General features: G+C 36.0%; 7 protein-coding genes and 5 pseudogenes across 7 annotated transcripts; 11 read left to right on the top strand and 1 right to left on the bottom strand.

Moving 5' to 3' along the window:
* The first annotated feature begins 1,591 nt into the window (after positions 1-1,591).
* On the top strand, positions 1,592-2,524 carry LOC121451690 (annotated as a pseudogene).
* Positions 2,525-12,164: 9,640 nt separating this feature from the next.
* LOC121451758 (olfactory receptor 147-like) lies at positions 12,165-13,106 on the top strand. The gene has a single exon (XM_041657502.1). The coding sequence runs from the start codon at positions 12,165-12,167 to the stop codon at positions 13,104-13,106; it is 942 nt and encodes a 313-aa protein (XP_041513436.1).
* A 14,677-nt stretch (positions 13,107-27,783) lies between these two features.
* On the top strand, positions 27,784-28,740 carry LOC121451384 (olfactory receptor 143-like). The gene has a single exon (XM_041656842.1). The coding sequence runs from the start codon at positions 27,787-27,789 to the stop codon at positions 28,738-28,740; it is 954 nt and encodes a 317-aa protein (XP_041512776.1). The 5' UTR covers positions 27,784-27,786.
* A 7,567-nt stretch (positions 28,741-36,307) lies between these two features.
* Positions 36,308-37,227, top strand: LOC121451939 (annotated as a pseudogene).
* Positions 37,228-45,399: 8,172 nt separating this feature from the next.
* Positions 45,400-46,344, top strand: LOC121451800 (olfactory receptor 8B3-like). The gene has a single exon (XM_041657563.1). The coding sequence runs from the start codon at positions 45,400-45,402 to the stop codon at positions 46,342-46,344; it is 945 nt and encodes a 314-aa protein (XP_041513497.1).
* A 19,575-nt stretch (positions 46,345-65,919) lies between these two features.
* On the top strand, positions 65,920-66,569 carry LOC121451385 (annotated as a pseudogene).
* Positions 66,570-79,210: 12,641 nt separating this feature from the next.
* On the top strand, positions 79,211-80,161 carry LOC121451808 (olfactory receptor 143). The gene has a single exon (XM_041657572.1). It carries the CDS (start codon positions 79,211-79,213, stop codon positions 80,159-80,161), a length of 951 nt encoding a protein of 316 aa, XP_041513506.1.
* Positions 80,162-97,328: 17,167 nt separating this feature from the next.
* On the bottom strand, positions 97,329-98,190 carry LOC121451387 (annotated as a pseudogene).
* A 1,854-nt stretch (positions 98,191-100,044) lies between these two features.
* Positions 100,045-101,001, top strand: LOC121451842 (olfactory receptor 143-like). The gene has a single exon (XM_041657617.1). It carries the CDS (start codon positions 100,051-100,053, stop codon positions 100,999-101,001), a length of 951 nt encoding a protein of 316 aa, XP_041513551.1. The 5' UTR covers positions 100,045-100,050.
* A 9,827-nt stretch (positions 101,002-110,828) lies between these two features.
* LOC121451388 (olfactory receptor 143-like) lies at positions 110,829-112,541 on the top strand. The gene is made up of 2 exons (XM_041656843.1): positions 110,829-110,848; positions 111,578-112,541. Exons 1-2 carry the CDS (start codon positions 110,829-110,831, stop codon positions 112,539-112,541), a joined length of 984 nt encoding a protein of 327 aa, XP_041512777.1.
* Positions 112,542-127,911: 15,370 nt separating this feature from the next.
* LOC121451845 lies at positions 127,912-128,854 on the top strand (annotated as a pseudogene).
* Positions 128,855-140,012: 11,158 nt separating this feature from the next.
* LOC121451848 (olfactory receptor 143-like) lies at positions 140,013-140,969 on the top strand. The gene has a single exon (XM_041657630.1). The coding sequence runs from the start codon at positions 140,019-140,021 to the stop codon at positions 140,967-140,969; it is 951 nt and encodes a 316-aa protein (XP_041513564.1). The 5' UTR covers positions 140,013-140,018.
* Positions 140,970-144,179: the final 3,210 nt, after the last annotated feature.

Below are 144,179 nucleotides of genomic sequence, written 5' to 3' on the forward strand. Positions count from 1 at the left end.
AAACAAGGGTCATTGAAGTCTACATCTACATTGTTGAAAATGAAAAGGCCTAGATGTAAACTAATATAAGTTAAATGCCTATTTCCACTCTTTAATGTATGTGAAGGGTTCTATCTATCTATCTATCTATCTATCTATCTATCTATCTATCTTTCTATCATCTATCAATCTATCATCTGTCTTTCTGTCTTCTTCTTTCATCTATCTGTCTGTCTGTCTAACTATCTATCATTTATCTATCTATCTATCATCTGTCTGTCTGTCTATCTATCATCTATCTCTCATCTATCTATCTATCAATCTATCATCTATCTATCTATCATCTATCTATCTATTTATCTATCTATCTATCTATCTATCTATCTATCTATCTATCTATCTTTATCTATCATCTATCTATCTATCTTTATCTATCATCTATCTATCATCTATCTATCATCTATCATCTGTCCGTCTATCATCTATCTATCTATCTATCTATCTATCTGTCTGTCTGTCTGTCTATCTATCTATCTATCTATCTATCTATCTATCTATCTATCTATCTGTCTATCTGTCTATCTGTCTATCTGTCTATCTGTCTATCTGTCTATCTGTCTATCTGTCTATCTGTCTATCTGTCTATCTGTCTATCTGTCTATCTATCTACCTACCTACCTTGTAGAATTTTAAACCTGTGGTCTACTGTTTATTACTCCAATCAAACATACTCATAGTAAAGCTGAAAATGGCAAATGAACAGTTCTCTGAATATTCATATGTAGAGATTTTCTGAACATAAGAATTGCAAAGGGGACCAATTGAAACTCTGCCCTGGGAATTAGATGCTCCCTGGTGAAAAAGTATTAACTGAATAGGATTTCAAATCTCAAAAAATCCAATCTTAGTTATACAACATTTGATGTAAACATCAGCCCAGTAACATTTATCCTCCAGGGTCGCATCCTGCAGGGAGAATATCATAAAGAAGAGAATATTTTTCTATACTTATAATATTTTTCTCAGAAACCTTGACCTTCATTTTCTCATTTGAGTGAAGCAATGCTTTAGTGTCTCATGCAAGATTGCTTTTTTTAAAAAAAAATTTTGAATGCGTAGAAAGAACTTTCTACAGAAAAGTCAACAGTGGGCTTCTTCTAGCAACTCATACATTATCTGTATTGTTGCTGTCACATCCTTCATTACCAGTAACTTTGGCTCTCCTAGAACAGTGAGAAGGAAGTTATCCAGATCTCCCAAAGTAAAACAGTTTCCAATGGTGTGCATTGGATTTTTATCTTGATAATTTCCCTTGAAGTTCAGTTTCATAAATTATGGGTTTATTATTTTTGATCTTAATTGTTAGTAAAGACCAAGGGGAAATGACGAAATTATGTTCTGAGACACTTGAGGTATGTTAACATCCTTTTGGTGGATACATTTTATGGGAAGAAGAAAAGGAAATAGGTAATATTTAGGTATCACAAGAACAGGTTTTGTTCTCTGGAGGTTATGTGTTTTCTCAACTTATGCCTCTAAATCACTAAATCAAGATTTCCACTTGGAGTGAAAGAAATGCATTATTGGTTAAAGGTGAATTCTTTACTTATTTTTCCAGATGCTTCATGTGAATCAAATGAATATGGAAAATGACTCTTCAGTGTCAGAGTTCATTCTTATGGGCCTGACAGAACAACCTGAGCTCCAGCTGCCCTTATTTGTTTTGTTCTTGGTGAACTACACAGCCACTGTGATGGGAAACTTGAACTCAAACCTCCACACTCCTATGTACTATTTTATCTTCAATCTATCCTTCATTGATTTCTGTTATTCATTTGTCTTTACCCCCAAAATGCTAATGAGTTTTCTTTTAGGGAAGAACACCATCTCCTTCAGAGGACGCATGACTCAGCTGTTTTTCTTTTGCCTTTTTGTGAATTCAGAGAGTTATGTGTTGACAGCCATGTCCTATGATCGTTATGTGGCCATCTGTCAGCCACTGCTGTACAAGGTTATTATGTCACCTGAGATGTGTTTTATGCTGATGTTTGGTTCTTACTTGATGGGATTTGCTGGGACCATGGCTCACACAGGGTGTATGCTTAGACTCAGGTTTTGTGATTCTAACATCATCAACCACTACATGTGTGACATCTTCCCACTTCTCCAGCTCTCCTGCAGTAGCACCTATGTCAATGAACTTGTGAGTTTCATTGTGGTAGGTACAGTTATCTCTTTATCTAGCCTCATTATCTTAGTCTCCTATGCTTTGATCTTTTCTAGTATCATTTAAATGTCATCAGGTGATAGTTGGTCCAAAGCCATGGGAACTTGTGGATCTCACATTATAACTGTCAGTCTTTTTTATGGATCTGGACTACTTGCTTATGTCAAGCCATCATTTGCTGAAACTGTGGGCCAGGGAAAAATTTTCTCAGTCTTTTACACCTTCTTGGTGCCCATGCTAAATCCTCTAATTTACAGCCTAAGAAACAAGGATGTCAAGCTTGCTGTGAAGAGAAAGGTGAAGAGAATGACAAGCTGATCTATCTGTGGGTGTTTCTCTTAGATCTGTGTCTACTAGTTGGCTCTCTCTGTCTCAAATTTTGTCTTTTTTGATTATTTATTTATTTTTTATTTATTTATTTATTTTCTTCTTTCTCATACTTCTCCAGTATCACACCACAAATTTTTCTACAGTATCATTTGTCCTTCCACTGTTCAAAATCCCTTTTATGTGATGATTCTTTTTCTGGAGGTATAGACTGATTTATTTGTATCCAAGAGGAAGCCCATTTTTTATAGCACATTAAGAACTTGTTCTGTTAGCTTATTTTATGTAACAGCACTAATTATTATTTTTTCTTATATGTCTTTTATATCCAAGAAATATCCATGGGTTTGTATTCTTTATATCTAACTAATATCTTTCTTGATTTTTGTAGGAATTTTGTGTACTCATTTCCTTATTTGGTGGGTTTATTTTCTATATATTCATTAATATAGATAAGAAGCTACATAATAGTCAAAATTACAATAATTTTTTTGGTTACTATGGGAGCAGTTTCTTTTTAAATATTTTATCACCTTAATTTTCATCTTATATTTTTGATATTTAACAAAAAATAACCTAGGGAAAAATTACATGCAGTAAAAATTGAGCCTTACTGAATAAATAAAATACCATATAATATAACACTGTTTTTCTCAACATTATTTGCAATATCTATTCTATTATTAAATTCTAGACAGTATTCTAAGAACTTTTTTCATAATATCATTGTTTTCATTTTGAAATTAGAAAACTGAGATACAGAGAGGATTATGAGCTTGTTAAGATGCTGAGTGACAGATTTGAGATTTGATTTTGAGTATAATAAAGACATTTTGCTACAATGTCCCTCCACTACCACATATATTACTTGGAGTTACGATTTATATTAAGAAATCATTAAGATGTTTCCATCATTTTGTAGTGAAGGCTTTTATCTTCAAGGATGTAAAGTAATGTGTAATTTATCTAAATGAGTGGAATTTTTATGATTTTTTTGGAGTATTTATTAGGTCTACATCTCTACCCCAGTTTCTCAGACACCCACAATTTTGACAAAAGATCAGCAAACATATTCTCATATACCATATGATGAAAATTTAATATTTCTTCTTAATATGTGTACTGAATCTGTAATTTTTACTGTGATATTCATTCTTGGATATAGAACAGTGTCATAAAAATATCTAGTCCTTGTCCCTTATTACATGGATGTTCTTATTTAAAAAATTGTTTATTACTTTCAAACAGTTGAGTCCCATCTGGTCTCAATTTTTATTGATACAAAGAATGCAAGCTCTTGTTTGTGAGTTTAATTTATAAGTCTAGAAATAATTTCTCTCACTTTCTCCATCCCTCCCTTCTTCCCTATATATTGTTATCTCCTTCTCTATCTCATTTCTCTTATACAGAGCAAGATACTTATATAATTCCAACATTTTAAAAATAAAGTACACTATTAAAATCTATTTGAGCTTTAATGCCAAACAAACAATAATGCAGAAGTTAATTTTATACTCATTATATATCTGACAAAAAACAGAGAAAAATAAAAATGAATTACAAGGTAACAATGAGATTTTCTGTTGAATTATTTTAAAATGATTCAAAAATGAAGGAGTATATGAGGCTATGAACCAGTCAAGATTCTGTAGCGGAGAAGAAAACTTATCTACAAGATTTTGATGGCAAAATTTAAAAAAATACACATATTCTTAAAGAACTGTCATACAAAAGTGCACACTTGGTGAACTTCAAAATGGTACTTATTGTTCATTGTAATTAGTGACTGTTTTTCTGGAATCATGAAGTGTAGGGGTTTAGTTAAGCTTTCAGAGTAAATCGTGTTATTATTACCATAGTGAAATGTGTAATTTAAGATGCTTGATGCTCTCACTTTTCTTAGAAAGAAAAATGATTTTATTATAAAAGAAACAACAATTTGTTACATATAATACTGTCATTGATAATACCCAATTTTATTCACTAATAAAATCTAAGACCGACAAAGGATATATGATGTAATGTTTGCCTTACTTAGCCTTATTTGAGTTACTTAGTAAAATCACCATGAGATATATCCAGTTTCCTACAAATGATATAATTTCAAGCTTCATTTGGTTGAAAAAAATTCTACTGTATATGTAAACATCACCTTTATCCATTCTTTTGTTGTTGGACATCTAGGTTTCTTTCATTATTTAGCTTTTGAAAATAGTGTGTTTGTAATATATTGATTAGGAGTTTGGCATAAATAACAAATAAAGGGTAGTGCTGTGTGGGTCACTTGATAAATTTACTTTATCAAGTACACTGAGAAACCTCTACACTGATATTTTATGTTAGTTGGATGAGTTTATTTTCCGAGCAATTTACAAAAGTTCCTTTCAGTATACATCCTTCTCACAATTGTTATCTAATTTCTTGGTGGCTGCCATTTTGCATGGGGTGAGATTGATGTTCCTTGTTTATATATGTGTTTCTTTGATGATTAGTGATTTTAAACATTTAAAATATTTATTGACTACTTTTGTTTTGTTAATGGACAACTATGGGTACATTTTATTGGCCTTTTCATTGATTATTTTGTTTGGTTTTAGGTGCTTAGTTTTTTAAAATTTTATATTATTTTTGTATATTTTGCTGGTGGGAATGCAAACTTGTGCAACCACTTTGGAAAGCAGTGTGGCGGTTTCTCAGGAAATTCGGAATAACCTACCCCTGGACCCAGCAATGCCACTCCTGGGAATATACTCAAGAGATGCCCAATCATATGACAAGGGCATTTGTTCAACTATGTTCATAGCAGCATTATTTGTAATAGCCAGAACCTGGAAAAAACCTAGATGCCCTTCAATGGAAGAATGGATGAAGAAAGTGTGGAATATATACACACTAGAGTACTACGCTTCGGTAAAAAACAATGACTTCTCGAATTTTGCATGCAAATGAATGGAAATAGAAAACACTATCCTGAGTGAGGTAACCCAGACCCAGAAAGATGAACATGGGATGTACTCACTCATAATTGATTTCTAGCCATAAATAAAGGTCATTGAGTCTATAATTTGATATCCTAAAGAAGCTAAATAAGAAGGTGAACCCAAAGAAAAGTATATAGCTATCCTTCTGGTTATGGGAAGTAGATAAGATTGCCGGGCAAAAAATTGGGATCTTGTGAGTGGGGTTGGAGGGGGGTAAGGGGAGATGGGGAGAAAAAAGTGAGAAGGGGAGGATGGGGGGAACTTGGGGAAATGGGATGATTGGGATAAAGGATGGTAAGATAGGGGAGCAGGGAAGCACATATCTTAATTAAGGGAGCCATCTTAGGGGTGGCAAGAGACTTGGACCTAGAGGGGGTCCCAGGTGCCCAGGGTGATGTCCCCAGTTAGTTCCTTGGGCAGCTGAGGATAGGGAACCTGAAATGACCCTATCCTATAGCCATACTGATGAATATCTTGCATATCACCATAGAACCTTCATCTGGCGATGGATGGAGATAGAGACAGAGACCCACATGGACACTGGACTGAGCTCCCAATGTCCCAGTGAGGAGCAGAAGGAGGGAGAACATGGGCAAAGAAGTCAGGACAACAAGGGGTGCACCTACACACGGAGACAGTGGGGCTGATCTATTGGGAGCTCACCAAGGCCAGCTGGACTGTGACTGAAAAAGCATGGGATAAAACCGGACTCTCTGAATATGGCTGACAATGAGGGCTGCTGAGAAGCCAAGGACAATGGCACTGGGTTTTGATCCTACTTCATGTTCTGGCTTTGTGGGAGCCTAGCCAGTTTGGATGTTCACCTTCCTAGACCAGGATGGAATGGGGAGGACTTTGGACTTTCCACTGGGCAGGGAACCCTGACTGCTCTTCAGACTGGAGAGGGAGGGGGAGAGGAGTGGGGGGAGGGGGAGAGGAGTGGGAAGTGGAGGAGGGAAATGGGAGGCTGAAAGGAGGTGGAAATTTTTTTTCAATAAAAAAAATAAAAAATAAAATTGACACTGATGACAGTAAAAAAAGATATTGATCTGAATGTATAAATATTACATATTTTCTTCTATTCTTTTGGCCATCTTTTGAGTCAAAATAATTTATTTCTTATTTGAAAACATTTTAAACATACAAATCTATTTTATGATCCTTTTTGAGCTGCTGGAAACCATTCAGAAAACCTTTGTCTATTTTGCCTATTTCTTAAACTATTTTCTCCATGATTTCTTCTAAGACTTCCAGTTTTATGTTAGAGTCTTTGATTAAATTTGTAATTGATTTTAATACAGGAAAGAGATAGGCAGTGAGGTTCATTCTTTACACATATGACATCCTTTTTAGTCAGTGTCATTTGTTGAACTGGCTATTTTTACTCAAATGGATATCTTGGCATATCTAACACTGTTAGTGGGGCTAGGAACTTGTCACTATATATGTCTCAGGTCCTTGGTCATGGTATATTATTATATTATTCTTTTAAATAGACATATATTAAAGTGATTCTTAATGGATTATTGTTATACACATAGATCAGTGTACCTATCAGCCCATGTCAGAGCATCTTCTTCTTATATAAAATGATAATTGATATAGACATTTTCTTTTTATTAGCATGCAGAGAACAAGAGACTTTGTAGTGCTCAATAGTAATTGGAACAATGATCATATCCTTTCTCTCAGGTTCAGAGATGTTCACAGATGAGAGGACAGATATATTTTAAGAACCTGAGGTGATATTGGATAACTGCAAGCAAAGAAGCAACTAACACTATCATTTACAATGTTGGAAAGTACTTGATATGGACTGGAGGAAAGAAACAAATAAAAAAGAGAGTCAAAACAAAAGTAACCACAGAAAAGTTCTTAGCATTTAATATACAATATGTTTTAATGAATCATGGTTGGAAGGCATTGCTGGCTGGTTTTAGGTTGCAGTCTGCCATAGCCTGGTAGCTTTCTCTAAGCTACACAATATGAAAATGTCCTTTCTTCTTCTCCTAGCAATGTTTCCTGCTCTCTACTTAGCCTTGCTGAAGGATGTCCCTGGACCTCAAGGACTGACCTTATGTAAAACTGTGTCCAAAACTATACTCACCTTTAGCTTGACCATTGACAAAAATCCCTGCTAAGACTGGATCTAGGAGCTCTGCTATAGGAAACCACTACCATACACAAAGCCTTTAGATAGGAGCGTGACACTTAATGCAAACTAGGGTTTGTAGCCAGGCTCCACAATCCTGTATATTCCTTATCCTCTGAAATAAATTTGAGCTTATTCACCAAATCTGCCTCCTAGAGGGCTACCTCTGTTCATGCCTAAGGGATGCACACTAAGGTTTCTCTTGCCCTTCTGTCTCTTTCCCCTCTTGGACTGTTGGCCTACATGTAGGCCAGGAGGGAAGGAAGACACCTTTAATTGCTAAGTCCTGATCACTGTGGGACCCTGAAGGATGTCATTTCTGTTGGGCCTTTTTCATGTTTGCCTTGAGGAACTTTTGGTTTCTAAGTAATTTTGGGGAGACTGGAATAATTTATCTCCTTGCTCTCTGTCTCCCACCTTTTCTTCTGTTCCTACTCATTTCTGTTGTAATTGTTTCTGCAACTCATGTACTTCTCTCTTTCCAGTTCTAGTCATTTCCTGCTCTTCTCTCTGATCAAGATAATTTTTCTGAGCACTGAAGCTGTTTCAATTTTGTGTCACAAAATTTAGTGGCTCTATATGGTATTCTGAAAGGACGAGAGCTTTGATTTTGGAATTTAGGACCTTATTATAATGCACTATTACAGATTTTCCTTTGGTCTGAGAAAATGCTATAGGTGCTGTAAAAGACATTGGGTATTGTCAACAATTGAGAACAACATTCATGGTTGGAAGCTATAGTATTTTTTCCCTCTGAATTTAATAACTCCTATCTGAGATTCCTTTTGATGACCTGTAGAGGTACCTGAGGGTCTACATGCTAAATCGATGTCACCTTGTCCACATTATTATCTATAAGTAAGAGCATTGGAGCTATATAAATTTTTGCTTGTGGGACAAATATCCTGTGTTGTAGGGATAAGTCCAGCCCCTTAGGGGGCGTGTTCGCCTCGGGCTAATGTTTACCTATAAATCTGGTGACAGTGCTCCCAGCTGCCCCTTTTGCTTTCCTGGTCTCCGTGGGAATGGTGGTTCTGTAAGTCTATTTCCCCATTAAAGCTGTATATATTTTTACAATCTGTCTGCATTCATTTAAACTGTTACACCGTGTAGCATCAAGTATGTATACTTAGAGAACTGGGAAGGTATACTAATTTATTCATTCTTCTATCTACATTTATAAAGCACCCCCTGTGTATATACGGTTAATTGTTTAAAGTGATTCAGAAGTAGCTCTGAAGAAAAAAGTCATATCACTTTGATATTATGTACTTAGATTAATAGGCATATGTGATTTGTATGAAGGAAGGCATTACAAAGAAGAATAAAAGATTTCAACTAAGAATGGAAAGTATGGAGAATCCATAGTATAAGGGACAGGTATACTTGCTGTTCTAATGTATAGTTCTCAAATTGGCAGGAATAAAATGTAGGTAATACTGGAGCACAGGTGAAGTAAAAGAAGAACAGGACTAACAGCAAGAAGGATTGGGTTAGGCAAGAGGTAGGAGGGCAGAGTAGAGGAGAGAGTTTGAGGAAGGATAACTAGCACTAAAGACCTTTGAGAAAATACTGCCTAAACTACTACTGCATAAGCTTCCAAAAATAGTTTCATGACTAAAATGAGTTTTAACTGAAATACTAATCATTTGGAGACAGTGCTTCTATACTACTAGACACCACAAGGTATAAAGGAAAACCTAGAATCTAGAATTAGGTACCCTTTTTGGAGTTGTTAGCCAACTGTGTTCCCATTGATTTCCTAATATTGCAAGCTATTGCCCCTGCTCTCGATTTTCCCCAAACTTGATAATTAGACTATAATGCAGAAGATACCATATATTCATGCCATAACATGGAGAAATAAAGTTTGTGTATATTTAGTAGTCTATTGTCAAACATTTCTAAGAAAACTTTTTCTATGTATACTTATTTCCACTTTGTTCTACTCATTTCTTTTATTTTTTGACAATTTCATTCTTAAAATATGTATGTAGGTCAGGTCCATCTATATACAATTCCAAATTCCAAATCATTAATGCAAACACACAGATGTGAAAAGTTGTCATAATGTTACTTACATTGTATAAAATCATCATAAGTTTTCATTCTGCTCACATGTTTCAATGGCAGGTGAGAAACAAATCCTTCTCTCATAGCTGTCTCTTAATTGTTCTCTTTACTTAGAGAGATAGCAGGATACATCATTATTTGAAAGTTGGTCATGTCTTGTGTAAGAATTTCGCAGTTGAGTCTGGTATTGTCCAGCATTTATAGTGCTAAAAGTCTACATGTGATATCAAAGAAGAAATGCAACGCTCAGTTTCACTGTGGTGTGAAACATGAGGCTACAGGCATAGATAGCTAACCTGGCAAACATACCCACTAGTGGAATATTTTCTTAAGTATTGTAGGAGTAATCAACAATCAAACACTTTTGGACTAGGTTTCAGGCTTGCTTCATAGACAAAATTCATTGTTAACGTGGTTCTTGCAGTCAACTACTGAGGCAAGGTCATAGGGAATAGACCTGAGGGAAGTGCTTATGACTGTTATTCTGCTTTGGATACAGTAGTAAATTGCCTCCTGATGAATTTCCATTATACCCATAGCTTGGTGCATCTCTCAACTTTCATTAGAGATGCTTCCTTTAGCAGTAGATGGCCATTAACACGGGTATCTTCATTAGGTCAAGTGGTAGACATAAGAGACCACAAATGATTAATCCTAAATGGGACGTCCATATCACACACCTTTGCTCAAGTCTCAGAAATTATAAGGAAAGGAGCAGTGGAAAGACTGTAAGAGTCAGAAGTCATAGAGGACTACGTCAAAACAATGTTTCCAGAATATGCTCAAGGACCTCAGAGTGGTTACAACAGTATGCATAAGATGCCTGAAAAATTAAGCCTGAAAACAAACCTTGAATGGAGGGGGTGATGGTAATGAATTCTCCCTCTAGTTGAGGAAATATTGGCAGAGGGTGTCTACTGTGAGAAACATGGTCAATTTCAAGGATGCAGCCCCCAAGAGGTTATGTTCCTCAAGTAGATGGGTCTACACTCGTTAAAGAGGTAGTGACGAAAGAAGTCATTGCGGTAACAAATTAAAAAGAAGAGATACAGTTAGGAGGGAATATGGTTGGAGAAAAAAATCAGAGGGGAAGAAATTGCGGATGAACTTCATTGAACACAATGTGTATATGTATAAATGTTTCAAACAATAACAACCGAAGAAAACCATAGTGTATATCTCCAATGAGCCAAGTTTGTAAGCACCATGGTATCAAAGCTTGACCTCTGGGGAATTACCTGGTAATCACAAGTCTTTCAATTTTGAATCAGGTCCCAAAGAGGACAAACTCATAAAACCCTCTTGGGTCATTACCAGGTGACTCTTATGACATCAGTTGATGTATTTACCAACCTCTGGGATACAGGAGACATTCTGGGAAAAGTCACAACTGAAAATCATGAACTTACGACTTTTCAGAATTTGGAGAAATGAGGGCTCTGAATTACCCAGTCAAAGATGACTTTCTCTCACCACCAAAAAGCCTAACTTAGAATCAGAAAAAAAAATTCCTAGGCTATACACCTTACAACTCATTCATGCCATGTGTACGTGCCCCTTTGTGAGTGTAGAATAGAAGAGTAACTAAGGTGACTTGTGAGGTGCCTCTGCACAAAGGTAAGCAGTGAATTAAATGCATGTTTTTTCCTCTCAAACCAACTCTGAGCAACCCTGTATATTGTCTCTTCTCTTTGGAGAGAACCAATGAACCTGATTTGTGAGGTGAATTGATAAGGTATAAGAACAGTGGTACTTCAAAGGAAGAATAATCATAGGTGCCTTGAATACTGTTCTCAAAGAAATAGCCTTCCATTTATTAGTGGTTAGTTCTAACCACTAATGAACTCCAAAAAATGTTGAAAACAGAGGCCCACTATGTTCAACTAGTCCGGATTTATCCCATGCTTTTTCAGACCTAGGCCAGCTGGCCTTGGTGAGTTCCCGATAGAACATCCCCATTGTCTCAGTGTGTTTGTGCACCCCTCATGGTCCTGAGGTCCTTGCTCGTGCTCCAATGAGGAATACCGAGAACTCAAGAACAATCGCAGTGTGTTTTTGATCCTACTGCACGTACTGGCTTTGGGGGAGCCTAGGCAGTTTGGATGCTCACCTTACGAGACCTGGATAGAGGTGGGCGGTCCTTGGGCTTCCCACAGGTCAGGGAACCCTGATTGCTCTTGGAGCAGATGAGGGAGGGGGACTTGATCGGGGGAGGTAGAGGGAAATGGGAGGCGGTTGCGGGGGAGAAGGCAGAAATCCTTAATAAATAAATAAATGAAAAAAAAAAGAAAACAGTGGCCCAGAGAAGTGTGTTTGAATTTATGAATTTATTATTCAAAACTGCTTCTTAATCTTATTTTAATGGGGTACTTTGGAGAGCCTGGAATTCCTTTTTAATGTTATGATTTTTATTGTTTTCACAGATATGACCCAGAAAATGGCCTTAGGTAATGACTCTTCTGTGAAAGAGTTTGTCCTGCTGGGCTTGACACAGCGGCCAGAGCTTCAACTGCCTCTCTTCTTCCTATTCTTGGGAATCTATGTGGTCTCCATGGTGGGGAACCTGGGCTTGATTGTTCTGATTATTTTGAACCCTCACCTGCACACCCCCATGTACTACTTTCTCTTCAACCTATCCTTCACAGATCTCTGCTACTCCTCTGTCATCACACCCAAAATGCTGGTGAGTTTTGTGAAGCTGAACATCATCTCCTATGCAGAGTGCATGACTCAGCTCTTTTTCTTCTGCTTCCTTGTTATTGATGAATGCTACATTTTGACAGCAATGGCCTATGACAGATATGCTGCCATCTGTAAGCCTCTGTTTTACCAGGTCACCATGTCCTATCAGGTCTGCCATTTGATGACATTTGGTATATACATGATGGGGTTTGTGGGTGCAATGGCCCAAATAGTTTGCATGCTGAGACTGACTTTTTGTGATGGCAACATCATCAATCACTACGTGTGTGATATACTTCCTCTCCTGAAGCTCTCCTGTACAAGTACTGCCATCAATGAGCTTGTGGTTTTCATTGTTGTGGGTGTCAATGTAACAGTGCCCAGCCTGACTATCTTTATCTCTTACACCTTGATCCTTTCCAGCATTCTTGGCATTCGTTCTGCAGAGGGTAGGTCAAAAGCCTTCAGTACCTGTGGCTCCCATGTAATAGCTGTTTCTCTTTTCTTTGGAGCTGCAGCATTCATGTATCTTAAACCTTCTAGTGCATCTGTGGAAGGTGATAATGTATCTACCATATTTTATACCATTGTGGGGCCAATGCTGAATCCTTTCATCTACAGCATAAGAAATAAGGATGTCCACATTGCACTGAGAAAAACTTTGAAGAGAAGCATGCTTACTTAAGTAGAATCTGCACTTGTTATGGGATAATCTTAGGACATATGATGATTACAACTAGAGTTAGTACCAGAGGAACAGCTCATCAGTAGAGCATTTGCATGCATGCATGTGTCCCTGGATTTGATCCACAGCGTTGAAATCCTCAAGGGCTATAACAATTAAAAGAACATAAAAACCCCAATGATGAGAATAGTGTAGAATTAAAATTATTTAACATTATTCAAAATTAAGTTACTTATCAAGGACATTTCAGAAGTAGAGAGTTAAGGGTGATTTACTCATTATCCTTTTAGAATAGAGTGCATAATTTATTGTATTATTTTCCAAAATCATTGTACTTTTTGTCATAATTGAAGATTGAAGAAAACACACATTTGTGCAGCTATCTACTAGTATAGTAGCCCTAGAGTTAGAAATCACAAGGATTTAAGTACAAAGCACTGTATAATACTATACTCCAAAACAATAATCTCATGAGATCTTTTAAATGTACTTCTTTGAATATCATTGCAATCTGTGTTTTGGGGGAATAATACCCAGGCCCTATTGCATGTTAGGCAATACTCTTCTATTGATCTATATTTAAGCACAACTGTGAGAACTTTGACTAGGGTCCATCTAGAAGATTATATCGGTGTGCCACTTTGATAAAAATTTCAGAAGCCTTAGAGACAGTGTCTCATTTATTCAATTAGAAATCCCCTGGAAATATTTGTAGTGGAGTTCATTTCAAAATGTTCTCTGTTTCACAGAAGGTTCCAACAAGGAAGGGAAATTACTCTTTGACTCTGGTCTCTTCTCTTTAGCCTTAAGTCAGTTTGGGAAAGATCAATTGATGATTCTCTTGTAATTCTATTGCTTGAAGACTAAAAATTGAACTATTTAGATCATTCAAGATAAAGGGAATCTATATTATATATTTGTCTCATGGACTTGAGGGCAGGTATGTGAGTTTATGGACCTGCTATGTCTTCACTGTGAAGAATTTGACTAAGTAAATTTACTAGTTATTGGCAGAGGAATTTTGTCTTTGACTCAAATGAGTAATCAAATAAGCTATCTTAATTTATTAGCAATCAGTTTTTTCCCTTTAATAATTTCCACTTTCAGCCTTAGTGTCCTATGTACAATGATGAATTTTATTGAAGTAACAAATAATTACTGAGCTTTTATCCTATATGTAGGCTTTGGTCAAACATTAAAAATACAGTCAGACCTTTTACAGAGGGATCTAAGTTGTAGTGCTTCCTCTGGTCCCTCTTCTAGTATCCCAAGAAGGAGAAGTCTAGGAGTCAGAGGGAATAGAGAACCCCAAGAAAACACAGGCCACTGAATCAACTACGTAGCGCACATATGGGCTCACAGGCACTTCATGGGGGAAAGAACAAGGGCATATGTACCAGGTCCTCTTTGCTGTGGCTCTTTACTTGGTGTTTTTGTGGTACTCCTACCTGTGGGAGCAAATATGCCTTTGACACTTCTTCCTGCTCTTGGGACTCCTTTTCTCCCATTGGTTTGTATTGTCCAGCTTTGTTATGAGGGGTAAAATTGAAAATAAAAAAAAAAACAATATCTGCGAAGAAAGGTGAAGATGCTTCTCAACTCTTTTTCTTCTGTTTCCTTGATGAATGTGACATTTTGACAGCCACGGGCTACGACAAAAATGCAAGGAGTAAACAAAATGATCATCTTCTCAAATATCCAAAGCATCAAGTAACCACATCCTAGACCAAAACATCCAGATAGTAGCCACATCCTGGATCAAATCTCCTGCCAATAACCTTAAGGAGCAAGAATAGGATTTAACTCTCTGAACTTTGGTCAAGATGGAATGAATGAACATCGGTGGACTCCTATACTGCTGGTTTTAACATAGCTGTCATTGCTAATATCTGTGCAAATACCTTCATAGCTATTGGGTTTTATGTTATTACAATTAATTTGGGAGATTTAACTCCATGTTAATTTTCCAAAACTAACACACACATGGAGTTAACTCTGGGCTATTAAAGAGTCATATAAATCCATGAAAAACTATATTTAATTTTAAAATTTTGAGATCAATTCAAACTTAGTATAGAATAGAAATATACTTCAGCTGCATATATATGCATCATTATATATATATATATATACACACACACACACACACATATATATTACTTGGAATGGATGTAATAATTTCCCATGTCAGAAGAGCACTAAATACTCATAGATATACCTTGAGTTTGAAGGGATTTTGTTTGTGAAATTGTACCATTCTTTTATAATAATTAACTTATTCACTGATCACAAAGCAATTATGTGAAAGAAAACAAGATAACCTCAAATGATAGGTACTAGATCATTGTATCTGAGACTCATGCATAAAATGCCATATTTATTAAAAGCCTTATTTTGAAGAAATAACAAACTGTTGAATCATCTCAAAAATAGAAATGTATATGTACATATAATAGGATATTTTTAATAAGAATAAAGTGGAAATTCAATGCAGATTTCAGGCAGGTGTGGGTTGACAGTCTCCCTTTCTTGGTGATATGTAACACAACATCAAGTCTTACAAATCTTGATATTGCTATCTCAGTGCAGTTCCACACTGTCTTTACTTTTTTTGTAGAATACCGGTTATTATGCGAGTGTGTGTTCCTGATGAACTTTTGTTGGTGCATTATTCTTTAGGACAATAGACTGTAAAAGTACAAAAATTTTAATGATGTAATTATTCAAAAACACGTTTAAGGTGATTTACAGTGCTAAAGTGGCCCTCAGAAAATTTGACTATTGCCCTTAAGAGAAAAGAAATGGGGACACACACACATCAAGAATGGATGTATACATAGGAAGAGCCTGATGACAAGAAAGAAAAACCATAGCCAAATGTTAACAAAAAAGAGATGTGGCATAAATAATAAAAATTCAGAGACAATTATTGTGGTTCAACATGAAAATAAGTAAAGCAGTCAAACCAACAGAGTGCTCTTACCTCTACATGTCTCATCCTACCTTATAATTCTCTCTAGTGCTAGGATTAAAGGCATGCACCACAACTACCTAGCTTCTTTGGCTTAGTAGTATGATTGCCGAGATAAAAGGTGTGTGCCACCACAGCCTGGCCTGTATGGCTGACTAGTCTAACTGCTTTGCACTGATCTTCAGGCAAGCTTTATTTACTAAAACAAATAATATGCAACTACATTTCACCTTTTTTGTGTAAGACAAAAAAGAAGGCTAAAATTAATATAAGAAAAATATATACAATAAACACAATAGCTATATACAATATATACAGTCAATAAATACATCAACAATGTTTAGTACATTTGCATTTGAATATTCAGGGAAAATACTCCATATCTAGTCTATCTTGGTGATTCCAAAGCCTTGTACCTAATTTACATTCTACCATAACTTGTTTTGTACATCAGGTAAACAAGAAAAATAAGTATAAGAATCTAGTCTTCCAACACTCTCAGAGACCGAAGAATAAAATAATATTAACTGAGTAAGCAGAAAGTGCAAACAAGTGGCTTCCAAAAATTGTGAGAAATGACAGAAACAGCTGTCTGCCTGTACCCAAATTACCCAAATTACCCAAAGTTTCTTTGCAGCTTTGGGACATCTACCTTCAGCCTACAGGCCTAGCATATCTGTCAGACTTTTCTGTGAAGCAGGATGTTGTTAAGGGCTGTCCCTCCTTGTCAATGTTTGGCAGTCACTTTCTTTTGTGTCTTCCTTGTCTAATTAAGACAGCACACTGTCAGTTGTCAAGGCAAGTGCCGTATTTTTGCCACAAAGAAAGCAAACTCCACGTGGAATCTGTTCAATGCCCATTATCTTCTCTGAAGAAGATTGGTGCTGCCAGGAACAGATGTAACTCATTGTCATAAGAATCAGCCTATGTTATTGAAACATCTTAAATGTTCTGTTGATCTCCTAAGTGTTTGATGATGACCTGCCTGTTTAAAAAATATATATTTATTTGACCTTGAAAGTATACCTAAGTTTGAACATAGTAGAAGAGTAATTACTAATCTGCATTTCCTTAATATCCTAAACCACAGGTAATAATAATTATTAAGGACTAGAAATTTGTATTACATTCTTAAATGAGTTGTATAGGCACAATAACTTGAACAAGAGTAGAAATGTAAGTACAATATGTTCTAAAAATTAATCTCAAATTTGTATCCATATACAAAAATTTTATACACTGTACAAAAATCCAATCCAATGTAAAATATTTCAACTACTAACAGAACAGGTACAGGGGAGTAACCACTGAGTGAGTGAGCCACAGCCAGAGATTGCTGAGAGTCCGGACATGAATCTTGGACATTCAAGAAAGTAGACCTAAGCCAGAATTCATGTGGGTCTGGGTGTGAGTCTAGGACCTCTGAGGAACTAGGCTTGAGCCAGGACCTCTGCCAGTCTATGCATGAGTCTGGAACCTCAGAGGGAGTAGGCCTGAGCCAGGAACTCTGTGGATCCAGGTGTTGATCTGGGACATCAAAGGGAATAGGCAGAAACCTGAAACCTCTGTAGGTCCAATCATGAGTCTGAGGGAGTAAGCCTGAGCCAGGTACTCTGCAGTTCTGAGCACACCTGAGCCTGGGAACTCTGAGGCAGTAGACCTGAGCCAGAGACCTTTATAGGACAACTCCAAGCTTGGGACCTCTGCAGGAGGGGATTCAGACTAGGATTTACAAAAACAGGTCAAAGAAGGTAACCTAGACCAAAGTAGGCTTGAGACAGAAAACTCCAAGGGACCTGAGCAAAGCCCAGGAGTGCAGAACTATCTCAAGGAACATGGAGTAACCAACAGGGTAACTAGAACTGTGGCATTGACTGTAAGATGACGAACAACCATATGAACTTTGGATTCACCAGAACCTAGAAGATTAATCAACAGAATCTCAGACAGCCCAAATCACACTTATTGGAGAAAAAGCTGAGTAGAAAAGGTAAGAACACATGCAACACCAAAAAGAACAACACAACACCAGTAAAATCTAAAGATCCGACAACAACAATACTTGAACAACCAAATAAATATGAAGCAGAAGTAAATGACATAAAACATAACTTGAAGAGAATGTTTGAAACTCTTAAATAGGAAATGAGAATTTTCCTTAAAGATATGGAAGAAAAGACAAACAAACATTTGGAAGACATCAGCCAATCCCTTAAAGATACTCAAGAAAAAGAAAATAAGCATCAAACATGTGAAAGAAACTGTTCAAGACTTGAAAATTGAAATAGAGATAATAAAGAAAACACAAACCAAGGGAATAATTGAAACAGAAATCATGAGAAAATCATCAGGAACCACAAAGGCAAGCATGAACAGCAGAATGCAAGAGATGGAAGAGAGAATCTTAAGCACTGAAGATACAATAGAGAAAATAGACTCATCAGTTAAGCAAAACATTAAATCTAACAAAAGCTTAACCCAAAATATCCAGGAAATGTGGGATACCATGAAAAGGTCAAATCTAAAAATAATAGGTATAGAGGAAGGAGAAGTTCAACTCAAAAGCACAGAAAATGTATTTAACAAAATAATAGAAGAAAACTTTCTCAACTTAAAGATAGATACACCTATGAAGATAACAAGAAGCTTACAGAACACCAAGTAGACTAGATAAAAAAATGACCCCTCACGACGTAATAATCAAAACTTACAGAGTAAAGAAAGAATATTAAGGGCTGAAAAGGAAAAAGGCCAAGAAACATATAAAGGCAGACCTATCAGAATTACGCCTGCCTTCTCAATGGTGACAATGAAAGTCAGAAGTTCATGGTCAAGTGTTATACAGACATTAAGAGACCATGGGTGCCAGCCCAGAATACTATACCTAGAAAAGCTTTCAATCACCATAGAAGGACAAAACAAGATCTTCCACGACAAAACTAGCCACAAATCCAGCCTGACACAAAATACTAGAAGGAAAACTCCAACGCAAGGAAGTTGGCTGCACCAACAAACACACAGGCAATTGATGGTCTCGTAGCAACAAATCCCAAAGAAGGGAAAAATACACAAATTAACATTAGCAACAATGAAAACTAAATTAACAGGGGATAGCAATCACTGATTAATATAAATGGACTCAACTCATCTATAAGAGGGCACAGGCTAACAGATTGGATAAGAAAACAGAATCTATTCTCCTTCTGCTTACAAGAAACACATCTTAACCTCAAAGACAGACATTGTCTCATAGTAAAAGGCTAGGAAAAATTTATCCAATAAAATCGACCTACGAAGCAAGCGGGTGTAGCTATCCTAATATCTAGCAAAACAGACTCCAAGCTAAAATCAATCAAATGAGACAAAGAAGGTCATTTCATATTAGTTACAAGAAAACTCCATCAAGAAGAAATCTTAATACTGAACATCTATGCCCTAAATACAAGGCCACCTTCAAATGTAAAAGAAACTTCTAAAGCTTAATTCATACATTAAACTCTACACACTAATAGTGGGATATTCAACACTCCCCTCATCACTGGACAGGTCAGTCAGACAAAAAAATTAACAGAGAAATAACGGAACTAGCAGAGGTTATGACTCAAATGGACTTTGACATCTATAGAATATTCCATTCAAATAGAAAAGAATATACCTTTTTCTCAGCACCTCATGGAACCTTCTCAAAAATTGACCACATACTTGGGAACAAAACAAACTTCAACAAATACAAAAAAGTTGGAATAACCCAACTTCTAGTTTAAAACTAGAAGTCAACAACAATATTAATTCTAGAAAACCCACAAACACATGGAAATTAAACAATGCTCATCTGAATTATCAATAAGTCAAGGAAGAAATAAAGGAAAAAAATTAAAGACGTCCTAAAATTCAATGAAAATGACCATAAAACATACCCAAATTTATGGGACAAAATGAAAGCAGTATTAAGAGGAAAGTTCGTAGCACTAAATGCCTACAAAAAAAAATCTGGAAAAATACCACAGTAGTGAATTAACAGAACATTTGAAAACTTTAGAACAAAAAGAAGCAAACTCACCCAAGAGAACTAGACAGCAGGAAATGATCAAATTGAGAGCTGAAATCAACACAATAGAAATAAAGAAAACAATACAAAGAACCAATAAGACAAAGAGTTGGTTCGCTGAGAAAATCAACAAAATAGACAAACATTTATCCAAACTAACCAAAAGGCAGAGAGAGAATATCCAAATTAACAAAATCAGAAATGAAAAGGGAGACATAACAACAGGCACAGAAGAAATAGAGAATCATCAGTTCATATTTTGAAAACATGTACTCCACAATATTAGAAAACTTAAAGAAAATGAACAACTTTCTGGATAAATATCACATACCAAAATTAAATCAAGACCAGAGGACTAAGATAAGGAGAGGACAGAAGAAAAGGAGGGGGAGGATGAGGAAGAATAAAAGAAAGATGAATATGAAGAGTAGAAGGAGGAAGAAGATGGGAGGAAGAAGAAGTAGAAGGAGGAAGATGAAGAAGGAGGAGAAGGAAGAACAAGCAGCAGCAGGCTTATTGCAAACACACTGATCATTACAATTGTACTGGTCAACTAGGCACACTGGAGAATGCTGATCTACCATTGCCCTTTCATTTCTATGCCAGGTATGAATTGTCATGAGCAGCAGAGGGTAAGAATGATCCTGGTGAGTGAAGTCCATGCCTCCTGTTTTTTAGGTAAAGAGTTTTGTGATGTCATTCTGGTGTCATTCTAACATTTTTTAAATTATTAAATGTATTCAGCATACTGATCAAATCTGAGTTCTTAGTATTATCTTATCTTTCCTCATCTATCATTTATTGTGTAGAGAACACTTGAACACATCTCTTCTAATAAGATAGATTTCAGAGAGGAAAGTCCTCCCATCTTGGATGGAGGGGCCTTTTACAAATTTTCATACTCTTGAAAATAAAACCAAAGCCTAAGGCATTTACTTGGTTTTTGAATTTCTAATGTATTTTAAAGCTGTTAAGTACTAATGATTTATTTATGCAGTTTATGTAAAGGAAACATTTAAAAAATTAATTAAAAGGATATTCTTGTTTAATTTTTGAAAAATCTGATTTTATTAAGTAGATAGGCACAATATACAGAATTTAAATTTAGAATTTAAGAAATAAAGTTAAATCAATGATAGTAATATCTTATCTAATATACTATTATGATATATTTCACTCTAGTGGTCAAAATATACACATATTTAATTTACTTATACTGATTACAAGTCTCTTTTTCTGACAATTCATTATTCTCAACTGGATCAAACTACGTATAAAGAGGCTATTAAAATAGGAGCACTGTGAATCAAGAAGGGGTTATTGAAATGAAATAATACTGATGAGAGTCTGTCAAGCAGGATGTTGACTAGTGTCCAGAAATTACGGTCTTAACTCAGCACTAATTTAAAGGGTTAAACACAGGTATCTTTTAGAAAAGTGATGGTGGTAGAGCCTTGCATGCAGTGCTGTGAAGCCAAACCTGGTGGTTGTCATTCTGTGAGTCCTGATGTCTTCATAAACCTTGAAGCTGTTAGTCACACATAGTATATTTAGCCTTGAGGAAGACTAGAGAGATGAGGAAATTTGGCATATCTCAATCTCTTATTGATTTTCTCTGAATGTTTAACCTGTATGTGTGCAAAGTTCAACAAAATCAATAGGATCCAAAGGTAAGGGAGCAGAGGCTACTGATACAGTGTGAGGGTAGAGATGTCAATCTTAACTCCTGTTTTGCCAGAAAAATCTGAAGATATAATTGAAGAGTGCATGCTTTTGGGAAAAGGCTATGGAAAGTTATTCTGGAAGCAACCATCATCATAACCCAAAAATCATTGTGATATTTATAGCAAATAAAAATGAGGGAATAAATCTTACACGGTTCATCTGCATGGTCCAAATAAATGATTTTCAATTTATTTAAAAACAAGAGAAGCTATAGGTTCATTTAAATTTCAGTAGCATGTAAAAATTAGATTCATTAAGTCTTCAGGGTGTTTTAAAAATGTTCACATCTGTCCCCAGGGGGCATTCTGAGCTAATTTTTTAAAATTTAGTCTAGAGGCTGGGTGGTGGTGGCATACGAATACATCTTTAATTCCATCACTCGGGAGTCAGAGAGACTAGTGCATCTCTAAAATGGTACAGCAGAATTATAAAAGCCAGAGTGAGTAGACATTGCCAAGGAAACAGTATCCTTTGGATTACGACAATGAAATTCAGCAAGGTGTTCTACTAATGACCTGCATCCAGTGCAGAGATTTGATTTTATTCTGTTAAATGCAAATAAATTTTAATTTGTCAGAATATATATTATCAAAATACATTTTAATGAAATAATCATTCATTATAGTGCAGTACTGTTCTTTAAACCCCACACTATAGCTTTTCTTCATACTTCTTAATATTCACTGCTGATTATTTAAATAGAGAATCAAAATGTGAAACATAATAATAAATAGAACATATATTTCAATAAAAATCAAACAGTATCTAGAATTTCAATTAGGTTAACATTAATGATATTTACTATATTTGATTTGTTGTGAATGACTGCAGAGTGTCCCAGCTGTTATAATCAAAGGACTGCATAATTCCAAGTGGGAAATTTATATCCACTATCACAAATTAGGAGGTAAACATAGGCACTTTAATTTCTCTCCTCCCTATTTGGTCACCATGGGAAATTCTAAGGGTGTTCCACTCTTCAATTCTAGGGCAGTCCAAATGAACCATATAAGTCATATGCCATATACCATATATGGCATGTGCCTTATGGCCTTTCCTTATATCCTCTTAGTGATGTCTAACTAGTAGTGTGATGTCTACTGCATAGTGATTCCTGGAACACTCAGAATGCATTTTTGCATGATATTTCACTATTTTTCTGGTAAAGGGATAAGATTCTGTGATTGCCACTGATTACCTTTTGTATGTCCAGAGCTAGAACCTCCTCCATGAAAGAGGAAGTGAGACACACACAGATGTCAGCACAGAGTTCTCTGGGGTGGGGGAAGCAGGGTGAGTTCATTAATCCTCTATTCGTCTCATTCACGTGGCTGATATGATAAAACTGTTTTTTTATACTAGCAATTTCATCTCTGACTTACTATTTCTTTCATCTGAGTTTTTGCTGTGTTGGCTGCATTCTTAGTTGTCTGGTAGTAAGGCAGATTTAGCAATTTCAGGAAATCATTTGTCCCTTACATAAACTGGTGAATGATTTAGATATAAAGGTGTTATATACAATACAAATATTGTTGGACATTCTTTCATGTTTAATGAATAATGAAATGATAAGCAAATTAATTATGATTTTCATTCACCCATAAAACAACTTTTGAAAACATATTTCTGTCCTTTATTCATGCCTTTCTATCTCGAAAGGGGTAGAGGAGACTGCATATAGACACTAAGGTATGATATTTTATGAATTATAAAGTTTAAGGTACCAACTATTTCTTCTTATTTTATGAATTCTTCAATATGATATCTGAAAAGCCTGTGTAAGTGACAGACTATCATTTTGGTCTTTTCCTTAGAGGACATTTTTCTTACTAATCATCATAAGGGAACTGAGGTAGTAGTAAAATAATGAAGACATGATGGTGACTAGAAATTAAAGGGAGTTTGAGAGACAAATCTTTTGTAAACAAATTCAGCAGATAGGTTTAGGTATCAGGTAATTATTTATCTCCACTAAGGAATGGAGAAATAATTCATCACATTCAAATCTAGCATGTGATAATCAGAAAAAAAACTGAGAGGTTGAAGGGATTTTGTGGTTGTAAATTCAGATGTCACTGACAAAAAAGAACTTTCTTCATATTTTTTTCACCCTGGCCATACATGAGAGTTGGAAGCAGATTGTTGGCATATTTATTAGCAAAAAATTCTACTGTCTCTCCAGATTTTTAATGAGAATTCTGGCTGGAAACAGCTCATTCATGACTGAGTTTGTTCTAGTTTGATCGACAGTTGTTAAGAGCTCCAATCTCCTCCTCTTTTACTTGTTTCTAAGTATGTATATTGTCACAGTGGAGGAAAAACCCTCAATTTCCAGGGAAATTGTCAAGACAAAATTTCAGTGCTCACCACTGATCAGCTAGAAATATTCTTGCTCTGGCAGAGTTCTTGGTACCTTCCTGTTCACTATTTTAGGAGAGTCAAAGCTACTGGTAATGAAATGTTTGATTGTAACCAGAAAAGATAATGTATCACTTGCTAGAAGAGCTTCCTTGTGGAACCCTTTCTGCAGTAGACATTCTGGGAGAAGTTTCTTTCTACACACTCAAAATAAAACATCAAACTTACAAATCATTTCTTAAAGAAGCCTTGCCTCTACATTCTAGTACGCAGAGCCTACTGAAAAAATTGTGGCCACCAAGAATCTGCCATTGACTCCCATTTTTGTGAGTCTAGAAGTGCTGTTAAAGCTTTCTTAGGCTTTATGTGGATATACATTGCCCCATGTTAGATGCCAAAGTCATACCAAAGAGTTCCACAATGGCCTGGAATAGAGTATAGCAAATATTTTTATATTTGGAGGTATGATCACAGTAAGGGTAGATATCTAGAGTCCTCCATGTGTGCTGGAAGATGGGAACTAAATGCAGAAGAAAAGAGGACCATACATCCTTTGCACCTATACTTATAGTACCTAAGACCATGCCCCCAAAGGGCCGGTATCTAAAAGGCTACAGCCTAAAGGAGTTCTCACATCACTCTTGTATAAGTTAGCTTGGTCATGGTGTCTTCTCACAAAAATACAATATAAATAAGACACCACCTTCTTGAATCAGATATATAAAATAAAGTAAGTGGGTTTCCAGGCTCTTTCTGGTACATTTCCATTAGATTGCCTTGTCCAACCAATCTTAGCTTTTCTGTACTGGTGTCTGTGTGTCTTTCCTTTCTTCAGTAACTCACCACCCCAGTCGTGTTTTCAGGACACAAGCATGTGGACTGCAGCAGTACACTTAGACTTGTGACTCACTTGGACAATTTTCACATGCTAAAGATGGATAGAGTGATCCTTTATCCCCTGCCACTGCCATTACAAGGGGCATGAACCATTGTTTTCTTTTCCACTCTGTTCTTTTCTTAATTCAATCTGCTGTTCTCTTTCTTGTTTTTTAATAAAACCACTTTTCACTATAAGTCTGGATTTTCAATCCCTCAGCTCTGCATCTTCAATGCTAAGATGAAGGCAGTATACCTTTAGTCCAAGTCTAACATTCTTAAAACAAGGACAGATTTGGAACAGAGGAATATAATAATTTGCTCAAGGTTTTGCAGGATAGGAACTATTCAAAACAACAATTCAGAGATCAAGGAAAACAATCCAGTGTTATTGCTAGCATTGAGAGACACTGAAAATTTCTATATATAAATGTTATTGGACAAAATGTTAAGAAATAATTACCAACTGAAAGCCCTTTGTGTCATTGTCATTTTTCCTGAGTACATGCCTGGACCCCTTCTGGAATGGAGGTCCTTGGTTCACTATAAGGTATGGATGATAAAACATTTTCTTCATGATCAGCTGACTGACTTATAGAGGCAAAGACTTTGGAAGAACAGTATTTCTGTTTTATGATTGATTTTGTGCAGAGTGATTCTATATTCTCTAGGTTTCCATAAGGAGGATCTTTGTTCTAATGGTCTGTCTTCATAAATAAAAGGCTCAGAGCAAAGCATTGACAGCTGTATAAAAAAATCAAGTTACACACAAGGCCTGTTCTATTAAAATAAAACCAAATTACTTGACAGAAAACTTCAAAGCCAGAGAGCTTTTTGTTTCCAACACATTTTGGAGAATGAAAACAGTGCCCATGGAATATATTACATTGACTAGAGAAATTTTCTTGTCCATGGCCACTGTGTAGGTTGTGAGGTTGTGGTGTATAATAACAAGAAATTCTGAGCTATGAGATGATATTCATTTTATGTTATATAGGAGAGCAAAACAGCATTTAATTAATTCCTCGGAATGTTGATTAAGAATGAGAAATGCTGGTTTACCTGTTTAAGATATAAACCAGAAATAGGGATTAGACATTTTTACATGTCTAGGATAGCTTTATATGCTACAATACATGAATCATTAAATTTAATTAATAGAATAACTCTGTTATCTTGCTTCATATTGCTATTATTATCATTGGTAGAGTGTGTGATTAGACCTAGAAGCCTGTATATAAAAATAAGTTTCTACTATTGAGCCATATCTAGACCCTTTTTTGAGACATATTATATTGATTGCAACAGAAATATTAATATGTGAATATAAATCCACAAGACCAGATAAATTACAAAATTTTGGCATATAGATGCATTAGTAAAAAACTAAACAATCTGGATTTAAACTCAAACTATCTTGAGTGCATATTCCTTTTTTTCTTAAAAGTTTTGTTCCAAAATCTTTTAATTTTTGTAGATTGTTTATTTCTTACTGATGCAATTGCAGGACTTGTAGATAATTACTAGAAATGACAAATGAGTATGTCCCTGTTTTTTTTTTCCCTTGCTGAGTTGTGCAGGGCATAATGAGTAGAATTCTGAAGGGAACAACCCAATATCCTGATCAGGCAACTAGGTATTCCTGTTGGGGAATGACAAACTGAGCAGGACCTTGAGTCTCAAAAGAGAGAGTGTTTATATCCAAGCTACATGATATAAACACAGGTTCTGTTATTTCTACCCTTAAAATAGAAACTCACTCAACCTGGGACCCTTTCTAGAAACTTATATAAGGACAATGTAAGAAAGAAAGATGTTTACTTCTCCTGCTTGTACTCACCTCATCAGCACACATATTCCTTCCTGCAGACTGGGTGAGACACATAGCCTTGTCTGACTGAGCAACTAATAGGTTATAGTACTTTGAGAAGATATGGTTGAACTACAATCTGTAAGTCATTCTAATGAACTGCATTTAAATTTCATAGAAATATTTATATGTTATATATAAAATAGTATTCATAATTTGTTTTCTTTCTATATATAATTGATAATATATACTTATTCCAACATTCCATAAGTTCTGTGACAATAGAGAACCCTGACTAATATTATTTTTAATGTATTATCTTATAATATTAGGTTGTACATTTAAGAGAAATTTTTAAATTGAAATCATGTTATATCCCTGGCATAGATATTGTAGTAGGTCTGAGCCAGTTTGCTAATGATAACTAACATCTCTTTATTATCATAAAATTAACCTCCTTAGAATATTGGAATTAAAGGGCCTGTGTGATACAACAGCAGTCACATTTTCAGGCAAATAAAAGATAAATTATCTTCATAACATCCCCTAAAACTTAAATCTATATAAATCATGGGTTTAGGAGAGAGTAATGTTTTCTTTCTATTTTTGTTCCTGATCCTAAAAGAACCTTAAAGAGAGAATAAAGTGGTTGTTTAAAGACTTAGGAGTTGGGCTAGTGTTTAATCAGAGTAGATGCTCATTATGAATAGGAAACAAATAAACAGAGATTTCTCAGAATGAATATCAATGTTTTTTGAATGCTTTGCTCAATTAGTTCAGACAACCTTGAATTTGTAACAACTGACTCTAGCTGTTTTTTTGTAGTCAGTGACAGATTTCATTGTTTAATGTGACCCTTTACTAATGTTTCTTCAGATCTACTGTGGCAAAAATGGCTATGAAGAATGACTCTTCAGTGACTGAATTCATTCTCACAGGATTGACAGACCAACCTGAGCTCCAGCTACCCCTGTTTATCTTGTTTCTGGTGTATCACATAGTCACTGTGGTGGGGAACTTGAGTTTAATGAGTCTCATTTTACTAAATTCAAACCTGCAGACTCCCATGTACTTTTTTCTTTTTAACTTGTCCTTCATTGACTTATGTTATTCCTTTGTCTTTACTCCCAAAACACTAATGAGTTTTGTTTCAGAGAAGAACACCATCTCCTTTAGAGGATGCATGACTCAGCTGTTTTTCTTCGGCTATTTTGCCCATTCTGAGTGCTATGTGTTGACAGCCATGGCCTATGATCGCTATGTAGCCATCTGCCAACCCCTTTTGTACAAGATCATTATGTCACCTAGGACATGTTCCCTGATGATGTTTGGTTCATACTTCATGGGGTTAGCTGGTGCCATTGTGCACACAGTGTTTATGGTCAGGCTCAACTTTTGTGATTCTAACATCATCAACCACTACCTGTGTGATATCTTTCCCCTTCTCCAGCTCTCCTGCAGTAACACCTATACCAGTGAGCTTGTGAGTTCTGTTGTTATCAGCACAGAGGTCATTGCATCTAGTGTTGTCATCTTAATGTCCTATGCTTTGATTCTTTTTAATGTCACTCAGTTGTCATCAGGTAAGGGTTTGTACAAAGCCATGAGCACCTGTAGTTCTCACATAATCACTGTGGCTCTATTTTATGGATTTGGTATGCTTACACATATCAAAATATCATCTGATGAATCTATGGATCAAGGGAAAATTCTCAGTGTATTTTGTACATTTTTGCTTCCATTGCTGAACCCTTTTATTTACAGTCTCAGGAATAAGGATGTCAAAGTTGCTCTAAAGAGATTTCTAAGGAGACTCACATTAAATAAAGCACTCAGGCTGTCATAGTCCACATTCCCAATTTGAGTCTTTTTCTCCACTTTGTTTTGCTCTTACCTTCTTATTAATATTCTAATGTCTTCCTTTCATTTTTGTTTTTATATTCTGGCAAGGTTTCCAGTGTATCATTTCTTCTTGTTCTTTCACAAAAATTCTTTATTATTTTACATGGAGATAAAAAAAATATTTTTGCCCTGGGTACTTATTCTGAGTGTTGATCCAGCTTCATCTTTGTACAAGGTAGAGTCACAAGGTGACATATTTTGTATTATAAGAGAACTCTATTTACTTTTTGTCTATGTACTCTATGACTGAGGAAAGCCAAGACGATGATTGCTTTCTCATAAGTTTACTAGTGTTGATATTTTCAGAGAGAAATTTATAGAGAATTTCCAATTTAAGTTCTTTAAATACACTTAATATGTGATTACCCTCTCTTTACTTTGAAAATCATTGATTAATAAAGGAACTGCTTTGGACATATAGCAGATTTATACGGCAACAGAGCTAGTTGGGAAAACTAAAATGAATATTGGGAGAAAGGAGGCAGAGTCAGAGAGAAGCCATGGAGCTGCTGCTGGAGATGGACATGCTGAAAATTTGCTGGTAAGCAACAATCTTGTAGTGATGAACAGATTAATGGAGATGAGTTAAATTATGATATAAGATTTATCAAATAAGAAGGTAGAACTAATGGGCCAATCAGCTATTTAAATAATATAGGTTCTGTGTGATTATTCTGGGGCCAAGACAATGAGCAGCTGGGAACTAACAGGCAGCCTCCTCACAACAAATTGGCACCAATGTTGCCAACTATAACCCATGCAAAACCTTAGAGGTCTTGGAAAGGAATTCTAAACATTAAAAAAAAAACAAAGTTAATTTAGCCACATTTTTTTGAATGGACTTTGCTTACCGGAGGCATGCTGTACCTCCTTTAAGAGAGATTTTCTTGATTCAGTGGTAGAAAATAAAAGCTGCACTGTTTTAAAATGCTGGCTGTCTTGGCCACACTGCCAGTGGGACCTCTGGCTCTTTAAGGATGCCTGACATTTAAATGGGTTTGTGAGCAATGTACTACATCTTGCTTAATGGCAATATAGACCTGCAGTGCCTAAAACAGGGACAATGTGCATGACTTACAGAGGTGGTGAACAGACTTCCACCATGTTGGACTGTGTAGTGCAAATAGGAAGGACCATATATACCCTAATAATACCACACCTTAAGTGTTTAAGAAGTGCTTAGCAGACAATTTATAGAAAGCAGACAATTTATTCCCAGATGCCAGAAACCATCTTACCCAATTGTTAGAATATTAAAGTTCTAAAATAAGAAACAGGCAAATATCTAAGAAATGAGCTAGAAATGATCAGCACAAATGTTAAACAAAATAATCCTGGATGAAAGGTCTCAAGACCGTTTCATTTGTTCAAAGTCTGAACCTGTGTGTAGAGGGCAGGGTAAACCCTGTGAGGCAAATCAGGTCCCCCAAGGCACCTTTCTGCCTGTGGCTTACCTGACTGGGTTGAGTTCATTAGTAAGTTATGCATAATTTCCATGTGTTTTCCTTCAGTTTTGTATTGAAGCATTTAATTTTCCAATCTCTTATAACTTTATGTAAGTTTTAATTGCCTATGTCATATTATATGTTCTAATGTATAATATAAATCATTTCTGCATTTTAATTTTATACTATCAATAGAAATTAACTTACTATAAATGTGTATCTAATAAAAAAAAAAGAAGTGCTTAGCATTTTAAGGAGCACTCCTGGACAGTTACATAAAAGACCTCTAAATGGTTCACAGTGTTGGATAAATGTATGTAGGCTTGGACGAGTGAAGAAAATAGTATAGAGAGTTACAAACAGTCATAAGGTAATAAAATAAATATGAAAAAAGGAACAGAATAAAAACAAGTAAGCCAAGTAAAAATGAAATATGCACAGAGTCTGGATTATGTATATTATTGTGTTTTCTTTGAATTTTTTGACTGTGAAGAACTAGGTACAGAGAGACATTTCATTGTAATGGCTGTTAAGATAAACTAGCATATGTATTTTAAAGGTATCATGATTTCAAAATATGGGTCTAAGGATATGTTGATTTGGAAAAAAGGTTCTTTTTTACTTTCAACAGAGGATGAGAGCCTGTGGATTGCTGCCAGGTTAATGTGGTTTGATTGAATAAGAACCCCCAAAAGCTTACTGTGAATACTTCCAAAAATTACTTCACACAACAAAAAAAGGAATCAGTTTGGAGAGAACTATGCCCCAATTTCCTAAATGATTGTTTATAAGTGTTTGTTTACATTTAAAGGGGATATTCTATAGAGATTTGCATTGGTATGGATTTTAGTTTATTGAAACAAATTTAAGATTAATTTTGTTAGACTGTGTATGTGTATATTTCTGATCTTGATTAAATTATTGTGTACAGCTCATTTGAAAATGTACTATATAGTAATAATATAGTTTCCCTAAGTTATGATAAATGATTAAGTAGATATAAATATTGTAAGTATAACTCTTGCTTAATACCCATTTTGTATATGTAATTCTACTTTGTTAAAGTGAAAAACCATCCTTTTTATTTAAAGAGAGAAGGGGAGATTATGTGGGATTTCCCTCTTTATGCTGTGAATATCAATGGTTAATAAAACTGCTTTGGGCCTATAGCATATCTATAAGGCAACAGAGCTAGATGAAGAAAACTAAGCTGAATGTTGGGAGAAAGGAGGCAGAATCAAAGAGAAGCTATGGAGATGCCGCTCGAGATAGATGTGCTGAAACTTTGCTGGTATGCCATGACCTTGTGGTTAATGCACAGATTAATGGAAATGGGATAAATTAAGATGTAAAAGTTATCAAATAAGAAGCTAGAGCTAATGGGCCAAGCAGTGATTTTAATAATATAGATCCTGTGTGATAATTTGGGGGCTGAGACAATAAGTAGACAGGAACCAACAAGTGGCCTTCTCCAACATACACTTGTGAATTGCACTCAAAGAAAGAATAGTTGACCAATTTGTGGCCATGGTGAAGCTGTCACTGTTTCTAGCACTGCTTATTGTTTTTCAGTATTTTTCTTATTTTGAATTTTGCACATCATCATTATAAAATGACATGTGTTTTCTCTGGAGTCTTGGTAAATTTTTCTAATTACTGAAGACTGAACTAGGCTATTTTGTATTCATAATTGTTAAATATCATTAACAATGACAGTGATTTTTGTGAAAGTTTGGTTTGTCACAAATACAACAAAATTTGTCACTGCATTTGAACTATTAATAGGAACTAATTACTTTTAATAAACACACATTAAAGATATGTAATATCTAAAGTCATTATTCACTTTGTTTTATAAAAATAATGATGTTTTTAAAGAAAAGTCTAATTACTTCTAGAAAAAAGAAACAATAGGTGATATTATAACCCAGTGATGGATTACTTGTATAAGCTCCTGTTTGATTCTTACCATATATGTACATACATATACTCACATACATTTATGTAAACATCTAAAACATATGTTCATATAAATGAGGTTATAGCACAAATATTTGGATAACTGGAATTTTTATTTAAATGTGCATATATAATTTTTTTTGCTTATTTCTAGGAACTGCTCTCCAAAAATAATGCCAATCGAAATGAAACTCTCATCTACCTGGTAGTTTGTGCAATGTATAATGTTCTTACACAGAGGGTTAATATAATTCTTCTTTTCATTTTTTTTGTATTTGATTTTTAAAGTTATATAGTTAGTCATATAAGTCCTAATTTTAAACCCAATGTGTATTCAATAAAGAAACTTATGGAATGAAACAAATAGAATCTTGAATTGGCAGAGAGAGATTGAAGTTATTCCGAACGACTCTAATAGTAGGGGAGAACATTTGACCACATGTGCAGTCTGAGATGTGTATCTATACAGGTTTTGAGAGTGTTATGATAACCCAACAGTTCTAGTTCACAGCAAGGAATTGTTTGGGACCTGAAAGCTCACACTGGCCAAGACTTACATCATAAACACAGTGGCTGGGGAGAGATGAAGTTCTGTGCAGAAATTGGCAGATCCCTGGGCTAAGTGGAAAGCAAGATTGACTCTTTACAGCTTTTATGATTCTATGTAGTGGTAGATAATTGCCTCAGACAACACAACTTCAGCAATTGGCAACTTCATCCAGTTGGTGAATTCTTATACCATTTTTTCTCTACATAATGCTTAGGGACAACATTTTAAGACATTTGCATGGCTTTGACTTTGAGATGAAGTTCAACTCTATAAATGAATTAAGATATGTAAATGTCTACCATTAGATGCTCAATGCATATTTCTGCAAAGCAGGAGGAACAATGAATACTAAAAAGAAATAATTAAACCTCATGTTGATTAATACGCTTCAGTATAAAAAAACATGTCTTAGATAATTTCTCTAATTGTTATCCTTATAGTAGATCAAAACCAGAAAACAAATTTAGAAGTTTCCCTGTTTTTGAATCAACCATGTGTGCACCCAATTTCAATTCTGAACTTGAAAGTTAGTGTAATGCCTTCTTACTTGTTTCTTCTGTTGAGGGTTATCTTTAGAAATGATGGATTGTTTATCAGAATGAATGTGAGCATGCTTAGCCATGAGATCAGCAAGACATATAGTTCATGGAAAAACATAGTTCACAAGAGAGGATATTTTTAAAATAAGTACCACTTAGTCTCTTCTCTTCATGGAACTTAATGAAACACTAGAATTTACAAAGAAAAGAGATAGTTTATGAGAGGTAAATATTTCCAGAAAGAATTTAACAATTCTACAAACTCATACAAAAGCATAACTGAATAATAAAATCTGATATAATATATACCTATTACATGATATGATTGGGCACTTTAGGTATATTGGGATATTTTTGTTATGAAATTAATCTCTCTTTTTTATATAAATTTTTTGTAGTCTCAATTGAGAAATGATAGATTGCTCCAGTCTCATTGTTTCAACAATTGCTGTTTTCACTGTCTAACTTAAAGGTCAGCCAGAGAATTGCGTGTTCTGGAGCTGAATTTGGATTTCTAAATAATTCTCACATAGTGTGACCTCAGTAGTAGCTTTGTCTGCATGTCTTGTGAATGGTTAACAGAATCTATACCTACTGTGAAACACTGTGCTCTACTGTAAAGATATTAGTGTAATTCAGTGAATCCAAAGACTGACATTGTAAAGAGAACTTGGATGTAGAAATGGTGATGTAATAGCTCTTCTCTTTTGACCTTTTAATATTAATTTTGGAGAGTTGTGATCTATGATCTTGGAAATAAATCCAATGTTATAATGGTCTTCCTGTACAGAATTCATTTGAAAGATCTTTCATTTTCTAAATATAAATTAGCTTTATTCTTTGAACAAAATTTTATATGTAAAGAAATGAACAAAAAAACCCCAAAATCCCCAGTTTTATATTATTTAAGCCACCATGACCACAGAAGTATGCAATAATGTTTTACTTTTTCTATCAGAGCTATCTTTTTTCCATCTTTAGATATTTGTACTGTGAAACTGAGTAGTATCAAAAGTTCCCAAAGTAAGTCTCCAGCATATCTAGTTATTTAGATGATGTTCAAACTAACTTTGTGTTCTTTCTGTCTTTCTAGATGTTCTTTATGAACGACTAGACTATAAAATCATTAGGTAAAATTAAGTTTTTAAACAAAAATTTTTAAAAAAGAGAAAAATATTATCACTTCTGTTTTTCTCTGAAATCACTATTTACATATTCTTCTGACTTGATAAGCCACTAAATAAAGATATTAGAAAGTATTAGAAAAGTTCCTTTATTATTGACTTGATGATTAGTTCCTTTGTTATTGACTTGAAGATTAATTTTAGTGGACTATACTTAAACATATTCAACATTATTCCAACTTTGTTATATTATTGTCAATCAAACATGCAGGTGATACCTTGTTAGTGAAATATATTCTGAAATTTTGGGTATTTGTCTGTCTTTTTTATTACATTTCACAACATTTTAGTTAATATACAAGATTTTGTTAAGAACTTATGATTTCTTTTGAGTATACAATGTATATGTTTACATACTACTTATAAATGTACTCGAATGTTTCCTCAGATGTTACATATATGTGTGAAGGGTAGAAATTTTCAAGATACCTGAATAGTTTGTGTAACTTTTCTTTCATATTTTTTTGAGTATTCAGTAAGTAATAGAATTTCAACTCTCAAAAAATCCAATCTTAGTTTAACATCATTTGATGTAAAACTCAGTAATTTTTGCCCTCAAGTGGCACATCCCACAGGGAGAATATCACAAAGAAGAGAACATTTTTTTTCTTTACTTATAAAATTTTTCTCAGAAACCTACCTTCATATTTTCATTTGGGTGAAACAGTGCTTTGGAATCTCAAACAAGATTGCATTATTATTTTTTTTTTCATTTTGAGTGTGTAGAAAGAACCTCCTATAGAAATGTCATTTCCAACACTGGAAATGACAACCTCTTCTAGAAAGTCATACTTTATTTGTATTGGCTGCATTACCAGGAACTTTGGCTCTCCTAGAACAGTGAGAAGGAAGGTATCGAGAGCTCCCAAAGTTGGACAGTTTCCAGTGGTGTGCGTTGGATTTTTTCTTGACAATTTCCCTTGAAATTCAGTTTCATAAATCTTGGGTTTATTATTGTTGATCTTAATTATTAGTAAAGACCAGGGGAAAATGAAGAAATTATGTTCTGAGATACTGGAAGTCTTTTTGTTTTTGTTTTTCTTTTTTTTTTTAAATTTATTTATTTATTTAAGATTTCTGCCTCTTCCCCGCCACTGCCTCCCATTTCCCTCCCCCTCCCCCGATCAAGTCCCCCTCCCCCATTAGCCCGAAGAGCAATCAGGGTTCCCTGACCTGTGGGAAGTCCAAGGACCACCCACCTCCATCCAGGTCTAGTAAGGTGAGCATCCAAACTGCCTAGGCTCCCACAAAGCCAGTACGTGCAGTAGGATCAAAAACCCATTGCCATTGTTCTTGACTTCTCAGTAGTCCTCATTGTCCGCTATGTTCAGCAGGTCCGGTTTTATCCCATGCTTTTTCAGACCCAGGCCAGCTGGCCTTATAATTTGTGATCCTAGAGAAGCTAAATAAGAAGGTGAATCCAAAGACAAACATATAGGCATCCTCCTGAATATTAACCTTCATCAGGCGATGAAAGGAGACAGAGACAGAGACCCACATTGGAGCACTGGACTCAAATCTCAAGGTCCAAATCAGGAGCAGAAGGAGAGAGAGTACGAGCAAGGAACTCAGGACCGCGAGGGGGGGACCCACACACTGATACAATGGGGATGTTCTATCGATACTGGAGGTCTTTTGACATCCTTTTTGTGGAAACATATTATGGGTAGAGGCAAATGTAATAGGGATTACTTAGGAATCAACATAAACAGGTTTTGTTCTTTGGAGTTTATGGGTTCTCTCAACTCATGTCTCTAAATCACTCAGTCAAGCTTTCCATTTGGAGGGAAAAATTCATTATTGATTAAAGGTGATTTTATATTTATTCTTCCAGATGACATGTGTGAGTCAAATGATTATGGAAAATGACTCTTCAGTGTCAGAGTTCATTCTTATGGGCCTGACAGAACAACCTCATCTCCAGCTGCCCTTATTTGCTCTGTTCTTGGTGAATTACACAGCCACAGTGATGGGAAACTTGAGCTTAATGAGTCTCATTTTCTTGAATTCAAACCTTCACACTCCCATGTACTATTTTACTTTCAATCTCTTCTTCATTTATTTCTATTATTTCTTTTGTCTTTACCCCCAAAATGCTAATGAGTTTTCTTTTTGAAAACATTATCTCCTTCAGATTATGCATGACCCAGCTGTTTTCCTTCTGCTTTATGAGCTCAGAGAGTTATGTGTTGACAGCCATGCCCTATGATTGCTATGTGACCATCTTTCAGCCTCTGCTGTACAAGGTTATTATGTCACCTGATATATGTTTTATGCTGATGTTTGGTTATTACTTGATGGGATTTGCTGAGGCAATGGCTCATAGAGGGTTTATGATCAGCCTCAAGTTTTGTGATTCTAACATCATCAACACTATATGTGTGACATCTTCCTTCCTCTCCAGCTCTCTGCAGTAGCGTTCATTTTCTTAGGTACAATTTTCTGTTTATCTTGCTCCATTATCTTAGTCTCATATGTTATGATCCTTTCCAGTATCATTCATTTGTCATCAGGTAATGGTTGGTTAATAGAATGGGAACCTGTGGATATCACATCATAATAGTCAGTCTCTTCTATGGATCAGGGCTGCTTGCATTTATCTAGCAATCATCTGCTGAAAGTGTGGATCAAGGGAAAATTTTCTCAGGCTTTTATACCTTTTTGGAGCCCATGCTGAATCCTCTCATTTACAGCCTCAGAAACAAGGATGTCAAGCCTGCTGTGAATTGAACCATAAGGAGAATCACAAACTGATATATCTAAGGGGGTTTCTCTTAGATCTGTTTCTACCTGTCTGCTGTTTTCCTTTCATTTTTTATTGTATATCATTAATTGATTAATCAATTTTGATTTCTTCTCCTGTTTCTACAGTATCACTAAGTTTTCTACACTATCATTTGTACTTCCACCACGCAATGTCACCTGTATCTGACCATTCTTTGAAGGTATCCAGTGAATTTTGTGTGTCAGAGATGGTGTATATTGCATATAACACATAAAGTTCTTCTTCTTTTAGCTTGTTTTATGTAAGACATCTCTACATATTGCTTTTTCTTTTATATCTTTTGTATCCAAGAAAATCCATTGACTTATATTCTTTGTTCCTGTGTAATTTCTTTACTGATTTTTGTAGTAACTTGTATATGCATTTCCTTATTTTTTAGGTTTATTTTCTTTATATTCATAAACATAAATAAGAAGTTGAATACTTGTTAGTATTTTCACAATTTTCAGGTTACTTTCTTAGTGATTTCTTTTTAAATGTTTGAATCACTGTCAGTTTTTCACCTTATATTTTTAGCATTTCTTCCATAATCATATAGAAAAAATTTATATGCAGAAAAATGGAGCCTTACTGAATAATTCAAATGCATTTTAATATAACATTGTTCTTATCAACAGTGATGACAATTTGTATCTATTGAGTTAGTATATGTTATAATTGAGTTAGTACATGTTATACATCATCCTAAGGACATTATTTTATAACTCTCTTAAATAAATGACATTACTGTTGTTTTTATATGAAGTGGTGAGAAAACTGAGACACAGAAAAGTTTATGAACTTGTTAAACAACTTAGTGGCAGATATGAGATTTGATTTTAAATTTAATAAAAGAAATTATTTTTTTGCAATGCTCATCCACCTAACTGCCATATTATTTGGAAATGGTATTGATATTAGGGACTCATTAAGAAGATGACAGCATTTTGCATTCAAGCCACTAAATTTCAAATTTGTAAGGAAATTATTTATTTTATTTAAATGAGGTTTGTTCTTATGGTTACTGGAGCATTTATGTATTTTACTTCTCTGTCTCAGTTTCTCAGACCCCACAATTATGACAGAAGATGGGCAAACACATTCTCTCATTTCTTTCTAGCAGAAGTGAAATCATTATTTTTCTTCTTGATTTATGGATTATATCTGTGAATTTTTTATTATAACATTCACTTTTGATTAGATAAATCTGTCCTAAAAATATCCAGTACATTTCTGTTACATGGATATCATTAAGTTAAAAATTAATGTTTACTTCTGATCCATAGAAAAACAGCTAGTTTTGAGGCTTATTAGTACAGTACATGCATGCTCTTGATTATGAGTTTGATTTACAAGATTAGAAATAATTTCTCTTTCCCTCTCTCTTACTTTATCCCTTTCACCCTCTCTCTATATTGCTATCTTTCTCTATCTCATTGCCAAAATAGTCATGTAATTCTGACATTTAAAAATATTTTATTATTATTAAAAATTTCCACCTCCTCCTCTCTTCCCATTTCCCTCCCCTTGTCATATGAGCAGAATTTAATTTTTTCTTCTTGATATGTGTATTGCATCTGTAATTTTTACTGTAATATTCATTCTTGGATAGAGAACAGTGTCATAAAAATGTCTAGTCCTTGTCCCTTATTACATGGATGTTTTTATTTAAAAAAATGTTATTTACTTCTAAATAATTGAATCCCAGCTTGTCTCAATGTTTATTGATATAGTAAATGCATGTTCTTGTTTATGAATATGATTTATAAGACTAGAAATAATCTCACTTTCTCCATTATTTCTCTCTTCCTTATATATTAACTCTTTATAGTGTTTCTCTCATACAGAAACATATAGTTATATAATTCCAACATTTTAAAAATAAAATACGCTCTTAAAAATCTATGTGAGCTTTAACGCTAAATGAATAATAATGCAGAAGTTAATTTTATACTCATTATATATCTGATGAAGAAATGGAGGGAAAAATGAATTGCAAGGGAACAATGAGAATTTATGGAGAATTATTGTACAATGATTCCAATATAAAGGAATCTATGACATTATGAACCCTGCCAAGATTCTGAAGCAGAGAAGAGAACTTTCGTGGCTTTGATGATTAAATTAAAAAATTACACATATCCTGTCATATGAAAGGACACACATTGTGAGCTTCAAAATGATACTTATTTTTCAATGTAATTAGTGACTGTTTTTCTAGAATCATTAAGTATAGGGGTTTCGTTAAGTCAAAGTAAAATATGTATTTTAACAAGTTTCTTGATGCTCTCTGTTTCTTTTGAAAGAAGAATGATTTTATTATAAAAGAAAAAGAAATTTGTACCATATAACACTGTCATTGATAATACCTAATTTTATTTATTAATAAAGTCTAGGACCCACAAAGGAGATAAAATATATGATATGGTATTTGCCTTACTTAGACTTATTTGAGTTCCTTATTAAAATCACCATGAGATATATCCAGTTTTCTACAAATGGCATAGCTTCAAGCTTCATTTTGGTTGAAAAAAAAATCTACTGTTTATATATATATATAAACATCATCTTTACTCATTCTTTTTTGTTTTTATCTAGGTTTCTTTCATTATTTAGCTTTTGAAAATAGTGTGTTTGTAACTTATTGATTTGGAGTTTTTGATAAATAACAAATAAAGGATAGTGCTGGGTGGGTCAATTGGAAGATCTATTTCTTATCCCTTGAGGAATCTCTATGCTGATTTTATGTTAGCTGGATGAGTTTAATTTACCAGAATTTACAAAAGCTTCTTTCAGTCTACATCCTCCTCAGCATTGTTGTTATATGATTTCTTGGTGGCTGCCATTTTAAATGGGGGTGATATTGATGTTCCTTGTTTATTTGTGTGTTTTTCTGATGATTAATGATTTCGATTTTTAAAAGGTTTATTAACTATTTTTGTTTTGTTAATGGACAACTGTGGGTATATTTTATGGCCTTTTCATTGATCATTTTGTTTGGTTTCAGGTGTTTAGTTTTTTTTAATTATTATTCATTATATATTCTAGATATTGTTCTTAATGTATAAATACTAAATATTTTCTTCTATTCTTTTGGCTATCTTTTTAGTCATAGCTTCTTTCATTTGCAAGAACATTTTAAACATATAAACTATCTTATGATTGTTTTGTGAGCTGCTATAACCCTTTCAGAAAATCTTTGTCTATTATGTCTATGTATTAAACTATTTTTTCCATGATTTCTTCTAAGACTTCCAGTCTTATGTCGTAGTCTTTGACTAAATTATAATTTATTTTAATACAGGAAAGAGATAGGAAGTGAGGTTCATTCTTTACACAGATGATATTCATTTTGCTTAGTGCCATTTTTGATCTGGCTATTTTTACTCAAATGAATATCATGGTATATCTGACACTGTTAGTGGGGCCAAGAACCTGTCACTATATAGGTTTAAGGTCCTTGGGCATGACATATTTCAATTATTCTTTTAAATGGACATATGTTAAAATGATTCTTAATGCATTATTGCTATACACATAGATCAGTGTACCTATCAGCCCATGTAATAGCACCTTCTTCTAGTATAAGATGATAATTGATATAGAGATTTTCTTTTGATTAACACGCAGAGAACAAGAAACTTTGTGGTGCTCAGTAATAAATGGAATATTGATCACATCCCTTCTCTCAGGTTCAGAGATGTTCACAGATGAGAGGACAGATAGATTTCAAGAGCTTGAGGTGATTTGGGCTAACTTCAAGCAAAGAAGCAACTAGCACTATCATTTACAGTGCTAGAAAGTACTTTACATGGACTGGAGGAAAGGAGAGTCAAAACAAATCTAACCACAGAAAAAGTTCTTAGCATTTCATATATACTATAGTTTAATGAATCATGGTTGGAAGGCATTGTTGTTTGGTTGAGGTTGCAATCTGCCATAGCTTGGTAGCTTTCTGTATGCTATACAATGAAAATGTCCTTCTACCTCCCCAGCAATGTTTCCTGCTCTTCACTTGGCCTTTCTGAAGGATGTCTCTCGGCCTTGAGGACTGACCTAATGTCAAAGCTGACTCTAAAACCAGACTCACCTTTAGCTTGACCCTTGACACAGATCCCTGCTAAGGAGACTAGAGCTAGGAGCTGTGCTATAGGAACCTACTACCATATACAAAGCCTTTAGATAGGAGTGTGCCACTTAATGCAAAGTAGGGTTTGTAGCCAGGCTCCCCAATCCTGTATATTCCTTATGCTCTGGAATAAATTTGAGCTGATTCCTAGAGGGCCCTTTCTGTTCATGACTAAGGGGTACACACTAAGGTTTCTGTTGCCCTTCTGTCTTTTTCCCCTCTTGGACTTTTGGACAACATGTAGGCCAGGAGGGAAGGAAGATCCCTCTAATCGCTAAGTCCTGATCACTGTGGGACCCTGTGGAATCTGTTTTCTGTTGGTCATATTTCATGTTCGCCTTGGGGAATTTTTGGTTTATAAGTAATTTTTGTGAGTTTGGAATAATTTACTTACTTGTTCTCTGTCTCCACCTTTTCTTCTGTTTCTACTTATTTCTGTTGTATTTGTTTCTGCAACCTATTGTATTTCTCTCTTTCCATTGCTAGTCATTTCCCTCTTTTCTCTCTGGCCATCTTAATTTTTCTGAGCACTGAATTTGTTTTACTTTTGTGTCACAAAATTTAGTAGCTCTAAATGATATTCTAAAAAGAAGAGAGCTTTGATTTTGGAATTTAGGACCTTATTATAACTCACTATTACAGATTTTCCTTGGTCTGAGCATATGCTACAGGTGCTGGAATAAACATTGGGTATTATCAACAGAAGAGAATGATATTCAGGCATGGAAGCTATGGTATTTTTTCCCTCTGATCTTAGTAACTCTGATCTAGGATTCCTTTGGATGACCTCAAGAGGAACCTGAGGTTCTACATGCCGACTTGATGTCACCTTGTCCGCATTATTATCTATAAGCAAGAGCACTGAAGCTATATAAGTTTTTGCCTGTGGGACAAACATTCTGTGTCGTATTCACTATGTATACTTAGAGAACTGGGAAGGAATACTAATGGTTCTTTCTTCTATCTATATTTATAAAGCACCCCTTGCATATATAAGGTTAATTATTTTAAGTGCTTCAGAAGTAGCTCTGAAAAAAATAGTCATATCCCTTTGATGATATGGACTTAGATTAATAGGCATGTTTGATTTGAATGAAGAAAGGCATTACAAAGAAGAATAAAAGACTTTATCTAATAATGGAATATATGGAGAATCCATAGTATATGGAACAGGTTTTCACGATTTTCTAATGAAGAGTCCCAAAATTGTCAGGAATAAAATGTGACACACTGGAGCACAGTTGAAGTGCAAGACAAAAAGGGAACTAACAGCATAAGGGATTGGGTCAGGCAGGAGATAGGAGGGCAGAGTAGAGGAGAGAGTTTGAGGAAGGATAACTAACATTAAGGACCTTTAAGAAAATACTGCATAAGCTTCCAAAAATAGTTTCATGACTAAAATGAGTTTAAACTAAAGTACCTAATCATTTGGAGACACTGCTTCTATACTAGACACAACGGGAATAAAGGAAAACCTATAACCTAGAATGAGGTACCCTTTTTGGAGTTGTTAGCCACTTGTGTCCCCATAGACTTCCTAATTTTGCAAGCTATTGCCACTGCTCTTGATTACCCCCAAAATTGACAATTACACCATATTGCAGAAGACATCATATATTCATGTCATAAAACAGAGAAATAAAGTTTGTGTATATTTAGTAGTCTATTGTCAAACATTTCTAAGAAAACTTTTTCTATGTATACTTATTTCCATTTTGTTGTACTCACTTCTTTTATTTTTTGACAATTTCATACTTAAAATATGTATGTAGGTCAGGTCCATCTATATACAATTCCAAATTCCAAATCATTAATGCAAACACACAGATGTGAAACGTTGTCATAATGTTACTTACATTGTATAAAATCATCATAAGTTTTCATTCTGCTCACATGTTTCAATGGCAGGTGAGAAACAAATCCTTCTCTCATAGCTGTCTCTTAATTGTTCTCTTTACTTAGAGAGATAGCAGGATACATCATTATTTGAAAGTTGGTCATGTCTTGTGTAAGAATTTCACAGTTGAGTCTGGTATTGTCCAGCATTTATAGTGCTAAAAGTCTACATGTGATATCAAAGAAGAAATACAACGCTAAATTTCACTGTGGTGTGAAACTTGAGGCTACAGGCATAGATAGCTAACCTGGCAAACATACCCACTAGTGGAATATTTTCTTAAGTATTGTAGGAGTAATCAACAATCAAGCACTTTTGGACTAGGTTTCAGGCTTGCTTCATAGACAAAATTCATTCTTAACGTGGTTCTTGCAGTCAACTACTGAGGTAAGGTCATAGGGAATAGACCTGAGGGAAGTGCTTATGACTGTTATTCTGCTTTGGATACAGTAGTAAATTGCCTCCTGATGAGTTTCCATTACACCCATATATTAGTGAATCTCTCAATTTTCATCAGAGATGCTTCCTTTAGCAGTAGATGGTGATTAACACAGATGTCTTCAGTGGGTAAACTGGTGGAGAATAAGAGAATATGAATCATCAATCCTTAATGGGACCTCCATATCACACTCCTTTTCCCACGTCTCAGATTATAAGGGAAATAGGGGTTGAAAGAGTGTAAGAGTCAGAAATCATAGAGGAAGCCGAGCAGTGGTGGTGCCTGCCTTTAATCCCAGTACTTAGGAGGCAGAGGCAGGCAAATCTCTTGAACTTGATGCCTTCCTTGTCTACAAGAACTAGGTTCAGTACAGGCTCCAAAGCTACAAAGAAACCCCGTCTCAAAAAAACAAAACAACAACAAAAAGAAGTCATAGAGGACAACATTAAAACAACATTTTCAGGATGTGTCAAGGACCTCAGAGTGGTTACAACAGTATGCATAAGATACCTGAAAAATTAAGCCTGATAAAAATCCTAGAACGGAGCAGGGGGGATGGTAATGAATTCTACCTCTAGTTGAGGAACTGTTGGCAGTGGATGGCTACTGTGAGAAACATGGTTAGTTTCAAGAATGCAGCCCCCGAGAGGTTACCTACTTTCAAGAAGATGGCTCTATACTCATATACAGGTAGTGATGAGAGAAGTCATTGTGTTCAAGAAATTGAAGAGAAAAGATGACATTAGGAGGGAATATGGTTGGAAATGGAGAAAAATCAAAGGGGAAGAAATTGAGGATGAACTTCATTAAACACAATGTATATATGTATAAAAATTTCAAACAATAACAACCAAAGAAAACAATAGTGTATACCTCCAATAAGCCAATGCTATTACTATTTAACTAGTTTGTAAGCAACTTGGCAAAAAAGCCTGATCTCTGGGGAATTACCTGGTAATCACAAATCTCTCAAATTTTAATCATGTCCCTAAGAGGACAAACTCATAAAACTCTCTTGGGTCATTACCAGTGACTCTTGTGACATCACTTGATATATTTACCAACCTCTGGGATACAGGAGACATTCTGGGAAAAGTCACCCTGGAAATCATGAGCTACAACTCATGGCTTTTAAGAATCTGGAGAAATAAGTGTTCTGGATTACCCAGTCAAAAATGAATTTCTCCTACCACCAAAAAGCTGCCTAAACAGTAAAAAACATTTTTTTTTCTGGGCTATATACCTTACAACTCATTCATATGCATACTTGCCCCTCTGTGAGAGTAGAAGAGTTACTAAGGTGACTTGTGAGTTGCCTATGCACAAAGGTAAGCAATGAATTGGATGCATGTTTTTTTTTTCCCTCCAAAACCAACTCTGAGCAATCTTAGATACTGTCTCTTCTCTTTTGAGATGACCACTGATCCTTAATTGGGAGATGAATTGTCAAGGTGTAAGAACAGTGATGCTTCAAAGCAAAAATAGGTGCCCTGAATACTATTCTCAAAGAAATAGCCTTCAGTTTATTGCTGGTTATTTCCAGATATGAACTCCAAAACATGAAGAAAACAGAGGCTGATAGAAGTGTGAGCTTGACTTTATCATTGGAAACTGGTTCATAATCTCATTTTAGTGGGGATAGTTTGGAGAGTCTGAGATTCCTTTTTAATGTTATGATTTTTAATGTTTTCACAGATATGACCCAGAGAAGAATGGCCTTACTAAATGACTCTTCTGTGAATGAATTCATCCTGCTGGGATTGACACAACAGCCAGAGCTTCAGCTGCCTCTCTTCTTCCTGTTCTTGGGAATCTATGTGGTCTCCATGGTGGGGAATCTGGGCTTGATTGTTCTGATTGTTTTAAACCCTCACCTGCACACCCCCATGTACTACTTTCTCTTCAACCTTTCCTTCACAGATCTCTGCTACTCTTCTGTCATAATCCCCAAGATGCTGGTGAGTTTTGTAAAGCAGAACATCATCTCCCATGCAGAGTGCATGACTCAGCTCTTTTTCTTCTGTTTCTTTGTTATTGATGAATGCTACATTTTGACAGCAATGGCCTATGACAGATATGCTGCCATCTGTAAACCCCTGCTTTATCACGTCACCATGTCCTATCAGGTCTGCCATTCGATGACATTTGGTATATACGTGATGGGGTTTGTGGGTGCAATGGCCCACGTAGTTTGCATGTTGAGACTGACTTTTTGTGATGGAAATATCATCAATCACTTTGTATGTGACGTACTTCCTCTCCTGAAGCTCTCCTGTACAAGTACTGCCATCAATGAGCTTGTGGTTTTCATTGTTGTGGGTGTCAATGTAACAGTGCCCAGCCTGACTATCTTCATCTCTTATACCTTGATCCTTTCCAGCATTCTTGGCATTCGTTCTGCAGAGGGTAGATCAAAAGCCTTCAGTACCTGTGGCTCCCATGTTGTAGCAGTTTTGTTTTTCTTTGGAGCTGCAGCATTCATGTATCTTAAACCTTCTAGTGCATCTGTGGAAGGTGATAATGTATCTACCATATTTTATACCATTGTGGGGCCAATGCTGAATCCTTTCATCTACAGCATAAGAAATAAGGATGTCCACATTGCAATGAGAAAAACTTTGAAGAGAAGCCTGCTTAATTAAGTAGAATCTGTATTTGTTATGGGATAATCTCAGGACATGTGATGATTACAACTAGAGGTAGTACCAGAGGGACAGCTCATCGGTAGAGAATTTGTTTACATGCATGGGTCCTTGGATTTGATCCACAGTGTTGAAATTCTCAAGGGCTAGAACAATTAAAAGAACATAAAAACCCCAATGATGAGAATAGTGTAGAATTAAAATTATTTAACCTTATTCAAAATTAAGTTAATTATCAAGGAAATTTCAGAAGTAGTCAGTTAAGGGTGACTAACTCATCTTTTTAAGATAGAGTGCATAATTTATTCTATAATTATCCAAAGTAATTTTACCCTTTGTCAGTATTGAAGACTGAGGAAAACACACATTTGTGCAGTCATCTACTAGTATAATATCCCTAGAGTTAGAAATCACAAGGATTTAAGTACAAAGCACTGCATGATACTATATTCAGAAAAAATAATCTCATGAGATCTTTTAAATGTACTTTTTTGAATATTGTTTCAGTCTGTGTGTTTGGGGAATTATATCCAGTCCCTATTGCATGCTAGGCAAGCACTCTTTCATTGATTTATATCTGAAACACAACTGTGAGTTCTTTAACTAGGGTCCATCTAGAAGTCTTATGTTGCTGTTCTATTGAGATAAAAATTTCAGAAGTCTTAGAGACAATGTCTCATTTATTCACTGGATATGTTTGTAGGGGAGCTCATTTCAAAAAGTCCCCTGTTTCTCAGAGGGTTCCAACAACAAAGGGAAATGCTCTTTTTACTCTGTTTTTTTCTCTTTAGCCTTAAGACAGTTTGGGAAAGAGCAATTGGTAATTCTGCTGTAATTCCAGTGCTTGAAGACTGAAAATGGAACTATTTACATGATTCAAGATAAAGAAAATCTATATTATATATTTGCCTCATGCACTTGAGGGCAGGTATGTGAGTATACTCACATGTTATGTCTTTATTGTGAAAAAATTGACTAAGCAAATTAACTACTTATTGGTCGAGGAATTTTGTCTTTTATTCAAATGAGTAATCAAATAAGTGATCTTAATTTTTTAGCAGTTACTTCTCTCCCTTTAATAATTTCCACTTTTATTTTCATGGTTGTGAGCCTAGCCTTTAACGGCTGAGCCATCTCTCTAGCCCAATAATTTCCACTTTTAGCCGGACGGTGGTGGCGCACGCCTTTAATCCTAGCACTCAGGAGGCAGAGGCAGGCGGATCTCTGTGAGTTCAAGGCCAGCCTCGTCTACAAGAGCTAGTTCCAGGACAGGAACCAAAAGCTATGGAGAAACCCTGTCTCGAAAATCCAAAAAAAATAATAATAATTTCCACTTTTATTCTCAGTGTCCTATGCACAATGATGCAGTTTATTGAAGTAACAGATAATTACTGAGCTTCTATCCAATGTTAGACATCAAGATATGTAGGCTTTGGTCAAACATAAATATAGCCAGAATTCACAGATATAGGATCTAAATTGTGGTGCTTTATCTGGTCTCTCTTCTAGTAGGTCAGGGAATCCAAGGAGGAGAGGCAGAAAAATTCTAGGTGTCAGAGGAAATGGAGAATCCCCAAAAAAACACAGGCCACTGAATCAACTAAGCAAAGCATATATGGGCTCACAGACCTTCAAGGGGGCAAAAACATCTCTTCCAGATTGTATGTACCAGGTCTTCTGTGTTGTCACTGTTAGCTTTGTGTTTTTGTGCGACTCCTACCTATGGTAGCAGGTATATCTTTTTGCCTACTCTTGGGACTCCTTTCCTCCCATTGGTTTGCATTGTCCAGCTTTGGTATGAGGGATGAAAAGAATTAAAAAAAAATAGCTGTGAAGAAAGACGAATATGCTCGTGATCTTAGAAGGCTACAGACTAGAAAGTTGGTGAAAAATATATTTGACCTTTGAGTTTGTTTCAGAAAAATGATACATGATATCTTCAGCAAATGTAATCGTACTGATAACAACTGCCTTCTTATCTTGCACTGACTGGTAGGATCTAAACTTTTGGAGGTTGACGAGACCTGACTGAAGGCAAAATTGTCTGCTGAACATCTAAGCAGAAGGAAGGGTTGAGTAGCATTTCAAATGTAGAAATAATCTTTATGATGACCTGGAAGGGTTATTGGAAAGACAAGAATGCTATGGAAGAAGGTGAAGCAGAAAAAGATGCACGTAAGTGTGAAAAATAATTAGTAAATGAGGTTGAATTGGGCCTTAGTAAGAGAAACTAATGAATCCAAGAAGCAAAATAGAAATACAAGTGATATAATACAAACATACAATAAAATTCATTTGTCTCCTTCTTTCATATTCTGAAGCTCAGTCAATGTTCATTTCTAAACAATCTGTAGTGAAATTCATGAAGCAACAAATTCTAATGTGCATTTGTGTTTTTACATATATGAATGCATGTCTATATAAAGGTGACGGGTACCCAGGAACTGGAGTTAGACAGTTGGGAGCTACCATGTGGGTGCTGGGAACTGAAGCTGGTCCTCTTTCTTAAACCACGGAGCCATCTCTCCAGACCCCAAACAACAAATAACAAACATTTTCATATCCTAAAGGAGGGATAATGTTTCTTTGCTTATGATATACCCTTGAAAAACTGGTCAGCAGTTGCTAAGGCAGCAACAAGTGTTAGTCAGTTCTCCCTCAATCCTGTTACCCCCCTTCCCTCTCGGTAAACTGTGTCAAATGTGAAGATTAGTGGAACTGGTCTGGTTTTGAGTCTGGATTCTGTAAGATTCGAGTCTTTGTTCTTTTAGTCCTAGATTCTGCACAACTATGATGAAACTGCTGTGGTATACATTAAATAAATGAGATGCATTTTAAAAGTACTACATATTGTGCTTAAATATCATACTTAATGGATAAACACACTTTTTTCACTTAACTTCCATAAAGCATCCCACTGTTGAGTTTGTTTTGTTTTATATTGATATAGGTTTAATATATGCTGGGTGGTGGTGGCACAGGCCTTTAACCCCAGCATTCGGGAGGCAGAGGCGAGTGGATCGCTTTGAGTGTGAAGCCAATATGGTCTACAAGAGCCGTTCCCAGGACAGGTTCCAAAGCTACAGAAAAACCCTGTCTCGAAAAAACCAATGCTGTAATCTTAGAAATCTTACCGGTACGCCACACCTCATGGCAGTACACAGATTGATAGAAATGGGTTAATTTAAGATGTAATAGTTAGCTCGGAATAGGCTAGAATCACTGGCCAAACAGTGTTGCAATTAATATAGTTTCTATGTGATTATTTGTTTCTGGGTAGCCGGGAATGAAAGAGCAGTCTGTTTATGCAATGGTGTTCCAATGTCAGGCAAGTACATCTACGTGAGAGCTTGGGAAGAAATTCTAGACACAATAGAACAAACCTAAGCATAGCTTCTTGGTAGTCACATTTTTTTTTTATTCAGATATACTCTGTCTGCTGTTTACAAGCAGAGGCATGACTCCTTTAAGAAAAGTCTTCTGGACTCAGTGTTAGCAGAAAAAAAATGCATGGCTTCTTTAAGATTCAGCTTTCTGGTTCATGCTGGCAGAATGAACTCTTCCTCTTTAAGGAGGTCCTGTACTTACATGGGGTCTGTGAGCAGCATGTTACAAATTGCTTAATGGTGACATAGACCTGTTGCATCCTTAGAGCTGAGGCAGTGTACTTGGCTCACATAGGAGGTGATCATGCCTCAGAAATGTTGATCTGGGTGAACAAACAGGCAGGGTGCTGTAGTTGGTCCTAGCTATACCTGTTTAGCATTTTAAAAGAAGTGCTTCTGGTCAGAAAGTAATTACAGATATGCAATGAAACAGATTCAAATTAAAAAAAAAAACAACTCTGAATGGGCCACAGTGTTGTAAGTAATATAGTTTCTACGTGATTATTTGTGATTGGGCGGTCAGGGATGAAAGAACCATCTCTGCTTATACCTTTATTCTTCTGAAAAGACAGATTCAAAAACCTTCTCCAGCCCTAATTTAGGGGAGACTCTATTTTGGCAAGTTATATCTGATGAAATAAAAAGCATATGTTAAGTTTTTATGTTAATTTAGATTAATCGACCATGGTTTCTCTTTTTCAAATAGGATCTTTATTAATTTTGATGGTATCCATAGCTTTTCTTCTCCTGTGAAAACAAGAGCAAAACCCCTTCCCCAACATATCACATGTACTGGTTTCCATTCAGAGGTCAGTACTTCTTTAAAGTATATTAACAATTTTAATACTATAGGGGTTTTTTCCTACTACCCAATGTCTCTCTTCAGCTGTTGTATTTTTCTTATTAGCACTTAGAAAATTAAAACTTAATAATGCATTATGTCATCTGTTTATTAGAATACTTATCATTCCTTTCTGTTTAATATTTAATAAATAAATTAATTAAAAAAAAGAACAATTGGACCCAAAGGTAAGGGAGCAGAGGCTACAGATACAGTGTGAGGGTAGAGATGGCAATCTTATCCTGTTTTACCACCCCAGAAAAATCTGAAGATATAATTGAAGAGTGCATGCTTTTGAGAAAAGGCTATGGAAAGTTATTCAGGAAGCAACCACCATCATAACCCACAAATCATTGTGATATTTATAGCAAATAAAAATGAGGGAATAAATCTTACACGGTTCATCTGCATGGTCCAAATAAATAATTTTCAATTTATCTAAAACAAGAGAAGCTATAGGTTCATTTAAATTTCAGTAGCATGTAAAAATTAGATTCATTAAGTCTTCAGGTGTTTTAAAAATGTTCACATCTGTCCCCAGGGGCATTCTGAGCTAATTTTTTAAAATTTAGTCTAGAGGCTGGGTGGTGGTGGCATACTAATACATCTTTAGTTCCACCACTCTGGAGGCAGAGAGACTAGTGCATCTCTAAAATGGTACAGCAGAATTATAAAAGCCAGAGCGAGTAGACATTGCCAGGGAAACAGTATCCTTTGGATTATGACAATGAAATACAGCAAGGTGTTCTCCTAATGGCCGGCATCCAGTGCAGAAATTTGATTTTATTCTGTTAAATGCAAAGAAATTTTAATTTGTCAGAATATATACTATCAAAATACATTTTAATGAAATAATCATTCATTTTAATGCAGTACTGTTCTTTAAACTCCACACTATAGCTTTTCTTCATACTTCTTAATATTCACTGCTGATTATTTAAATAGAGAATCAAAATGTGAAACAACTTAATAAATAGTATATATATTTCTATAACAATTAAACAGTATCTGGTGTGGGAGGTCCTTCTGTTTATGTGTTGCTTTTATTGGCTAATGAATAAAGAAACTGCCTTGGCCTGTTAATAGGGCAGAACTGAGTTAAGCGCGCGGGGGGGGGGGGGGGGGGACTGGATTGAATGCAGGGAGAAGGAAGGTGGAAAGAGGGACACCATGGAACCGCCAGAGTCAGACATACTGAGACTTTGCCAGTAAGCCACAGACACGTGGCAATACACACATTAATAGACATGGGTTAAATTAAGATGTAAGACTTAGCCAAAAATACTAGAGCTAATGGGCCAAGTGATTTAATTAATGCAGTTTCTGTGTGATTATTTAGGGTGTAAGTCAGCTGGCGGCCGGGAAGAACAAGTACTCTCCTTGCAACAAGTATCTAGAATTTCAATTAGGCAACATTAACAATATTAACTATGTTTGATTCCCTGTAAATGACTGCAGAAGGTCCTAGCTGTTATAATCAAGGAACTCTCTAATTCCAAATGGGAAATTCATATCTACTATCACAAATTAGGATGTAAACATAGACACTTTAACTTCTCCCCTTCCTATTTGGTCACCAAGGAAAATTCTAAGGGTGTCCCACTCTGCAAGTCTAAGAAAGTCCAAATGAACCTTATAAGTCTCATGAAATTGGCATGTGCCTTATAGCATGGTTGCTCTGCTCTTACACTGTACCTTTGCTCATATCCTCTTGGTAAATGACTAACTAGTAGTATAATGTCTACTGCATAGTGATTCCTGGATTCATGTACTTTTGCATGAAATCTCGCTAGAGAAAGAGAGAGAGAGAGAGAGAGAGAGAGAGAGAGAGAGAGAGAGAATCCACAGTATGTCCAAATGAAGGAAGTCCACACCTTTCAAGGAAGTAGTTGCTCTTGGATTTGGAGGTAAGATGAATATAGTGAGATGCAAAAGTATCAACGTTAGATTGTTCATCAGCTATCTGGAAGGTGGTGAAAATAACAGAAAAAAATGAAGAATTGTGGAAGAGAATAACTGGCAATCATAAGAAAAATTGAACCTTTATTGAGCTTTGAGCACATCAATAGGTACAAACTAGAATGAACTTTGAGGTAGATTTAGTAGAAGTCCAGGCTTTTGAGTATGGGAAGCTGATAGATTCCTGAGTGAATGTCTGGTGTGGACAGGCACACAACCTATCAAGTACCCAATGCTTTAGACTCCAGGGGAATGGCAAAGGCTTAACTGAGTCAGTTTCAGAGGAATGGCAAAGACTCCCCTGTTCTGTGCAGATAAGGACAGAAGATAGCACCTATAGTTTCCTTCTTTTAGATGTGTGCAGTCTGGGAATACTCCTCTATAGAAACCTCCTACTGAGATGAACTAAACCTGTTTCTTCAGCTGTATGGAATAAAACTGCTTCCTCCTTTATCAATATGCAATAAACTCACTGTGGTAATTTGAAAAAGAATAACCCTCTTTGACTCAATTATTTGAGCGCATGGTCCTCAATTTGTGAAAGCATTTGGGAAGGATTAGGATATGTGGTTTTGTAGGACTAGGTGTGTCACTGGAGGTGGTCTTGTCTTTGAGGTTTTAAAAGCCCATCCCAAGTCCAGTCTCTCTCTGCCTCCTACTTGAGACTAAAGACACAAGTTCTCAGCTACTGCTCCAACACCATACCTGCCCAACCGCTGCCGTATTCCTCATCATTATGTTCATTCTAATATCACTAAATTCTTCACCTATCAACCAAACATGATCTAACAATATCCTATGGTTAGCGTGCATAATAGCATTTATAATTAAAATACCTCTATATGGGGTTCACCTATGACTTCCAAAAGGCCGTGTAGAAGCCACCATCGCAGGGTCCATAATTTTAGCAGCGATTCTACTAAAACTAGTAGGATATGGTATAATAAGAATTTCCATAATCTTAGACCCAGTAACCAAATCCATTGCCTACCCATTTATCCTCTTATCTCTATGAGTGGTAATTATAACTAGCTCCGTCTGTCTTCTACAGACAGACATAAAATCACTTATTGCTTACTCCTCAGTAAGTCATATAGCCTTAGTTATTGCGGCCATTATAATCCAAACACCATGAAGCTTCATAGGAGCATTAGCACTAATAATTGCCCATGGACTTACATCCTCCCTACTATTCTACTTAGCAAAAACAAATTACAAATGAATTCACAGCCGAACAATAATTATAGCTCGAGGATTACAAATAGTGTTTCCACTAATAGCTGCCTGATGGATTATAGCTAGCCTAGCCAACCTTGCCCTCATGCCAACAATTAATATAATTGGAGAATTAATAATTGCAGTCTCACTATTCTCTTGATCAAACCATTCAATTGTTCTCCTAGGAACTAATATCTTAATCACTTCCTTACACAATATCTACATAAATGTTACTACACAACGAGGTAAATTAACAAGCCATATAAGTAACCTCCAACCCTCACATACACGAGAACTCACACTAATAGCCCTCACATCCTACCCCTTATTCTACTCACAATCAACCCTAAGCTAATTATAGGACTTACATTATGTTAGTATAGTTTAAAAAATACCAGACTGTGAACCTGAAGATAGGATATAAAACTCCTTATTTACCAAGAAAGCATGCAAGAGCTGCTTACTCATGCCCCCAAATTTAAACATACAGCTTTCTTACTTTTATAGGATAGAAGTCATCCATTGGTCTTAGGAACATAAACTCGGTGCAACTTCAAATTAAAGTAATAAACATGACCACATCCTCTATTTTCCTTATTCTCATGCTTTTTTTCTTCCCAATGATCATCTTATTTGCTGATATAACAAAACATATTAATTTCCCCAATTATGTAACCTTATGTATTAAATATGCATTCTTTATTATCCTTATTCCATTGTCTTCCTTTTTCAACTCTGACACAGAACTAACAATTACCAACTGACACTGAATTACCATCGGGTCTATAAAATTATCTTTAAGCCTAAACTTTGACTTTTTTTCAATCATCTTCTTGCCAGTAGCCCTATTTGTCACATGATAATCATAGAATTCTCCATATGATATATGCACTCAGACCCCTACCTTGATAGATTCATTAAATACTTACTACTATTCCTGATTACTATAGTTATCCTAACCTCCGCTAATAATCTATTTCAACTTTTTATTAGTTGAGAAGGTATAGGAATTATATCCTTCCTGCTAATTGGCTGATGATAAGGCCAAGCTGATGCAAACACAGCAGCCCTACAAACCATCCTCTACAATCGTATCAGTGATATTGGATTGATCCTAGCAATAGCTTGATTCTGTACAAAGATCAACTCATGAGAACTCCAACAAATCTTCATGATAGACAGCCCAAATATCATCCCCTTAATGGGCCTCCTCATCGCAGCTACAGGTAAATCAGCACAATTCGGCTTACATCCATGACTCCCAATGGCCGTAGAAGGACCAACCCCTGTATCTGCACCCCTTCACTCAAAAACTACAGTTGTAGCAGGGGTTCCTACTAATCTGATTCCACCCCCTTATCTCTAACAATAGTGTTATCTAGAGTGACTTCACCGCTGCCCACCACCATATCACACATTTGAAGAATTCACTTTCATTAAAGTGAAATAAGAAAGGAAGGACTCGAAGCTCCTAAAGCTGGTTTCAAGCCAGTACAACAACCTTTATGCCTTTCTCAATGAGATATTAATAAATAAATTACATAACTTGTCAATGTTAAATTATAGACTTACTTCTAATTATCTTATATGGTTTATCCATTCCAATTAGGCTTACAAGATGCTTCATCACCTATTATAGAAGAACTAATAAGTTTCCATGACCATACACTCATAATCATATTCCTAATCAGCTCTTTAGTACTTTACATTATCACACTTATATTAACAATCAAATTAACTCACACTAGCACCATAGATGCCCAAGAAGTGGAAACCATTTGAATCATTTTACCTGCTGTTATCCTTATTTTAATTGCCCTCCCCTCCCTTTGAATTCTTTATATAATAGATGAAATTAATAACCCAGCTCTTACAATAAAAACTATGGGTCATCAATGATACTGAAGCTACAAGTATACAGACTACAAAGACCTGTGCTTTGACTCATACATAGTCCCAACCACCTACTTAAAACCAGAACTACGACTGCTAGAAGTGGATAATTGAGTGGTCCTTCCTATAGAAGGGAATAATCCAAATATTAATTTCATCTGAGGATATCCTGCACTCATTATCATTACCCTGGAACTGTATATCCAATAATATCTTCTATAAGTTAGCTTGGTCATGGCGTCTCTTCACAGCAATACAGTATAACTAAGACACCGACCTTCTTGATTCAGATGTATAGAATCATGGACATTGATTTTCAGTCTCTTTCTGGTGCATCACCATAGATACCGGTTCTGCCCAATATCAGCTTTCCTGTATGTATGTCTGTGTGTCTTTTCTTTCTTTAGTACCTCACCACCCCAGTCATGTTTCCAGAACACAACCCTGTGGACTGCAGCAGTGTAGTTAAACTAGTGACTCACTTGGACAATTTTACCATGGTAAAGATAGACAGAGGTGATTTCTAATCCCCTGCCACTGCCATTATGAGGGTCATGAACCATTCTTTTCTTTTCCACTTTGTCTTTTTCTCTTCTTTTCTTTTTTTATATTTATTTATTAAAGATTTCTGCCTCGACTGGGTCCGAATCCTCAGGGCAACCAAGCAGGCGGGAGTTCCTTTGTTTCTATAGCCTGCCTGCACCAAGCAAGGTAGGCGCTTTGTTTATGAGCTACCCAACCAGCACGGAGACCTGATCTCTCTGCGCCAGGATAGCCAACATTGGGGTGAGTTTCTGACCCTGTGGCGCCTGCCCGGGACAGGGAACTCAGAAGTTCCTCAACCCCCTATCCTTCTTGGGCTCTCTGCAGGGCCTCTACTTCCTGCATACTGCCTCTTTCTTCCTATCCCACCCAGCTTGCATCCAGAACCCTCCCCACTTCGCCCCCCCCACCCTCTTTTGGCACATAACATCACCCAGCCCAGCCTGTCTGGGCACTGGGTCCAAATCCTCAGGGCAACCAAGTAGGCGGGAGTTCCTTTGTTTCAATAGCCTGACTGCACCAAGCAAGGTAGACACTTTGTTTACGAGCTACCCAACCAGCATGGAGACCTGATCTGGGTGCCAGGAGAGCCAGCATTGGGGAGAGCCATCATTGGGCACGGAGATCTGACCTTGGCACTAGGAGAGCCATCACTGGGGAGAGCCATTACTGGGAAGGTACAATAGTAGGCAAGGAGACCTGATCCGGTGAAAGAAGATCCATAGGGGACCTCTTGAAGGAAGAAATGGGCAGACGCCAATGCAAGAATTGACCCAACAATCTGAAAAGCAACATGAAGCCACCAGAAACCAGCGACTTCACAACGGGAGGACATGAACACCTTAATCAAGAAGAAGTAGAAAAGATTGACTTCATGAAAGTGATTGACCCCCTTAAACAGCATGTAAAGAACGCCCTTATAGAAATGGATGAGAAATATAACAGAAAGTTTGAAAAATTGAATAAATCAGTGAATGATACCCTAGATAACCAAGGAAAAACAATCAAACAGATAATGGAAACAGTTCAAGACTTGAAAACTGAAATGGAGGCAAAGAAGAAAACACAAACAGAGGGCCGGCTGGATATGGAAAATATAGGTAAACGAATAGAGTCTCCAGAAACAAGCATAACAAACAGAATACAAGAGTTAGAGGAAAGAATCTCAAATTCTGAAGATACCATAGTGAAATTAAACACATTGATCAAAGAAAACAGCAAGTCCAACAAACTCTCATCACAAAACATTCAGGAAATCTGGGATACAATAAAAAGACCAAACCTAAGAATAATAGGAGTAGAAGAAGGAGAAGAAGTGCAGCTCAATGGTCCAGAAAATATATTTAATAAAATTATTGAAGAAAACTTTCCCAACCTAAAGAAAGATATAGCTATGAAGGTTCAAGAAGCATAGAGAACACCGAATAGGCTGGATCAAAAAAAAAAATCCCCTCGTCATATAATAATCAAAACACAAAGCATACAGAATAAGGAAAGAATATTAAGAGCTGCAAAGGAAAAAAAGGCCAAGTCACTTATAAAGTTAAACCTATCAGAATTACACCTGACTTCTCCATGGAAAGCATGAAAGCCAGAAGGTCCTGGATAGATGTACTGCAGAAATTGAGAGACCATGGATGCAAGCCTAGACTACTATACCCAGCCAAGCTTTCGTTCACTATAAATGGAGAAAAAAAAATTTCCAGGATAAAAACAAATTTAAACAATACGCAGCCACAAATCCAGCCTTACAGAAAGTGATAGAAGGAAAATCACTAACCAAGGAGTCCAACAATGACCACAATAACTCAGACAGCTAGAGGCCCTTTATCAGCACAACTCAAAGAAGGGAAACACACAAACTCTATGACTAAAAAAGTGACCGGAATTAACAACCACTGGTCATTAATATCACTTAATGTCAATGGACTCAACTCACCTATAAAAAGGCACAGGCTAAGAGATTGGATAAGAAAACAGGATACAACATTCTGCTGTTTACAATAAACACAACTCAACCACAAAGACAGGCACCTACTCAGAGTAAAGGGCTGGGAAAACGCTTATCAAGCAAATGGACCTAAGAAACAAGCAGGTGTGGCCATACTAATTTCTAACAAAGTTGACTTCAAACTTAAATCAATCAGAAGAGATGGAGAGGGGTATTTTATGCTCATAACAGGAACAGTTCATCAGGATGAAGTCTCAATCCTGAACATCTATGCCCCTAATATAAAAGCACCCATGTACATAAAAGAAATATTGCTAAAACTCAAGGCAGCCATCAAACCACACACACACACTAATAGTAGGAGACTTCAACACTCCTCTCTCACCAATGGATAGGTCAATCAGACTGAAACCAAACAGAGAAATAAGAGAATTGATGGAGGTAATGAAGCAAATGGACTTAACAGACATCTATAGAACATTCCATCCAAATAGGAAAGAATATACCTTCTTCTCTGCAGCTCATGGAACCTTGTCGAAAATTGACCACATACTCAGTAGCAAAGCTAACTTACACAGTTACAAAAAAATATTAGTAACCACCTGTGTCTTATCAGATCACCACAGATTAAAGTTAGAATTCAACAACAATGCTACCCCCAGAAAGCCTACAAATTAATAGAAACTGAACAGTCAACTACTGAACCATACCTTGATTAAGGAAGAAATCAAGAAAGAAATTAAAGTCTTCCTGGAATTCAATGAAAATAAAGAAACAACATACTCAAATTTATGGGACACTATGAAAGCAGTCCTAAGAGGAAAGTTCATAGCACTAAGTGACCACTTAAAGGAAACAGAGAAAGCTCACATTGGAGACTTAACAGCCCACCTGAAAGCTCTAGAAAAAAAAGAAGCAGACTCACCTAGGAGGAGTAGAAGACTGGAAATAATCACTCTGAGGGCTGAAATCAATAAAATAGAAACACAGAAAACAATACAAAGAATCAATGAAACAAAAAGCTGGTTCCTGGAGAAAATCAACAAGATTGACAAACCCCTATCCAAACTAATCAAACAGCAGAGAGAGAATTTGCAAATTAATAAGATCAGAAATGAAAAGGGGGACATAACCACAGACACAGAGGAAATTCAGAGAATCATTAGATCTTACTACAAAAGCCTGTATGCCACAAAACTGGAAAATGTAAAGGAAATGGACACTTTTTTAGATAAATATCATAAACCAAAGTTAAACCAGGACCAGGTGAGCAATCTAAATAGACTTGTTAGTCGCGAAGAATTAGAAGCGGTTATCAAAAACCTCCCTACCAAAAAAAGCCCAGTACCAGATGGTTTCAATGCGGAATTCTACCAGAACTTCCAAGGAGATCTAATACCAATACTCCTTAATGTATTTCACAATATTGAAACAAAAGAGGCATTGTCAAATTCCTTTTATGAAGCTACAGTCACTCTGATACCAAAACCGCACAAAGACTCAACCAAGAAAGAGAATTATAGGCCAATCTCACTCATGAACATCGACGCAAAAATCCTCAACAAAATACTGGCAAACCGAATCCAAGAACACATTAGAAAAATTATCCATTATAATAAAGTAGGCTTCATCCCAGAGATGCAGGGCTGGTTCAACATACGAAAATCTATCAATGTAATCCATCATATAAATAAACTGAAAGAAAAAAACCATATGATCATTTCATTAGATGCTGAAAAGCATTTGACAAAATTCAACATCCCTTTATGCTAAAAGTCTTGGAGAGATTAGGGATAAAAGGGCCATACCTAAATATAATAAAAGCTATATACAGCAAGCCTACAGCTAACATCAAATTAAACGGAGAGAAACTCAAAGCCATCCCCCTAAACTCAGGAACACGACAAGGCTGTCCACTCTCGCCATACCTCTTCAATATAGTGCTTGAAGTTCTAGCAATAGCAATAAGACAACATAAGGAGATCAAGGGGATCCAAATTAGAAAGGAAGAAGTGAAACTTTCGTTATTTACAGATGATATGATAGTGTACATAAGCAACCCCCAAAACTCCACCAAAGAACTTTTACAGCTGATAAACAGCTTTAGTAATGTGGCAGGATACAAGATCAACTCCAAAAAATCAGTCGCCCTCGTATAAACAAAGGATAGGGAAGCAGAGAGGGAAATCAAAGAAGCTTCACCATTCACGATAGCCACAAACAACATAAAATATCTTGGCGTAACTCTAACCAAGGAAGTGAAAGATCTATTTGACAAGAACCTTAAGGCATTGAAGAAAGAAATTGTGGAGGATAGCAGAAAATGGAAGGACCTCCCTTTCTCTTGGATTGGGAGGATCAACATAGTAAAAATGGCAATTCTACCAAAGGCAATTTATAGATTCAATGCAATCCCCATCAAGGTCCCATCAAAATTCTTCACAGATCTTGAGAGGACAATAATCAACTTTGTATGGAAAAACAAAAAAACCCAGGATAGTCAAAACAATCCTATACAATAAAGGATCTTCTGGAGGCATTACCATCCCTGACTTCAAACTCTATTACAGAGCTACAGTGATGAAAACAGTGTGGTACTGGCATAAAAACAGAGAAGTCGACCAATGGAATCATATAGAAGACCCGAATTTTAACCCACAAACCTATGATCACCTCATTTTCGATAAAGGAACTAAAAGTATACAATGGAAGAAAGAAAGCATCTTCAACAAATGGTGCTGCCATAACTGGATGTCAACCCGTAGAAGAATGAAAATAGACCCATATCTCTCACCGTGCACAAAACTCAAGTCCAAATGGATTAAATACCTCAATATCAGTCTGAACTCATTGAACCTGATAGAAGAGAAAGTGGGAAGTACCCACAACAGATGGGCACAGGAGATCGCTTCCTATGTATAACCCCAGAAGCACAGACATTAAGGGCAGCATTGAATAAATGGGACCTACTAAAACTGAGAAGCTTCTGTAAAGCAAAAGACACTGTCACTAAGACAAAAAGGCCACCCACTGACTGGGAGAAGATATTCACCAATGCCGCACCAGACAAAGGTCTGATTTCCAAAATTTATAGAGAAATCAGGAAAGTAGACTTTAAAATGCTAATTAACTCAATTAAAAAATGGGGCACTGAACTGAATAGAGAATTCTCAACAGAAGAAGTTCTAATGGCCAAAAAACACTTAAGGTCATGCTCAACCTCTTTAGCGATTAGAGAAATGCAAATCAAAACAACTTTGAGATATCATCTTACACCTGTCAGAATGGCTAAAATCAAAAACTCCAATGATAGCCTTTGCTGGAGAGGCTGTGGAGGAAGGGGTACCCTCATCCATTGCTGGTGGGAATGCAATCTTGTGCAACCACTTTGGAAATCAGTTTTTCGGTTTCTCAGAAAATTCGGGATCAACCTACCCCTGGACCCAGCAATACCACTCTTGGGAATATACCCAAGAGATGCCCTACCATATGACAAGAGCATTTGTTCAACTATGTTCATAGCAGTATTATTTGTAATAGCCAGAACCTGGAAACAACCTAGATGCCCTTCAATGGAAGAATGGATGAAGAAAGTGTGGAATATATACACATTAGAGTACTACGCTGAGGTAAAAAACAACGACTTCTCAAATTTTGCATGCAAATGGATGGAAATAGAAAACACTATACTGGCCGGGCAGTGGTGGCACACGCCTTTAATCCCAGCACTCGGGAGGCAGAGGCAGGTGGATCTCTGTGAGTTCGAGGCCAGCCTGGTCTATAATAGCTAGTGCCAAAGCTACAGAGAAACCCTGTCTCAAAAAACTAAAAAAAAAAACTAAAAGAAAAAGAAAGAAAACACTATACTGAGTGAGGTAATCCAGACCCCAAAAGATGAACATGGGATGTACTCACTCATAATTGTTTCTAGCCATAAGTAAGTGTCACGGAGTCTACAATAGGTGAACCTAAAGAAGCTAAGTAAGAAGGTGAACCCAAGGAAAAACATATAGTTATCTTCTTGGCTAAGGGAAGTAGACCAAATTGCCGGGGAGAAAATTGGGATCTTGGGGGTGGGGTGGGATGGGGATAAGGGGAGATGGGGAGAGGAAAGGTAGAAGGGAAGGAGGGGGGGACTTGGGGAAACAGGAGGATTGGGATAAAGGTAGGTTGGATAGGGGAGCACTGAACCACAATTCTTAGTTAAGGGAGCCACTTTAGGGTGTTCAAGAGACTTGACCCTAGAGGGGCTCCCAGGTGCCCAAGCTGAGGTTCCCAGTTAGTTCCTTGGGCAGCTGAGGATAGGGAACCTGAAATGACCCTATCCTAGAGCAATACTGACGAATATCTTGCATATCATATAGAACCTTCATCTGGTGATGGATGGAGATAGAGACAGAGACCCACACTGGAGCACTGGACTGAGCTCCCAAGGTCCCAATGAGGAGCAGAAGGAGGGAGAACATGAGCAAAGAAGTCGGGACCACGAGGGGTGCACCCACCCACTGAGACAGTGGAGCTGATCTACTCCGAGCTCACCAAGGCCAGCTGGACTGTGACTGAAAACATGGGATAAAACTGGACTCTCTGAACATGGCGAACAATGAGGGCTGATGAGATGCCAAGGACAATGGGCACGGGGTTCTGATCCTATGTGATGTGCTTGCTAGTGGGAGCCTAGCCAGTTTGGATGTTCACCTTCCTAGATATGGATGGAATGGGGAGGACCTAGGACTTACCACAGGGCGGGTAACACTGAATGCTCTTTGGACAGGAGAGGGAGGGGGAAAGGAGTGGGGGGAGGGGGAGAACGGTGGACGGAGGGGGAGAAGGGTGGGAGGAGGGGGAAGGAAATGGGAGGCTGGGAGGAGGTTGAAACTTGTTTTTTTTTTTTTTCTCTCATTTTTGCAATAAAAAAAAAAAAAGAAACACACTTGGGAAGTTTGCTCCAAAATCTTGTACTGGTAACAACTGGCTGTTTTGTTGTTGTTTTTTTTTTTTGTTGTTGTGTTGCTCCAGTGTTAAATTGCTTAAGCCATTAAGTTCATGGAAATCTGAAAAGAAATGGTTTACTTTGGCTGTCAGAGCTATCCTTTCTTCATCTTTAGGTACTTTGCAGCGGTATTTAGTAAACAGAGTATCTACAAAAGTAAATCTCTGGCATATTTGGTTATTTATATGACATTTAAAATATTTTATTAGTCTTTTATGCTTTTCTAGATGGTCGTTATAAAATGGCGAATGGTAAAAATATCAAGTCAAGAACTAGGCATATTAAAATTTTAAAATAAAAGGTTTTGATAGAAGAAATACCGCTTTTCTTTTGTTCTGAAATCACTATTGTACATATTTCTTCTGACTTTGTAAGACATTAAATGAAGATATATGAAAATATTAGAGATATTCTTCTATTATTGACCTAAAGATAAACTTTTATATATTAACTTGAATATGCTCATCATTATTCCAACATTGTTGTATTATTGTCAACCAAACAAACCAGGATATTTTATTTGTTAAATTTGTTCATAATATTTTTTGTTGATCTTTATTACTACAATTCATGACATTACAATAAATATTTGTGTCTATGATTTTGTTAAGGACTTAGTGATTTCTTTTGATCACACAATATATATATATTTTATATATATATAGTAGTTTATAGCTACTTGTATATGCATTTAGAATGTTTTCTCAGATGCTATGTGTGTGTGTGTGTGTGTGTGTGTGACTTAGCTGCAAAATTTCAAGATATTTTCTGAAGACCTTGTGTAACTTTGTTTCATAATAGTCTATGAGTATTCCATTTGTTTCGTTACTGCATATGCAATTGGTATTGTCAGCTGTGTTACTGAGATGACTGTTTTAAATCAATAATTCTAGCTACACTGCTTTGTAGAAAAACGCTATTTAGGCAGTTTAGGAAGAATGCTATCAAGTTTCTTTGTTTCCTCATATGAAAGCCTATTAATCCAAATAAACTGATAACAAATATCAAAAACAACCCTTGTAGTCAAATGACTAAAAATGCAAAATAATGATAGGATACAAATTTAACATGTAAAATCCACTTGTTTTGTGTATGACAATAATAGCCATCTGAAATTAAAAATAGAACATCATCGATGCTAGCGTGAAAGTGTAGAGAATTAGACACACCAACCTAGCAGTTGTCTACTGAAGCAAGGATAGAACTCATTATCATCTGAACATAAAATGGCCTATAAAGCCTCATGTGCATTAGTGTTGGGCTGTAAGTTGGTTGTACTATTTTGGGTGATTGTGGCCTCACTAGAAAAGGTAGAGAACAATGGAAAGGCCTCAAAGGTTATCTTGACTTGTGCTTATGACCAAATGTCTCTTATGTTCATTTCTATGTAAGATGTGTTTTCTGCATGTTCCTACTGCTGTAGCAAATCGAACTTCTCTACTGTTCTGCTTTCCCTGCAAAGACAGACCAAAGTCCCATGGAATTCAGAGACTAAATAAATAGTTTTGCCCCTAAATTGTCTCTGTTTTCTATTTTGCCATAAAACATATGATGAGAAAAACAACTTACTGTATCTTTTTGCATAAAATGTATGGATTGTTCCCATAGTCTTTTGTACTCTAAACAAGAACTCTATCATCAATTCAAAACTTATGTTTTTCAATTTCCCTTCAATGAGTCTGTTTATTTATTAAGTATACACAAGATATAATTATAAGAATATGCTGATATAATTATATGTAAACACGTGTCTTTAAATCTACATATGCCCTGATAAAAAATGAAGAGATATAGATGTAATCTTGTTACTTGAATGCCTGTTTCCACACCCTTAATTTATCAGTAGAGTTTAATCTATCTCTAATTTTTATCTGTCTATCTATCTATCTATCTATCTATCTTGAAGAGTTTTAAACTCGTGGAATACTGTTTATTGGTTCAACCTGCAATTAGCGAGTGACCAGTTCTCTAAGATTCCTTTGTAGAGTTGTGTAGAGGATAATGAGAATGACAAAGGGAACCAGATACTCAATGGTGGAAAATTATAAACTGACTAGGACTTTGAATCTCAAAAGAGCCACATTAGTTTTACAGCATTTGATGTAAACATCAACTCAGTAATTTTTATCCTCAAGGGGCACATAACACACAGAGAATATGATAGAGAATACTTTTCTGTACTTACAACATTTTTCTCATATACCTAGACCTTCATATTTTTATTTGAGTGAGTGAGGTAGTGTTTTGTAGACACATGCTGTTTTATTTTGAGTGTGTAGAAAGAACCTTCTACAGAAATGTCTTCTGCAGAAGGGATTTCACAAGGGATCTCTTTGAGCAACTGACCCATTATCTGTACTGGTTGTGATCAAACATTTCATTATCAGCTTTGACTTTCCTAGAATAGTGGAGAAGAAGGTTACTGAGAACTCTGCCAGAGCAAGAATGTTTCTAGATCACCAATAGTGAACATTGAATTTTTGTCTTGACAATTATCCTTGAATTTCAGAGTTTCATAAATCTTGGGTTTGAAAGAAGCATTGTATGTATTAATCTTTTCAACCGTTATTATTAATAAAGACCAAGGGATGGGAAGAAATTATATTCCGAGTCACTGGAAGTCTGTTGACACCTTTTGTGGATCCATATTATGGGTAGAGGAAAGAAATAGGGGTTACTTAGGAATCAACATGAACAGGTTTTATTCTTGGAGGTCTGTCTATTTGTTCTCTCAACCAATGCTTGTAAATCACTAAATCATGTGTAAGTTCATTTGTAAACCTTCTTACAGGTGCCAAATATGAAGCAAATGATTATGGAAAATGACTCTTCAGTGTCAGAGTTCATTTTTATGGGCCTGATAGAACAACTTGAGCTCAAGATGCCCTTATTTGCTCTGTTCTTGGTGAATTACACAGCCACTGTGATGGGAAACTTGAGCTTAATGAGTCTCATATTCTTGAACTCAAACCTCCACACTCCCATGTACTATTTTATCTTCAATCTCTCCTTCATTGATTTTTGTTACTCATTTGCCTTTACCCCCAAAATGTTGATGCATTTTGTTTCAGAGAATGCATGACTCAGCTGTTTTTCTTAAGTTGTTTTGTGAGCTCAGAAAGCTATGTGTTGACAGTCATGGCCTATGATAGCTATGTTGCCATTTGCCAGCCACTAGTGTACAAGGTTATTATGTCATCTGAAATATGTTTTTCACTGATGTTTGGTTCTTACTTAATGGAGTTTGCTGGGGCCACGGCTCACACAGGGTGTATGGTCAGGCTCAGGTTTTGTGATTCTAACATCATCAACCACTACATGTGTGACATCTTCCCACTTCTCCAACTCTCCTGCAGTAGCACCTATGTCAATGAACTTGTGAATATTTTATCACATTTATTTTTACCTTTTATTTTTGACATTTATCCAAAGATCACATAGTAAAAAGAATTCATGCAATTAAATATTGGAGCTTTACTGAGTAAATAAAACACATTTTCAAAAAAAACCACATTTTCATATAACACTGATATTACCAACAGGAATTACCATACCTATTGAATTATTATATGCTAGACACTGTTCTAAGGAATTTTTCATAAGTCTCTTAAATACATGACACTACTGTTGTTGCTTTTATGTTGAAATGAAAAAATAGACACAGGTTAGAACTTGTTAAGCACTTATTATCATAAATGAAATTTTTTTAATATAAAGAAGTGATTTCTCTGCAAAACCCCTACACCTAACATATATACATGTTATATATATATATATATATATATATATATATATATATATATCTTGGAGGTAGGATTTATATTAAGAAATCATTAAGAAGTTGCCAGCATTTTGTATTAGAGGCTTTTCATTTTAATTTGTAATGGAATTGTATAATTTATTTAAGGAGAGTTTACTTTATGATTATTTGAGCATTTAGTAAATTTACTTCTCTACCCCAGTCTTCCAGACCCTGAAATCAGCAAATACATTTTTCATTAGTATAATTGAAATCGTTACATTTTGATTTTAATATATGAATTTTATCTGTGATTTTTATTATCACATACATACTTGGTTAGAGAACACTGTCATAAAAATGTTCTTCCATTAGAAATAGAGATAACATACTACAATAATTCTGCAAAAATGAGCATATATTAAAATGACCCTTAATGAATTCTTACTATATCCATAGATCAGTTCGTCTCTAAACCCTCAATAGAGAAGCTTCTTCTTGCAGTAGATGACAACTGATATAAAGAGCTACTGATTAACATGCAGAAAACAAGATTTTTTGTAAATTTTCATTTATTTATTTATTTAGTTAGTTTAGTTTACAATTCAATCCTAGTTTTCCCTCCCACCCTTCCTCCCACCTTGTCTCCCATTGGGACGAGCAGTTGGGGGGTAGGCTGGCGGGGTAGGCGTGAAAACAAAATTTATTGGAGTGCTTGACTCTAAATGGAACATTCATATCCAAGCCCTCCCCTCAGCCCCAGGGATTTTCACAGAAGCAGATAAAGAAAGCTTGTAAGGACCTGTGGTGGTGGATAATTTATAAACAAAGAGTTTGTCCTCATACAATAGGGTAACTGCATTTATAAATCCACAGCAACTGTGACAACATGCATATGTCCTTTCAGTCTCAAGCCGCACAAATCCCAGCATGGAGGGAAAGAGGTGTGGACAAAAGACTACTACTACCTGAGGAACTATTGACATTTAATTGTTTATGGAGTGGGAATCAGTTTTTCTGAATGGTGTGAGATCTATTAATTCATCCACACTCTTGGCTAGAGTCAACACTTAAAGAGCAATTAGAAAACATAATTGGGACCAGATGGCTTTATCCTAAGAAAAAACAAACAACAACAACAAAAAACCTTCAAGTTGGGTACATTGGGATGCAAGAGTAGATATAGGAAGCATAAATTGAGGGGTATGAGTATGATCAACATTCATATATGAAATTCTCATATAATTTATAAAGCATTATTAAAAATATAGTGGTTATAGCTCAATAGATTTATTATGGTGTCTTGTAAGACATATAGGTCCATATAGGTCACACTGACTTATATGCCATTACAATACTAATTTTTATTTCTATAGGTTGACAGTACAACTTGAACTCATGGAATGGTAATACCTGTAGTGCTGTTCTTTTTTCTCATTATTGCTTGCCTTTCTAAGTGTCTTTACTGCTTCCATATATGATTTTAAATTGTTTTCCTAATTCTGTGAAAAATGATGTTTTTATACCATGATCTCTACTACTCTCTATTGCTTTAATTATTTTATTAAACGTTCTATTGAATGCTTTTTTGATTATGCAAAACAAAAGCTTTTAACTCTAAGGGAGTAAAACTACCATGTATTCTGAACCAGAGTGACTATGACCCATGTCAATGGACTCACGTTGTCTGGGCTTATGTATTTTAAATAGACACATAAACATTTATAGTCAAAGAATAAGAGAGAGTCAAATATGAAGCCATTTTCAAAACAAACAGTTGGGAAAACCAGGTTACTCTAAATCTTGAAAACATATTCAAATTTAGACATTATATGAAGGCAATCTTCACTTTTAAGTTTGTAGAATCCAGTGCTAGGTTAAATTAAAATATTCTAAAGGGTTTACCTTATTTCAAAAAGGGTTAGAGATAGCTATATTAAGATAATTCATTTCTAGGCTGGCAATATCCCTTTGTTCCACAACCACAAAATGCTAATCTGTGAATAATTCTTCTATCTTTAAAGTTAGTGATAATTTTTTTTCAGGTAGATGTTAAGTTTTTGATTTGAATCTTATTTGTGTTCTTTTTCATTTGTGGGATTATCACTCTAAATTTAGGCTTTCTTACTCATTCACTAAAATTACCTGATTTTCCTGTATCAGCACACCAGGCTTCTTTCTCTCTAGTGCTCATATGTTCACTTATACTAATCAATCTGTTTCTGAATAAAACTTTTATTTGATAGTCTTCTTTTACCAGCTCTCACTTATTTTGTTAATTAGAAGAAGAAAAATAGATTAAATTTTGACTCCTCTGGTTAACTTCATCTCTAACAATAACACAGTTCTTTTAACTCTGTTGAGGTTTGTGTTTGGAATTAAATCGAGGAACTCCTGAATATGTCGATGTATAAAATAATGATTGTGTATTAAAGAAAATTAGAAGAGTGAGTTCTGAGCTAACTGTGCAGAACCATGTCTGATAAACACAGATTCAAATTATCCTGAATAAAATATTCCTACATGGAATCAGTGCCATAACCCACAAATAAATGCATTTTCTAATTACATTGATGGGAATATTAAACATCAAGAAGAGGGAAAACTCTTTCAAAATGTATGGTGTTTTCTTGTAGGCTTCTTTATCTTGTTTTTAGTGTAGACTAGAGTCTTGGTAAACATAGTGATTCACAGTGGCGTGTTTACACAATAGTCATAATTTGAATATGGCAGATGAGAAAAGAAATGGAAATGGCTTTAAAAGGACTAAAATAGTCCAATATGCTATTGGCCCTTGTCAGATAACTTTTCATTTCTCTAAAATCATGATGAGACATTTGAGACAGATATAGCTGTCTTTAGGAACCTTAATGTGCGGTATTTTTGGGTTAGCCAACTTTAGTATGGCACATGACGGTGCCATGCAATAAAAAGATACATCAGGTTCCTAGGCAAGAAGATCTTGAATCCCTTCCAGAGCTTTGGTTCTTTACCTGGTAACTGTGTCATCTACTAGTTGATTATTTTTCCACCACATAAGAATAGTTAAACATAGAATCAGATTCAAATGCAGTTATCCTTTTAAGTATTGTAAATGCACTGTTAATGCTTGCCAGTTTTAAATTAGACAGATAGGACACATGGTACTCTTACAACTGCAAGGCCCAAACTCATCCTAAACATGCTTACATTTATATTCCTACGTAAGTGATAAACTACAGAGGACAAAAATAATAATTTTTGAATGCAATATACTAAAAATGTAACAGTTAAGCAGTCAGAATTATATAATCCATTATTTTGAAGAATTCTAGGTTGTATCAAGTTTTTCTTCATATTGTTTTGAAACTCATTTGGTTAGAGTCTTCTCTCAGTGGATGAAGTGAGAAATAATGCTAGGTAGTGATTTGGGCCAAATAAATGTGATTATTAACTGTATTATTCAAAATGTGGCCAATAAACTGAGTACCACCATTCACTTTATGAAGAAATCCTACAATCCAAAAGTTTCCTGGAATCTTAAAGAACAGAGCAACTAATCTTTTTGTGTATCTCCAAGATGTGCTATTGTAATTGAACACAACTTAGAAATGGAGTACCTAATGAGATTTCCTATAAAACCATTGAATTTCATGGGACGAGAAACCATTACCACTCTTAAGTCCATATTACTTAGAGTCATAACTGTATGTGTGTTGGAGCTAGAGGGAATATTTGCTCTTTTCTTTGGAGTCCCAGGTACCTTATGTAGATAAATATGCAATAATCATTTTGTTGTAGCCATCAGATTTTTACCACTCATCAAAACAATTATAAATAGAAACTAATATAGAAAAGCACACATGATGCATGAAACTATTAAACTGACTTGGGGCATATTCTTAAATCATAAGAGGATACCATCTGGAATTTTCCCTAGAGTGACCAACATTCCAAAAAACATTTTTTATGCCCATGTAAATTGCAATGAAAATCTCGGTAACATCTTCAAACTCAAATGCAAAGATTAGTTTACCTGCAGTTTTAGTCTCTGCATATTTCTTTGTTCTACAATTGTGTCATTCTGAAGACTATTAAAACTACCAGATAATGGACATAGTTGATATCACATGACTTGTTAAAAAAATGGTTCAACATGAGTTCACATTTCGGTCATATTTCTAATACAGTGTTTAAAATGGACCAAAATTCAAACCCACAAAAGCCGAATCAAGCTTCATAGAAAGGTAAATAATATGAATACTTTGGCAGTGAAAATATGAGCTATCCTAGCTGCCTCATTACCAAATAGTCATATATAATGAGATGTTCACCTCAGCTTTAAAAGTGACAGGCACTTCAAATGTCATGAACCTGCCCATATATAAAGCCAACAAATAGAATACATCACCAAGAATCCTTGGTGAAGACCAAAAGCCTTTTCCTTAACTAATTCACCAATATGTATTTACTGATTCTACGTAAATATGTATTCATTTATATTATACTTGTGTCACTAGAAAGGGGAAAGGTTCCAGCAGCTGACAACTATGCTATAGTCCAATTGTTGGGATTTGGTTACCCTTGAGTTTTCTTCTCTCTGGTTAACTAGGTCGAAACTGTGATTAGGAATTTACATCTATAAATTCTTTCCTGAATTTCCATGTATTTAAAAAGAAACTGGGGAACATAAACTAGCAAAGTAAAATAGGATTATTTATAGTCCTTTTAGAGTTGGGAGAAGAAAAGTTCTTAGATTCCTGTAGTGGTGCTACAAGTTCAAAGAGCAAATTAGACAAAAGCCAAGAAACAGGCATGAAAAGTGCCAGATTATGTGAAAATCCTTAAGTGGAGCAAGTTGCTCTGCTTTTGGCACTAGAACTATTAGAGTCCAAGTTTATACACAATTAAGAAGTTAGTAGACAAAAAAGAAAACTGGCCTCATAAATCCTCAATGTAATACTACACATAGTTACAAGGATGCCATTCTAAAGGCTGTTCTTTTTTAAACTTAATTTATTAAGAAGTAAAATAGAATTACATAGTTTTCACCCCTTTTCCTCCCTCAAACACCCCATTTTCTCCTTCACCAGCTTAGTCCTACTGGTGCTACTTGTATGTATGTGATTTCAGAAAACCGCAAGGGTCAAAATAGAGAAAACAAGTGATGTGGGGTGCTAACCCCCATGGCTATATCTAAAACACAACTTTGGTACCTAATATCAAGGGAACTTGATTAGGAGGTGAGGTATGTGTGTGTATAAGAGCCACATGACCTGGAAGCTACTGTGAGATTGTGTCTCTTAAAAAATAATTACAGGGAACTTAACTGATGATACAGAAACAGTATGACTTCCTGAACAAGGCCTGAAGGAGTGCAACACAGGTAGGTGCGCCAACACGGAAGGGGTTAATCTCACATGGGTCCACCCACAGACAGTGAAGTATAAGCAACTGAAGAATACTTGGAGGAACTTAAATTGTCCTCCTCATGATAACCAGTTAGTTATGAAGCTTTTTATTTTTTTCGTTTTTGGAGGTGGCAATCAAGATGGAAATGCAGCACCCACAAAGGCATAATCAGGACAGTGAAGATTGATACTTTTGCTATGATAGCAAAGGAGTCACTCCTAACTAGGTGACCATTTTTCGACTTCTGGCTAAGATCATGTATAGAACACTGGGGACTCACAGTGGAAGAATTCAAATCAGCTTAGGAGACTTTTTGCATAGAGTATTTTTCTTTTCAGTTTTCATGTACTTTTGGAAGGTAGGTGATTTTTACATAACTGGGTTGGGAACAAATCTCTATTTCTTTGGTATAAAATGTTTTGTGCTGTCTTTTATCTTGAATACAAAAGAAAGTATAAAATGTAAGATTTTCCAACGATCCGCACTTTGTCTATGTAATTAAAGCTCATTTTTGTCAATTTAGACAAATTTTCTAGGTGAAACTATGACATATCATAAATGTCTTTCATAAATCATGGTGGAGGCAAGGACACTGTTACTTACAAGAAGACTCCAGATTTGAATCAAAAATTCCCCAAATTTGTAATCCCACAAGATATACTATAGAAACGCCTTCCGTCAGGTTACGGGTGCGCTTTGGGATTTGCTCTCCAAGGTAGCATTCTTAAATTAACTTTGTTATTTTAACTGTCTTAGAGATGAAATTTTGACAAATCGATTTTCAAGACTTTAGAGATATACATTTCATGTGCACATCCAGGAACTGAAAGTTCTGTAAAGAGTTCTGCTTGTGGAAATTTCTATGAGACCCATACATGCCATGGAACAATGTCTTGATAATTCACGTCAGTGGTTGTCTAGACTCTTAAAGCACTCCCTCACTGGAAGGAGTAATCTCTCTTTCCATACTTTTCTACCTGAGGTTTATTCTTGTATATTTTTATACAAAGGCCTAGAAGTCGGGGCAGTACAGGATTAGACTTGGAGTTAGAAAATTATCAGTCAAGAAACTTGTCTTGAGATTAATAAAAATTCGCTGGGTGGTGGTGGCACACACCTTTAGTCCCAGCAGTTGGGAAGCAGAGGCAGGCGGATCTCTGTGAGTTCGAGGACAGCCTGGTCTAAAAGAGCTAGTTCCAGGACAGGCTCCAAAGCTACACAAAGAAACCCTTTCTTGGAAAAACTAAAACAAAAATAAAGCAAAGAAATTAATATTTATCCTATGGGAGACCTCAGAGACAAAACTTGTGTAGCTATGATGAGCAATATAAAATATGTTATTAATAGTATTTCAAGACTGTTTCTCAAAGAATAAACAAGTGCTCCTGTATGTGTGTGTGTGCGAGAGAGAGAGAGGGAGAGAGAGAGAGAGGAGAGAGAGGGAGAGAGAGAGAGAGAGAGAGAGAGAGAGAGAGAAAGAGAGAAATACAATATAAGGTAATTTTTCCAAATTCCAGACAATAACTTGACTTTTTAAAGGTAGAAACAACATACAAAAACTTTCCTCAAGCTTGCCTGCTCCCTATGCTTTGAGAGTATTTTTTGACTCTAAAAAATGATAATTTTCCTCATTAACCCCTTTCTCCCAAATTTCCCATTTCTCTGTACTGAATTATTTCCCTAATGTGACTCAGATACTCTGAAACCCTCTATCCTCTGAAAAGACTAATGAGATTTGCACACAGTTAAGATAAACCTAATTTAAAACTGTATGCACATCTTTAAGTCCCAGTGTTTGTCTTATCTTACAATCTTTTTGTAAGAGTGTTTATGGCTTTAGATTTTAAGTTTAGATAAAAGGAATGTTGTGTATTAATTTTTGTATGTAGTGTATATAATTCTTATTATCATTATTAAATACCTTTTTTATGTCTCTAACTTCCTTTTGTTCAATATAGTTCTCATGAGAATATATACTTGAGCACTTTATTTTCTGAGGGCAATTACTATGCAATGAACATTTGATAATATCTAGAGGAATATTGTAGACTCATGTTCATGTATGTATGGTGGTGAAGAGGTGACCATGCCATGGAATGGTAGGAGCCAAAGAATTTGTTTTGTTTCCACTATAGAGGTCAATTGCACAGCAATAATTTTTCTTTACTCTTTTACTCTTTGTTCTTTAGGACTCTTATTCTTTGCTCTTTGGGTCCTATAACCCAGCTCCCAAATCATGACACGGAGGTTTATTATTATTTATAAATGCCTATCCTTTGTTTGGCTTATTTCTTCCCAGATTTTCTTAAATTATCCCAACTGCCTTTTGCAACTGGGCCTTTTGCTTTTCTTTCTTCTGTATATCTTACCTTACCCCTTTGCTAAGGCTGTCTGGGTAGCAGGCCCTTAACTTCATCCTCTCCTTGTTCTATTTTGCTACTTCTCTCATGTTCTCATTATTCTTCTCTTTCCATATTTCTCTTCCTATTTATTGTCTTCCTGCCAGCTCCTCCTATCCTTTCTCCTGCCTCACTATTGGCCATTTAGCTGTTTATTAGACCATCAAGTGTTTTAGACAGGCAAAGTAACACAGCTTCACAGAGCTAAATAAATGCAACCTAAAAGAATTTAGCATATCTTTGCACCAGTAAAGCAAATGTTCGACAGCATAAACAAATGTAATATACCTTAAAATAATTTTCCACAGCATCTCTTCCTTTTTGTCTAAACAAAATAAAAGGTTTTAACAAACATAGGAAAACTATATACAGTAAGTATAATAAATATACACAGATAACACAGGCAGTAATTACATTAACAATGTCCAGTCGTTTGCATTTAACAAAATCAGAGAAAATACTACATTACCTATCATATCTCAGTAAATCCAAAGTTTTACACCTAACTTACTTTCTTTCATAGTTAAAGAAATCTGTAATTCTAACTATCTAGTCTTCAACTCCATCAAAGACCCATAAGGATATAATTTTGTCTAACAACAGAAAAACATCTTGCTGCCTGGACTTTGACCAAAAGTTGCTCTGCAATGTTAGAACACTTATCTTCAGCCTACAGGCCTAGAGTATCTGGCACAATTTTCAGTGAAGCAGGAAATTTTAAGGGCTGTCCTGATTTGTATTGGCAAAGTTCCTAAGTTGCTTTCCTCTGTGTCTGGCAGAATATACAACAGAATCTTCTATGAAGCAGGAATTTTGAAGAACTGTCCTACCTTGTTTTAACAAATTTCCTCTGTGTCCTGCTTGTCCAATCCTCATACCCATATTGTTCGCAGTCAAAAACAAGATCATTTTTACCCCCTGTGGCTAACCTTGCCACAATGACAGCAAACTCCATAAGGAGTTTCCTCAATGCCTATCATTTCTGAAGTAAATTGTCATGAAAAGCCCTAAATTAACAAAGCTTTTATTTATTTATTTATTTATTTTTGATTTTTTGAGACAGGGTTTCTCCGTAGCTTTTGGTTCCTGTCCTGGCACTAGCTCTTTCTAGACCAGGCTGGCCTCGAACTCACAGAGATCCGACTGCCTCTGCCTCCCGAGTGCTGGGATTAAAGGCGTGTGCCACCACCGCCCGGCTTAACAAAGCATTTTACATGCCATATTCTATAGGTCTTGAAGTGTTTGAAAATCATCTATCTAAAATATACCTATTTAACCTGAAAATATACCTAATGTGACTACAAGTTTAATTATTATAGTTGACTACTAGCCTAATTTTTTATTTATATGTTGCATTTATAAATGAAGTGCATAAGCACAATGCCCCAAACAAAATTAGAAACATATATACCGTGTAGCAGAATTAATTTTAATGTTGTATCAATAGACTAAAGTCCAATATCAAAAACCCATGCCAATGCAGAATTTCTAAGATTAATAATTTCATTTTTGTCCTTTATCCCGCGAAATGATGACAAACATTGATCACTTATGAAATAACCAAATGTTTGTTTCCCACAACCCAACTCTTGAGATTGTGGATTCCATGTTTTCTAGACTGCTTACTATTGTCTGTGGACAAAGTATCTTTAGGATCCCTGAAAAAATTTAAGATAATGGCCAAGGTCTGGGAAGACCAGCAATAGTCTTTGTTTTTATAGATCACCTGTCAAGCTCCAGGAGTTCTCCCTTGATGAAATCTGATCCATAATAACCTGGAATAAATCCACAACCTCTTGTTATCTATGGGAACAAAAGCAAAACTGCTTCTCCAAAGCAACACATCTTTTAAGTTCCATTTTACAGATACGTTTTTTGACTTCCGTCTCAAAGGGAAGGCAGTCTTAAAATATCTAGGCTAATTGATTTCAGTTCTTTCAGTCCCATGCCTCTTAGCAGTTGTTTGCTTATCAACAATAAAAAAATTCAAAATCAACGCAACAACATATAGGATACCGACTATTACTGTCTATTGTTCATCTCATATTTTTCTTTATAGTTTTATTTCTGCCTTTAAAGTCGTTATTATTTTCAAACTATTATTCCTTTAAGTGTTCCTTTTCCTTTCTTAAGCCTAAGTACATTGTACACTGGAACCTGTTTAGAGCTTTTCCGTCATGACCTTTCTTACTGTATTTCTTTGAGCCTTTTTTCCCCCCACAGAAGCAAACTTTAGACTACTAAGCTACGCTTGGAATCTGTTCTTGGCTCTCTTGGCTGATTTTATTTGCTTCTATTTTGATGAGAGCCAAACCTAAAGCTCACAGCGTATTTAGAGGTGCATTTGACCAGGAACTACATTCAATCCCACAGCTATGGAATGCCAGTGATCTGCACTGTGGTAGGTGTTTTGACTTAGTTTTTTTGTTTCTTTTTAGTGTAAAAAAAGCTGTTTAAGTGCTCTGGCATACAGCAGGGTTTCTTAAAGGAGTCATTTTTTTTCTTCTTTTTCTCAGGTTCTAGATGGATATTTGAGCCCCATGTTGGTATGCCAAAATAATAGTTATTGTTTTTTATTCTTTTGGCTTTTTTACTCTTTGGGGGAGCCCTCCACCCAGTTCCGAAATAATTCACACAATAAGGTTTATTATTACTTATAAGTGTCCAGCCTTAGCTTGACTTAATTCTTGCCAGCTTTTCTTTTCTTAAATTATCCCGTCTAACTCTTACCTCTGGACCTTTTGTTTTTAATCTATTTTTAATATATATCTTGCTTTTACTCTTACTCCATGGCTGGCTGTGTAGCTGGGTATGTGGACCCTGATGTCCCCCTCTCCTTGTTCTATCTTGCTTCGTCTCCCTCCTATTCCAGGTTTCACCTTGCATGTCTTCTCTCTGCCTACCAGTCCTTCCTATCCTTTCCCCTGCCTTGATGTTGGCCAGTCAGCTCTTTATTAGACTATCAGGTGTTTTAGTCAAGCAAAGTAACATAGCTTCCCACAGAGTTAAACAAATGCAACATAAAAGAATGCAATACATTTTTGCATTAGTAAAACAAATGTTTTACAGCATAAACAACTCTAACACACTTTAAAATAATTTTCCACAACAAATAACAACTTTCCTTATCTGAGTAAACATGTGAACAGTATAAAGGGACAAACACTTGCTAATATATTTTCATGTAACTAGTAAACTAATACATTGTATAAATTATCTCAAAACATAAGAGATCTTTTATTTTATGAATTTTAAATTATTATTTTTTGAACAAGTTGGACTTATAAATTTCTGTATGATAATCTAGAAATTTACCACTGGCTCAGAATTTAAGTCAATTTTTATAAACCTATGTTATAATTATTGATAAGAATAGGCAGCTGTGCAGGGTCATGGTACACGTCTGTCTTTACCCCAAGCACTTGGGAGGCAGAGGTAGGCTGACCTCCGTGAGTTCAAGGACAACATCATCTAGACCTCCAGCTAGTTTCAGATCAGCCAGGGCTACACACACAAAAAAAAATCCTCATCTCTAAAAAGAAAAGAATATACAGATGTAAATAAACAAGAATCAGCATAGTGTACAGTTTCATAAGCTGTGAAGTGAAAAGCTCTAATGTAAATTTCTACTAACTTGAGAGCATATTTATACTTCTATCCTCTTTAGACCATTATTTTTGTATAGTACTAATCCTTTGTTAACAGTTTATTACTAAAATAATAGGAATACTGAAAATGGCAAGTGAACATGTCCCTGGATATTTCTTCTTGCCGAATTGTACAGAGCTTAATGAAGAGAATGACAAAGGGGACCACTCACAGTTCTGCCATGGGGATTAGATATTCCTGCTAGATACTTATAAATTGAGTAGAACATTGAATCTCTAAAGGACTGCTGTTAGTTTTATGATACAGACTGAACAATTTCTACCCACAGGGTATTAATCAATCATAGAAAATATCATAAGAGAATAATTTTCTATGTTTTTAAGGGATTTTTATGAAATCTTGACCTTGAGACATTAGAGAGTCATATAAGATAATTATATTCTTTTCTTGTATGAGACAAGAATCTTTGTGAAATTGTCAAACAGCATCCATGTCATTAACTCCAGGGACCTTCTTATAGAACATCAGACACATTGTCTGCACTGATTGCAATTATCTGCATTATAGCAAGTTTGACCCTTTGAGCACAGTGTGGAAGAAGACACCATATACTCTTATGTCAGGGAGGAATTCAGATAAACTAAGGTGAGCAATGAATAATCTTTATCTTGACATTTTCCTTCCAAACCATATCTATAAAAGTCATAAATTCTGAGAAAATGCATGCATAGCTCTTATAAGCCTCAATACTTAATAAACACTTAGTGAACAAAATAATGTTCAAAGAATGTTTCTGGAGTGATAAACACAACATGAATAGAGGAAAGAATTAGAGATTCCCTTGTACTCTGTATTCCTTCACTCAAAATTGGAAATCAATAAATCCAACTCTGATCTTGGAGTGAAAATTGGTTTAACATTGCTTTTTATATAAATTCTTACAGATGCTACACATGAAACAAATGACTACGGAAAATGACTCTTCAGTGTCAGAGTTCGTTCTTGTGGGACTGACAGACCAACCTGAGCTCCAACTGCCCTTATTTGTTCTGTTCTTGGTGAACTACACAGCCACTGTGATGGGAAATGTGAGCTTAATGAATCTCATTTGCCTAAACTCAAACCTTCACACTCCCATGTACTTTTTTATCTTCAATCTATCTTTCATTGATTTCTGCTATTCACTTGTCTTCACTCCGAAAATGCTGATGAGTTTTGTTTTAGAGAAGAACATCATTTCTTTCAAAGGATGCATGACTCAACTGTTTTTCTTCTGTGTTTTTGTGAACTCAGAGAGCTATGTGCTGACAGCAATGGCCTATGATCGCTATGTGGCCATCTGTCAGCCTCTTTTGTACAAAGTTGTTATGTCCCCCAAGATCTGTTGTCTGTTGATATTTGGTTCTTACTTAATGGGGTTTGCTAGTGCCATACTTCATACAGGGTGTATGATCAGGCTCAGGTTTTGTGATTCTAACATCATCAACCACTACATGTGTGACATCTTCCCTCTCCTCCAGCTCTCCTGCAGTAGCACCTATGTCAATGAACTTATGAGCTCTGTCGTAGTGGGGACAGCTATCATTTTATGCTGCCTCATTATCTTTATCTCATATGTTATGATTATTTTTAATATTATTCATGTGTCCTCAGGTAAGGGTTGGTCCAAAGCCTTGGGTACTTGTGGGTCTCACATCATAACTGTCAGTGTCTTCTATGGATCTGGGCTGCTTGCTTATGTCAAGCCATCATCTGCTGGGACTGTGGGCCAGGGAAAATTCTTCTCAGTGTTTTATACGTTATTGGTGCCCATGTTGAATCCTCTCATTTACAGCCTCAGAAACAAGGATGTCAAGCTTGCTGTGAAGAGAACCTGGAAAAGATTAGCAAACTGATTCATCCCATGGCGCGTCCTTTAAACCCACCTCTCCCTGTTTGATATGTTTTTTTTCTTGGTTTTTATTACCTGTATTGTAGTTTTATTTAATTTTTCATTGACCTTCATTAGCATTGATGGAATTTAGAGTATAACACCACTTTTCTCTTTCCACCATACACTATAACTCTGTATGACCTGTGAGGATATGAGACATCCTCAGGTTCAATGTATTTCTAAGATGATCTGAAGTTCATTGCCTACAGAAGATTAAGAACTTAGAATAAGAATAAGTTCTTAGTAATTTTTCTTTCAGATCTTTTTTAAAAATATTTATACATTTATATTTTAATTTTATATGTGTGAACATCCCTGAATGTAAGTTTACCATATGCATAAAGGTATATGTGGAGGAAAGAAGACAGTGTCATCTTCCCTAGCAATAGATTTATAGGCACTCAGAATCCACCATTTAAGTACTGAGAAAGTAATTCATTTACTTTCATCAGGAGTATCAAGAGGTCTTAACAGCTGGATCTTCTTCATGTTACTGAGTGTATGGATTTTTTTTTCCAGCAAATAAAATTCCTAAAGTTCTATGTTTTATTTCTAATTTGTTTCTTTCTTAGTTTTCTGATATAACTTTAAGTTACTTCTTTATTTGAAAGGTTTATTAACTGCATATTCACTGAAAGAGATGAGAAGGCAATCGTGGACATGGTAAAATTGTCAAAATCTCAGGAATTATTTGAAATGGTTCTTTTCCTAACATTTTATTTTGAAATAGAGGATGGAAATCTGCCATACATTTTACTTTTATGGTTATCAGAGAATGTATTAGTCCTATTCTTTTTCTCTTGTTTCTACAAAATACCACAAGTTTGAGCAGCACAGCCTGGTACAGAACAAATTAGCAAATAGCCTGTGTTCATGCAGTGTCCACAGAGGAAAGAGGACATAAAATCCTAGAGTTACAGACATTATAAGCACGGATGAGATTGCTTGGAGTCAAACTTGGGTCAGGAAGAGCAGCCATTGCTATTAACCATTGAGTCATCTTTCCAGCCCCAAATATTTATTTTTAAAATACACACCTATGATTTTAAAACTTAACATACAAAGCAAATAAAAATAAGGTTAAGATTGATCTCTGTGTGTCTAAGGATTATAGCTTGATTATCATTTACTTCATGACTAATATATACTTATAAATGAATGATGACATATTTACTTTTTTGGATCTGGGTTATCTCACTTAGGATGATATTTTCTACTTCTTTCCATTTATTGCAATTTTTCATGTTAATATGGTTTTTATTATGTTTTAAAACAATCATATTTTATATACTATTCCCAGTTCTTTCCCTCCTGTCCTCCCATTACCCTCATCTTAACCCTACCTCACCCCCATCTACTCCTCAGAGTTTTTTTTTCCATAAATTTTGATGAGAATTGCATTGAATGTATAGATTTTTTTTTGGTAAGATGGTCACTTTTACTATGTTAATCCTACTGATTCATGAGCATGACAAATCTTTCCATCTTCTGATATTTTCTTCAAAGATTTGAAATTCTTATCATTCAATCGTTTTACTTGCATGGTTAGTATTAACCAAGGTATTTTCTATTGTTTTGCAATATATTGCTGCTATGAAAGGTGTTTTTTCCCTGACTTCTTTCTTATTCCTTTTGTCATTTGTATACGAAATCACTAATGAATTTTTTTAATCAACTACTTTGCTGAAAGTGCTTATTAGTCATAAGAATTCTTTGTGGAATTTTTAGGGTCACATGTATACTATTATATCATTTGAAAATAATGACATTCTTTCTTCTTCCTTTTCAATTTGTATCCCCTTGATCTACGTTAGTTGTCTTATTGCTCTAGATAAGATTTCAAGTACTATATTGAATAGGTGTGGAAAGTGTGGGTGACATTGCCTTGTTCCTGATTTTAGTGAAACTGCTATGGATTTTTTTTTATTTCATTTGATCTTGTCTATAGGCTTATTGTGAATTGCCTTTATTATGTTTTGATATGCCACTTGTATCACTACCCTCTCCAGGGCTATTATCATGGAAGGTGTTTGATTTTTGTCAAAGAACGTTTAAGCATTCAATGAGATAACCATGTGATTGTTGCCTTCCAGTGTGTGTGTTTATACTGTGGATTATTTTTACAGATTTTCTTTTAAGATTTTAACTATTCCTAAATCTCTGGAATGAAGCTACTTGATCATGGTGGATGATCTTTTCGTTGCATTTTTGAACTTGGTTTGCAGTATTTTATTGAGTACTTTCACACCTACATTCATCAGGGAAATTAGTCTGTAATTCTTTTTTTTGTTGAACATTTATTTATGTGGTTTTGGTATCAGTGTAACTGTGTAAGCTCATAAAATGAATTTGGCAATGATCCTTTTGTTTCTATTTTGTATAATAATTTGAAAAGTATTGATGTTAGCTCTTCTTTGAAAGTGCAGAAGAATTCCATGCTAAAACCATATAGAATGGGTTCTTTTTGGTTGGATGAGAACTTTAATGACGGCTTCTATTTCACTAAAAGTTATAGGTCTATTTAAATTGTTTATCCTATCTTGATTCAAAATTATACATTTCTTTATTTTCCAGTTTTATGGAACACAGATTTTTAAAGTATGTCATTATGATGTATTTATGAACTTCCAAAGTGTCTGTTTTTATTTTCCCCTTTCCATTTTTATTTTGTTAATTTGTATATTTCCACCAATTTTTAATGTAGGCCCTTGGTGCTATATTTTTTCCTCAGAACACCACTTTTGTTGTGTCTCATAAGTTCAATATGTTTTGTGTTCATTTTCACCGAATTCTAGAAAGATTAAATGTCTCTTTTTGTGTCTTGTTTGACCCATTTTTCATTCAGTATGAGTTTGTTAGGTTTCTGTTGTTTTTATTATTCAACTTAATTAATGGTGGTCTGATAGGATAAAGGGAGCTATATCAATTTTTTTGTATATGGAGAATTGCTTGGTGTCTGTGATTTCAGTCAATTTTGGATAAGGATTCACGAGGTGCAAAGAAGAAGGCATAATATTTTGTGTTTGGGTAAAATATTCTGTAACTATGTATTAGGTCCATTTGGTTTATAGAGTATATTAACTCCAGTATTTCTCTGTTCATTTTTTGTCAAGTTGTCCTTTCCATCGATGAGAGTGAAGTATTGAAGCATTTTACTGTCAGTGTATGAGGGTCGGTTAATATGGGATTTAAGCTGCAATATCATTTCTTTTACACACTTGGGTACCCTTGTGTTTAGAGCATAGATGTTAGGAACTGAAATGCAATTTTGGTGGATTTTCCCTTTGATGAATGTGTAGTGTCCTTCCCTATCTCTTTTGATTAATTTTGGCTTGAAGTCTACTTTGTTAGTTATTAAAACAGCTACTGTGCTTGCTTCTTAAGGCCATTCATTTGAAATACCATTTTCTAAACCTTTGCCCTGAGGTGATGTCTATCCTTGATATTGAGAGTTTATTCAGCAGAAGAATGGATTCCCTTTCATATCCATTCTGTTAGTGTGTATGTGTAATTGAGACATTAATTTTGAGAGATGTCAATGACTAATGGCTGTTATTTTGTTGTTATTTGAGTAGAATCTTGTCATTTTGTTGCTGTTGTTTGTGGTGGTGGTGGTATGCATGGGTTCATGTGTATGTGCATGTGTGTGTATGTGCTTGTATGTGACAGTGTGTGTTTAACATCTTTTGATTTGCTGGTGTAAGATTACTTATTTCCTTTGTTTTCATGTGTGTGGTTTACCTCCTGTGGTTAGAATTTTCCTTTTAGTACCCTTTTTAGGACTAAATTTATAGATAGACAATTTTCTAATTAAACTTTATCATGGCATGGAACATCTTTTTTTTTTTCCCCTGTGGGAGTTTGAAAGAAAATGACTCCCAAAGGGAGTGGCACTATTAGGTGGTTTTGCCTTGAAGCGTGTCACTGTTGGGGTGGGCTTTGTGGTCTCTTTTGCTCAAGCTTCATCAGTGTAGCTGTTCATTGACTTCACGTTGCCTGCTAGATGTAGCACTCCCAGCTCCAGCACAATGTCTGCCTGAATGCCACCATATTTCACATCGTAATGATAATGGAGTGAACCTCTGAAACTCTAACTGAGCACCCTCAATTAAATGTCTTCCTTTGTAAGTTTTGCTGTGGTCATCCTGTCTCTTTTCTGTAATGAAAACCCTTACTGAGGGGAAAGTTGGTATCAGGTATTTCTGGTATAGGCCTGACCATGTGTAAGTTTTGAAGGAATTTAGACTTTGGTACTTTGAGTTATGAAAGCAGTGAAATGTTTTACACACTGCTTAATGGGCCATACATGGAGAAACATGGAAGACAGAAGTGCTAAGCATTATGTGAACTATCAGAGGCTCAATCAAGACGTTTCAGCCTAGAGATTGTTCTTGTGATATTTTGATGAAGAAAGTAATGCCATTTTTCCTAATTGAAGCTGTGTACCTGAGGCTAAAGTGAAGAGTTTTGGATTAATTCCATTGGAAGAAGAAATCTCAAAACCGCCTAATGAAAAGGAGTAAGCTGAGCAGGGTATATTACAATAAGCAAATTTTTAGGAGAAAATAAGCTCTAGGAAGTGGAATGGAGCTAAATCCTATGTTCAAGGACATAAAGAGATTTAGGAGTAGAATTAGGGAGTGGTGACACCAGCTAAATTTCTGGCTTGTGAAAGGAACTAAAGAAAACCTTAGAACTGGGTGTAGTGAGGTACACCTTTAATCCTAGTACTGGGAAGGTAAAAGCTGGCACATCTCTACCTTTGAGGTCAGCCTGGTCTAAAGAGCATGGTCAAGGACAGCCAAGATTAGGCTGTGAAGGAAAACAGAAAGCTGATAAAGATGAAATTAAACAATTGGGGGCGTGTTTCAGCCCCAGGAAGCAGCAGAATGTGACAGCTTTGGCCACATGGTTCTGACTTTGGAGTTAAGGATGGAAAAAAAGGGAGTTCTGGAATAAATCCACTGAGGTCAGTACCGTGTCAGTGGTGTCCTTGAATGGGGGCCTAGTGAGGCTATTGTGTGAAGCTGTGAAGTTGAATCCTAAATTGCCTTGGAGACCCCAAGATGTTAGAGATGCCAGAGTTGTGGGATACCTGCTCAGGAGAGTTGCTAACAAGGAATGCAACCAGCTCAAGAGAAAGAAGTGTGTTGGAGTCAGCAAAGCTGAACAGAGTTGGAGACTGGAGTGTTTTGACATCAAACATGGAGCTACAGATTTTGAAGTTTACCAAGCTGGTTTTTCATTCTTTCTTTTGTCCAGTATTTCCCCACTATGCTCTCTTCCCTGCATTTTGAAATGGTAATGAATATCCTGTGCTATTATATGTTGGAAGTATGTGACCTATTTTTTTGAATTTATTTTACAAGGGGATTACACAAATATTGTAAGAGTCTTTGAACTTTCAGACAAGTTTGAACTGTTATAGACTATGGGGACTTTTTGAAGTTGGACCTTGAGGGCCAAGAAGTAGAATGTGTTGGTTTGAAAGAAAACATCTCCCAAAGGGAATGACACCATTACAAGGTGTCGCCTTTTTAGAGGAAGTGTGTCACTGTGGGGTGGGCTTTGATGGCTCTTTTGCTCAAGCTTATTTCATTGTGACTGTCAGGTCACTTCCTGTTACATACAAAATATAGCACTGTCAGCTCTAACACCATATCTGTTGGCATACTGTCATGCTCCCTGCCATGATGAAAATGTCTGTCACCTTGGCAAATAACAATTTGCAATTTTATTAAGATCAATTTCTGGAGACTTAATTTTATTCCACTGATTCAAGTATTTAGGCATTTACTATTAGCATGAGTTAATAATACAATAAGTCTTAGTTTTATACTTGCAAAAAAGTCAACAAGTTGAGGGTTATCAGTACAGTATTATTTTCTTAAATCTTTTTTTGATAAACAAGTGACACAAAAATTTTACTAGGGAACTCCTACAGCTGATAACAACCACAATGGCTTTTTATATGTCTGATGCTGTAGTTTCCTGCACTAGGATACAGACCCTTGTTCATATTCTCAGACCCCATGTACAGTCAGAAACAGTAGTGTCTGCTTCAATAATCCCTGCATTCCCTCATGGAGATTACCTATGGAGACAGGAAACAGACCAGCTATCCATATGTATTCAGAAGACAGATACAGACTCTGATGTGGTAGAATGTAAGAACTCACACTCAAGCGTGACCTTCACAGGAGCATCATGGCATATGTTCATACATACTTATAGATATAAACACATAAACACACACATACATACACAAAAATACATACACACATACAAGCACAGAGGATTTGGTAAAAAATATGTAAACATATAATAGACAATTAAACATTTCATAAAATGCAAACTTAAAATATATTACAGCCATAAATATAAGATTCAGAATTAAATTTATTATAAAGTACTTGTATGAGAAAAATGTAGGTAACCCTAGGTTTTAAGTCTAGATTTGTATTATAACAAAGAAGAATAATCCACTAGAAAAGATGGTTGATATGCCACTTTTTAAAAACTAATCTTTAGTTTTGGAGGAAGACATTTTTAACAGAAAGCAATAAAATCAAATAATGAGGATAATTTAAAAATTGTACTAATGATAAGTGAATTTTATTTATATTATACTAAGAATATTTAAATTTCAACTATGAAAAATATGCAAACTGGATCATTTAATCAGAATAAGCCACTTAAACCTTGGCCTGCACAGTCAAAATACAGTTTGCTTTTTTCATTCTTTCATCAAGAAGGCTTTGTGAGGACACTTATGTAAAAAATGATGAAGATTGAAAACAAACACTTGAATATATTCCTAAGTACATTTGTTATCAGAAAACTGAAAACTCACCCAAACCCATTGCTACATATAGAACAATCTGGCAGTGTCAACTGTTCACACACACATACACACACATGTACACATAAACACACAGTGATTCATTGCTGGAAAAGATGCAAGATAGTAAGACAACTATTCAGATTTACTTCCTTTGACTTGATTGACATCTCAAACTGCCAAAGCTTCTTTTTATGGCATTTTTCCGTGTCTATAGGAATTCACAAGTGATGAAATTGTTCTTCTTTTTAATCAAGTGAGTTGACATATTAACTTTTATATTCACACAAGAAAATAGAAAGAGGGCACAGAGACTGGTTCAGACGCGGCTCAGTGACTGGCGCAGAGACCAGCACAGAGGCGGTGGATGCGGTGCAGACACAGAGGACGCGGCACATTTTTTGATAGTACAAGCTTGAAACAGTGAAGCCCACACTGAGAGCAGATCATCCCACTACAACTAAATCAAGTAGGTTTTTTTGGTGGCTGGCCTGCAGAGTGGTAGGCCTTTTGTTGGCGAGGTCCCTGGAGAACGGGGAGCCTGTCCCTGTCCCTGAAGACTCTCCTGAGTGGTGAGAGTGTTCTTGACCCATGGCGGGACCCAGGAAATGGAGCCAGCGCATTCCCCGACCCCCTGGACTCCCTGGTCAGTCTCAGGGGGCTGCTCCCCTCTACTGGGGCTGCTCCTCCTCTGCTGTGACCTTTCTCTCCCTGGCCCATCCCAGCTTGCACCCAGGGGCTTCCTTCCTTCACCCTTCTTTCCGCAGGGCCACGGGATCACCCAGTTCAGCCTGTTTGGGTGTTGGGTCGGGAGCTCGGGGCAGAGGGCAGCGGGAGATTCTTTGTTTTGGTGGCTGGACTGCAGAGTGGTAGGCCTTTTGTTGGCAAGGTCCCTGGCGAATGGGGAGCCTGGTCCTGTTTCTGAAGACCCTTCTGAGTGGTGAGAGGGATCTTGGCCTGCTTAAGGAGCCAGGAAACGGAGCGAGGGCATTTTGTAAGCAGTGCCCCTGGACAGCAGGGAAACCTGATCCTGTTTTAAAAGATCCATTAGATAGCATCGATAGAAGGAGATGGGCAGGTGCCAAGGCAAGAATTCACCCAACAATCTGAAAAACAACATGAAAATACCAGAACCCAATGATCTTACAACAGAAGGACTTGAACACCCTAGCACAGAAGAAGTGAAAAAAATTGACTTTATGAAAGCAATAGAGTCCCTTAAACAACATGTAAAAAATGCCCTTATAAAAATGGATGAGAAGTACAACAAAAAGTTTGAAGAAATGAGTAAATACATAAATGATACCCTGGGAAACCAAGAAAAAACGATCAAACAGGTAATGGAAACAGCTCAAGAATTGAAAACTGAGATGGAAGCAAGGAAGAAAACACAAACTGAGGACCGGCTGGATATGGAAAATCTAGGTCAACAAGCAGAGACTACAGAAACAAACATAATAAATAGAATACAAGAGATAGAAGAAAGAATCTCAGATTCTGAGGACACCATAGAGAAAATAAACGCACTGATCAAAGAAAACAGCAAAGCGAACAAATTCCAATCACAAAACTGACTTCAAACTAATATCAATCAGAAGAGATCGAGATGGACATGTTATACTCATAACAGGAACTATTCATCAGGATGAAGTCTCAATACTGAATATCTATGACCCTAAAATAAAAGCACCCACTTATGTAAAAGAAATATTACTAGAACTCAAGACAGAAATCAAACCACACACACTAGTAGTAGGAGACTTCAACACACCTCTCTCAGCAATGGACAGGTCAATCAGAGAGAAACCTAATAGAGAATTAAGAGAATTATTGGAGGTAATGAATCAAATGGACTTAACAGACATCTATAGAACATTCCACCCAAATAGGAAAGAATATACCTTCTTCTCTGCAGCTCATGGAACCTTCACGAAAATTGACCACATACTCGGTAATAAAGGAAACCTCCACAAATACAAAAAAATATCAGTGTCCACCTGTGTCTTATCATCTCACCACGAATTAAAGATAGAAGGCAAAAACAATGCTACCCCCAGAAAGCCAACAAAGTCATGGAAACTGCACAGTCAACTACTAAACCACACCTGGGTCAAGGAAGAAATTAAGAAAGAAATTAAAATCTTCCTTGACTTTAATGAAAATAAAGAGACAACATACTCAAACCTATGGGACACGATGAAAGCAGTGCTAAGAGGAAAGTTCATAGCACTAAGTGCCCACTTAAAGAAAACGGAGAAAGCATTGGAGACTTAACAGCACACCTGAAAGTTCTAGAAAAAAAAGAAGCAGACGTGCCCAGGAGAAGTAGAAGACTGGAAATAATCAAACTGAGGGCTGAAATCAACAAAATAGAAAACAGAAAACAATCCAAAAATCAATGAAACAAATAGTTGGTTCTTGGAGAAAATCAAAAGATTGACAAACCCCTATCCAAACTAATTAAATGACAGAGAGAGAACAAGCAAATAAATAAGATCAAAAATGAAAAGGGGGACATAACCATAGACACAGAGGAAATTCAGAGAATCATTAGATCCTACTACAAAAGCCTGTATGCCACAAAACTGGAAAATGCAAAAGAAATGGACAATTTTTAAGATAAGTACCATATAACAAAGTTAAACCAGGACCAGGTGAACGATCTAAATAGACCCGTTAGTTGTGAAGAATTAGAAGCTGTTATCAAAAACCTCCTTTCCAAAAAACTCCCAGGACCAGTTGTTTTCAATGCAGAATTCTACCAGAACATCCAAGAAGAGCTAATACCTATACTCCTTAAGGTATTTCACAATATAGAAACAGAAGAGTCATTGCCAAATTTCTTTTACGAAGCTACAGTCACCCTGATACAAAAACCTCACAAAGACTTAAACAAGAAAGAATTATAGGCCAATCTCACTCATGAACATCGATGCAAAAATTCTCAACAAAATAGTGGCAAACCAAATCAAAGAACACTTTAGAAAATTTATCCATTATGATCAAGTAGGCTTCATCCCAGAGATGCAGGACTGGTTCAACATACGAAAATCTATCAATGTAATCCATCATATAAATAAACTGAAAAAAAAAACATTTGATCATTTCATTAGATGCTGAAAAAGCATTCGACAAAATTCAACACCCCCTTATGATAAAGGTCTTGGAGAGATTAGGGATATAAGGGTCATACCTAAATATAATAAAAGCTATTTACAGCAAGCCGACAGCTAACATTTAATTAAACGAAGAAAAACTCAAAGCCATCCCACTAAAATCAGGAACACGACAAGAGTGACCACTCTTGCCATACCCCTTCAATATAGTGCTTGAAGTTCTAGCAATAGCTATAAGACAACATAAGGGGATCAAGGGCATTCGTATTGGAAAGGAAGAAGTGAAACTTTCGTTATTTGCAGATGATATGATAGTATACATAAGCGACCCCAAAAACTCTACCAAAGAACTCCTGCAGCTGATAAACACCTTTAGTAATGTGGCAGGATACAAGATCAACTCCAAAAAATCAGTTGCCTTTCTGTACACTAAGGATAAGGAAGCAGAGAGGAAAATCAGAGAAGCATCACCTTTCACAATAGCCACAAATAGCATAAAAAATCTTGGGGTAACTCTGACCAAAGACGTGAACGATCTATTTGACAAGAACTTTAAGTCTTTGAAGAAAGAAATGGAAGAGGACACCAGAAAATGGAAGGATCTCCCTTGCTCTTAGATTGGGAGGATCAACATAGTAAAAATGGCAATTCTACCAAAAGCAATCTATAGATTCAATGCAATCCCCATCAAAATCCCATCAAAATTCTTCACAGATCTGGAGAAGACAATAATCAACTTTATATGGAAAAACAAAAAAAACAGGATAGAGAAAACAATCTTATACAATAAAGGGTTGTCTGGAGGCATTGCCATCCCTGACTTCAAATTCTATTTCAGAGCTACAGTATTGGAAACAGCTTGGTTTGGCATAAATAGAGAGAAGTCAACCAATGGAATTGAATAGAAGACCCAGACTTGAACCCAAACCTGTGAACACCTGATTTTAGATAAAGGATCTAAAAGTATACAATGGAAAAAAGAGAGCATCTTCAACAAATTGTGCTGGCATAACTGGATGTCAATCTGTAGAAGAATGAAAATAGACCCATATGTATCACCATTCACAAAACTCAAGTCCAAGTGGATTAAAGACCTCAATATCAGTCTGAACACAGTGAACCTGATAGAAGAGAAAGTGTGAAGTACCCTACAACACACGGGCACAGGAGACCACTTTCTACGTTTAACTCCAGCAGCACACACATTAAAGGCATCATTGAATAAATGGGACCTCCTGAAACCGAGAAGCTTCTGCAAAGCAAAGGACCCTGTCACTAAGACAAAAAGGCAACCCACTGACTGGAAGAAGATCTTCATCAACCCGGCAACTGACAAAGGTCTGATCTCCAAAATATATAAAGAACTCAAGAAACTAGACCGTAAAAGGCTAATCAACCCAATTATAAAATGGGGCACTGAGATGAACAGAGATTTCTCAACAGAAGAAGTTCAAATGTCCAAAAGACACTTAAGGTCATGCTCAACTTCCTTAGATATCAGGGAAATGCAAATCAAGACAACTTTAAGATATCATCTTATACCTGTCAGAATGGCTAAAATCAAAAACACCAATGATAGCCTTTGCTGGAGAGGTTGTGGAGTAAGGGTTATACTCATCCATTGCTGGTGGGATTGCAAACTTGTGCAACCACTTTGGAAATCAGTGTGGTGGTTTCTCAGGAAATTCGGGATCATCCTACCCCTGGACCCAGCAATACCACTCTTAGGAATATACCCAAGAGATGCCCTATCATACAACAAAAATATATGCTCAACTATGTTCATAGCAGCATTGTTTGTAATAGCCAGAACCTGGAAACAACCTAGATGCCCTTCAATGGACGAATGGATGAAGAAAGTATGGAATATATACATATTAGAGTACTACTCAGCAGTAAAAACATGGACTTCTTGAATTTTGCATGCAAATGGACAGAAATAGAAAACAATATCCCGAGTGACGTAAGCCAGACCCAAAAAGAGGAACATGGGATGTACTCACTCATAATTGGTTTCTCCCATAAACAAAGGACGTTGAGCCTATAATTCATGATCCTAGAGAAGCTAAATAAGAAGGTGAACCCAAAAAAAACATATAGTAATCCTCCTGGATATTAACCTTCATCAGGCGATGACAGGAGACAGAGAATGAGTCCCACATCGGAGCACCGGACTGAAATCCCAAGGTCCAAATTAGGACCAGAAGGAGAGAGAGCATGAGTAAGGAACACAGGACAGCGAGGTTTTGCACCCACATGCTGGGACAATGGGGATGTTCTATAGGGAACTCACCAAGGCCAGCTGGACTGGGTCTGAAAAAACATGGGACAAAACCGGACTTGCTGAACATAGTGGACAATGAGGATTACTGAGAAGTCAAGAACGATGGCACTTGGTTTTGATCCTACTCCACATACTGGCTTTGTGGGAGCCTAGGCTGTTTTTATGCTCACCTTACTAGACCTGGAAGGAGGTGGATGGTCCTTGGACTTCCCACAGGGCAGGGAACCCTGACTGTGCTTGGGGCTGATGAGGGAGGGGGGGTTTGTTGGCGGAGGGGGAGGGAAATTGGAGGTGGTGGCGTGGATGAGGCAGAAATCTTTAATAAATAAATAAACAAACAAAAATAAGAAAATAGAAAGAAGCTCCTTGTCCTCAAAAGCCATGGGAAAACCTGAGCCACACCTGTTGATAATAACCTTGAGCGTGCAGAACTCTCTGTTCTAAACCTAGGTGGTACCTTTGTTTGAGGCAGAAACAGACAATAACCTTGTAGTAATAAAAGTAAGTTTCAGCTCTATGTCCTCTGGTCAAGGGGAAAATGACTGATCTAAATTGAGACCCATGCCACAAAATGGAGCCCACACATGAAACTGTCTGAATGACCAGGAACTGGAAACCCGATTGGCCAGATACCTAATATAGAACCAAATACAACTGACAAAGAAAAAAAAGAAAAGAAAAAGTCAATTAAATGATTCCTAATGATATTCTACTATGCTCTTAGAACAGTGCCTATCCCAATCATCATCAGAAAGGCTTCCTCTGTTACCTATGAGAGCTGCTATAGAAACCCTCAGTGAAACATTAAACAGAGCTTGAGTAACCCCTAAGAAGCAGGAAAGGAAAGATTATAGGAGCCAAAGGGTCAAGGACACCAGGAAAACAAGGACCACTGTAATGATTGTTCTGTCTCTTTAAGAGACAAGCCACGCCCACTCTCTCCCCCATCCTCTGGAGCAGGCTGATCTTCAGCTTCAGCCCTGAGCTTTCTCTCTTTTCCTGTCTTCTTCTCTGAGAAGCAGTTTCTGCCTTTCTCCTCACTTCCCCCTTCCTCCTTCTCTCTCTCTCTCTCTCTCTCTCTCTCTCTCTCTCTCTTTCTCTCCTCTTCTTCCCTTCTCCCTTCCCCCTCTTCGTGTGAAATATTTATAGCATTATTTTTCAGGTCTACAGAAATTCCCAACTGTTAAAATTGTTTTTATTGATCAAGCGAGTTGACACATTAATTTGTGAATTCACACAATGAAATAGGAAGAAAGAAGCTGCAGGCCATCAAATAGCATGGAATAACCTCAGCTTCATATTGCCGAGTGTAAAACTTACCCTGGGTAGATTAGATAGCTATTGGTTTCATTGATAATTATAGAAATGTTATAAGGAAACATTTTCAGGACAGCGAGTTTAAATCAGTGAGCTAGGATGCTCAATGGTCACCAAAGTCACCATGATCTAGTGACTTCTAGTTCATCACCTTATGTCAAAGATGAATAAAGAAACGCAGACAAAAAATGAACAGAGTGAATATAGACTGATCAAGAAAAAGTTAGAAAGACTCCTAAGAGTGGGTAGGTTCCAAGAGTAATATTGTCCTGTCCAGTGAGCTTTTATGGATCTTAGGATGGGAATTATATATGAATTGTGATGTATTATTGAGATCATTTATTAAAGATCATATTTCATGTAAAGGCAGTTAGGAGTCACCATATTATGCATGTGTTTCATGAGCTGAACTGGGATATGATCATGTGTTTTGCCTGCTAGATTTTCCAGTGGACACACAACTGAAGATAATGAATGTTCTTCCCCAATAGTTTGCCATTTCTATGCAATGTACCTTTGATAATAGGTGTAGAGATATTAAAGACTACAGTTGATGTCTGTAATTGATGTCTACAGTGGAGGAGAAGAGCATAGCACGGATGGTAGGGTACTAAGATTCTGTTTTGTCTTTAATACACAGAACAATAGTACAGCATGGATTTTAGTTTCTCCACATTTGTCAAGACAAGAAACACTATTTATCTTAATAAGAATGTGAACAGTATAAGGGGGCAAACACTGGTGTATTTTAATGCCTCTAGTAATTTTCTATTTTTAATTAAATATATTTATTTATTTTGTATTCCAACCACAGTTTGCTCTCCCTCTTTTCTTCCATTCCCTCTCCCCTCTACTTCCCTCAATCTACCCCTCTTCTGTTTAAGTTTAGAAAGTGGCAGATATCCCATGGATATCAAAAAAGTATGGTTTATCAAGTTGCAATATGACTAAGTACTTCCCCTTGTATTATGACTTGGCAAGGACATCCAGTATGAGGAATAGGGTCCCAAAAGTCAAAGAGTTTGTAACAGGCCCTATTCCCACTGTTTTAAGTCCCACAAGTAGACCAAGCTACACAATTGTCACATAGACATAGAGGGTCTAGTTTGTCCCATGCAGGCTCTCTGATTGTCAGTTCAGATTTAATGAGCTCCTATAAGTCCTGGTTAGTTGTTTCTGAGGGTTTTCTTGCGATGTCCTTGACCTCTCTGGCCCATACAATCCTTCCTCCCTCTCTTCAGTAGGATTCCCTTAACTCTACCTAATGTTTGATTGTGCGACTCTGTATCTGTTTCCATCAGTTACTGGATGAAGGCTCTCTGATTACAATTGGGGTAGTCAACATTCTATGAGTATAGCAGAATATCATCATTAGGTATAATTATGTTGACTTTCTTCCTCCAATAATGTTTGGTTTTTATTCTTGGTCTCTGAGATAATCAGCCTGTGGGTCCTCGTACTCTTGGCAGTGTCAGGAGTGGACTTATCCTCATGGCATGGATCTCAGACTGGACCAGTCATGAATCAGCCATTCCCACAATCTCTATGACCCCTTACTCCAGTACATCCCATTAGCATCACAGACTTTAGAGGTTATGTGACTAGGTCATGTCAAATCCCTCCATTGGAAGTGTAACATGGTCACAGGAGATGGACACTTTAGGCTACATATCCACTGTTGCTCGGAATATTAGCTGGTATCATCCTTGTAGATTACTGTGAGTTTCTTCTAAGCCAGGTTTCTTTATGGACCCTGTGACAGGTCCCCCTTTTCAGTCAGCTCTTTTAGAACTCTTCCCATCCACCCCCCACCAACCTGATGCTTCGTATTCCCATCCCCACATGCCCTCAGTCCACCCAAAAGATCTCTTTTATTTCTCTTTCCTGGGGAGATCCAAGTGTTCTCCTTTTAGGCCCTCCTTGCTTTTTTTCTAAAGTGCTGCACAAGTTTGTACTTCCACTTGCAATGGAGAAGTGTTGTCTTTGCTATACATCCTCTCCACCCTAAACTGTCATTTGTTATTTTGATCTTAGCCATTTCCATTTTTTCTGGTGTAAGACAAAAATCTTAGAGTTGTTTTGATTGGCATTTCCCTAATGGCTAAGAATGTTGAACAGTTCTTTAAATGTTTCTTAGTCATTGAAATTCTTCTGTTGAGAATTCTCTGTTTAGATCTGTGCCCCATTTTTAATTGGATCATTTGATTTTTTTGATGTCTAGTTTCTTGAGTTTTTTAATAAATATTTTGGAAATCAGTCAAATGTAGAGTTTCCCCTTTTTGTAAGCTGTGATTTTGTTCTATTGACAGTTTCCTTTGCTTTATAGAAGTTTTCAGTTTCAGGAAAGCCCATTTATTAATTATACATCTTAGTGTCTTCACTATTGGTGTTTAATTCAAGAAGTTGTCTATTTTGCCAATGTATTAAAGACTATTTCTCACTTTCTGTTTTATCAGGTTAAGTGTAATTGGATTTATGTTGAGGTCTTTGGTCCACTCAGAAGTGAGATTTGTGCAGGATGATTGATATAAATGTATATGCCAAGATACACTTTTCCAGCACCATTTATTGGAGATACTTTATTTTTTCATTGTATAAATTTGACTTCTTTTTCAAAATTCAGGTGTTCATAGGTATTTGGATTTATATGTGGATCTTCAATTACATTTCATAAATCTGTCTGTCTGTTTCTATGCCAATACCATCATGTTTTTAATACTATGGCTCAGTAGTAGAGCTTGAAATTGGGGATGGTGAAAGCTCCAGAAGTTCTTTTATTGTTCATAATTGTTTTAGCTGTCCTGGGTTTTTTGTTTTTCCATATGAAATTAAGTATTGTTCTTCCAAGGTCTGTAAAGACTTTTATTGGATTTTTAATGGGGATTGCATTGAATTTGTAGATTGCTTTTGGTAAGGTGTCATTTTTACTATGCTAACTCTACTGATCCATGAGCATAGGGGAATCTTCCCATCGTCTGACGTCTCTAATGTCTTTTTTCAAAGACTTGAGGTTCTTCTCATACAGGACTTTCACTTGCTTGGTTAGAGTTACACCAAGATATTGCTATTTGTGGCTATTATAAAGGCTATTTCTCTTATTTCTTCCTCAGTCCATTTATCATTTGTATTTAGGGGTACTACTGATATCTTTTGAGTTAATCCTTCATCCAATAACTTGACTAAAGTTATCTATAAGCTGTAGAAGTTTTCTGGTGGAATTGTTGAGGTTGTTTATGTATACTATCATATCATCTGCAAATAGCAAAAGTTTGAATTTTTTCCAATTTGTATTCCCTTTATCTCATTTTTTCTTCTTATTCTTGTGTTATAACATCAAGCACTATGTTAAATAGATATGGAGAGAATGGATAGCTTTGTCTTGTTCCTGATTTTAGTAAGATTGCTTTGTAAGTTTGCCAATTTGATATTGGCAGTTAGTTTATTGTATATTGCTTTTATTATGTTTAGGTATGTTTCTTGTGTCCCTGATCACTACAAGACTTTTTTTTTAACAGAAAAACAAAACACTTTACTTTAGTAATCAGTCCAGAATGTCTGAAAGTGCACATTATTAGTTGGTTAGGGCAATAAGAGCCTCCACAATGTTGCCCATGTGCTCCCGCAAGCTCCTTTCTGCTGCTGCTCTAGAGATCTCCATCTCTGTCATTATCAACTCCAGATCTTCCTTCTTGATCATGACCTTCGCCAGTTCCTTTTCCCGACTCTTGTTTTGCTTTTTGCTCCCTGGACCATCTGTCTCCAATGACGGACATAGCGGTCTTCAGATTCGAACTCGGGATCTCCTTCTCCTCCGCATAGTCAGTCACCTGCTCCAAGTCAGCAGCACCACTATCATGCTTCCGTGGCTTCTCGGGAGGCCACTCTGGGCCGCTGTCTCGGTCTCTAACTCCAGCTCCACATCTCCCTCGGTCCCACTACAAGACTTTTATCATGAAGGGGAGGTGGATTTTTCATCTTCTCATGTGATGATCATGCAAGCTTTTCTTTCAATTTGTTTTTATGGTGGAGAATGTTGACAAATTTCATATGTTGAAACATCCCTGCATATCTGGAATGAAGCCTACTCGTCACGATAGATGATTTTTTTTCATGTGTCCTTAGATTCAGTTTGTATTTTGATGAGTATTTTTGTATCAATGTTCATGAGTGAAATCAGGCCATAATTCTCTCTCTTTATTGATTCTTTCTGTCTTTTACACATCAGGGTGACTGTGGCCTCATAGAATTTTTTTATTTCCTCCAAATTTTCTTTGTCTTTTCCATAATTTCTTTAAGGGATTTTTTTTTCATTTTCTCTTTAAGTATCTCTATCATCTTCATAAAGTTATTTTAAGGTCATTTTCTTGTGCTTTGGTTGTGTATGATTGTTAAGGTCTTTCTGTAGTAAGATACCTGGGTTCTAGTGATGGCATATTGCCTTTTTTGTTATTGAGTGTGGTTTTACACTGATGTTTAAACATCTGGATTTGGGATGATTATAAGTCTAGGTATTGATTCCTGCATTAATTCTTCATGGAATGGTGTTTTGTTTCCTCTATGGTCCTTTGGCCTAAATGTCCAAATTTGTAACTGGTAAGTCTTCTGGTACAGTAGTGTGTCTCTACTGCTGTTTTTGTTACTTTGGGTGTCTAGATCCAGGTTGATCTCCAGTAAAGCTAAAGTCTTCTTCAAAGTTGTAGACTAGAATATGAAGTCTGGGGAGGAAGTGCAGGCTGAGGTAGTTGGGTGAGCTTTAAGGAGTGTTACCAGGTACTGTTCTGTGTCTTGCCTTGAGTCCCTAGATACAGCCTGGCCTCCAGTAAAGCATGTCTTCTTCTGAAGTTCTAGGCAAACATATGGAGCCCAGGACAGGTAATCGATTCTGGGGTGGTTATGTGGGTTTAAGGAGTGTTAGAGGGCAGCCTGTGCTCTGGTAGAGTTTTCGTGGCTATAGGCAAGGGAGAAGGTAATGGGGTGTGCCCTAAGGATCAGTCTCTGGGGACTGGGACAGCTTGGTTGGGATACAGGTCACTTACCTCCTTATCCACTAGTGAGGACTGTACTTGTATCTAGTATCCTTTTAATACATTGTATAAATTGTCTAAAGACATAATAGATCTTTTATTTTATGTATTTGGATTTATTATTGTTTGCACAGTATGGACTCACAAATATCTGCATGATAACTGAAAAATTTACTACTAATTTAAAACTTAAGTCAATTTTTATGAATCTGTTTTACAGTTATTCATAAGAGGATACAGATACAAACAAAAAAGAACAAGCATAGTCTAGAGGTGCATAGATAGGAAGTGTAAAGTTCTAATGTAAATTTGTACTAACTAGAGAGTCTATTCATACTTTTATCCTCTTCATACAATGATTTTTGTACAGTATTAATCCTTGGTCAATGGTTTATTACTGAAGCTGTAGGAAAACTACAAATTGCAAGTGAGAATTTCCCTGGATATTTCCTCTTGTATAGTTGTTCAGAGTTTAATGAAGAGAATGACAAAGGGGACCACTCTCAGTTCTGCCCTGGGGACTAGATACTCCTCCTGGAAAATTATAAATTGAGTAGAATGTTGAATCTCCAAAGGACTGGTGTTAGTTCAATGGCACAGACCTCACAATTTCTACCCTCAAGGGACTCATAAAACATGGAGGATATCACAAAGAAGAGAATAAGTTTCTGTGTTACTAATAGCTTTTCTCAAAAATCTTGACCTTGAGATATGGGATACCTATTTTTAAAAAAGGCTATCTTCTTCTTTATATGAGACAAGAATCTTTTTAAATTCCCAAACAATAACTGTGTCATTTTCTCAAACAAACCTCTTCGAACAAGTCAGACACATTGTCTGCAGATTGCAGTTACCAGATTCATTATTAGGAACTTTGGACCTCTGACCACTTTTTGGAGGAAGGCATCATAAACTCCAATGTTAGGGAAGTTTGCAAGTGAATGAAGGTGAGCACTGAATAATCTTTATCTTGATTTTTTACCTTCAAATCTATAGCTACATAAATAATTAGTTCTGAGTAAAATTTTACTGTAGGTAAAATGATTTATAGTCTTAATCATTAGTAAACATTAACTAAAAAGAGGGATGCTTAATGCAAAGAAATCAAAATTCCCCATGTTTCTTCAGTAATAGGGTAGGGAAAGTAAGTGATAGAGATTCCCCAGGACTCCATGTTCCTCACTCAAGCTTGGAAATCAGTACAAACTCTTCCCTTGGAGCAAAATTTCGTTTATGGGTTAATATTGCTTTCTCCACTTACTCTTGCAGATGCCACACATGATGCAACTGACTGTGATAAATAACTCTTCAGTGTCTGAGTTCATTCTTATGGGCCTGACAGACCAACCTGAGCTCCAGCTTCCCTTATTTATTCTGTTCTTGGTGAACTACACAGCCACTGTGATGGGAAACTTGAGTTTAATGAATCTCATTTGCCTAAATTCAAACCTTCACACTCCAATGTACTTTTTTATCTTCAATCTCTCCTTCATTGATTTCTGTTATTCACTTGTTTTTACTCCCAAAATGCTGATGAGTTTTCTTTTAGAGAAGAATATTATCTCCTTCAGAGGATGCATGACTCAACTGTTTTTCTTCTTATTTTTTGTGAACTCAGAGAGCTATGTGCTGACAGCCATGGCATATGATCGCTATGTGGCCATTTGTCAGCCACTATTGTACAATGTAATTATGTCCCCTAAGATCTGTTTTCTGTTAATATTTGGTACTTACATGATGGGACTTGTTAGTGCTTTGTTCCACACAGGTTTTATGATCAGGCTCAGGTTTTGTGATTCTAACATTATCAACCATTACATGTGTGACATCTTCCCTCTGCTTCGGCTCTCCTGCAGTAACACCTATGTCAATGAGCGTGTGCATTCCATTGTGGTGGGTACAGCTATCATTTTATGTTGCCTCATTATCTTTATCTCATATGCTATGATCCTTTTCAATATCATTCATATGTCATCAGGTAAGGGCTGGTCCAAAGCCTTAGGCACTTGTGGGTCTCACATCATAACTGTTTGTCTCTTTTATGTAACTGGGCTGCTTGCTTATGTCAAGCCATCATCTGCTGAGACTGTGGGTCAGGGAAAAATTTTCTCAGTATTTTATACATTTTTGGTGCCCATGTTGAATCCCCTCATTTACAGCCTCAGAAACAAGGATGTCAAACTTGCTGTGAAGAAAACCTGGAAGAGACTCACAAGCTAATTTATGCATTGATACATCCTTTAACTTCATTCATTCCACTTTGATGCTTTTTCTATGTTTTGCTTGTCTTTTACACATTATATTTATTCCATTATTTTATTTTTTTGTCCTGCATCAGCATTGATATAATTTATACTGCAACAACATGTTTTTCTTTCCTCCATGCAAAGTTTCTCTATATGTACCATGAGGGTATGAGATTTCTTTAGGTTCAATGTTTTTAAGATGATGGTTTGTCCATTTTTTATATCAAATTATGTGCCTTGTCTTATTTGTATACCTTTCATTATCTGAGAATAAAAATTCTTAGTACTTTTTTTAAATTATTGTGCACTTATTTTAAAATGTATGTATTAATGTGTGTAAGTGTTCCTGGTGCATATTTATCATGGGCATAGAGGAGTTGAGGGGATAGAGAGGATTTCAGATTCCCTAGTAGTGGATTTCCAGTCAGCTGTGAGCCTCCAAGGAGGTGCAGGGAATAGAACTCAGGTCTTTTGTAAGAGAGCTAAGAGCTTTTAACCCCTGAGCCCTCTTCATACCTACAATTACATTTTGTTCCTAACTAATGAAATTGTGTGCGTTCTATGCTTTATTTCTAATTCATTTTTTTTCTGTATAATTTTTATGTTTTTTCCTTATTTTTATGCTTTATTATCCGTATGCTAATTCAAAGAGATGAAAAGAAAATCATGGGAATGAAATAATTATTAACATTCCAGCAATTATTTGATGTGGTTCTTATTCTAGCACTTTAGCTACAAATTGACAATGGAAATCTTTAAGTCATGGGTATAACATTTTACTTTTACACAATTTAGTATTTGACATGTATTATACATTTTATTTTCTGTGTTGGGTTGGAGATTCCGTAGTGTTTAATGAAAACTCACAGATATGTGGATGGTGAATGTCTAAGCTCCCTCAGTGAAATTTCCTGCTCACCTTGCAGTCAACTTCACTGTTTTCCTCCGGGCTCTGTATACCGATGATGTGTTCGCAGGAAGTCTTTGTGAAGACAGTGAGATTTTTGAGTTTCCTGAGTACTATATTATAAGCACCCATCTTTCCTCTAAAAGAGAACATGCCAATTTTTAGAAAAAAAATAAAGATAGAGGTTGTATCATGCTTAGGGTTAAATGGATTATGGAAGTATAATTTTAAAATTATTTATTTAATTTTATTTTATGTGCCTTGGTGTTTTGGCTGCATGTATCTGTGTGAGAGTGTCAGACCTTGGAGTTACAGACAGTTGGGAGCTGCCTTGATGGTACTGGAAATTGAACCTGGATTGTCTGTAAAAACATACAGTACTCTTAACTTCTGGGCTATTTCTTCAGCCATGAAAGTTTATATTTTATATTAATAATGTTTAAAAAAATCTTAAGAGATTTCACTTAGAACTGCAGAAGTGGAAAAATGATGCAATGATGCATTTAAATAATTAAATCAATCTGCTAAAAATTAGTGTGTTAGCTAAGTATTTCTATTTAATATTGTAGTGATGAGATAATTGAATGTTTTTAGTTTTTCAAAGTTATTTTAAATACTTAGAATCTTTTCAGGTTTTTATTCATTAATTCATTTAAGTGTGTGATTGAATAGAAAAAGTGATTGAGTCACAAACACAGCACAAAACGTGTGGTCTAAGTGCTGTATTGCAGTCAACATCAAACCTGAAGCAGAAAAAAAAAAAAAACAAAACAGCGAACAGTCTCTGTATTTACTATAAACCTCTGAAAAAATAATTTATTTGTCTCAGACAGAGAGCCACAATAGTTTATCAGTAGAAGGATGACCAGTTAAGAAGGCAACATGATCACATATTCATTTAAGGAAACAATGGTATTTTGTTGTCCTTCATCCTTTGGTCCTCCCTCTCTACAAATTACAGTGATATTTCATTTGTGTTTTAAAAAATAAAGCTTGCCTAATGATCAACTTGCAAAGTTAGCTACACTAGTCAGTCGTACAGGCCAGGCAGTGGTGGCACACACCTTTAATCACAGAAGTCACACAAGTCAGCCATAGAGGTCTGGTAGTGGTGGTGCACGCCTTTAATCCCAGCACTAGAAAGGAATATAAAACAGGAGGAAACAGGAGCTCAGGGCTCAGTCTGTAATCTGAAGTTTAGTAGTGAGCAATGCAGTCTGCAGTAATGCTGAGGCTACTGGCTTGGCTGATTTGCTTCTCTGATCTTTCAGTTTGAACCCCAATATCTGTCTCTGGGTTTTTATTACTTATGCTATGTCTGGCACCTAACTTTTGAAGTACAAATTCATGAAATTGTTTGCTGGAGGCTTTGTAGTCACTAGCATTGGCCTTAGCTACACACAGACATTTTCCCCGTCCTACTGGCTAGGTTTTTCTTTCTTCCCTCCACTAGGCTGTCCCTGAACTCCCTTCTCTTGCTGCTTCCAAACTCGGTAGTTGCTTTGAAATCCAGTCAGGCTTTTACTGTTCTGTGCATCAACAACAAGCCTCACATCTTCAGCAGCAGTGGCAGCAGATTTCATGAGAAAATTGGGAATTTTTAAGAGAAGAGTTGATTAAAAGGGAGAGTGTTTTTCCCGCATTAAAAATTGGAAACAGAATTATGATAAAGAAAGTTAGGTTCTATATGATTATGTAATTCATGACTTAAAAATGGAACAACTAAATGAAGAGATAATCAAACTAATCAGGATTTCTATACTGTTACTTATCATTTTGATAATTCTTGTTGTCATTTTGGTAATTCTTACTTTATCTCTTAAAAAATCATTTGGTTTGATAATCAAGGTACAGGCCTTAGAAAAACTTAATTAAACAGATCATAGAGATTTTCAGATCCAGACAGAGAAATTTAATGTGGAACCAATTTCAGTATTGTACTATAAGGTTAATGTTTTCAAACAACCAACCTTAATATATCCAGCAACCTTACAGTAATTTCCAAGTAATAGAGGATCTATAAGAAATAATTGGGCTCCTATATTAATGTTAGATTTAAGGAAATTGAAGGAAGCAATAGTCTCATATGACAGGCATTCATCTTTTGTGAAGCAAATGTTAAACTTGTGTTCAGTTTGTAATAGAATTATCTGCAAAGACTGGATAAACTTGGTTAAAGCTGTTTTAGAGACTGTTCCACTATCACAATGATGCAGAGAAGTACCTGGTTCAGAGAAGAGGCTAAGACTGTTGAACAGTGGAGTAAAGCTGGAGGTTTGGAAATCTCCCACGATCAATGTCTTGGAGAAGAAGATTATACTATTATAGAAAGGCAGTATCTATATGGTGACCACCCTGGCTTTATGAATGTAGCAGCTTTGAATTTTGGGGATAAAATTGGAGAAGTAGAAAAAAAAATTGAGTCATTTACTAAAGTTAAACATGGCCCAAAGGAAGCATTCAAAGATTTTTTTTTTTACAAAGATTGATTTCAGCAGTAAATCGAATTATACCAAATTCAGAAGTTACACAAATAATAATTAAATCTTTGGTTTTTGAAAATGCTAATTCTCAATACCAATGAATAATTATGCATTTAAAGGCAAGGTCAGCACCCTTGGAGGAATGGATCTGAGATATAATCAATGTTGAATCTCATGACCATAATGATGCTTGAATGGGAGAGGTGATTTCCAGAGGTTTGAGAAAAAAATCAAAATGTCAAGTGTTATAATTGTAGCAAACAAGGTCACCTTAAAGGGATTGTAAGCAGTGACTTCCTAGAAATAATGTTTTTTTTTTCTAAGCATAATCCAAACAGAATATCTCTCTCTTCTGGATTATGAAGAAGGTGTGGCAAAGGCAGGAATAGGATTAATGGATAGAGATCAACAAAAGATATTCAAGGTCACTGAAGGTCTGGTAGATGCAGGTGTGGATGTAACAATAATTTCACTGGGATCTTGGCATTCAATTGGCCTCTTCAGGAGGTAATGTTCATCTTTTAGGAATTGGAAATTTATCTCATGTAAAACAGAGCATGAGGTGGTTCAAATGTATAGAAAACAGAAAGGACAAGGAGGAAAATTAAAGCAATATGTGGCTAACATAGCGGCAAATTTTGGGGGGACATGTTTTTTTACATGTAATGGAATACTCAGATTAATACTTTGCCAAATTTAGAAACGAACCATAAATTAAACAATATTTCTGGGGAAAATATTACAAGATATTATATGCTGGATTTTTACTTAGACATAAAGAAAAACAATGAAATTTTCGAGTTAATGATAGAACTGGAAAATACTGAACAGAGTAACCTAGAATGAAGGTAAAATTTGTATGCTTTGGCATATGTGGATTCTTGCTTCAGATTATTAGATTTCATATTTAATATGGAAAATCAAGAAACCAATAAAGGACCATTAAGTTTTTATGCCTTAAGAAAGTTGATATAGCAACACATAAATGATATGAAAACATATATATATATATATATATATATATAAAAGATCATATATATATATTTATTTTCCATTTTCAGTGAATGAACACTTTGGTTGCCTCCATTTCCTGGAAATTGTGAATACAGCAGAAATAAAAATGTTTGAAATGATATCTTTGTAAAACTTTATGGATCCCTTTATATGTACATAATTTTTATAACTTGGTCAAATAATAGTTCAATTTCCAGAGTTTTCAGCAAAGTCTACCTAGGTTTCTGTAGTGGTTACACCAGTTTACTTTCCACCAACAGTGAATACTCCTTTTCAGTGTTGTCATTTGATGTACTGATTGTATTTATTTTTATTGCACAGAAATGGCATATCAAAACAGTTTTCTGTTTATTTTGCCCCACAGTTAATGATGTTGAACACCTTTAAAGTGTTCAATGATCGGGGGGAGTCTTTTGGCTTGTGTTAATTTTATTGGTTAAATAACGAGACTGCCTTGGCCCTTTAATAGGACATAAAATTAGGTAGGCGGAGTAAACAGAACAGAATGCTGGGAGAAAGAAGCTGAGTCAAGGAGTCGCCATGATTTTCCAACCAGACACAGATGCAGGTTAAGATCTTCCCTGGTAAGACACCTCGTGGTGTTACAGGGATATTAGAAATGGGTTAGATCGATATGTAAGAGCTAGCCAATAAGAGGCTGGAACTAATGGGCTAGGCAGTGTTTAAAAGAATACAGTTTCCGTGTAATTATTTCGGGTGTAAAGCTAGCCGGGTGGTGGAGTGGCCCCCATATTACAACAGTTCAATAGTCATTTGTATTTCTTTTTTGAGAGTTCTCTGTTTATATACATGACAAGTTATCAGCTCTTTGGGGATTATGAAATTTATCGTACTGTCATAGATATGATTGACGAATACTTTCTTTCATTTTTGGTGGTGCCTCTCCTATTGGTTTACTATGTGCTTTATTGTAGAGAAGGTGATAAATGTTCGAAGATTTCACTTACCAATTATTGATATTATTCCCTTGGTTAATAAAGTCATATTCAGATATTTCTTGCCTGTCCATTCATTTGGAATCTTACCCCTATTTTTTCCTTAAACAGTTTCAAGACACTCAAGTTTATATTGTGGTTATTGATCCATTTGGAATAAAGATGTATTATAACACTTTCACATATATTTTCCAGTTTTCTGAACATCACGTATTAAAGATTCTGTGTATTTCTCCAGTGTATACTTGTGGTATAATTGCCAACACTCACTACTTGTAGTTGTGTCAAATTATATGTGGATCTTCAATTCCATTTCATTAATCTGTGTGACTGCTTTGTCCCAGTATCCAACTATTTTTATTACTATCTGCAGTATCATAAGCTGAAATTAGCCACAGCAAAGCTTTCATCAGTATTATTTTTATTCATGATTCTTTAATCTATTATTGGTGTTTTGTGACTCCAAAATATTTGAAAACTTTTCTATGTCTTTGAATAAGGACCCTGGCCCTTTGATTATGATTGCAGTGAAACTGGGTTGCTCTTGGTTATCTTTCAAATAGTATTTTTAACTTTTTGTATATTGATCATATCCATCTATCGCTAATTCTTTTCAACTTTCCTTAGTGAGCTCCTTGCTTCTTGTTCCATTTCGTGTTCTTTTCTTATGGTTTTAATCATTATTAACAGTCCCCGGAGTTCAATTTAGTACTGCACATATTGCACATGGGTTTGATAACCTACTGGCAGCTGTATTTCCACAGGGCAGTGACTCTTTCTTTCAATGGTTATTAACTGACGAATTGTCTTATGCTAGGCATTGACTCTGGGATTCTTCCCCCATTAATGCCAGAGTCTTTATTGTCTTGATGTTGTGTAGCTTTTGAGAAGGTAACTGTTGATGCTGAAAGTTGATGTACACAATATTCCTATTATGTTCACAAGTTAGCACAATCCAGCTTTTCTTTATCCATTTGTTCTTACATTATTTTTATCTTGAAAATAGATTTTCATCATACAATATATTATGATAAAAGTTTTCCCTCTTTCAACTGCTCTGAGATTCTCTTATCTACTCTCTTTGGATTCACTTCTATACTCTTTCTATCTCTCCTTAGAAAAGAAATAGGCCGGGAAAAGAGAAAAGTTAAAGCCTGGTTCCAGCCAGAGGAGGGAACCTCTCAGAAAGATGTTTTACAAAGTTACATTGAAACCCAGATAAAGATGGGCAGGTTCCTACTTTGACTGAGGACTGGTAGTCTACTGAAGGGATCTGAAAGAGTGATATCCATTGTAGTGCTGATCATTCGAAGGTTTCTTACTTTCTGCACGTCTGGCTGTTGATCTCTGTATTTCTTTCTGTCTACTGTTGGAGGAAGAGTCTCTGATCATGGTTGAATAAGGAACTAATTTCTGGTTATTGCAGAATATCATAGTCATTTTATTGCTATGCTATTTTTGCCAAACAGTAGTATTTGGTTTTACCCTAGGTCCATGGCTTATTTACTACAATGTTCTTGGCTACCCAGTCAGTACTTATTCAGTATGGGTTTCACACCCCGAAGTGTGCTTTAAATCAAATCAGATACTGTTTGATCAAGAATTTGGTTAAATTTAACCCACTATTTATACAAGAAATTTCATTTGGTGATGAACAATATCCACTTGGGTCTCTGTCTTCTCTGTTTGATGATTTTATCTAGATTTATTTTATATATGTAGATATTTAAAGAAGGTTTGACTATATTAGGTTTACGTATATTCCCTCAGATGGTCAGTTTTATTTTCAAGTTTTAATTCATTTTTACATACCAACCACAGTTCCCCCCCTTCCCTTCTCTTAGTCCCCCCACCTCTCCCACAACTTACTTCAATCCACTCCTCCTAAATGGTAAGGCCTATCATGGGGAGTCAGCAAAGTTTAGCACATTAAGTTGAGGCAGGGCCAAGCCTCACTGTCCCCCACACACCTGTATCAAGGCTGAATAAGACATCCCACCTGAGAGAATGGGCTCCAAAGATTCAGCTCAAGCATCAGGTATAGATCCTGGTCCCATTGCCACGGTACTGCAAACAGACCAAACTACCTACCTGTCGTCCATATGCAGAAGGTCTAGTTCTGTATCATGTAGTCTACTCAGCTGTTGGTCTAGAATTCCTGAGTTTCCATGAGGGTGGTTTATTTCTCTGTGGATTTCCCTGTCATGATCTTGATCCACCCTTTTTCTTATAATCACTCTACCTTCTCTTCAACTGGATGCCTGGAGGTCAGCCTGGTTCCTGGCTGTGGATCTCTGCATCTGCTTTCATCACTTACTGGATAAAAGCTCTATAATGACAGAGTGATTACCTAGGAAGGCCAGTTCATGCACCCTCTCCTCTATTGCTAGGAGTCTTACCTGGTGTTTACTTTTACATGTCACTCCCTTTATTCCCTCCCTTGAACATTCTTATCTCTCACTCTCTGTTTGAGTCTTTTCTTCTGGGCCCCATGCCATCCATTCATGACCATTTCATCTTCCCAGGAATATCCACTCCCAATCTCTTACTATATCCCTAACATCTGTGGTTATATTGATTACAGCTTGCTTTTCAATAACTTAATAGCTAACATCTATAAATAAGTGAATACATACCATAATTGCCTTTCTTTCTGCCTCCTCTTGCAAAATGTTTCCTGAGCCTTTCTTGGTGAGATGTTAATAAAAATGATGCATCCACAGCTGATCATCCATCATGATAATGTACTATGGAGTAGCTATAGACAAGTTAAAGAAATAGAACTGAAGTGCAAAGGTGAACCCTGAACTCATGGTCAGTTAATTTCCACAAATGTGCTAAGACTATAGAAATAAGGAAAGAAATATCCTAGTACAGATAGGTCAGGAATGTCTACTTAACTGTATGCAATAGGGAGCAATTGCCCTTTTCACAGATACTCAAAAGATAACTCAAAATTTATTAACATAAATGTAAGAATGTTTTATAGCCATTTTATTTAAATTGAAACATTTTTTTTTCTGGGGAGTAGGGTGATCCATGAATATGCAAAGATACCTCACATGTAGAGGGTAGCTTAAACTTCCAAGAATCACTAGATCATCCTGAAAGTCATAGAAGCAGTAAATAATTGCTACGGGGAGGAGACTTACCACATGAGCTGCCTGGAATTCTTTCTCCCACCTATATAGGTTCCTGCTAGTTTTTCAGAAAACTCCATGGATATAGTTTTTGAATACTCATGTAGGATATAGCAAAGATTTTTTTAAAAAGAAACTTTCTTTTATCTCTCTTTATAGTTGATTAAATTTCCTCAACTATACTCTTAAAGGAAATTGAAGGAACATATGGTTCTTGTTTTAGTTAGGGTTATGGCTGTGATAAAATACCATGACCAAACACAACTTGTGAATGAAAACTTTTAATGTACGGAAGGGGTGAGGGAGAATATAAGAAAAAAAGATGTATATGTAGTTAGATTTGGATTTATAAATACATATTCAATGAAATAGAGAATGACTTCTTAATGTGATTAGTCTTTCTGTTTTACTCAACATGATAGAGCATCACACTTTAACCCATCATTTTTTTAAATCACTAAGGTACTCTGGAACATTCAACATTGCTTAAAATAGCTTTGTTGGCTCCAATTTCTGTGTGTGAAGAAAGGATAATGTTCTTGTGGGATGGATAGGGACAAGAGATGTTACAAAGAATAGCACCAAAACAAATGTTTGTCTAATTCAAATAACAATAATTCCAATTATAAGAAACTTGATTCATATTAATAAGAACATGAAATAAACAAAGGTGCAATAATACCCAACAATTGCCTTTTATATATCTATGTCACTTTTGACACATTGTGAGAGTCACCTGTCTTAATTTATACATTGCACTGTGAAGTCCAAGTATATTTAATGTTATTTATTATTTATTGTGATACAAAGATTGTAACCATACTCTTTTATATGTAAGATAAGTACTACCACTGAGATGCAATGCAAGTCTTTTCTTATGAGTTTCAGTTTACAGATATACAGACAAATACATAAATACAAATATAAATAAATAAAGGGTAGAGAAGTTGCATATCTATTTATAGATTGAATATAAGGAATTTAAAAGTCTGGGTTTAAATTCTAAATTTATGTGCACATATATTCCATATCTTCTATTCATATAATATAGTCTAATTTTTAAAAACATTTTAGAATTTTATTTTTTGTCTACAGTGTCTTAATACAATCTTTGTTGTTTATTAGAAAGTATTAAAAAAGCATGTGATATATCCCTCAATTCTTTTGGGTGTGGAGACAATTTTAATGACGATTCTAAAGAAGACCACACAGTATTTTGTCAAATGGTAGTTCTGATAGGGATTTTTAAGTGAGCAAAACTTTGAGTCTCAAATGAGCCAACATTACATTTATGGTGCATGATGTTAATACAGGCTCAGTAATTTGTTCACTCAAGGGACTCATAAAAACTGGGAGGAAATCTTAAAGGAGAGAATAATTTTCCAGGATTCTAAACAATTTGCACATTACTCTGGAACATGAAATGCATTCTCACTTTCAGGAGAGCATTTTACATTCTCACAAAAGGATAATGCTTTCTTTCTGGAGGTGAGGATGATTTTCTAAAGAGAATCTTACACAGATATTGTCACAGTCTACAGTGAATCCCTTGTAGAGGGTTAGAGACAGATCTTCACAGATGCTTGTTACTGTGTTCATCATTAAAGGTTTTGCTGCCTTGAGGACACTGGGGAAGGATTCATTATAATATTTGCAATGATTTCTGTGTAACAAAGCTGATCACTGTCTCCTCTTCATAATTTTCCTTCAGTCAGAAAGCTTTAAAATCTGGGGTTTTGATATTTTTTAACTATTGCTTTTTTTTAATCTCTGATCTCTACTGAAGGCTAAAGAGAAAAAAGAAAATGGTGTTTAAAAGTCAATGAGAGCTTTTTCAGCAGTCTCTTTGAAGAGAAACACATCATAGTTGATGAAAGAAGGAAAGGGGTGCCTCAGGGATCAACCTATGTTGTTATGATTGTATGCCTGGAAATGTCTTCAGAAAAAAAAAAAACTGAACTTACAAATGCAACAACTCTAGAAATTTCTGTCTCTTAAAAGACATTTTCCTGTTAATTTCACAAACTGTCTCTGTTCCTACATTTGATACCATGAAGCAAATGGCTGTAGAGAATGACTCTTTGGTCACTGAGTTTGTTTTCATGGGATTAACAGACCAACCTTCATTGCAGCTGCCCTTATTTTTCATGTTCTTGCTGAACGACACAGCCACTGTGATAGGAAACTTGAGCTTAATGATTCTTATTTGTCTGAATTCACACCTTCATACACCTATGTACTTTTTTCTATTCAATTTGTCCTTCGTTGACTTCTGTTATTCATTTGTCTGTACCCCCAAAATGCTAATGGGCTTTGTTTCAGAAAAGAACATCATCTCTTATACAGGATGCATGACTCAGCTCTTTTTCTTTGGCTTTTTTGTTAATTCTGAATGTTATGTGCTGACAGCAATGGCCTATGATCGTTATGTGGCCATATGTAAGCCCTTGATGTATGCCATCCTTATGTCTCCTAGAATGTGTTTCCTACTGATGTTTGGGTCCTATTTGATGGGGTTTGCAAGTGCCATGGCCCATACTGGCTGTATGATTAGGCTCAGTTTTTGTGATTCCAATACCATCAACCATTATATGTGTGAAATCTTCCCTCTTCTCCAGCTCTCCTGCAGCAGCACCTATGCCAATGAACTTGTGAGTTCTCTTATTGCTTGCATAGTTGTCATTGTATCTGGCCTTGTTATCCTAACCTCATATATTTCTATCCTTTTAAATATTGTTCACATGTCATCAGCTACAGGTTGGTCCAAAGCCATGGGCACTTGTGGGTCTCACATTGTGACTGTTAGTTTATTCTATGGATCTGGGCTCCTTACTTATGTCAAGCCAGCATCTGCTGAATCTGTGGACCAGGGGAAATTTTTCTCAGTGCTTTATACTCTTGTGGTACCCATGCTTAATCCTCTCATTTACAGTCTCAGAAACAAGGATGTCAAACTTGCCGCAAAGAGAACTGTGATGAGAATCAGAAGCTGGTGTGTTTTCAGTAGTCTCTGACTGCATTGTATGGTCTTCTCATTTATTCCCCATTGCCTTTCTTCTATTCTTCCTTTTCTTTCCTATCAATATTATGATCAGAATTTCTACTGTAACATACACACACACACACACACACACACACACACACACACACACACCAGCTGTCATATAGCTTTGTGGCCTTTTCATGATTTGAGAGTACCCTGTAATCTCAAGTTTAGCCAATCTGATCTTCACTACCTGTACCAGTTGAAGACTTTCATCTGACATATTTTCTATATCTAAAGGTAATACTCTTGTATTTTCTCTTTTATATTTTCTCTATTTAAATAAATTCATGGGACTGTTTTGAGTTCTAGAAATTATACTTTTGAAGCCAAAGGTGCAACATTGTATCACTATTCTTTAAATTCAGCTGTGGATTAATTCTAAGGCAAACAGATTTTTTTTTCTAAAAAAGAATAGAATTTATTTATGCCAAAAAAACTGAAAGGATTATGAAGGAACAGTTATGAAGGAACAGAGTTGTTTCATTGTGGGTTCAACTAAATAATGAAGTGTGAGAACAACAGAAGAGCCATGTGGCCTGTAGAACAAGGCTTTAGTAGCCAAGTAGGAAAAGCAAATGCTCCCACAATAGCATTATTTTCAGGTTAGGTGATTAGAGAAAACTACAAAGTGACATTTCATCTTGTGTTTTTAGATTATTTATCATAATTTCAAGGATGATGAAGCTGAGTATTTGGATCAAGCCTTCTGACAAAGCAGGACCACATTTCTATAAATAATATATAAACTTTATGAAGCTTATTAGATGTTAAATCTTTCCTGTCAAGCAAAATTATTTGTCCATAATAAGATTAATAGAGAATTATGCACTAGAAAATCTTCTTATATGTGTCTAGTTCAGAAAGTATACTGTCATTTTCTATCTAAATTGCATAGGAATTCAAAGAACATACTTATTTTGGAGATACAATAGTCAAATAACAATGATTATTAAAACTGTAATTATTGCATCCACTTGAAGATTATGATGTTTGAAATGTTCTAAAATAGTAGATTAGTAAAAAGAGCAAGTTAAGAACTTTAATTAAACTTAATTAAATTTATTGGTATTAGGTATTGAACCATAAATATTCATAATAATATTTTATGTATATACTATATATATATATATAACAGTATATATGCTTTATACATATACAGTATTATTTTTTAAGCAAATTATGAATTACTGGTATGTACTTTTTTTTCAGTTGTCATAGTACCTGATTAAGTATGGTACTAAAATGGTTTGGTTTAAATTTTGATAAGAAGATACAGTTTAGCAGATTTATTGAGTGATTATTAAAGGCTCTGACCATGTTGCATAAAGCTCTATTTCCAGGAAAAATTGGGACTTAGCAAATATAGAATATGAAGCACAGGATTAGAATGTACTATTTGGCCTAAGTGTGAAATCATAGTCAGAGTATAGCCAGGTGTAAAAACTATAACACATAGTGTAAGTTTAGTTTTATTAAGTCAAATAGATTGATTTTACAGGTGTAATTATTTATATCAACATGGAAAATAAACTGATTAGGCTTTTAATCATCTGATATTTAATAAAGTTATGGATAAACTATTATAATTTGATAATAGCTATAGATAGATAATTAAAATTATAATTTAAAAGCTAATATTGAAAGAAATTTGATGAAAGATAATTTTTAAATATAAACTCATTTCATGTTAGTGAATGTTTAGAAGCACTGTATATGCACTTGTTAAAATATGGTCATAGTCTACTTATCTAATTTGTGCTTTATTGTATCTTCATTTACATAATTGAAATGGGAAATTTGGTTTGATAACTTCATATTAACTAATGTTAAGTGCATAGTAAAACCATTTTAAATTAAAATATTAATTACATTGCTCATTATATCTCAGGTGTCATAAATATATCAGGCAACATCTTTAGGCTTAGCAGTCAAGGAAAATGTGAAATTTGAAACCTCATGATTATCCCCCTCTCAACAACCACTGATTGCTTGTAGCTCTTCATCTAGAAGTGAAGCCTTGTGTTTCAACATGGTGGCATGTTGAAAAGATTCTGTCATTACACTCATGTTTAGGAAATTGCCTCTGAGATTTTATGGGTGCAGCTTTCCAGTCATATCTAGAAGATATCATCTACCTACAGGTATCCCGATCTTCTAGCTCTTTCTCTCCAACCACTCCAACATGACTGTCTCTGAGACATAGAGGTTGCATTGCAGATACACCATTTGGGTTTGATATAATTTTCTCTGGTTTTGACCAGTTTCAGATCTTTGTAATAGTTACCATCTCCTGCAACAGAAATTTCTTTGATAAAGAATGAGAACTAAAGAAATAATACTTCTAATTGCAGAAGCCAGAGGGATTGATGATATCACATGAGAACACAATCCACAAAATTAATTAATCAGGTTTCATAAGCACTCACAGAGACTAAAGTGACAAGCATGGAGCCTGCAGGTGTTTATGCTAATTCCTATGCATATATGTTATGGTTGTGTAACTTAGTGTGAGACCCTTAAGAATGCTATTTCTCCTTTAGCTTGCATAGCATTCTGTTACTATTATGGCTAGTACCTCTAGGACACACTAACAAAGCTAAAGAGCGAAATTTAGAGCTACATTTGACTTTATTAAAAAAAATAAGAAAGAAAATAAATGACTCAATGATGCAACTCAGGAATTTCATAAACTTAAACAAATCAAACCAAAAACCAGCCTGTGGGAAAAGATTAAAAAAAATGGATCAGCAATTAATAAAATAGGAACAAATGAGGCAATATGAAGAATCAATGTATCGAAGAGCTGGTTCATTGAGAAGATAAACCAGATTGACAAATCGTTTGTCTGATTAATGAAATGAAAAAATCAGAAAACTCAAATTAACATAGTCTCAAATGCATAGGGGAACATTATGATGGACATCAAAGAAATTCAGATTATAAGAATAATTTCAAAAGTTATATTTCTTTAACATAGAAACCCTAAATAAAAATGGATAATTTCTATCTTCACCCAAATTACCAAGATTAAATCAATAAGAGCTAAACATATTAAGAGAACAGACCCCCCCCCCCCACACACACACATATACAAACACACACAGAGAGACAAATAGATACAAAAAAACTTCATGTAATTGGAAAGGTTAATAGTCAAGCAAAGACCATTAAGTAAAAACATTGCCCAAACAATTTGAAACACAAGAAATCTACAAAAGCACTTAGTGAGTTTGTTTCATTTTGACCATATGCTATTGGACATCCAGCCTACCCATGTAGTTTCTATACCCAGGGAAACTCAATTAGAAGAAACTAATAAGTCTAAAATTATTAATAGAAATAAAAACTAAAAGAACACTTCTAAGCTTTCTTTATGAATCCAGTAACACTCTTACATTAAAACCAGCTAAAGATATAACAAAAAAGAACACTATATCCCTAACAAGCATAAAATCAAAATATCTCAATAATACACTTGCAAATCAAACACTGGCACATAGTTCTCTTGTTTTTCCTAAAGTCCTGCTTGTGTTTCGGTGTCTCAGTCAGATACCACCTTGGTATTACGATGACCTCAGGTTCTGTTCTTAGTAATTGTTACCAACTTCTATTTCAGACATTTTGGAGGACTATGACAACTGCAAGTGGCATTATGCATTTTGTAGGACATCCCTAAATTGAGATTTATGTTGGCCTCATAATTAGAATGGGTATATGTGATTTTAAACTTTGAGTGTTTTTATTTCAGACTTTATACTCATGATATCTATAAGATCAAAAGGAAATGCTTCAGATTTAAATAGTCTGTCCTCAATTGAAATTTTCTTTTTTTTTCTTAAACATAAAATCCACTGAAAATTGTTCTTTTCTGGAATATTAGTTTCAGATGGGTTACATTAATTTATGCTGTGGAATATTTGTTTAATGATGCAAAGATGTGTTGTATTCTTTTATATTTTGTTAAACTCTGTAGAGCTTTGTTTCTTATCATGCCTAAAACACCTGATTAGTAAAATAAAGGACTAAATGAGAGAGAATACATATGAGGGAGATAAGAGAAGAAGAGAAGAAAAGGAGAAGGAGACGGGGACCCCAGGGTCCATTCAAACAGCCAGGAAACCAGGTCCAGAATAAGAACAATGAGGACTGCTGAGAAGTCAAGAACAAGGACACTAGGTTTTGATCCTACTGTACGTACTGGCTTTGTAGGAGCCTAGGCAGTTTGGATGCTCACCTTACTAGACATGGAGGGAGGTGGGAGGTCCTTGGACTTCCCACAAGACAGGGAACCTGGACTGCTCTTCCGGCTGATGAGGGAGGGGGACGTGATTTGGGGAGGGGGAGGGATATGGGAGGCAGTGGAAGGGAGGAGGCAGAAATCTTAAATAAATAAATAAATAAATAAATTAGAAAAATAAAAATAAAAAAAGAATAAGAAGGACAGGTAGATAGCATAGAGAAAGGTAAAAGCCCAGAGGTAAAAAGAAAATTCAAGTTAAGAAAAGCTGGCTAGCTTCTTTAGGATATCCAATTATAGACTCACCTGACCTTTATTTAAGTCTAGAAACCAATTATGAGTGAGTACATCCCATGTTCATCTTTTTGGGTCTGGGTTACCTCACTCAGGATAGTATTTTCTATTTCCATCCATTTACATGCAAAATTTGAGAAGTCATTGTTTTTTACTGCTGAGTAGTACTCTAATGTGTATATATTCCACACTTTCTTCATCCATTCTTCCATTGAAGGACATCTAGGTTGTTTCCAGGTTCTGGCTGTTACAAATAATGCTACTATGAACATAGTTGAACAAATGCCCTTGTCAGATGATCGGGCATCTCTTGGGTATATTCCCAAGAGTGGTATTGCTGGGTCCAGTGGTAGGTTGATCCCGAATTTCCTGAGAAACTGAAACACTGCTTTCCAAACTGGTTGCACAAGTTTGCATTCCCACCAGCAATGGATGAGGGAACCCCTTCCTCCACAACCTCTCCAGCAGAGGCTATCATTGGTGTTTTTGATTTTAGTCAATCTGACAGGTGTAAGATGATATCTCAAAGTTGTTTTGATTTGCATTTCCCTGATCGCTAAGGAGGACTTAAATAAAGGTTAGTGAGTCTATAATTGGATATCCTAAAGAAGCTAAATAATAAGGTGAACCCAAAGAAAAACATATAGCTATCCTCCTGGGTAGGGGAAGTAGACAAGATTGCCAGGCAAAAATCGGTATCTTAAGGGTGGGGGGGAGGGGGGAAGAGGGAGAGGGGGAGAGAAAAGTGAGAAGGGTAGGATGGGGAGAACTTGGGGCAACGGGATGATTGGGATAAAGGAAGGTTGGATAGGGGAGCAGGGAAGCACATATCTTAATTAAGGGAGCCATCTTAGGGTTGGGAAGAGACTTGGACCTAGAGGGGCTTCCAGGTGCCCAAGGCGAGGTCCGCAGTTAGTTCCTGGGGCAGCTGAAGATAGGGAACCTGAAATGATCCAATCCTATAGCCATACCGATGAATATTTTGCATATCACCATAGAACCTTCATCTGGCGATGGATGGAGATAGAGACAGAGACCCACACTGGAGTACTGGACTGAGCTCCCAAAGTCCCAATGAGGAACAGAAGGAGGGAGAAGACGAGCAAGGAAGTCAGGACCAAGAGGGGTGCACCCACCCACGGAGACAGTGGGGCTGATCTATTGGGAGCTCACCAAGGCCAGCTGGACTGTGACTGAAAAAGCATGGGATAAAACCGGACTCTCTGAATATGGCGGACAATGAGGGCTGCTGAGAAGCCAAGGACAATGGCACTGGGTTTTGATCCTAATTCATGTTCTGGCTGTTTGGGAGCCTAGCCAGTTTGGATGTTCACCTTCCTAGACCAGGATGGGGGGGGGGGGAGAACTTTGGACTGTCCACAGGGCAAGGAACCCTGACTGCTCTTCAGACTTGAGAGGGAGGAGGAGAGGCATGGGAAGACGGGGAGAGGAGTGTGTGTGTGTGGGGGGGGGGGAGTGGGAGGCTGGGAGGAGGCGGAAATTGTTTTTTTTTTCTCAATAAAACAAAAAGAAAGTTAAAAAAAAAAAAAAGAAAAGCTGGCTAGAATGAAGCCAAGTTAAGAATGTCTCCATATGATTATTTGGGAACTGGCTTGCAAATAACCAAAGAGATAAAAAATAACTGTACTCACTTTTAGATTTTGTCTCTTTCTTGTAAATATAAGTATGATCCCCCCAATTTACTTTTGCCTAGTTATTATTTAAACTTTCTTATTTATTTGCATATTAGTTTAAGCAACTTACGAATTAGGTTTCAGTTAGTTTTAAATAAGTTTTGACCTGCTATTAAACTGAAACTATTCATATCACACAGAGCATTTCAAGGAACAGAAATTGAAAGCTGGCTTCATGATTGATGATAGAAATGTATATAAAATACAATGATTGCAAAAGAGAGGCACAAAGATAGGATGAGACTGTATGAATATCCCTTTATGTACCTGATTTTACTTTAGCTATGTTTTATAAATGTCAAATAATGTCCTTGAAATTTTAGAAAGGTATCTACTATAAGCCAGAATATTATTTTTAGGCATGTGTGTTCTATTCCAGTCTTATGTCTCTGAATGGACAAGAATGTGGATGACTGGGTATTTTAAACTCAATAACAGAGATCAAATTTATGATATTAAAGTACACTCCAGTTGTTCATGAAAATGTTATTATATGATTAATATATGACTGAGTAGTACATTGCTTCAAATGTCGAACTATACTAATTTTCATAGATAGCTATTAATAAATATATTTATAACATATTACAAATTTTAATTTATAGTAATATACTCAGTGATTAGTTCAAAAATTATTCACCTTTTTTGCACTTTTACAAGTATGAATATATGATTATTCATCCCACATAAAGTTCTCTCATGTTCTTTCCAATCAATCATCACCTTCATCAGTGTCCAGAAGTACATATTGACTTTGTTCCCATTAGCATAATTTTGATTATTTTTGAAATCCTTTTAGTAAAATTGCATCTCACATAAGGTTTTATGTTTGATTTTGTTTACTTGTTTGAATTTTATTCATGGGGACAGGAAAGTAAATGCTATCTTATGTTGGTAGGGAAATGAATGAGATATTTAAGAGAAAGGTTTGGAAGAGGTTCCACATAACTTCCAACCAAACTACTAAAGGGTGAGAGGGAAGGGCACCACACACTCATCAAATGAAAGATCTACCCAGAGGATATGGCAATTATTGACATTTATATACCAAACACAAGGGCACACAATTTCATAAAAGTAATGCTGCTACAGCTAAGTCACACATTGGTTCTTTCAGAGAAATCATGGGTAAGTTCAATAGATAACCTCATCCCAACAAAAACTTCAATAGGGAATTACTGTCACTAAGTGAAATAAAAAATAACCTCTAATTTCAAGGAAGTTAATGCAGGAACTTGAGCAGTAAGTCACATCATAAATAACGCATCATAGCTTCCTTGTTTATTCTCATGTTGTATTCTTCTTTATTTCACACTGATCAGGATATGCTGCCTATGGTATAGTGCTTCTCAATAGGGCCTGGATCTTCCTACATCAAATGACAACCAAGGCAATCTATCATAGACATGTCTACTGACCAACCTGACATAGCATCTTCTTCTTAAGATTTTTCTCCTTACATAGCCCTAATTTGTATCAGTTGCAATTAAATCTAACCAACACAGAAGTGGATATGAACAAGATACATTATTTTGAGTATGAAGTTTTGAAGACTAGAGACAATCGTATTAAAAATATTTATACTGTCTTTAAAAGAATTGAATGTAATTAACTTTCATAATTGTCATTGTCATAGTTTTTGATTCATATCTTATATTTCACAGCTAAAATGTGAAAATTAGCATTGTATATGTTATGTTGATTATTAAAATTATCATAAATAATTTTATCATAAATAATCCAGAAATTAAGGAGGATATCAATCTCCTATCTTGGGTACCATACATATTTAAAAACATACATAACTAAGGCTTAATTTTTTATCTTGCTTTCAATTCATTAATAAGACAGAAAACCTCTTGGAATTACTCCTTCCTGAATGTCAATTAAATATAAGTGAATCCAATAATTATAAAGCTATATTACAGATGAAGTTGTTAAGAATGTATGAAGACATATATTCAGAATATTAACAATATCATCCAACCAATATGAATTTTAAGCCATCTGAGTGGTGAGCTATTGTAAACTGTGATGGTATCAATCTAATCAGAGTTTGGATTTGCTTTCTCCAAAGATGTAGAGTTGAATTTTAATTTTTCAAACCAGGACAATTAAATTACATTGGGAAAACATACTCATTAAAATATTAGAAAATACAAAATTTTTAGGAGTCAAGATTGCATTGTGAATCTCCATAGAGGAAATGTCATAGATTGTTAGAAATTTCAAACTATGGTGACTGAGCAAACTGATTAAGATTTCACCACATTTATAGAATGAGTGAACACATTTTCAAGTGCACATGTGAGGACGGATGTGCACATTTGTCTTTCTGCATCTATCAAAGTCACAGAATTGAATGTAGATTCATAATTACCAGAGGAATGGAGGAAGGTAGGCAGAGCAGGGACAATGTAGAACATTGGGTAATATTCTAATTAGGATACACATTGCAGTTATATAGTCTATGATCATGATCATAATGTTCCACTTTGGGTAAAAAAAGATTATTTATAAGCCTATAAATTATTATAACTATGTAAATTAATACATACATAAAGTCCCATGGTTTAGACACTCTTCTACCTCAATAAAATATTTTCTGTTTATGTATTTCCTCTCTCAGCTCCTCCTAGTTCCTCCCTACCTCTCTTCCCATTTGAACCCATTCACTTTATAATGTATATCTGTGTAATGTATAGCATAAACATACAAATTTTTTTCAATTGAAATTAATTGTAAGCTAAGCATAATTTTCATCCATTATAATTTTTATACTGATTATAAAGAAATTTATGCATTCAATTATTAAAATCTTGACCAAGAATAACCAAGTAGTAGCTGCTTCTATTACAATGCATTATGAAGCAAATTATGTTCAGAAATAAACATCAGAGTTTTAACAATGGATATGTTATTTTGAATATAATCTAGTACAAAAGAAAATAGTTAATCAAAGAGGAATATATTTCAAATAATTGTACACAAAGAATATAACATTTATAAGTATTCAACTATAAGAAAGAATAAACATTACCAAGGATATAGTAATGGCTCATAAGCTTAGGAGACAAGGCTATAAAATGTTGCAGTTATGTCTCTTCAACTGCCTGTTTTCAGACTTATGTAACATTATACAAATGCTCTGGACCTAAAATTGTGTTTCTATGTTATCACACAGTGTGACTTCATCAATCGTGATGTGCATATGTCTCATGAGCTGTGAGCACAGTTTTCATCTACTGGGAAACTGTTGTACTGTGAAGAAGTTAGTGTAAATCATTGAATCCCAATGCTTCTGACTTCCTACAGGAATCCTGCTGTTGACATTACTGGTTCTTCTTGGAACTTCTGCATTGAAACCATCTGGTCCTGGGATTTTTTTTGGTAGGGAGGGTTTTGATGACAGCTTATAATTCCTCGCAACTTACAGGTCTATTTAAATTGTTCACCTGGTCTTGATTTAATTTTGGTATATGGTACTTGTCTAAAAAATGTCGATTTCTTTCACATTTTCCAATTTTGTGACATACAGCCTTTTGTAGTAAGATCTAATGATTCTCTGAATTTCCTTTGTGTCTGTGGTTATGTCCCCCTTTTCATTTCTGATGCGGTTAATTTGCATGTTCTCTATCTGCCTTTTGATTACTTTGGATAGGGGTTTGTCAATGTTGTTTATTTTCTCCAGGAACAACCTTTTTGTTTCATTGATTCTTTGGATTGTTTTCTGTGTTTCTATTTTATTGATTTCAGGTCTCAGTTTGATTATTTCCAGTCTTCTACTCCTCCTGGGTGAATCTGCTTCTTTTTTTTTTTTCTAGAGCTTTCAAGTGTGCTGTTAAGTCTCTAATGTGGGATTTCTCTGTTTTCTTTATGTGGGCACTTAGAGTGACCCCCAAAAAACTACCAAATAACTCCAACAGCTGACAAACACCTTTAGTAATGTGGCAGGATACAAGATCAACTCCAAAAATTCAGTTGCCCTTCTATACACAAAGAACAAAGAGACAGAGAGGGAAATCAGAGAAACATCACCTTTCACGATAGCCACAAATAGCATAAAGCATCTTGGGGTAACTCTGACCAAGGAAGTGAAAGATCTATTTGACAAGAACTTTAAGTCTTTGAAGAAAGAAATTGAAAAGGATACCAGAAAATGGAAGGATCTCCCATGCTCTTGGATTGGGAAGATCAACATAGTAAAAATGGCAATTCTACCAAAAGCAGTCTATAGATTCAATGCAATCCCCATGAAAATCTCAACAAAATTCTTCACAGACATTGAGAGAAAAATAACCAACTTTATATGGAAAAACAAAAAACCCAGGATAGCCAAAACAATTCTATACAATAAAGGAACTTCCGGAGGCATTACCATACCTGACTTCAAACTCTATTATAGAGATACAGTAATGAAAACAGCTTGGTATTGGTACAAAAACAGAGATGTTGACCAATGGAATTGAATCAAAGACCCAGATATTAATCTACAAATCTATGAACACTTGATTTTCAACAAAGAAGCTAAAATTATACAATGGAAGAAAGAAAGCATCTTTAACAAATGGTGCTGGCAAAACTAGATGTCAACCTATAGAAGAATGAAAATAGATCCATATCCGTCGCCATGCAGAAAACGGAAGCCCAAATGGATTAAAGATATCAATATCAATCTGAACACAATGAACATGATAGAAGAGAATGTGGGAAGTACTCTACAACATATGGGCACAGGAGATCACTTCCTACATATAACCCCAGTAGCACAGTCAATAAGAGCAACAATGAATAAATGGGACCTCCTGAGACTGAGAAGCTTCTGTAATGCAAAGGACACTGTCATTAAGACAAAAAGGCAACCTATGAATGGGAGAATATCTTCACCAACTCTGCATCAGAAAAAGGTCTGATCTCCAAAACATATAAAGAACTCAAGAAACTCGACATTAAAACTCTAATTAACCCATTTAAAAAATGGGGTACTGAACTGAACAGAGAATTCTCAACAGAAGAAGTTCAAATGGCCAAAAGACACTTAAGGTCATGCTCAACTTCCTTAGCGATCAGGGAAATGCAAACCAAGACAAGTTTGAGATTCCATCTTACACCTGTCAGAATGGCTAAAATCAGAAACACCAATGATAGCCTTTGCTGGAAAGGTTGTGGAGTAAGGAGTACACTCATCCATTGCTGGTGGGAATGCAAACTTGTGCAACCACTTTGGAAATCAGTGTGGTGGTTTCTCAGGAAATTCGGGATCAACCTACCCCTGGACCCAACAATACCACTCTTAGGAATATACCCAAGAGATGCCCTATCATACAACAAAAGGATTTGTTCAACTATCTTCACAGCAGCACTATTTGTAATAGCCAGAACCTGGAAACAACCTTGGTGTCCCTCAATAGAAGAATGGATAAAGAAGGTGTGGCACATATACACTTTAGAGTTTTACTCAGAGGTAAAATCAATGACATCTTGAATCTTGCATGCAAATGGATGGAAATAGAAAACACTTCACTGAGTGAGATAACCCAGACTCAAAAAGATTAATATGGTATGTACTCACTCATAAGTGAATTCTAGCCTTAAATAAAGGATATTGAGCCTATAATTTGTGATCCTAGAGAAGCTAAATAAGAAGGTGAACCCAAAGAAAAACATATAGTTATCCTCCTAGACATTGGAAGTAGACAAGATTGCCAGGCAAAAGTTGGGACCACAGAGTTGGGGGTGGGGTGGGGGAAGGAGAGATGGGGAGAGAGAAGGGAGAATAGGAGGATTGGGAAGAGCTTGGGGGAACAGGATGGTTAAGATACAGGAAGGGTGGATATGGGAGCAGGGAAGTAGATAATTAAGGAAGCCATTTTAACATTGGCAAGAGACTTGACTCTAGAGGGATTCCCAGGTTTCCAACGAGATGTCCTCAGCTTGTTTCTTGGGCAGCAGAGGAGAGGGTACCTGAACTGGCCTTATCCCATAGCAACACTGATGAATATCTTGCATATCACCATAGAAACTTCATCTGGTGATAGATGAAAATATAGGCAGAGACCCACATTGGAGCACTGGACTGAGCTCCCAAGGCCCAAGTTAAGAGCAGAAACAAGGAGACCATGAGCAAGGAAGTCAAGTCTTCGAGGGGTGTGTCCACCCATGGAGACGGTGGGTCTGATCTAATGGAAACTCACCAAGGCCAGCTGGACTGGGACTGAACATGCATGTGATCAGACCGGACTCTCTGAATGTGGCTGACAATGAGGGCTGACTGAGAAGCCAAGGATAATGGCTCTGGGTTTTGATTCTATTGCATGGACTGGCTTTGTGGGAGCCTAGTCTGTTTGGATGCTCACCTTCCTAGACCTGGATGAAGGGGGGACTTCCCATAAAGCATGGCACCCTAACTGCTCTTAGGACTGGAGAGGAAGGGGTAGTGGGGGGTAGTGGGGGAAAATGGGAGTAGGGGAGGATGTGGAAATTTTTAATAAAAAAAATAAATAAAATTAAAAAAATGCTGGTTATGATGTATTAATAAAATTTGTCTTAAAATAATTTTGTTATTAGTCCCTTGCTTTTTTTTTTCTACAATGAATAAAATTTCAATGATCATTTTCATGTCAGTGTTTGTTTGGGATAGGAAAAAATAATGTGATTTCTGTTTGATTATTTCAGGGATGAACAGCCAGGAACAAACAAGGGTCCTCCTACTACAGAAAATTGGCTTTGAGATCACACTCCTATCTGAGGAGTTGATGGCTGCTGAAGAAGGAAGTATATTATCATTTGAGAAATGGCTAAGGTTCGGTTACTAGTGCCCTAGTGAATAGCCACATACTGATGTCCTTATAAACCGGGCTAACTGGACTCAGAGTTTATTTTTTTTTATTTATTTTTTTAATTGAGAAAAGGAGAAAAAAAAAAAAACAAGTTTCCACCTCCTCCCAGCCTCCCATTTCCCTCCCCCTCCTCCCACCCTACGCCCCCTCCTCCCACCCTTCTCCCCCTCCCCCCACTACTTTAATAACAATAAAGAAGAGGATGTAGAGCTGAAAAAAAGATGAGGTGGATTCCTTAAGAGTATTTAGAGGGAAGTAGTAGTGGATTGATATTATAATTTCATGTTGTATAAGTGATTGAAAATTTCAAGGGATAAGATACTATTTGACAAATGAATTTTGATATAAACAAGACAAAGGAGAGAAAGGAAATATTTTCACATAACTTATTTGGAATTACGTATTATGATGCTTAAAATTACTATTAAATATTCAAAGAATATTTAAAAAGATACAGACTTGAAAAATAAAACAAGAAGATATTAATAATCATGTATTAAATTGTTTAAAAATTAACTATGACCATACTGAATATTTCAAAGGAGAGAATACTAAGAGTATTAGAAATTCTAATTCATTTTTGCAGGAAGTATAAGTGATACAAATAATGGGTATAGAATTTGCTGGTTTCATTTTTGACTAATTTGAAAACATACAGATTATTGGTGACATTTCTTTCTTCACTCTTCCAGTGTTCTTTATTCAGTGTAGTTACAATGTCTGAGTCTCTCTTTCTGATCTCCTTGTTATTCCCAGAATATTTGACAACGTCTAAAGATATGTTATTGGATAAGATGACACATGTGTTTGATGTAGAATATAGACATAGAATATGAAGTGGCCATGTATTTTTTTTCTACACAGGAGAATAGCAATACACTAAAAATGTATTTCATTCAAATATGAACAATTATAAACTTCATATACCTGAACAAGAATGTGAAAAGGGATCAAACAACTAACACTTCACAGGGGCTTTTATTCAGTCTAATACAGTTTTTATATATTGTGTGCATCACTTTTATATCAAAGCCACATTGAGATACCTCTTAATTATATTTAATACATTTTTACTGCTTTCTTCAGAATGAACCCCAACAGACTTCTATAAGCAAGAATGTTATCATTGGTCTACAACTTAAGCCCTATTTTCCTGAATCTATTTTATCAGAATACAGAAGAATATGTAGATCCAATTATATACAATAAATCATCAGGGAAGACTATATTTTTATAGTTGGAGAGTGGAAAAGAATGAATATAAACTTCAGCTGTTTTGGGAGAGTGTTTCTCTCCTTTCGGTATCTTTGTTGAAATTTGGCATAATGTTAAACATTGGTCTAATGTGTATTTCTGTAATCAGAGATGCCCATAAGAAAGCTACCCATGTCAGGTTAGCAAGTCCCTAGACACTGTTCTTTTGAGTTATACAAAGCACAGAGGATAAGGACAAAGAGGAATGCTCACAATTCTGCCAAGGGGACTAAGTATTCCGTGCTTGAGACCATAAATTATGTAAAATTTTGAATCTCAAAAGATCTAATGGTAGTTTTGTGGCATTGAATACAAGCACAAGCTCACTAATTAAAACTCTCAAGACACTGATACAGCAGGGAGAAAATCATAAAGAAGAGAATAATTTCATGTGTTCTTAGTGAATTTATTTATTTGAGTGAGGCAAAGCTTTGGAGTTTTACATAAGATTACATTTTATTTTGTGAATGTGAAAACAAATTTGTCAAGAAATTCTCAAAAATTTCCTGTGTGACTCCTGTAGGAGTTCATAAACACACTTGTGCTGATGTCTGTATCTTTATTATTGGGTACTTGGCCCTCTCTTTACTGAAAGAAGGAAAGGTCGAAGAGCCCCAAAGAAAAGCAGGCTCCAGGTGAATGAAGGTAAGCCCAAAATAATCTTTGTGTTGAGTATGTATCTTAAATTGCAAAGGTATACAAATTATGACTACTGTATGAAAGTTTTTATGTATTGATCTTTTGCAGTTTTAGTTGTTTTTAAAGACTAAAGAAAGAAATGGAATTTGATTAGAAGTTGGAGATTTGGCTGTATGCTTTCCAGACAGATACACTTACTCTGATATGATAAAGAAGAAGTAGGTGCTCTTCATAAATCAACATGAGTAGTTAGGGATATTTGTATGGCTTGTTATATGTTCCCTCAACCCAACCTTATAAACCAATAATTTCTGGTTATCACTCTGAAGTCAAATATTAAATAGTTGATAGTGTCATCTTCTATTCTTGCAGATGCCACCCATGAAGGAAATGGCTATAGAAAATGACTCCTCAGTGTCTGAGTTTATCCTTATGGGGCTAACAGACCAACCCGCGCTCCAGTTGCCCCTGTTTTTCCTGTTCTTTGTGAACTATACAGCCATAGTGGTGGGTAATTTGAGTTTGATGAGTCTTATTTTCCTGAATTCACATCTTCACACTCCCATGTACTTCTTCCTTTTCAATCTGTCATTCATTGATTTTTGTTATTCGTTTGTTTTTACTCCCAAGATGCTAGTGAGTTTTGTTTCAGAGAAGAATATCATCCCTTTCACTGGATGCATGACTCAGCTATTTTTTCTTCTGCTCTTTTGCTCATTCTGAGAGCTACGTGCTGACAGTCATGGCCTATGATCGTTATGTGGCCATCTGTAAGCCTTTATTGTACAAAGCTATCATGTTACCTAGAATCTGTTGTCTGCTGATGTTTGGTTCATATTTGGTAGGGTGTTCTAGTGCCGTGGTCCTCACAGGCTTAATGCTTAGGCTCAGCTTTTGTAATAACAACATCATTAATCATTACATGTGTGACATCTTCCCTGTTCTTCGGATCTCCTGCAGTAACACTTATATCAATGAACTTGTGAGTACTCCTGTGGTGGGCACAGCTATCATTTTGTGTAGCCTCATTATCTTAGTCTCATATGCTTTGATCCTTTTCAATATCATTCATATGTCATCAGGTAAGGGTTGGTCCAAAGCCTTAGGCACTTGTGGCTCTCACATCATAACTGTCAGTCTCTTCTATGGATCTGGGCTGCTTGCTTATGTCAAGCCATCATCTGCTGAGACTGTTGGCCAAGGAAAATTTTTCTCTGTATTTTACACTTTTTTGGTGCCCATGTTAAATCCCTTCATTTACAGTCTCAGAAACAAGGATGTCAAACTTGCTGTGAAGAAAACCTGGAAGAGACTCACAAGCTAATTTATCAATTGATACGTCCTTTAGTCTTATCCATTCCAGTTTGATGTGTCTTTCTCCTTTTTATTTTCTTTTACATTACATATATTCTATTATTTTCTATTCATTGTCCTGCCATACCACTGATAGAATTTATACTGCAATAGCAATTTTTCCTTCATGCAAATTGCTCTGTATGTACTATGTTGATATGAGATATCCTTATATTCAATGTGTTTTACATGATGGCATGTCCCTTGCATATATCAGATTAAGAGCCTCGTCTGATTTTTTTTACATTTTACATCATCTAAGAAAAGGAATCCTTAGTACTTTTTTTGATAATGGAAATCTTTAAATTATGGGGAGAATATTTTACCTTTGCACAATTTGTTATTTCCTTTGTGTTACACTTTATTATTGTCTGTGGTGGGTAGGAGATATGTTAGTCATGTTCACTGAAAATCCATAGACATATGCATGCTGAGTATCTAAGCTCCCTCAGTGAAGTTTCTTGTCTAGCTTGCAGTCAGCTTTAGTGTTTTTCTCCTGGCTTTGTATACTGTTGATGTGTTCTCAGGCAGTGCCTTGTGAAGACAATGAGCTTTGTGAACTTCCTGAGCATTATAGCATCTGTCTTCCCTCCAGGAAGGAGAATGTTGATTTTTAAGAAAATCTCTACATGATAGAGGATGTATCATGATTAAAATTTAATGAATTATGAAATATAATTTTTTGAGAAACAGTTCTTTTCTTTTATTTTATGTGCATTGCTATTTTTCTTGCATGTATGACTATGTGAGCATATCAGATCTCGGAGTTACAGACAATTGTAGGCTGCTATGAGGGTGCTGGGAATTGAACCCAAGTTGTCTTTGGGAACAGGCAGTACTCTTAACTGCCAAATCATTATCCAGCACTGAAAGTATATATTTTATATTAATAATGATTTAAAAATTCCTAAAAGATTTAACTTAGTACTGTAAAAGTAGAAAATGGCCCATTTAAAAAATTAAATTTATCTGCTAAAAATTAGTGGTGCTAAAGTGTGAAGCATTTCTATTTATTATAATAGTGATAATATTATTAGATGTTTTTAATTTCTTAAAGGTATTCTGAATGTCTAGGGTCTTTTCATTTTTTATTCATTAATTTATTAAAATGTGTGTTTAGGTGGAGAAAGTGAATGTGAGGCACAAGCACAGAACAAAAGGTGTGGTCTAAGTGTTCTATTGCAGTCATCATCATAACCTGAAACAGTTAAAACAGCAAGTCATCTCTGCAATAACTATAAAACTCTGAAAAAATAACTTATTTGTCTTAGGCTGATACAGCACTAGTCTATGGATAGGACGATAAACAATTAGAAGACAACTTGATCACATATTTTTTTAGAGAAGCAGTGGTATTTTGTTGACCTTCAAGCTATGTCTTCCCTCAAATTAATCATTTGAAAAGGCACATTGTACCAGATGTATGATATTCCTCATGAAGCATGCACCAAATCAAATCACAGTGTTTGGTTAGTATGTTCAATGTCCTTGCCACCATTGCATCCATGGGAATATCCAGCCTGGAAGGAAATTATTGTATAAGGCATGGTCTGTGCTTGAGTTAGGCTTTCAATGAGTTTTCTAGCCAACATCCTGCAAATCACACATTTTGAAACCATGAAAACTAGTCAGCTGAAAAGAGCAGGTACTGTGCATATTCTCATTCCAGAGCCAGCATCATCTTCTTATCTAGTTCCAAACTAGTCCCTGATGCCTGATGGTGAAGGGGCCAGGGTTGCATTTAGCTCTGGCCAACTGGATATTTTTGCTATCAGTGCACATTTATTGACCTCAACTACAATTTCTACATATTCCTGAATGACTCTACCATGTCACGTTCCACATCATAATCAAGCCTGATAATGGAAAACTTGGCTTTAACTAGAGGCTTGTAACATCACACCAACATCAAATGGGGTGAACCTCATGCCAAATATGTTGTAGAACCTCATGTGTCTTCACTACCATGGAGAAAACCAGGCACACTTGAAACCCAAAGGATCTTCATCTCTGATGCTTATGTTGAAGCATCTATGTTTGTGATGGTGTGAACAACAAGATTAATAAGCAGCCACTCGAACAGTCAGCAATGCTTCCTGTACCACCTTCTACTAGAATCACTGGGCAAGGTCATCCATGAGAGCTTTGATATTGTAGAAGTAGTCATTACACAGTCTGTGCCATTACTGCCACTCAGAATACTGTGCATGGCCTCTCTGGGAAGTTGTAGCATGATGACTGTACAGCTCCCAGAACATCTTCTCTGCTCCTACCTAGTGGTGTTGCCAAGGCTGTGACATGGTCATCACAGTGCTGTACCAGAAGTTCAATACCATGACCTTCTGGTGTTCCTACACCTAATGCATCCCTCATGGATCTGGCATAGACAAAGCTGCCAAGTATGATGACATCAAAAGGTGATGAAATAGGCTTTAAATTGCCCACTCAAGGGCATCTTATACTACACTGAAGACCAGGTTTCCTTCTGCAACTTTAATAGTGATGTCCACTAATATGACACACTGTCTCATAAGTACTACATATATCTGCATTTTTCTAATATATATATATATATATATATATATATATATATATATATATATATCTGAACAAAAAATGAGGTTATCATCTTGATAATAAGAAAGGTTTGAAGAATATCTTGGAGGGAATGGAAAGAAGATAGGGAGTTTGAAAGGGATATAATTCTATTTTCTTTCTTTTTATTTTTACTTTTCTTTTTATTTATTTTTTTCCACTTTTTTGGAATTATGTTCTTTTCTCATACAATATATTCTAATTACAATTTCTCCTTTCTATTTCTCCCAGTTCCTCCCAATATCCCCTAACAACTGGCTTCGTTTCTTGTCACTTTCTCATTAGGAAGAATAGGCTTCTAAGAGATAACATAAGAAATAAACTATGATAAGAAAAAGTCACCAGGAGATGGTGGCACATGCCTTTAATCCTAGCACTCGGGAGGCAGAGGCAGGTGGATCTCTGTGAGATCGAGACCAGCCTGGTCTACAGAGCTAGTTCCAGGACAGGCTCCAAAGCCACAGAGAAACCCTGTCTCGAAAAACAAAAAAAGAAAAAGTCACATCAAAGTTAGATAAAGCAAAAAAAAGGAAAAGAGAAACAAGAAATGGCACAAAATAAGAGACCCACTCATTCACACACTCAACAGTCCCAGAAGAACACTAAACTGGAGTCTGTATAGTGTATGTGCAGAGGACCTGCTGCAGGCCTGTGCAGGCCAAGTGCTTACTGCTTCAGTCTGTGTGAGTTCATATGATCCTTGTTCAATTTATTTAGAGGGCCTTGTTCTCCTTTTATCCTCTATCCTCTCTCGCTCTTATACTATTTCTGTCTCCTTTTTTTATGGGTTCCCTAAGCTTTGATGAGAGGGATTTGCTGGTGACAGCCTATTTAGAGTTGAGTGTTACAATGTCTGTCTTCTCTGTCTCTCTGTCTGTCTCTCTCCATAGTATCTGGCTGTGGGTCTGCAAAATATCTAAGGCAATGGTGCCACAAAGCTTGTGGAAGTAACCAACGATTGTCTGATTTGAATTAAAGCCCACTCTCTGAGATGAAACCCATAACCAACACTATTGTTGAACAAGAACCAGGGGAACCAGAGACTAGATAGCCTGAAGACAAGGGTAAAACCAAATGCTATTGGGGAAAAATAGCAAAAAATAACAAATGACATCTAATGATCTTCTACTATGCTCATAGAGCAGTTCTTTGCTCAGCCATTATCAGAGAATCTTCCTTCTGGAGGGATGGCTACATAAGGCACCTACATAAGAGCATAGCATAATAGCACCAGGCACCATTTTCTCACTACCCTACCCCATTTAAAAGATTAATATATTTCACTTTAAGTAGGTATCTGGGGGTACCCAGTTTCTGGTTCTTGGTCACTCAAGCAGTTTTGGATATGGGTTCCATCTCAAAGAATGGTTCTTAAATCCAATCAGACATTGTTTTGATACTCCCTCTAGTTTTGTGCCTCCATTTCTGTAGCGTATTTTGCAGGCAGAGCAGCATTATAAATCAAAGTTTATGTGACTATGTTGTTAGAGACATTTCTCTTTTGGAAGCCTCAGAATACTTTCCTGTGTTAAAGACACTAGAACATAGTGGAGGGGGTTCTATGTATACACCGATTTGACTCAACATATTCAGTGAGTTGAGTGGGTGTTGTCTCCATCAGTGGGTCCTTGTTGTCAGTTTGTGTAACCTATTGCCTTGGCAATAGCCTGGGTGATTTGTGAAATTCCATAGTATCCCTTCAGACAACATCTCAATTGACTATAACCCAGGTCCAGTATAATAGTTTCATTTGGTGACAAGAGACGGTGAGCCCTAACTCTGTCTCCATCCTCGTTTGGAGACTACATCATGATCATCTTCATATATTTTATGAACTTTCCACTGTGCTAGATTTATATTTCACTGCTCAAATGCTCTTCAATTCTGGTTCCTCATATTTTTCCTCATCCACCTGATTCTCCTGTTCCAAAATTTCTAGTCTTTTGAGTTTCCTATATCAAGAACTCTGTTTAGATCTGTGCCCCATTTTAAATTGGGTTATATGTTTCTTATTAATATCTAGTTTCTCAACTTCTTTATGTATTTTTGGTATTAGCTATCTGTCAGATGTGGAATTGGAAGAAAACATTTTCTCCTTTTGTATGCTGCTGCTTTGTTTGATATTGTCCTTTGCCTTATAGAAGTTTTTCAGTTTCATGAAGTTCCATTAGTAATTAATGATCATAGTGCCTGTCAAGTAAATCAAGAACAGATAAGCAATACTAAAGAGGTCATAATCCCTAATGAATTAGAGGCAGTAATTAGTCTCCCAACTAAAAAGCCCAAGGACAGGTGAATTAATGCCAAATTCTATCAAACCTTCAAAGTAGAATAAGCACTAAAATTTCTAAAATTATTTCACAAAATAGAAACTGAAGGAACATTGGCTAATTCTTTTTTATAATACCACAGTAACCTTAATGCCTAACCTGCACAAAGATGCAAAGGTACAGAAAAGAAGAAAAATACAAACTAATTCCCCTTATGAACATAGATAAAAAATATTCACTAAAATACATGTAACCTATATTATCTTTCTGTCCCTCAATTAATGTAGTTTTTAATCAACAGTACACAGTTTGTGTGTGTGTGTGTGTGTGTGTGTGTGTGTGTTGTATACTTGTGTGTGAATTCCTAAATTAGTTTATCTTCAGGTTTACTTCCTGTTTGGTGCAGTTAAAATCTTTTACATTAAAAGAAGACTTTGAGTATGTTTCTTGTTTTGCATTTATGGTGCACATGTCAGAAAGCGCAATATAACACAACAGGCACCATGACATAAGTCTGTCCTTTACAATGCACAATAAGCATGGCTAGTATTCACATCTAGTGTGCTTGACTTAAGCAAAACATATCTAGGAGTAGATCTATTCACCATTTTTGATTCAAGTTCAGTGCTGTAAACTGAAGTTCTAAAAAATTCATATCTATGTTACAGACTGAAACACTGATTACAACCTATGTGTTGTGGAAAGGTACAGTCATGCTCTCTTGGTCAACATTTATCCCTCAACATTCATTTGCTAGAGAGATATGTATGGTGCTCCTATGAAAAGCTGGCACTTTCCTAGGCCTGGGCTAAGAAGGAGTAAGGACTTGTTTTTTAATGTGCGTGTACTTTCAGTTTTGCAAGATAAAAAGGTTTTGGAGATGGACATTGTGTTAGCTACTGATCTGTTGCTGGAATAAAACATTATATCGCATATATCATATAGAAAGAAGAATTTATCTTAACTTACGGTTCCCAGAGGTTTAGTGTCCAAAATTGTGGGGACTATATGGCTGAAAGCTGTGTCATGTCAGTTGCAAGTCCAAGCTAATCAATACAGAGGTGGATAGAAACAAGATACGTTGTATGGAGCATGAAGCTTTGAATAGTAAAAATATATCCTAAAAAAATGTTAGCTCCTCACCAAGGCCAGCTGGACTGTGACTGAAAAAGCATGGGATAAAACCGGACTCTCTGAACATGGCGAACAATGAGGGCTGATGAGACGCCAAGGACAATGGCACTGGGTTTTGATCCTACTTAATGTGCTGGCTTTGTGGGAGCCTAGCCAGTTTGGATGTTCACCTTCCTAGATATGGACGGAGGGGGGAGGACCTAGGACTTACCACAGGGCAGGGAACCCTGACTGCTCTGTGGACTGGAGAGGGAGGGGGAGAGGAATGGGGGGAGAGGGAGAAGGGTGGGAGGAGGGGGAAAAGGGTGGGAGGAGGGGGAGGGAAATGGGAGGCTGGGAGGAGGTGGAAACTTGTTTTTTTTATGTTTTTTTTTTCTTCTTTTCTCAATAAAAAAAATGTTAGCTCCTTATTGATAAATAGGAGGCTGGGAGGAGGGGGAAATTTGTTTTTTTTTTCTTTTTTCTTTTTCTCCTTTTCACAATTTAAAAAAAATAAAATAAAAAAATGTTAGCTATCCTGGGTTGTTTTTTTGTTTTTCCATATAAAGTTGATTATTGTCTTCTGAAAAAGCATGGGATAAAACCGGACTCGCTGAACATAGCAGACAATGAGGACTACTGAGAAGTCAAGAACAATGGCACTGGGTTTTGATCCTACTGCACGTACTGGCTTTGTGGGAGCCTAGGCTGTTTGGATGCTCACCTTACTAGACCTGGAAGGAGGTGGGAGGTCCTTGGACTTCCCACAGGACAGGGAACCCTGACTGCTCTATGGACTGATGAGGGAGGGGGAGTTGATTGGAATAGGGGGAGTGAAATGGGAGGCGGTGGCGGGGAGGAGGCAGAAATCTTTAATTAATAAATAAAAAAAATGTTAGCAACTTCACATCAGCACAAGTGAATACACTGATTGAGATTTCCTCACAATTATATACTGAGGGAACATATTTTCAGGTGCACACATGAGAAAAGGGAGTTCTTGTCTTTCTGCATCTACTGAAGTCACAGAAACTGAATGTAAAATCATAGTTACCACAAGGGTGGAGTACAATAGATCGGGATATATGACCATTGGTTAACATATGTTAGGATACACATTACAATGTGCACTGTAATGTTCCATATTTGCAAGAAGATTTCCAAACCCATAATTATTTTAAATATGTTAGCTGGTGACTATATTAAGTTGCAGGGTTTAGTCACTATTTTTCCCTTTCATTGTATGTCTTGCTTATGGATTCCCCTCTCTCTGCAACTCCTAGTTCATTCTCACATCCTTTCCCATTAGGATCCATTCTCTTTATATTGTGTATATGTGTAATGTATCTCATAACCATATAGTTTTTCAATTGAAATTAAATGTAAGCTAAGGATATTTTTATCCATTCTTATTCTTTTTACAGAGTATAAATGAATTTAAAAAATTAGTTTAACCTCTTTATCAAGAATTGACAAATAGTACCTTTTTCTATCAAAAATTCACCAAATAATGTTGAGACAAACATCTAATTAACAACAATGGATATATTATCTTGAAACTTATCTAGTAAAAATGAAAAAGCTTAACCAAGAGGGATATACTTTGAATAATTTTTGACAACAAATGCAGCATTTATACATTTTCCAGCATTAGACAGAACAAACATTAGCAGGGACACGCGGTGAACTTCTCGACCAGTGAGGAAGAACGACCACCACAAGAGGATTCTTCTCAGATCACGCTTTATTGGCGTATCTCTTGGTTGAGGGGAATTAGGAAGCAAGAAGGGCCAAGAGCACTAAAGCAGCTGCTTATATAGGGAGTAGGCGCACGGGTCGCCCTGTGATTGGTTGCCACCATCAGCTGTCACCACACTGCTTTGGGATAGGCCCAAGGGCCCTTATCCACCACGCATGCATGCGGGAAACAGGGGACATGCAGCTCCCAAAGGCATAGCCATATATGGAGTTGCTTATTTCCAAGGGAACAGGATGTCAGCGCCATCTTGTAATGGCAATTCTGTCCGGCTCCCTGCAGGGACATACATGGTAACGGCTCAGAAGCTTAGAAGACAGAATGATAAGTATGCTGCAGTCATGATCTTTCAAATGCCAGTTTTCAGACACATGCTACATTATACAAATTCTCTGTACCTAAATTTGGGTTTCTAAATTATTACACAGTGTGATCTCTGTAATGGTGATGTGCATATGTCTCATGAGCTGTGGACACAATCTGCATCTACTGGGAAAGTGTGTTCTACTGTGGTTGGTGTAAATCATTGAATCCCAGTGCCTGTTACTTCCAACAGGATTCCTGCTGTTGATGTTTCTGGCTCCTCACTTTGGACTCTCTGATATTTACCCACATTTTTTAGATAACTTTGATTTATGATCTTAGTAATTAATCCGTTAGTGTAATGGACTCTACAAGAAATATTTTAAAGAAATATTACTGAACAAAATACTTTATATGCAAATATGCTAGAGTTAAAATATTCTGTTGTATACATGTGTACACATTTTCATGTGCATATGTGTGGGTACACTCATATGTGTGTGCACATGCATTTAGAACCAGAGGTTGATATAGATTATTTTCCTCAGATTTCTCTCTACTTTTTTCTTTGATGAACTTAAAGTTCTCTATGACCCAAATCATTCTCAGTTAGATAATTAAAACAATTATCTGAATTTCTAATGGCATTGTAAGAACTGAGTTGTTAACGGGAAATATAAAGCACTTGTCTTTCATTTATAAAACATTAAAAGATTATTTCTTTAAAATTCATGAGATTTTGTGTACAGTCATAAAAAAAGAATTTCGAAAGTAGCTTAAAACTGTTCATTCAATTAACTATAATTATAAACGTAATACTTTATTTTTATATATGCCTTTAGTTTTTTAGTATGATGGAACATCATTTTTTTCTTTTAAAAGCTTTTCTTAAATTGTTTTAAATTGAAATATTTCGTTCTTGACTGATTTGAAAACACACAGATCATTGTTGACACTTCATTCTTCCTCTTCCAGTGTTCTTTATTCAATGTAGTTGCCATGTCAGAGTCTCTCTGATCTTTACTCTTATTCACAGAACATTTGACATTGTCTATAGAAATTTCATCGTGGTCCTGAGTTCCTTTCTCGTGCTCTCTCACCTTCTGCTCCTGATTTGGACCTTGGGGTTTCAGTCCTGTGCTCCAATGTGGGACTCTGTCTTTGTCTCCTTTCATCGCCTGATGATGGTTAATATCCAGGAGGATGACTATATGTTTTTCTTTGTGTTCACCTTCGTATTTAGCTTCTCTAGGATCAGCGAGGGGTACAACCACACACTGAGACAATGGGGATGTTCTATTGGGAACTCACCAAGGCCAGCTGGACTGGGTCTGAAAAAGCATGGGATAAAACCGGACTCGCTGAACATAGTGGACAATGAGGACTGCTGAGAAGTCAAGAACAATGGCACTGGGTTTTGATCCTACTGCACTGCACGTACTGGCTTTGTGGGAGCCTAGGCTGTTTGGATGCTCACCTTACTAGACCTGGAAGGAAGTGGGAGTTCCTTGGACTTCCCACAGGGCAGGGAACCCTGACTGCTCTTTGGGCTGATGAGGGAGGGGGAGGGAAATGGGAGGCGGTGGTGGGGAGGAGACAGAAATCTTTAATAAAAAAATAAATAAATAATAAAAAAGAAATTTCATCGTGTTTGTTGACATATGGGTGATAGAAAGAAGAGGTAGATATAGAATACAAAAGGGCCTTGCATGCTGTTTGTTCTTTTCTACACAGGACAACAGCACTGAAAATTTATTTCCTTTAAATGTGACAAGTTTAAAAATTTAAATTTTTGAACAATAATGAGATAAAGAATACAGAAGTTAACACTTAACTAACTTTCCAAGAGTTCTAATACATCCCATGCATCATCTATATAACAAAACCACAGTGATATATTGCTTTAATTTTATTTAATATTTTTTATTTTTTTCAGAAGTAACCCCAACAGACTTTTATAAGAACATTGGCCCACAACTCAAGCCCTCTTTTCCTGAGTCAATTTTATAGGCATAAAAAAGAATATGCAGAATAATTATATATAATCAAGTCTCAGGGAAGTTGAAAGTTTCATAGTTAGGTTATGGAAAGAAAGAGTGTAAACTCTGGCTGGTTTGGGAGATGAATTCTCTCCTTTCAACGTCTTCATGGAACTTTGTTTGCACAGTGTTAAACATTGGCCTAATGTGTATTATGCAGACATAATTTCCCATGAGAAAGCTATAAATGGCAGGTTAGCACATCCCTGGACTCTCCTCTTATAGACCTGTACAAAGCATACAGGAGGACTAAGAGGCATGCTCAAACCTTTGCTAAGGGGATCAGCTACTCCTGGTGGGAGATCATAAGTTGAATAACTTTGAATCTCAAAAGATTCAAAGTTAGATCTGCGACACTGAATGTAAACACTAGTTTACTAATTAAGACTCTCAAGGCACAGATTCAGCAGGGCGGACATCATAAAGAAGAGGATAACTTTCCTTTATCCTAATGAATTTTCTCACTTGAATGAGGCAATGCTTTGAAGACATATATAAGATTGCATGTGTAAATAAATTTGTCAAGAAATTCTCAACCAGTAATTTCCTATGTGACTGTTGTAGGAGTTCATGAACACATTTATTCTGATGTCCATAACATTATTTATTTTTGGGTACTTGGCCCTGTAATTAAAGAAGGAAGGAAAGCTCTGAGAGCTCCAAAAGCAAAGAGGGCTCCAGGTGAATGACGGTAAACACAGAATCATATTTGTTTTGATTATGTTCCTTGAATTCCAAAGGTATATAAATTATGAATACTGCATAAAAGTTTTTACATATTTCTCCTTTTCAGTTTTATTAGTTATTAAAGAATAAAGAAAGAGATAGAATTGCATTAAACACTGGGATGTTTATCTGTATGTTTTCTGGACAGATACATATAGCGTATGTATGTTAAAAAGGAAATAGGTACTCTTCAGAAATCAATTTGAGAAGTTGGGAAGCTTTGTGTGGTTTGTTATGTATTCCCTCAACCCAAGCTTATAAACCAATAATATTAGTTTATCCCTCTGCAGCCAAAGATGACTTGCTTAATAGTGTCATCTTCTATTCTTACAGATGCCACCCATGAAGCAAATGGCTACAGAAAATTTTTCCTCAGTGTCTGAATTTATTCTTATGGGACTAACAGATGAACCTGAACTCCAGTTGCCTCTGTTTTTCCTGTTCTTGGTGAACTATACAGCCATAGTGGTGGGTAATTTGAGCTTAATGAGTCTTATCTTCTTGAATTCACATCTTCACAGTCCCATGTACTTTTTCCTTTTCAATCTATCCTTCATTGAGTTTTGTTATTCATGTGTTTTTACACCCAAAATGCTAGTTAGTTTTGTTTCAGAGAAGAATATCATCCCTTTTACAGGATGCATGACTCAGCTGTTTTTCTTCTGTTTTTTTGTCAACTCTGAAAGTTATGTGCTGACAGCCATGGCCTATGATCGTTATGTGGCCATCTGTAAGCCTTTACTGTACAAGGCTATCATGTTGCCAAGGATCTGTTGTCTGCTGATGTTTGGTTCATATTTGATAGGGTTTTTTACTGCCATGGTACTCACAGGTTTAATGATTAGGCTTAACTTTTGTAAAAACAACATCATTAATCATTACATGTGTGACATCTTCCCTGTCCTTCTTATTTCCTGCAGTAACACTTACGTTAATGAACTTGTGAGTACCGCTGTGGTGGGCACAGCTATCATTTTATGTTGCCTCATTATCTTTATGTCATATGCTATGATCCTTTTCAATATCATTCATATGTCATCAGGTAAGGGCTGGTCCAAGGCCTTGGGCACTTGTGGCTCTCACATCATAACTGTCAGTCTCTTCTATGGATCTGGGCTGCTTGCTTATGTCAAGCCATCATCTGCTGAGACTGTTGGCCAGGGAAAATTTTTCTCAGTGTTTTATACATTTTTGGTGCCCATGCTGAATCCTCTCATTTACAGTCTCCGGAACAAAGATGTTCAAGTTGCTGTGAAGAAAACCTTCAAGAGAATCACAAGTTAATTAAATCCATGACACTTCCCATAGCCCTGTCCCCACTTTGTGTGTGTGTGTGTGTTACCTTGCCTGCCTTCCATTATTTTTCCTTCTCCTCTTATAACTATACCATCAACAATATTTATACTATCCTACTTTTCTCTTCAACATGAATTGTAAATCTGTGTATGTTTGCTTTGAGGCTTGAAAACCTTAGAATCAAACTTGTGTTAATTACCTATAACAGACTAAGGCCCTTCTGTGCTACACAAACTCATCTATATATTTTGATTTTATTAATTAATTAATTAATTAATTTGGTTTTTTGAGACAGGGTTTCTCTGTGTTGTTCTGGAGTGAGTCTTTGATATAGCTCTTCTAGACCAAAATGGCCTCGAACTCACAATGAACTGCCTGTCTCTGAATCCCTACTGCTGGGATTAAAGGCATTTGCAACCACAGCCTGGCACCCTTGTATTTTTTGTATATTATTTTTTCTCTCATGTTTTCAAACCATTTTTAGAACTGTTCCCCTGATTTAATATTCTGACTATGTACACATTTGTTTAAAAAAATAAAGATGACAAAAATTGTGGGTGTGGTAGAACTGCAAAAATATCAGGAAATTCTGCTGTCTTTTTGAGACTGCTTTTTATCCTAGTCTTTTATTTTCAAACCTGTGATATGGAAGAGCATAATTTATTAGAGTGAGGTCTTATTTATTAGTTACTTGAGTATGAATTTGACCCACTTCTTCACCCAATGTGTCAGATTTTGTTATGAATTTAATTGAAATTGTTGGTTTCTTTTTTCTGAACCATGAATAATATCAATGATTCTTCTCAAAAACAAAACTACACATTTTCTTTGTTATAGAACAAAAAACAAAGGGTCATTGTAATGTCTAGGTTATTTTCTCTGTTGCCTTAAATGTTACTATGATGTGAAACAATAAAAATAAAAAAGGAGACAACTTATTCCTTAAAAACAAAATCTGGTGGGCTTAATGTTTATGGATAAGGTTGATGCATGTTTTTGTTTGTGATCTCAACTCCAAAGAACAAAAATATTTCTGCTTCTAATTTCTGTCTTTCTGTGTCTCTCTATGCATCTATGGTATAGATGAAAAAAAAAAAACGACTGTATGACTGTGTACAACCATACAATTAATGAAGCAGAGTAAAATTTGAAGCCACTGTATATCTATAAATAGATGCGTGGGGGTGGGAAAAGAATAGATATCTTAGTGTATAAAGGTACACGCAGTTCTTGAAGAAGACCTAAATTACCTTTCCAGCACCCACAAGGTAGCTCAGAACTCCCTGTAACTACCATTCAAGGGAACCCAATGTATTCTTTGGGGGTTCATGCACACCAGGCATGTACATAGTTCACATATATACATGCAAGCAAAAACATGTACAAAAAAAAACTTGAAAGAAATCCATAGAAATTAAACTAAATTCTGAAAACACAGTGAACTTCAGAAGAATTATTCCGAATGATTGTATAAGAATATGAACTAACACAGAGATTGGTGGCTGTATGAATATATAGACGACTATTACAGAGAGATTATCTATAGGTATTTGAAATGAACACCTGTGTATGTTCCTGTAAGGGCCACAGATTAAAGTGCTACAAGCATAGTGAGTGTCAAAACAACATTTCATTGTTGTTCTTTACCGTTTGTGATTGAATTTTCTGGTATGATGGAACTGAGGAATGTGTTTAAGCCTTTCTGGGGAGGCATGTCACTTTCCCAAATGTTATATATGTACTTTAAGAAGTCTGTTACATGTTATATATTTAATTGGCCAAGAAATATGTATTTATATTTGTACTATATTTCACTTTTGCTTTTTCTGTTGTGTCTGCACTAAGGTTTTAAGGGCGGGTGCTTTTCAGTGGATGTTGTTACTTTTCCCAGGAAAACAATATTAAGGTCTATTTACTTCAGGTGGAGAACCAAAAGTGGACCAAAGAAATACTAGTCTGGTTTGGTGAAACATGAGCATTTGGGTTTTTTTTATGCCTGCAAGAGTATGGGGATTCACTGAAGAAGCTGCAGATGCTGCCTCATAGAGACTCTGCTTCTAACTTGCAGTCAGCTTTCTACATTCTTTCTTGCAGGAACTGCTGAGTGCTAAAGATTCCTCTGGACACTGCCTTGTCAATAAGGAGTGTTTTGTGAGCTTCCAGAGTATGGCGAAGTTCTCTCAGGAGTGAATGTTTCAATATTGTGTAGATAGCTACAAAATATTGAATATTTTTCCATTCATGGTACTGTTAATATTTAAACTGTCATTTTTATATTGTTATTTGAAAAGTTTCAAGAGGTTTTATTGCAAATATAAACTTGACAAAAAATGTTAAAAACTATAATCAACCTAATTTTAAAGAGTGGTACCAAAAAATTAGTCATTTATTTATTTTAATATTGATTAGATTCCTACAATGTTTATTTCTCAAGTGGCAATTACTGTTCTTTCATTTTGCTCATTACTGTACATGATTAAATGGAGCTGTGAAAATGACTTTAAAATTTTTTATAGCTCAAAAACATTTATTAAAGACATAGAATAGAATGTATAAAACTCATATCTCTAAGACTTGATACTTGACCAGAAAGTGAATGAGAATTACAAACATAAAGTATAATCTGAGATCTATATTTAATCAGCATCATATCCTTGTGTAGAATAAGTCAGCAAATAACTTGACTCAGTTCTTTGGAGAAGACAGACTTATTTTGCATTTCTAATTAATTATATTATCCTTCGAAAATGATATGATTTACAATTTAATAAAATATATTTAAAAATATTTATTCTTAAAGTATTGGCCAATAACTTTTTTTTATTGAAAAAAAAATTTCCGCCTCCTCCTAGCCTCCCATTTCCCTCCCCTCCTCCCACTCCTCTCCCCCTTCCCCCACTCCTTTCCCCCTCCCTCTCCAGTCTGAAGAGCAGTCAGGGTTCCCTGCCCTGTGGAAAGTCCAAAGTCCTCCCCCCTCCATCCTGGTCTAGGAAGGTGAACATCCAAACTGGCTAGGCTCCCACAAAGCCAGAACATGAAGTAGGTACAAAACCCACTGCCATTGTCCTTTGCTTCTCAGCAGCCCTCATTGTCCGCCATACTCAGAGAGTCTGGTTTAATCCCATGCTTTTTCAGTCACAGTCCAGCTGGCCTTGGTGAGCTCCCAATAGATCAGCCCCACTGTCTCCATGGGTGGGT

The sequence above is a fragment of the Microtus oregoni genome, unplaced genomic scaffold (genome assembly GCF_018167655.1).
Source record: "Microtus oregoni isolate MIOR12 unplaced genomic scaffold, Mior012 000008F_ref0000371, whole genome shotgun sequence".
NCBI lineage: Eukaryota > Metazoa > Chordata > Mammalia > Rodentia > Cricetidae > Microtus > Microtus oregoni.

Excerpts from the sequence above, each read along its gene's own strand:
- LOC121451388 (XM_041656843.1), top strand. The coding sequence starts at position 110,829 with ATGTTAATACAGGCTCAGTA. Across the intron at positions 110,849-111,577 it reads ATGTTAATACAGGCTCAGTA|CATGAAGCAAATGGCTGTAG; the intron begins ATTTGTTCACTC and ends TACATTTGATAC.
- LOC121451808 (XM_041657572.1), top strand. The coding sequence starts at position 79,211 with ATGCTACACATGAAACAAATGACTACGGAAAATGACTCTTCAGTGTCA.
- LOC121451384 (XM_041656842.1), top strand. The coding sequence starts at position 27,787 with ATGGCTATGAAGAATGACTCTTCAGTGACTGAATTCATTCTCACAGGA.
- LOC121451800 (XM_041657563.1), top strand. The coding sequence starts at position 45,400 with ATGACCCAGAGAAGAATGGCCTTACTAAATGACTCTTCTGTGAATGAA.
- LOC121451842 (XM_041657617.1), top strand. The coding sequence starts at position 100,051 with ATGCCACACATGATGCAACTGACTGTGATAAATAACTCTTCAGTGTCT.
- LOC121451848 (XM_041657630.1), top strand. The coding sequence starts at position 140,019 with ATGCCACCCATGAAGCAAATGGCTACAGAAAATTTTTCCTCAGTGTCT.
- LOC121451758 (XM_041657502.1), top strand. The coding sequence starts at position 12,165 with ATGACCCAGAAAATGGCCTTAGGTAATGACTCTTCTGTGAAAGAGTTT.